Source organism: Chiloscyllium plagiosum, chromosome 13, assembly GCF_004010195.1.
Source record: "Chiloscyllium plagiosum isolate BGI_BamShark_2017 chromosome 13, ASM401019v2, whole genome shotgun sequence".
Lineage (NCBI taxonomy): Eukaryota > Metazoa > Chordata > Chondrichthyes > Orectolobiformes > Hemiscylliidae > Chiloscyllium > Chiloscyllium plagiosum.
In genome coordinates this window covers 10,477,192-10,589,112 of record NC_057722.1, presented here as the reverse complement: position 1 = coordinate 10,589,112, position 111,921 = coordinate 10,477,192, and the positions used below count along the sequence as shown (strand labels likewise).

The window sequence follows — 111,921 nt, the reverse complement described above, 5'->3', positions numbered from 1 at the left end:
AGGTGATTGGTCGGAGAGGGGGGTGGAGCGGATAGATGGGAAGGAAGTTGGATGGATGGGAGAGGTCATGAGGATGGTGCTGAGCTGGAAGGTTGGAACTGGAGTAAGGCGGTGGGGAGAGGGGAAATGCGGAAACTGGTGGAGTTCACATTGATGCCGTGGGGTTGAAGGGCCCTGACACAGAAGCTGAGCCATTAGAAGATGTGATTATTACTCTCTCATTGACATTTTCTTTTATTACAGAATTCCCAGAAATCTATCGCCTTGGCCGTTGCCAGGCCTCACCTTGAGTCAACTCCGATTTCCCCAGTGACTGCCCAGAGATTTGCTGTCTCTTTGTTCTTCCTTCTCCTGAAGAAGGGTTACACCAGAAACATTGACTTCTCCACCTCCTGACGCTGCCTGGCATGCAGTGTTCTTCCAGCCTCCTGCTTGACTACCTTGCTTCTCTCTAGGCCGATATCAGCTTCAGTGCAACAATTCCTTCTCTATGTCTGCTTGGGTGCTTGGATGTGCTGTACTTATGATCAGTAAACTTGAAATTGAATCTGATTTCCGCCTGTCACTAAATAAACTATCTCTATCGGTGACTATGGTTCAACTCATTGAGTAATTGTGAAGCTCACTAACTGTAAGAAGGTGCTCAGCTGGTGATTTCAGATGGAGGGGGGATGTGGTTGATTCACCTCATCTGCATTCAACTCCAGCCCAAACGGGTACGATGAAATCTCCTTCAGCTAACAGCGATTTGGACCCAGTCAGATTCTTTAAACCCTTTTGATAACAAAGCAGCAAAGACACCCATCTGGATATCCCCTCACATCAAGGTGTGGATAGAGTTAAATATTTTTTAAAAATCAACAAATCCACTTGCAGGTTGAAGGGAGGCAGGATGTGGAACAGCTCCGAAAGCAGCTGTCTAATTTAAATATTTTAATATGATTGTGAGATTCAAATTTGAGCAGGATGCCTTTCAGCAAGTGATTATACCACTTCCCCCACTGGGTTGTAGCTACTGGGAACGTTGCTTGGTGACTGGCCATCTGCAGCTGGGATCACCCCACTGGGGTGGTAACCTGAGACCCTGTTTTGAAATTCAATCCCAGGATTCGGGCATAGCTGCCTGGGCTGGCACTTATCGCCCATCTCTAGGTGCCCCAGAGAAGATGGTGGTGAGCTGCCCTCTTGAACTGGGCCGATCTGTTTAGTGTTGGTAAGGCCCACAGCTCTGGTGAGGGGAATGTTCCAGGATTTTGACAATGAAGGAACAGCAATACATTTCCAAGTCAGGATGGTGAGTGGCTGGGAGGGGAATTTTCAGGGGGTGGTGTTCCCAAATACCTGCTGCCTTTGTCCTTCCAGATGGAAGCATTCATAGGTTTGGAAAGTGCAGTCTAAAGATCTTTGGTGGAGGGAGTTAATGTTTTTGGATGTGGTGCTATTCAAGTGGGCTGCTTTGTCCAGGGTGGTGTCAAATTTCTTGAGTGCTGTTGTAGCTAAACTGATTCAGACAAGTGAGGAGTATTCCATCACACTCCTGCCTTGTGCCCGATCTTCCCTTTAAGCTGCCTGGGTGCCCACAATGATGCCAATGCCGTACGTAGCATTCACTTCCATTTCCAGACGTTGTTGCCACCCACAGACATTGGATTTCTGCACAGAGAGAAAAAGAATTGGGTGGAAATATTGCTTGTTCCTTGTATGGACACTGGGGAGGCAGAAAGTGAGTTACTCACTGCAGTATTCCTAGCATCTGACTTGCTCTTGTAGTCACTATATTTGTATGGTGAGTTCAGATCAGTTTCTAGTCAATGGTAATCCATTGGTTGATAGTGAGGCAATTAGTGATGGTAACATCATTGAACGTCATGATGCGGTGGCTAGATTGTCTCTTGTTGGAGATGGTCATTGTCTGGCATTTGTGTGGTGTGAATATTACTAGCCACTTGTGAGTGTATGGGTGGTTATTGTCCAGGTCTTGCTGCATTTGAATGTGGACAATTTCCATGGACAAGGACTGCTTCATACGAGTCACAAATGCTGCTGAACATTGTGCAATCATTGGCGAACATTCCCACTTCTGGCCTGATGATGGACAGAGGTTATTGATGAAGGAGCGGAAGGTGTTTGGACTGAGGACACTACCCTAAGGAAATCCTCTGGAAATGCCCTCAGCTGAAACAAATGACCTTCAATAACCACAGCCATCTTCCTACGTGCCCGTTATGATTCCAACTAACTTGCTCCCTGATATTCACTGATTCCAGTTTTGCGGGGGCTCCTTGATGCCACAATCGGTCGAATGCAGCCTTGATGTGAAGGGCTGTCACTCTCACCTCACCTCTGATAGTCAGCTCTTTTGTCCATGTTTGAACTAAGGCTGTAATGAGGTCAGGAGCTGAGTGGCCCTGGCAGGACCCAAACTGGGTGTCACTGAGCAGGTTATTGCTGAGCAGGTGTTGCTTGTTGATGACACCGTCTGTCACTTTACTGATGCGATGATAACTGGCCGGGGTAGATTTGTCCAGCTTTTTGTGTATGAGACACATGTGGGAAACATTTCACAATGTCAGGTAGATGCCAGTGTTGTATCTATACTGGAACAGCTTATGTGAACTTGAATTGGTCTCCTGATGGGTAGGATGGGCAGGTTGATTGTAAGGACCTTCCCAAGCTGAACACATTTCAGGCAGAAATGGGAAGTTGGCAGAGTTTGGGTATGCCACATGTCCATCTCATTAAATGCCCTTCCAGCCTCCAAAGTTACTACCTCTAGGTGCAGAAGAGTGTGCACCTGATGCTGACTATATCTGTTAATACATTATATGCCTTTGATTACTGTAGATAACAGTCACTCTGTAGCTACAAAAAAAAGACTGACATTAATGGGAAAGAAGATTGTTGTACCCAGACCAGAGACAACTAGTGAAGAATTCAGATACCAGCTGATTTGGAACCCAGGTTTTCGTGAACATTAATCATGATTGAAGGGTATAGTGAATTTTATTTTGGATAGAAGAAATTAAAAACTATTCAACAACTTGTAGAGAAAGAAAACTGTCTGAAATTTACTGTTGACAGCAGATTGACAGTTGGTCGCTCAGTGGTTAGCACTGCTGCCTTGTAGCACCAGGGACCTGGGTTCGATTCCTGCCTCAGGTGACTGTCTGTGTAGAGTTTACACATTCTCCCTGTATCTGTGTAGGTTTCCTCCCACAATCCAAACATAAGCATGTTAGGTGAATTGACCATGCTAAATGGAGGTCGGTGTGGACTTGTTGGGCTGAAGGGCCAGTTTCCATACTGTAGGGAATCTAACCTAAATGTTCATGAATGCTTTGATCCATTAGATTAATAAAAGACTGCAAATCCCTTTGTTTTAACTTTATCCTGGTCTCAATGTTAGTGAAGGATATTATGTGGATAAGGCAGAAAGAAATATTTGCAAAAATAATAGCAAAACTGAAAAGACATAACTTTTCAGGAAAGTCTGAATTATGGGGTCCTTAGGAATAGAGAAGACTGAGCTATTGAGAAGATGGAGTCTTGAAAGTTATGGAATGGCTTGATCGACTAATCACAGAGAAGACATTAACTTGAAGGAAGTTCAAAACCATGTGCAATGAATGTAGTATAGACAGGAACAAACACTGTAAAATAATTCAGGAGAAGCCTCCTTATCCTGAAAGCTGTCCCGATCTGCCCCTGCCAATTCATGCACACGCACCTGCTTCTCCACACCCTGGAGAATAGTCCCTTTTTAAAAACCCTGTCCAATCTTAATGTCCTGAGACCCATCTTTGTCCAATTTATATGCTTTTGTTTTTAGGATGTCCATATCGGTCAATTTGTGTGATGGTGCAGATCAGTTTTGTTTCAGTGTAAGTCAGTTTTGTGATGGTGTGTCGGTTAATGTGGATGTCAGTGTTGGTCAGTTTTGGTATCGTAGAATCATAGAGTCATAGGGCCATAAGGTCATAGGTTCATAGAGTCATAGGGCCATAGGGTCATAGAGTCATAGGGTCATAGAGTCATTGGGTCATAGAGTTGTAGAGTCATAGAGATATATAGCATGGAAATAGGCCCTTCGGTCCAACTCATCCATGCTGATCAAATATTCTAAATTAATCTCGTCCTGTGCCAGCACTTGGCCCATATCCCTCTAAACCTTTCCTATGCATACACCCATCCAGATGCCTTTTAAATGTTGTCAATCTACCAGCTTCCACCACTTCCTTTGGCAGCTCATTCCATGCAAGCACTATCCTCCATGTGAAAAAGTTGCTCCTTGGGTCTTTTTTAAATCTTTCCCCTCTTACCTTAAACGTTTGCCCTCTAGTGGCCCAGGGAAAAAGATTTTGTCTAATTACCCTATCCATGCCCCTCATGATTTTATAAACCTCTATAAGGTCCCCCCCTCAGCCTCCAACGCTCCAGCCTTTTCAGCCTCTCCCTATAGCTCAAACTCTCCAACCCTGGCAACCTCCTTGTAAATCTTCTCTGAACCCTTTCAAGTTTCACAACATCTTTCCTATAGGAGGGAGACCAGAATTACATGCAGCATTCCAAAAGTGGCCTAACTGATGTTTCAGTGTCAGTTAGTTTGTGTGATGGTGTTGGTCACCTTGGGTAGTGGTGCCAGTCTGTTTGGGTGTGAGTTTTCGTCAACCTCTCCAGGCACATACAGCCAGTTCATGAAAAGAGTTAACGGCAGAAACCTCAAGACTGTTGCAAGATCAGTATTGACCACAAGATGGTGCCAAACACCCATGCAAGACCAACTGCGGGCTCATTCATTTTTAGTGATGGGAGAATTGTTGAGCTCCTGAGAGGCCAGTCACTCAACAACACCACCTTTCAGTGCTTCAATGTTTAATCTTTTCTAGGCTGTTTACGTAAGCTGACATTTTTAAAGGCCAATCGTGACAGACAATGGCAAACACACCCACATTTGTGGTTGAGTAACAACTAAAAAGAACGAGACAGGCAGTGGGTGAAAACCAGGGATCCAGAAATACACACATGGGGGGGAGGGGGGAGATGGTGATGACTAAGGGGTAGAAACAGAAATACTATTGTCCCTGAGGTGTATCTTCATGTCCACAACAGCAGTCTTCTAATGTGCACCATTTTGTCCACAAATAAATTTACAAAACTTCACAGCTCTGTTTCAAAGAAGTGTGGTGCTGGAAAAACGAAGCAGGTCAGGCAGCATCCAGGGAGCAGGAGAATAGACGTTTCGGGCGCAAGTCCTTCATCAGGAATGTGAGGTGGAAGAGGGCTGAGAGATAAATAAGAGGGGACTGGGGCTGGGGCTGGGGGTCAGGTAGGTGAAAATGCAATAGGTCACAAAAGGTGGGGGTGATGGTGACAGGTCAGAGCAGAGGGTGGAGCGGATAGGTGGGAAGGAAGATGGACAGATAAGGCAGGTCATGAGTGTGGTGTCAAGTTGGAGGGCTGGATCTGGGATAAGATTGGGGGGAGGGGAGATGAGGAAACTGGTGAAATCCACATTGATCCAGTGCGATTGGAGGGCCCCAAGTATTAAGAAGAGGCGTTCTTCCTCCACACGTCAGGAGGTTAGGATTTGGTGTTGGAGGAGGCCCAGGACTTGCATGTCCTTGGCGGAGTGAGAGGGGGAGTTAAAGTGGTCGGCCACAGGGCGGTGGGGTTGTTTGATTCTAAGGCAGACGTTCTCTGAAACGTTCCGCGAGTTGGCGTCCTGTCTCCCCATTTTACTGGAGACCCCATCGGGAGCAAAGGAAACAGTAGATGAGATGTTTGGATGTGCAAGAAAATTTCTGCCAAATGTGGAAGGGTCATTAGGGGCCTTGGATGGAGGGGAGGTGGGGGGGAGGTGTGGGCATAGGTTTTGCACCTCTTATGGTGGCAAGGGAAGGTGTAGGGAATGGAGGGTTGGTCGGTCAGGGGCATGGACCTAACTAGGGAGTTGCGGAGGGAATGGACTCTGCGGTACATAGAGAGAGTGGGGAAGGAAATATAGCTCTGGTGGTGGAGTCTAACTGTAGGTGTCAGAAGTGGTGGAGGATGTTACGTTGCATCCGGAGATTGGTGGGGTGGAAGGAGAGGACCATGGGGGTTCTATCCTTGTTGCTCCACCCTCCACTCTGACCTATCACCTTCACCCCCACCCTCACCTTCCTATCACATTCTGAGCTACCTCCCCCCCAGCCCCACCCCCTCCTCCCATGTATCTCTCAGACATGTTGCCCCCACACCCCCACCCCCTCACATTCCTGATGAAGGGTGTATGCCCCGAGCATCGATTCTCCTGCTCCTCGGATGCTGCCTGACTTGCTGTGCTTTTCTAGTGCCACACTTTTTGACTGTGATCTCCAGCATCTGCAGTGCTCACAGCTCTGTTATCTGACACCTCTGCAGTGCCAATGACACTCAAATTGAAAACAAATTTCCAGCAATTTAATTAATGCAACTAACTGACGCAGATCGTCACTCTTTGGGGTTATTCTAATCTGCCATGTTGAAGTTGAGGTCCCACGTGCTAGGATCTCAGAGAATCATTGAACAAATGATGTGTTACAGTACAAAAGGAGGCCATTCAGCCTGCTATCTTCATGGAAGCTCTTTGCATAAACATCCCAGCAAGTCCCACTCACCCACCCTTGCTCCATAGACCAAATCATACACCTTTGCATTAAATTCCAACAGCCACATTCCTGCTCATTTCACCAGTCCTGTTCATATCCTCTGAAGTCTGTCAAACACTATCCCCTCACAGATAACCGAAATTTTGTTTTGAAACTATGCCCTGCACATCCAAATTTAGGTCACAAACATGTATCAAGAAAAGTTGTGAATATAATGTTGACTCCTAAGGAATCTCAGTCTAAACTTTCTGGAGTTTGCAAAACTTCACCACTATCGTCTACTCCCTGTCATTCGGCCAGTTTTGGACACATGTTGTGAATGTCCCTTTTATTCTATGGACCTTAAATTTGCTTGAACAATGGCACATTATTAAATGTCTTTTTGAGTCAATAAACATCACATTAACTACAATACCTTCAACAACCTTCCGCCGTTACCAGACTACAAGTTGACTTGATTGAATACCTACTATATTTGATTAATTAATTCACACTCGTTAAAGTGATGGTTCATTTTGACCTGGGTGCTCATTTCCAAAAGCATTCCCAATTCGCTGTTAAAATGACTGCCCTGTCGTGTATCATTACAGCTGGCTGTAGCTTCCATAATTCTCCAGACCTCTGGCACCATCTCTGAATCTGAGGAGGATTGGCTGATTCTGGTAGCTCCACAATTTACACCCTCACATCCCTCAGCATCCTTGCAATCCCGGTGACTCAAATATCAACCAAACCAAGAGCCAGCCCATCTCATGCCTTCACTTGAACTCCTTTTAGCCCAGTCTGTGGGTTGGATTGTGCCTGGGGCCTGGAGTCACTTAGGTTAAAAACAATGACTTCAGATGCTGGAAACCAGATTCTGGATTAGTGGTGCTGGAAAAGCACAGCAGTTCAGGCAGCATCTGAGGAGCAGTACCTGGACTGGCACCCTTAGGGCAAGAACTGGCTAAAGTTCTCGGGAAGTTGTCTTAGGCCCTCGATGTGGTCTCCTCTACATTGGGGAGACAGGATGCAAACTCGCGGAGCATTTCAGGGAGCATCTCTGGGACACACGCACCCAACAACCCCACCGTCCTGTGGCTGACCACTTCAATTCCCCCTCTCATTCCACCAACGACATGCAAGTCCTGGGCCTCCTCCATCACCAAATCCTAACCTCCTGACGCCTGGAAGAAGAACGCCTCATCTTCCGCTTTGGGACCCTCCAACTACACAGCATTAATGTCAACTTCACTGGTTTTCAAATCTCCCCTCCCCCACCTTATCTCAGATCCACCATTCCAACTCACCACTGCCCTCATGACATGTCCTGCCTGTCCATCTTCCTTCCCATCTATCCGTTCCATCCTCCCCACCGACCTATTACCATCATCCCCCACCTGCATCTATCTATCGCCTTCCCAGCTACCTTCCCCCCAGCCCCACCCCACCCTGCTCCTTATCCCCCCTACATTCCTGGTGAAGGGCTTATGCCAGAAACATCGATTCTCCTGCTCCTCTGATGCTGTCCTTTTCCAGTGCCTCGGTTTTTGACTCTTAAGTATGGTGATGGCTGGCTAGTAGGTTCTAAGGGGAGGAATAAGACAGGTTGGGGATCAACAAAATAGAGCAGAGGGAGATGTAGGGTTGGAATGATCTTGAGGTTGAGGCCTCCAATATGCAACCCCTTCCTGCAATGTTATGTCTGATGACAGGTATGTGGAAATGAGCAAAGCTGGGCTCTTACCATCAGGTACAGGTAAAATCTCATGGGTGGCCGGAGGAGTTGCACAAATGGGACCGGATTGAATGAGAATTCCATGCACCCCCTCTACCCACACAGCTTCAAGTCAGTCATTCAGACCCAGTGCAACCAAGCCATGGAATCGAGGTACATCAGTCTGATAGCCACACAAAGGTCAGTCAGGGGCCCGCTCACTCATCAAATTGGACTTTTTCTCCAAGTTGATCAGGGTGGGGGTAGGCCACGGTCAGTCCTGGGGGAGCCAGCTCAAAGTCAACATTGGTTAGCAGGAGCCTCGGCTATGCTGGGGAAACTAGGGAAGCTCATTCTAGGACTTGGAGTGCTGGGATACAGAGGGAACAATCATTGTTAATGGAGGTTGGGGGCGGGGTGGGGGGGGGACACAACATAGAAGGGAGGGAGACATTGGAGGAGATGGATCACTGCAGGAAATGGCGGATCATTGACAGTCACTCGCCAGGGGTCATTTGCTAGGGTCGGTGTGGCACAGTGGTTGCCATGGCTAAGCTGTAAGCCCAAGACATAAGGGTTAATGTTGGGAGATGGAATTCGCCAAAGTTCCTCAGATAGCTCCATCCAAATCCACTACCATTTCCATCCCGAAGGACATTGACAGCATGGGAATACCATCATCTGCAAACCTCTGTCCAAATCACTCACCATCCCGACTCAGCAACATATCGCCGTTCCTTCGGTGTCACTGGGTCAGAATCCTGGAATTCCCTCCATCAGAGCATTGTGGGTCAACCTGCTGCACAGGGGTTGAGGCTGTTTAAGAAGCCAGATCTCTTCCACCTTCTCAAGGGCAACTAGGGATGAGCAATAACTGTTGCACCAGTCAGCAATGCGCAAGTCCTTTGAGTGAATAAAAGTGCAGCCCATTCTTCTGTCGGGACCGTGGAACATAGAACATTACAGCGCAGTACAGGCCCTTCGGCCCTCGATGTTGCGCCGACCTATGAAACCAGTCTGAAACCTATCTATCCTACACGATTCCATTATCATCCATATGTTTATCCAATAACCATTTAAATGCCCTTAAAGTTGGGGAGTCTACTAATGTTGCAGGCAGGGCGTTCCCCACCCTTACTACTCTCTGAGTAGTTGTTAAGCCGTCTGAAGATGAATTTCCAATGCTTGGATTGGTCTGGCATGACCTTGCACTTTACAGTAGACAAAGGGTGCCACACAATCCTGACATGCTCCACTCTGCAGGGAAATGGTGGATATGATGGAGGTTGAAGAGCTGGGAGAGTGGCAGCAGTGTTCTGAGCAGCAAGATAAGAGCATTGAGCAGGAAGGGCATCTATTCAACACGAACCTGCGATGCAGTGCCAGGTGCTATTAGCAAGAGAGCACATTTCTGATGGCCTGTTCTGGTAGATGGGAGCTGGGTGCTGTGATCATTCACTGATTGTAAATTTATTACTGCTCACATAGGCAAACAGGTCCCTATGTGTTCTTAGAGGCAAACACAGCATCTATTTGCTTGGTTGGTTCTTTGCTTTTGCTGAATAAAGGTGAATCTTTTGAATAATTTGAAGGCTTTGGAGTATGTGATGGCTTCACATTGAATGAGAAGATGTTTGGTTACACTGAGCACTGGGGGAAGAGTAACATTCCCTCACTCCTCTAAGATAGGATGGCGCTGAGGACGGGTAACCTGTGTGACCTGGTCCTTAAATAATGATAGATTTACTAATATGTGGCTGAATGTGTAATGAAACATTAGCCATGGCACTTGAAATTTTCTCCTCCCTCCCACTGCCCGCACAACAAAGGGCACCCTCTGGTGCAAGGCTGGGCTCGAGAAGTGGCACCCAGTGCCAGTAGTGGCCAGGACTCCCACCTCTGGAGAGGCGGAAGGCAGAATGAGTAGGCAACATTGAGGCATGGCTAAGAGATGGGTTTTGCAACATAGTGTGTGAAATCCCACCAGGGCTCAGAGCAAAACCCTCCCTGAAACCCAGCACAACTTAGCCAACTTCTGGTAAAATTAGCCCAAAGTGTACAATTCAGACCCAGTATTTCCAGTTGGGCAATGTTACCCCAGTGAGCCATAAGGAAACAAGCGAGGTCATACGATAGTGTTAGCGATTGTAAATGATGCTTGCATTGACATCGCCATCAATTCAGTTTATTGGGTGAATGGACAATAACCCATCAAATGAGACTGAACCCCAAATGTGCAACACAATTGTGTGCCATGTGCAACTCACAGAGTACATTATAGCGAAGATGATGGCTTGGAGGTGTTATCGCTGGACTGTTAATCCAGGGACTCAGGTAATGTTCTGGGGACTCAGGTTTGAATCCTACCACAGCAGATGGTGGAATTTGAATTCAAGAAAAAATCTGGAATTAAGTGTCTAATGATGGAGTCTAATTTGTTGGTTGTTGGAAAACCCCATCTGGTTCACGAAAGACCTTTAAGGAGGGAAATCTGCCATTTTTACCTGGTCTGGCCGACATGTGACTCTAGACCCACAGCAATACAGTTGACTCTTAACTGCCCCCTGAGCAACTAGGGAAGGGCAATAATTGTTGGCCTCGCCAGCAATACCCTCGTCTTGGGAATGAATTTAAAAGAAAATCCTCTTGTCAACTTTGAAGATGCTGACATTGCACAACAAGCATGAGTGTAAATTAGGAAGCTACTTTCAAAGTGATGTCAAATGGGGTTACTAGCATATGAAAGCCTTAAGAGAGTAACTGAAAGTTTTCACATGCCACCCCTTCTGGAGTAACTCAGTGAATGTCAAGCCGACCCATTCACAGTGCTTAAGAATTACAGAACAGCCATTGCTGAATACCCAGCTCCTGTTTTGAAAGCTGCACTTACCAATGAACATATGAATAAGCCAAGGCATTCAGTTATGAGCAGCAGCATTGATTCTGGGTAACAAGTATCAAAGATACTTGAACTCAGTGTGAAAGGGTTCCCATTGCTAAAGATGGAGGAAACCCTGTCTGGACATGGCTAGAAGCGCCTCAATTTGTTTGCTTCCCCTGGACTGCTTTGGAGTTCAGTGCATTATAGACACAATATTCATTGCTTCCAGGATCCACTGCTCCTGAAGTCTCCACCTTATATTGTCAAGTGGTAGAGGCGAGTACAATTGCAACATTTAAAAGGCATTTGGACAAATACATAGACAGGGAAGGTTTAGAGGGATATGGACCAAATGCAGGCAAATGGGACAGGTTCTGTTTTGGAAACCTGGTCAGCATGGACGAGTGGGGCCGAAGAGCCTGTTTCATGTCTCTGTGACTGTGTAACGCTATAACTTGCTTAAAACTTCACCACTTTTATCCTCAGGGATATTTATTGGACATCCAAGTGGTGACAATGTAGAATTTGCCTCAACAGAACGAGGTAGCTAGAAATCAAAAAGGACTAGCATTTATATAGCACCGTTCAGAACCATCACCAGCCCTCACAAAACACTTTATAGCTAATGCATCGGTTTTGAACTTGTAGCCACTGTTTTAATGTTGGAAATGCAGCAGTCAATTTGCATGCAGCTCGCACTCTCAAGCGTGTAATAGTGACCAAAAAAAAATCAATTTTTGTGACATTGATTGATGAATACGATCACTAAAATATTGAGGATAATCTCCCTTTTTCAAAGAGAGTCACTCATCCATCCAAGTACGAGTTGGGGCCTTGCTGTATCGTCTCATATGGAGATAGTGTCTGCGTTTCAGGTTGCAGGGTGTCTCTTGAATCGAGTTTGAGGGAAAACGACTGTCAACTGAGCCATGGCTGAAAGAGAAAAGCGGTGCAAATATATCCAAGGAAAAACAAGATGGATGAAAGGAATGGATGATATCAATAGGTGTAATGGAAGGAAGGTCGGGTGGGGTAGAAACAATGGCATAAAGCAATTGGGCCATTTGTGACTCTTCTTCAGAATTGACCAATTGCAGATACCTGGCAGGATGAATTTACTTTGTTGAAGGGGTGAGTGGAGGAAGAACCAAGGTGGAGGGCTGTGTAAAATAGAGAGTTTAAACAGCACAGACATCATGGAACGAAAGGTCAAGGAAGGCGAAGGGGAGAAGAAAAAGCATTGTGGGGAGTTGGGGAGAGTGGTGGAGTCCTCACTTGCTGAGGAAGAGAGTGGAAGTGATTGTAGGAAAGAAACAAGACTTCAGAGAGAATACAAATGGCATGGTGAACAGCTTTATCTAAAGGTTCAGAAAAGCACAGGGCAAACAATAAAAACAGCATCAAAATGGGGCACAAAGTTTCCGCGCTGAAGTTTTCAAATGCAATGTGGAACCCAGGGAGATGCAAAGTGTCAAATTGGAAAATGAAGTGCTGTTCCTCAAGCCTGCAGTGGGCTGGGGACAGTGAGGTGTGTATGAGAGCAAGGTGAAAGGGTACAATAGCTAGGGATTGCGAACTTGGGTTCATACCTCTAGACTGGGTGGAGGAATTTCACAATGCAGTCACCAGTCTGTGCTTGGTCCTCCCCAGCATCAAGGAGACCACGCTGTGAGCAGCGAATACAACATATTGAAAGGAGTACAAGCAAACTGCAGCTTTTCCTGGAAGGAATGCGTTGGACAGGGTGGAGGGAGGAGGTGAAAGGGCAGGAGTTACATCTTCAATGATTGTATAGGAATGGGAAAATCTGAAAGAGAAACAGACCCAGGGTGATGCAGAGGGAACAACCCCTCTGGAACGCTGGCAGGGCAGCAGAGGGGTAGGTACATTTTGTGGTGGCATTGTAATAGAGGTGGCAGAAATGGTGGAGGATGATTCTATGATAATAATGTCTAGTGGCGTGGAAAGTGAGGACAAGAGCTACACCATCATTGCCCTGGGAGGGAGGAGAGAAGTTAAATATGTCAGATACTGTTGAGGACCCAGTCAACTACTTGGTGGATGGGAGAGAATCCCTAGAAAGACTTGGCAGAAGCGCTATTGTGGAAGGTGTCATCTTCAGAGCAGATGTGACTGAGAGGAAGAAATTTGGAGAATGGAATTGAGTCCTTACAGAAAGAAGGGGTGAGGAAGTGTAGGCAAGATAGTTGGTGGGCTATTAGGAATAGTAGTAGACAGTCTATTGCTGAAAATGGAGACAGAGAAGTCAAGGAAAGCGAAGAAATGTGCCCAACATAGACCATTTGAAGTCAAGAGTGGGATGGAAATTGGAAGAGACGTTAATGTGGTTTTCTAGTTCCAAACAGGAGTGGAACAAGGCAGCAATATAGTTATTGATGCAACATGGGAGGCAATGGCCTAGTGGTATTATCACTAGATTATTAATCCAGAAATGTTCTGGGGTCCAGGGACAAATACTGCCATGGTAGCTGATGGAATTTGAAATCAATAAAGAATCTGGAATTAAGAATCTAATGAGGAGCATGAAACCATTGCTGATTGTCAAAAAATAACCGTCTGGTTCACTAATCTGCTCTAGGGAAGGAAACCGCTGTCCTTACCTGGTCTGGCCTACATGTAGCTCCAGAGCCATAGCAATGTGGTTGACTCTTAACAGACTTCTGGCCAATTGGGGATGGGTGATGAATGCTCACCTAGCCAGTGATGCTCTCAGCCTGGGAATGAATAAAAACAATAGAAAAATATCTTGAGGAGAGGTCCTGAGCAAAACTGGAATAAGGGATGTTCCACCTATCCCACACAAAAAAAGACTTCTTTCGGATTCACATGGGGTACCCACTGCAACAAGCTTTTATTTGGAGCAAATGGACAATCTAAAGGAGAAATTGTGCAGTCAGAACCGGGCAGTAGGGGATGGTGGTGTTTGGCCTCTGCTTGGGTTTCTGTTCAAGAAAGAAGCAGAGAGCATTCAAATTGTCTTACTGGGTGATGGAGACTTAGAGGATTGACATTTGAGGTGAAGAAGGGGTGATTGGAGCTAGGAAATTGAAAACTGTTGAAATGGTGTAGGGTATCAGGAGAGATTAGCATCCCTTCAGTGTGGAAGCAGGCCATTCGGCCCACTGACACTCCAAAGAGAATCCTAACCAGACTCAGCCCCCAACCATATCCCTGTAATTTTCCAATCCCTGGGCACTATGGGTAATTTCCCATGTCTAATCCATCTAATCTGCACTCCTTTGGACTGTGGGAGGAAACCCACAGGAGAACATGCAAACACCACACAGACAGTCCAAGACTGGAATTGAACCCAGGTCCCTGATGCTGTGAGGCAGCAATGCTAACCACTGAGCCACCATGCCACCCCAACCCATTTATATAGAGGAGAAATAATAGAGTCAAGATAGGAAGAAATAAGCTGTGTGAGTTAGAAACAAGCTAAATACTGGGTCTACCAATATTTAGCTTGTTCCCTGGATGCTGCCTGAACTGCTGTGCTTTTCCAGCACCACTCTAATCTAGAATCTATCAAGACAGTGCTGTTTGTGGATTTTGACGAGGAGACAGAAGTGAGCTGCTTGGGGTTGGAGGGATTATGAGGTGGGAAGATCTCCGGGGGGAGAGGAAGTCAATGAATGTCTTGCAAACAGCAGCTTGAAGCTCTGTCCAATAAGAAGTAGTGTCTGAGAGTTGGTGCTCAGCCTCTGCAAGGTAGAGGTTGGTATACCAACAGATGCCAACAGAGCTGCCCTAATCAGGAGGTTTGATCACAAAGTCATGGTGCAGCCTAAGAGAATAGAGTGCAACAAGCTCAAAGGGTGACAGGTCAGAGAGATTGAGGAAAGCAGATAAATGAAGATGGCTGGGGTCAAGCCGACCATTGTCAATGTAAAGATCCAGAGCAGGAGAGAAGCCAGAGGGAGGGAGTCAAGAAAAACTATGAGAGAGGAGGTCACCCGTCCAACGTTGTGAACACGGAATTGGGAGGCGGTGGAAGAGGAGCTGAAAGCTGAGGTTGAGATTTATTGAGGTGGGGGCATAAGGGAATGAAACATCAGGGAGGAGAGTGATTTGAATACATGGGAAGAGTTGGGGTCCAAAGAACGGATGGGGGTCAGAGAGATGCAGCGTGAAAGAAAGATTGGCGGTACCCGTGATTCCTTAAAAACTGAGAGGAAGAGAAAATGAGTTTTGTCAATGCATCAGAAAGAGAGAGAGAGAGATTTCAAACAAAACTATTTCTTAAAATAACATTCATTCTCCCTCTGGCCAAATGCTTTGTTTCTTTGCAACAACCTTTCTTACTTTCCTCTCCTTCTGTTCCACGACATCTTTGTCATTCAATCTTTCTTGTCTTGTACCTAACCCAGCCTTTAGCCTTTGGTTCTTCCTTTAACCCCCTTTGTCAACAACATCAAATCAATCACATTTCTATCTCCCTTCAAGGGCTGAGGAACAGTCATCTTCAACTCAAAACGTTGGCTCTATTTCTTTCTCCACAAAGTCTGCTGAGTATTTCCAGTGCTTTATGATCATTCACTGGTATCTCATTGATGGCATTCTTCAGTATTAACCCTTTCAGAACCATTGACAACAGTTATCACAATGGTTATGCTGCAGGTACCAGTGATTGAATAAGATTAAATGTCCATCCTGTCCAACATTCTGCCTTCCTCCCAGTAAGAAAATGAACAGCAGACAATCTATCCTTTCCCAGGACAGAAGGAGACCAAAGTTAGAAAGAGGTTGGAGGGCAAGAGGAAGGGTGATGGATTCAGGGAGTGAGGAAAACGCCAATGGAAAATGGCTAGTTGATAGGAGAAATTTTAGTATTTAGATGTTAAGAGAAGAGTTAATCGTTAAACCAAAATGATTTAAATTAAGTTAATTTAATAAAATTTAATGATTTATTGTCACTTGTACTCTGGGCAACAGGGTGAAATACAGTGAAAAAATTTAACTGTGGCCACAATCTGGTGTCATTCTTCAAGAATTAAAAGATATACCTGAAATAAAGTCCAACTTCCCTCCATCGCCTTCATTGTAAGTCCTGGGCCCTGAACTGGCTGACTTACAATACCCGCGGCAGACCCACCAAAGTTGGAGTCACCGATGTCAGGCACCAACTCTTCGCCACTGGACCCACCTCGCCGACGGGCTGCTGATGCCAGGTACTGAGCTGGACCCCCACTCACTCTGTAACTAAGAGCCTCACCTCACAGACAACCAGGAGACCCTACCACACAACCAAGAGCTGCCGCCACCACCTCGCCAATACCTGGAGTCCCTGGTCTGGGCCTTAGCGTAACCAGGAGTCCCTGACTTCGCCACCTGGCCAAGCTGCTGCCTCACCAAGAGTCCCCTCCGGCTGCTCCCCTCCGCAGTGTCACCCCCTCCATCTCTGCCGACAAGAAGAAGGCAAAGAGAAAGATGTAGAAAGAATACAAAAGGGTTAAGGAAAGAAGGGGGAAGCAGCTGCCTGGAGTGGGTGGGTCGAGGAGCCCGAACATTACCTACCTTGCTGGACCCACCGGGATAGGATAAAACACTTGGGGTTGGAGTGGGGCTAGGATGATAGTTAAGTCCCATTGTACTAATAAATGGAATATGTCATCAGTGATGATTGCTGATGTGAGACAGTTAGACCCAGACTGAGCTAGCAGAATGTTCTCTACTACCTATTTATGTTAATACTTTAAATAGCTAATAAATGTTGCTGTTTTTCAGCTCGAAGACACACTCACCACTTTCTCTCCAACCTCAACAGAATTTCACAACATACAAGTATAGGAGCTAACACTGACACACATTTTAAACTCTACAGTGTTTGTTAGAGAGTGTTGAATCATTCTTTTTAACTCAGTGACTGCACAAATTCTGGAACTGAACCCAAGATGCCTTCAGGACTGAATGAAAGCGAAGTGCTCCTTTATTCCTTGTGTGTGAAAAATGACAAGGAATGGTAATTGGTGAGTACTGCGGCTGCTACAGAGTTAAGTTCTGTAACTTGAAGTAGGTGTGGAAAGAGAAGCAGCCCTGTTGTTGTCTGGCAGAGCTGAGGCGGGAACCTGAGCATCAGCCTGACAGAAGGTCAGATATTTACACAGGGAAACGCCACAAGAGGCAGAGAGAGAGAGAGAGAGAGAAAGAGGCAGGGAGAAACCTTTACATGTTCAGTGAAAGGAGATGCGAGTCAGAAAAGGCCAGGACAGCCCTGTCACCTGATGCTAAGAGATCAGGCAATTATCAGCGGGACTTGCCATCATCTAAGAGAGAAGGCTGATTCTCAAAGCAAGGTTTCATTGTTAGTAACGATGAGAAAAGTGTTCACTTTTTGTCTGGACTGAGTTTGCAACCAGAGTGTCTTTCCAAAGCTCTTCTTTAAGACAGTGGCCAATCAGGTGTCTCTGATATTTTATCTAAAACACAGCCAGACCAGGCCCATGGATAGTGAGTGAGGCACAACTGACCGTGCTTGCTTGGGATTAGGAACGCCAAAGAAAGGTCCTTGGAAGATAATTGTATTCTTCCTTTCTCGAGTTCATTCAAGGATTAAAAATAACAGCATGTAGAAAAAAACATCTGCATGGGAGGTTTCAATCGAAAGTGAGTATTCTGTCTAAGAATCTGCAAAAGCCCAGAGCAAACCCAAACCAAACCCTCCAGTTCGGAAGTGGCGAGACAAATCAAACCTGTACATTGGAAGCAAGAGAATATTGAAATTTGTGACATTTTATTGATGCTTATACTTGACAATAACATACACGGAGACAGATGGCAGCCTCACTCGCAGTACTCCTGACTGTGACATTGTGGGTCGATTTTGTGCTGTTTAAGCTGGTGCAGACTGATCGGAGCGTTGTGAAAACCATGGGGAGAAAAGCTTTACCAGTGGAAGAGGATTTGGACCGCATAATAAATGTGCCCGAGAGTCAACAGGTAAGTGAACCGGCAGGTAAGCAAGCCAGTGGGTGCACCAGTACAAGTAGAAAGATAGTGCAAGTGAGTCAGTGCAAGGTGGATGAGTGAGTGTGTAAGTGGGTGAGCACACGGAAGGGACAGAGAGTGTGTGCAAGTGAATCAATGCAAATTGGCAAGTGTGTAAGTAGGTAAGCATGCTACGTGTGTGTGCAAGGGAGTCATTGCAAGGTGTGATCAGGCAAATACTCAGTGGAAAAAGCATGCAAGTCCCAACGTTCTGAAGCAGGAGCAGTTCTACCTTGCAGCCTTTTTAAGAGATTTGGATTTTCTTTTTGGAATCTTAATAGCTTAAGAGAATTGTATTCCCAAGGATTGAGTTACAGTCTACGGTGTAATTGAAGTATTCAGATTGTTTATAGGTGCAATAACAGACACCCAGGGAGTTAAGTTACAACTGGAAATGAACAAGGAGTGTGTATGGTTTATATATAGACTAATGGATATCGAGAATGAGGGACAGGGTGGAATCGAATTGAGGGCTTCAGATGGTTTACATATAAAATAACCAGAGAGTCTGGCAATGAGCTACAGGCTGGAATTTAATCAAGGGGTTCCTATGGTTTATATATAAAATAACAGACACCAAGGGAGTCAGTTTGAAGGAATCTAATCAAATGTTTCATATGGTTTGAATGCAGAATAATAGACACCCTTCAAATGAGTGGCAAGTTGGACTTAAATCAAGATGTTTGAATGCTTTGTATGTAGAATAATGGATAACCAGACCAAGGTTATATACTAGAGTTAAATCAATGGGTTCAGGTGGTTCATAAATGGAATAATAGATATCCAGAAATAATGTGCCCACCATTTTTTTTCATTATCTACAGTGCGGGAGTTTTTTGAAGTGCATGGGTCCTTTAAATTTATGTAGCTACACATAACGCGGTAATATAAAGAGGCCAAGTTGTGCAGGAGCTTGTGGGTTCCTGTGTAGTTGTGTAGCTTAGAAGGAGCATTGCTCAGGACTGAGTTGCAGGCTGGAATATGGTCAAGGAGTCTGAATGGTTTATATATAGAATAATGGATATCCAGAAGTGTGCTACAGCCTGCGTCTAATTGAGGAGTTTGGGTGGTTTATATACAAAATATTGGATACCCAGGGCTGAGTTACAGACTGGAATCTAATTCAGGACTCCAGATGGTTTATGCATAGAATAAGGAAAAACTGGGAATGAGTTCCAAACTACAATCTAATCAAGGGGTTTGGATGGTATATAGTATATGGAATAATGGATATTCAGGAATGGGTTACAAATTGGATGCTTGTCCAAAGGCTCCTAAGCCGTTAATACCTTTCTATTTTCCCTGCAGCCTTTCACTTTGCTTTTCTTTGCCCCATTCTTTCATTTGTTCATGTTCTCATTTCACTTTCTTTAAACATGGCTCTCTCTTTTTTCCACAGGCTGTGTTTGACCCTGTAATTGTTTGATTCCTCGTTGGGTTTTCTATCAGATGCTTTCTTGCTGGCTTGCTTAGTTTGTAAAACTTGCCTTTTGCTTTGAGTGTCGGGACATGACATGGGGGTCGTGACCGGGTGATGGGGGGGGGGAGGCAGGAGGGGTGGTGGATGTGGCACTCGGGTGGGAAATAGCATCATGGGCGATGGGGAGAGAAGGGAATTTCAAAAGTCAAGACTAGAGCAAGGTACACCTTCTCAGGAGCTGCTGAAAAGAAAATTACTTTGAAACAATGTGGCAGCAGATTGGAAGGGTCAAGGAGATGAGAAGTAACTTACTGCTGAAGAAGAATGCAAAGGGTATTTATTTTGGGTGGGGTACAACAAGAATGAGTGAAAATACAACTTGTGAAGGAGCCAAGTTATAACTAGGTGGAGCGTGAGGTCTGTGACCAAAGCCATGGGATGTGTGAAGTCCCATATTGAGCCTGATCCTCTCTAGAGACTCAAGACTACTTGCCAACTCTATATACAATATAATGTACACCCAACAGTGCATTACAGGGTCAGGATAAACACTTGGATGAATTATGTGCTGTACAACTCTATGACTTACTTAATTAACCATGAAGAGCTTTGAGATTTCCAATGGTTGTGAAAGGTGCTGTATAAAATCTAGATGCACCATTTGTCTAGCAATGGCCACATTTTATATAGCACCTTGTACAGCCATTGGAAATCTCAAAGCTCTTTATGGCTAATGAAGTAGAGTCCCAGAGTTTACAACACAGAAGTCAGCCAATCCCATCATCTCGACCCTATAATGCACTGTTGGCTTTACATTCCAATCTTTATTAGTTGACAAATGGTCATGAGAATAGGATACCTGGCAGTGAGCTACAGTCTGGGATCTAATCAGTGGGAAGCAAGAAAGAAACAATGAAGATGGGGAGTCTGAGACATAAAGTCACTGATGTTTGTAAAGTGGTGAGCTGTTTTGTCTAGTAGCCTCACGGAAATCTGCGAAAGATCTTAGCCCACGCCTGTCAGAGATGGGATTGTCCAGCCCTGGGCGTTAGTGATAGCTTTGTGTGCCAAGAAAGCTGAGTGATGATAAGCATGATACCAAGCTTTGGTTTGATATCACTTGATTGCCACAGCACGCGATACATTCCAGAATATTCAGATGGAACCCACTGTCTATTTAAAGGGACAGTGCAAAACTGTGGCACATGATGCATTCCTGAAACGTCAAAAGACACCACCATTTATACCAATGGAAGTGCTTTAGGATAGAATGGAAGCAAAGAAGATAGAAGTTGATGAACAAATGAAAAAAGTACAAAAGGGGAGGAGCACTTTCAGGACCAGGCAAAAGGTTTCTATTTGAGTGTGAATATATTAGTCTGGAAATCAAGAGCAGTAAAGGAAAACACTGGGAATGAGGTTGGAGACTGAGTGAAAATTTTGCTTCAGAACGCAAGAGCTGAAGGTGCTGGCAGTAAAACTTTCAGGAAAGGTAGAGAGGGAAGAAAAGGATTAGATTAGATTAGATTAGAGTAGATTCCTTACAGTGTGGAAACAGGCCCTTCGGCCCAACCAGTCCACACCGACCCTCCGAAGAGTAACCCACCCAAACCCATTTCTCTCTGATGAATGCACCTAACACTATGGGCAATTTAGCATGGCCAAATCACCTGACCCGCACATCTTTGGACTGTGGGAGGAAATTGGACTAGAGTAATTTTACCAACTGAAAAGATGGATGCAGCTTAAGGAAGGGACATTCTTACTGGTGCTGATGATCAAGCAGCATTTGACTTGTGTTGAGAAATAATTAGGGAGTTTTGTCTCCATTGGGAGTACTCCATGACACTGAATAGTTGGAAAGAAAACGGGGGTAAGATTTGAAGGAAATAAGATGCTCTTAACAATGACAGACATGTGATCATGGGGGATGTGAATTATCCTAAAGCAAAATATGATTATACAAATGTTGGCCAAATAGAGATGCATAGAATAAATTACTTAGAAATGTTTCCTTAATTATGCTGTATTCCAATCAAGGAAGAAGATAGCATTGCAAATGCTCTGAGCAGAGGCAGAGCAATAGTTGACTGAAAGATGACTGAACATTGATTTTATAATGACAGAAACCTGATAAGTTTCATATTAAAAAGATACCAAAATGGAATTCAAGGCACTGTAACTGAGCTAACTTCAGTGAATCTAGATTTTATACAGCACCTTTCACAACCACTGGAGGTCTCAAAGCTCTTGAAGGCTAATGAAATAGAGTCATGGAGTCACAGACTTGTACAACATGGAAACAGACCCTTCACTCCAACTCGTCTATGCCGACCAGGTATCCGAAACTGATCTAGTCCCATTTGCCAGCATTTGGCCCATATATCTCTAAACTCTTCCTAGTCACATAACCATCCAGATGTTTTATAAACATTGTAATTGTACCAGCCTCCACCACTTCCTGTGAAAGTTCATTCCATCCACACACCACTGTCTATGTGAAAAAAATGCCCCCCAGGTCCTCTTTAAATCTTTCCCCTCTCACCATAAACCTACACCCTCTAGTTTTGGACACCCCTAGCCTGGGAAAAAGATGTTGGCTATTCACCCTATCCATGTCGCTCATGATTTTATAAACCTCTGAACTTTTGAAGGACAGTCACGTTCCTAATAATGGAAAGGCGGCAGCCAATTTGCTTAAAACAAACTCCCACAAATGGCAAAGTGAAAAAGACCAGATACTTGTTTCTTTGTGATGTTGACTGAGAGATATATAGGCCAGGGCACAAGGGATAATTGCCCTGGTGTTCTACGCAGTTGTGTCGTAGGTCTTTTTTTTTATCTCCTCCCAAATAGGTGATGAAGCTTTAGTTTAATGTCTAATCTGAAAGATAGCACCTCTAACTTTGCAGAATACCCTCAATACAGTGCTTGAAGGTCAGACTGGACTTTTGTGCTGAAGCCCTGGTGTGGGATTTGAACCCATGACTCAGAAATGAGAGTGCTGCCGACTGATTAACAACAGAATAGCTGTGAGAAATGTATAAGATGGGTAAGATGCTTTCTGACTGGAGAATAAGTAGTTTCATAGGCCAGTTTAGGATTTGGAGAAAACTCATTTTTAGTTGGGTCTTAAAAATGAGCCATGTGATAAATATACTGGGAGAATCAAGAAATATAAAGACATAGCAGAGAAACAAATGAGAGATCGTAAATATTAATTTAGGCTCATTAAATGTGTGAATTCTTAAAATCTCATGGACTAAGGATTTTTGAAAGACAGACCCTGACTGATAAATTGAACACCAGTTTTCAACAAAGTCACAGACCATGGATTAAAGAAAGACATGGTGAATGATGTAAACATGGATTTGCGTAAGTCATATCATATATACCATGCAAAGAAGTTATTACAAAACTGATACCTGGCTGTGAATATGGTCACATGGATAGGGAGATGGTGAGAGGAGGTGTAGCTCCATGAACTTCTCTCAGTATGCAATACAATGATCATCACTGAGTCCCCCAGTGTTGACATCTTAACCCCATTGTTGCCCAAAATGGAAGTGGACCATCCAAATCAACATATTGAATATAGAGGTAATGTACTTCCTGAGAAATGGTTTTATTGAAATTATTCAACCAACAAGACTGAGACCTGGACTATGATGGAATTCTCAGCTCTTCACATATTGTCTCTACTGTGAAGAATGTATGTGATACAGATAGAGTCATAGAGATGTACAGCATGGAAACAGACCCTTCAGTCCAACTTGTCCATGCCGACCAGATATCCCAACCTAATCTAATCTCATTTGGTAGCACTTGACTCATATCCCTCTAAACCCTCCCTAGTCATATAACCATCCAGATGCCTTTTAAATGTAATTTTACCAATACCCACTACTTCCTCTGGCAGCTCATTCCATACATGCACCACCCTCCATGTGAAAAGGTTGCCCCTTAGGTCCCTTTTAAATTTTTCCCCTCTCAACTTAAACATATGCCCTCTAGTTCTGGACCCTCTCACTTCAGGGAAAAGACCTTGTCTATTTACCCTGTCCATGCCCCTCATGATTTTGTGAACCTCTATAAGGTCACCCTTCAGCCTTCGACACCCTAGCGAAAACAGTCCCAGCCTATCCAGCCTCTCCCTATAGTTCAACTCCTCCAACTCTGGCAGCATCCTTGTAAATCTTTTCTGAACCCTTTCAAGTTTCACAACATCCTAATCTAATATGAAGGGGAGTGGAACACAGAAACATAATGGATTGATAAAGACCCACTCTGATATATCGATCAGTTATTGTTGATTCCTTTAGTCCTCTTCTGTTTCAAGTAAGCTTTTGAACCTTTCCAGTTTAGTCATAATCCTCAACATTACTATAATGTTCTATATCTTTGGCTCTGTATGCAGGGAGAATTTAAAAAATAACTTTTATAGATTGTTTGCGATGAATTGTTTTATTGTACATTATGATTCTTTTCAATCTAATTTCCATTAAAGAGATTTGAAGAGTAGTGGGTTCTTGAGAAAGCTGAAGGCTATTATGCCAAGACAATTGGTGGAGTTCATGTTTAGTTGAATGTGTGAAACCCACTGATCAGTATAAAATTGGGGTAAGGTGAAGGTAATTCAGCCTATCAAGCCTGTTCATTCCACAGAACAAAATAGAACATGCTCTCTCATGAATGTTTAAGTAATTTTGTGTAAAATTCGATGTACCAAAAGTTTTACTCTCAGGTCAAGTGCAAGACCAGTCTGTTTGAGAATAAAGGTTTCTCAGATGCCCTTCCAGATCAGGTGCAACATGGGCTTTGGTGCAGAGTCAATCTCTCTGTACATTCTCCCCATCAAAAACTCCCTGCGTAGATACAGAGGAAAATTTCTCTCCACACTGTTAACCATCGAGTACTCCCAGGACAGGTATAGTACGGGGTTAGAAAGAGAGTAAAGCTTCCTCTGTACTCCTGCTAATAGCACTCTTGAGGTAGATATGGCAAAGCTTTCGCTACATAGTCTGATCAAACTCTTAATGACAAGTTAGAGACGCAGTGTTGTTCCCCAAGACAGACTATTCCAGCACCTTCTGATTCAGCATCCACTCATATCTTAGAAAGTAACATAGCTGGAAAAAGAAACAAATGCATCAAGCAGTTAGTGTAGGGATTTGAAATTTGTGATGTTGCTCTGATGAAATAAATATTTTTGAACATTCCGCTAATAGAATGTTACTTTTTTGCAAGTCTCCTTTTTGAGCTCTGCTCCCTTGACGCCCTAACTCATGAAGAAGCTGAGGCAGAAGAGCATGAGCCATTCTGCTAACTGCCAGTAGAGGGCACACTTCTTTCTATGCTCGATCATGGGGCAGAAGCTGAACCTCAGCAACCCTCCCTGGACCCTCTTGTGAACGCTTCTGTTAAAGGCCACATGTACATTCTCTCAGTAATAACACATTCTGATTCATCCAGGCATCTCTGCTGACTCGCTCAACATCGGTGTTCTGAACCTTCGCCCTTCACCATTATAACCTCCTATATGTCAATGTTCTGTCCTCCTGTACTCATTCCCATTTCACTTGAGTTTTTAAAAAAATGCTTTCAAAGGATGTGGGCATTTGTGGATTGGCCAACATATCTTGACTATCCAAAAACACATTTGAAAATACCATGTCGGGGTGGGACAGCTTCGTTTAACCGTTAAGGTCAAGGCATACAACAGAGCTGCTAAAGAAGGCATTCCAGGTTTAACCTAGTAACAGTGGTGGGTAATACAAAAACTAATTTGAAACAGTGATGACTCGAGAATAGTAGTGTGTGCAGGGCTTGAGCTACCCTGATTGTTATGAGTGCTGGTGATAGTGGGGAGCTGCTCCTGTTGAAATTATGAAGTCAGTTTTGGTGTACACAACCATCCCAATGAAGCTCCAGAAGTTTTCTTGTTTTTTTTTCATTGCCAACTAAAGCTCCCAGTGATTGATAAGTTAGGTGCAACACCACAGAACAGGCTGTGAGATCAGGATCGATATAAACAAGAAGCCAGATTCATCAGCAATGCAGAGGATTGTCAATGGGTTAGGATGAAGGAATTTCAAAGTGATTTTAAGGCTATGTTTTAGGATAGCAGCAATTAATCTGACGGCTTCTCCCTTAACCTAAACATTACGCGTTAGAACTGAAAACTAATGAGAACTAAGGCTGTCCACTGGATTTAACTATTTTCTTCAAACAAACCCTATTCAGAAGCTCGTTCAATTGCTTCTTGAAATCATCTGTGACATTTCTTTCAATATATTTTATGTCTCACACCCTAGCTGAGAAGTAATTTGATTTGCTCCAAACTTGCAAACAATATTTCTTATGTTTCATACCTCTATTATTGCCAATGTGTCTAAAACAATTGTATCAGTCTCATACAGCTTTGAATACTGTGAAATTATCTTAGAGTGAACTTTATTCAAAATGTACATTTTAAAAGTATCTTTGTATTAAAGTCCACTACGATTCCAGTCACAGTCAGCAGTACTTACAGAGCAGAACTTCTCACTTCTATTATATGATTGCACCATTTACTGCACTTCATACTTCAGGCTGAAATCTAATCCAGTGCTGCAGGATAATGGTTAACATTTTGTGCCAACAATTTAAACTAGTACTTAAAGTAAATCGGATAGAATGCATCTCCTTCGAATCTGTCTACTTATCCAGTGAGTAGAATATGTGTCACAGGACTTGCAGTCCTTCTTACCTGATGTATATCACTTTGGGTATGCAGGAATAAACAATGTCAAGCTGTCACTTCCAGATTAAGCTCACTTAGGTTTGTTTAATCACAAAGAAGTGAAAAGAAGGTTACGAACAAAAGATAATAAAAATGCCATAAGACATTGAAGTATCTTCAGAACAGATCCTGCTGTATGACAGAATTTATGGAAAGAGCAATCTATTATCTTATTTATTTATTTATTCAATGTGAGTATGACTGGCCAGGTTACCATTGTCCTTTATCCAAAGCATGACTCCAACCAGTTGAGAGATTCCTCCCAAATTTCTATTGACTTCAATTTTTTCTTGACGCTTGGTCCCTTGATGCCACACTTGGTCCAAATGTGGTCTTGTTGCTAAGGACAGACTCTGTCACCTCACCCGCCTCATCATTTTAACATAATCAGTGGACTATTGGACTGGTAATTGGCTGGATTGGATTTGTCTTACTTTTTATGAACAGGACATACCTGGGCAATTTTCCACATTCACAATGAAAACAAAAGTTGCTAGAAAAGCTCAGCAGGCCTGGCAGCATCTATGGAGAGAAATCAAGAGTTAACATTTCGGGTCAAGTGGCCATTTCACAGAACTTCTATTCAGTTCAGAACCATTCTGAGGAAAGGTCACTCGACCCGAAATATTAACTCCGATTTGTCTCCACAGATGCTGCCAGTTCTGTTGAGCTTTTCCAGCAACTTCTGTTTTTGTTTCTGATTTACAGCATCTGCAGTTCTTTCTTTTTCTTTTCCAAATTGTTGGGTAGGTCCAAGGTTGTAACTGTACTAAAACCTCTTGGCTAGGGGCACCACTCATTCTGGAGGTCACAACTACCATGATGTAGTCAGCACCCAAAGATTTTGTTATTACCAATGTCTAAAGCCATTTCATAATTCCATACATTCATAGAATAAAATCCCTCCAGTGTGGAAACAGACCCTTTGACCCAACAAGTCCACACCAACACTCTGAAGAGTAACCCACCCAGACCATTCCCCTACCCTCTATTTACCCCTGACTAATGCACCTAGCCAACGCATCCCTGAACACTGCGGATAATTTAGCATGGCCAATTCACCTGACCTGCACATCTTTGGACTGTGGGAGGAAACCGGAGCACCCGGAGGAAACCCACGCAGACATGGGGAGAATGTGCAAATGCCTCACAGACAGTCACCCCAGGCTGGAATCGAACTAAGGTCCTTGGTGCTGTGAGGCAGCAGTGCTAACCACTGAGCCATCATGCTGTCCCCCTGTTGAATGAATTGAATTGCCTGGAGATTGGTAACTGTGGTGTTGGAGGCCTTAAGAGGAGGCTGAAGCTAATCAACTATTCACCTCTTCCAGCTGAAAATACTTCACCATTGTCCTTGGCATTGACATGTTGGATTCACCTCCTCATTGTGAATGGGGACCGTTCAAGCCACGCATGTGTTCGGCAATGACCATTTCCAACAAGAGAAAATCTAACTATTGCCCCTTGTCATTCAACAGCATTACCATTGCTGAATCACCCACTGTTAACATCCTGGAGATCACTGCTGATCAGAAACTGAGCTCAACTGGCCATATAAATAGAATGGTTTCAAGAGGAAAACAGAAGCGAGGAATTCTCCAAAATGTAGCTCACCTGCTTTTCCAAGTAGATGTCATCTAACATCTGCAAGGTGCTTATCATGATGGTGATGGAATACTTCCCACTTTCCTGATGGGTTCAGCACCAGCTACAGTCATGAAGCTCAGCACCATCCAGGACAAAGCGACTTGCTTGGTTGTCACCATATCCACAGGCTTCAACATACATTTTCTCCAATGGCAACACACTGTGGTTTCTCTTCCAAAGCTGTGACCTCTCCTATCTAGAAGGATAAGGGCATCAGATGCAGAGGAACACAAGTTCCCCTCCAAGCCGTGTATCATCCTGACTTGAAAGTATATCACCAGTCCTTCAGTGTTACTGGGTCAAAATCTGGGAAACCCTTCCTGATGGCACTGTAGGTAGCTATACCCCAGAGACTGCAGCTGGTGAAGAACATAGCTCACTATCACCTTATCTAGAGCGTCTAGGGATGGACAATAAATGCTGGCCTAGCCAGCAATGCCTATATCCCATGAATGAATTCTTTTTTAAAATTGGCTTTGCCCATTTGAGCTTGGGTAACTGAGAATTGATCTTATTGAAACATACAAGATTCTGAGGGCATTTGACAAGGTGGGTGTTGAATCCATGTTTCCTGTAATGGAGGAGTTGAGAACTATGGGATTCATATTAAGGATCGCCAATTTAAAATGGTGTTCAGGAGAAATCTTTCGCTCAGAAAATTGTCAGTCTGTGGAATGTCTTCTCCAGAAAGCAGTGGAAGCAGGGTCATTGAATACATTTAAGGCTGAGTTCATTCACTGTTTGATTGACAAGGGAATCAAGGATGATGGCAGTGGGGAGCAGATAGGAAAATGGTTGAGTTGAGGTCACAAGCAGATCAGTCATGATCTTATTGAATGGCTGAACGAGTTTGAGGGAGCCAAAAGTCTACTCTTTTTCCAAAAGCATATGTTCTTTCCCAAATGCGGCAGGACTGCAGAAATTCGATCTCATCCACTTGCATCTTTATGAATCCATATTGCTGTGCCCATCTGATGCTGCTTCTACAGTTTCGCAAGTGTGTATGGTTTGTTGTTACTTCACCAGGTTGGTACCTCATTTTCAGGTATTCATGGTGCTCCTTCTGCGTGCTCCCTTGCACTCCTCATTGAACCAGGATTGATCTCGTGCCTTGATAGCAATGCTGCGATATGTCAGGCCACGAGGTTACAGATTGTGTTAGAACACAAAGCTGCTGCTGCTGATGGCTCACTGTATCTAATGGATGCCAGGTATGGAGCTCACCAATGTGATTTAAACATAATCTTCTGTTCACTGAACCAATTGTTGCCTGACAGCTAAACTAGGAGAAAGTGAGGACTGCAGATGCTGGAGATCAGAGTTGAGAGTGTGTTGCTGGAAAAGCACAGCAGGTCAGGCAGCATCTGAGGAGCAGGAGAATCGACGTTTCGGGCCAAGAATGAAGGGCTCTTGCCCGAAACATCGATTCTCCTGCTCCTTGGATGCTGCCTGACCTGCCTGACCTGTGCTTTTCCAGCAACACGCTCTCGACTCTGATCGCCAAACCAAGCTAGGGTGGGCGCTATGAATGGCTCAGTGATGTTAAAGGAGGGGAGAACTTGGTCAAGTTTCCTAGTTAAACTGCTGCCGAGTAATTTCCAATGGGAAAAGCCAAAAGTGGTCATTAGATTCAGGTTTCGTGGCAATTTTCCTCCAGCCTAAAATATTGACCAACATTCAATGTCAAAGGTCACTGGCATTAAAGGCCTTGGGCACCCAACAAACTGAGCCTCAGTATACTAGCACTATCAGAGGGGGGAGGAAGAAGCAGAAAAAAAAGGTGGAAAATAAAGAAAGGGGTGTAGTGAAGATGTGACTGGTAGATAGAGGGGTTTGCTGATTCCTGCACTGATTATGGCACTGGGCTTGACTTCAATAATGGCTGATGTTCTCCAACTGGCTCCTGCAAAGACAGATATTCGACCCCTGATTAATCTAATGACCCGTCTCTTGTATCTGATTCTTGCAAAAACTGATCTGTGCTGCCTGGCGCTATCCACATCCCTATGACGAGTGACGTCCTGTAATTGCTACGCTGACTGACAGATTGAATTGCAGTCATTACCAAACCTCTTGTATCCAATTGCTGCAATGACTGATCAGCAGCACAGACATGCCAATTCAGATTCCTGTCAGGAGGCCATCTCTGTACATCAGTGTAAGGAAAAGTCCTCTATAACTGAAAAATGAATAGCTCAGTCCCCAATATCTAGTTGTCCAATGTATCGGATCAACTAATGACCTGATTCCCTAGATGTAAATGATTAATGAATGGTTGTCCCCCAGTAGCTGACTGATTAATAAATAGGTTGGTTCCTGTAGCTGATTAATGAAAAGGATGATCCTATGTCACCACTTAATGAATGGCCTGAGACCCAGTAACAGATTAATGACAGGTCTTGTCCCCTATTGATAAGTGAATGGTGTGGGTCCCAGTAACTGAACCATGAACAGACCTGATTAACCAGTGGGACTGACATTCTGTGATATTTCAGTCTGAGAATGATTTCGGGGCTGTGTTGTAAGGCCACCTTGATAGTGTGACTATAGACTTCACTTAAACATGAACATTCCTTTGTTGGAAATAATTGTTAGGGTATATTCTGTTATGATTATGGCTGAAGGCTGTATTCTACATTTAAACTGGACACCTAAGAAATGAGACAATGGCTATGATTTTTTTGTCTTGTAAAATCAGTCAAGGGAAATTTCCAGACAGCAGTCCCATTATTTTTGTTGCATGCTTATGGTGTACAAGATATCTTGCTCTGAGCAAAGGATCAGAAAATCTTACATGCGGGTGAATACACTACGTGCAGTTCTGTGCACCCGCCCTTCAAATAGACACTGATAGATGAGAGAAGGTTCAGTAAAGAAAAATAAAAAGAATTCTGGGGCCAGATTTGTCGATGAAGTGGGTTTGCTGACAGATTGAAACTGGGGGAAAAAAACGAGTGCTGACAGTAAACGTGATCCAGGACTTTGCAAAACTGAGGGACACAGAAGACGTAAGTGGATCATTGGAGAAAAGAAAAACTACAGTCACAATACGACAAATTGTGCCTGAGGAGTTGGCTATCGTGCTGCAGATCTGCACAATTAAACTAGCCGCTACAGAGGCCAGCCTACCTGCAGTGTAGCTAGGGCAGTCAGAAGATTGTCCAGGGTCTGTCCTAGTCCAAAAATAAACAGATGAATATCACCTGGCCAATTGTCCTCCACGCACTCATTTGAAGAGAGCTGATTCCACTGATTCTAAATCTTTAGCAATCTTGAATCAGACCTGGACACCGACAATGAATACCTGGAGCTAGCTGAGATCCGTTGCTTTCCATATTCCTCAATGAATTATAGCATCAAGTAGCAGAGCAAAACTGAGGTTATTTCGTGTCAAAGAACAAGTCCTTTGGAGGCTTATTCCTGACACAATGTACTCGGGCTTAACAGAGATCAGCTTTCTGAGCTCTGGAACATCATTGGAGCAGTTTTCAAGTGAAGCATTCTAAGCTCCCCCACGTTCAACTGGTTTATCAATGACCTTCCCTCAGGTCAGGCTTGTGACTGATAATTTCACATTGTTCGGCAGGACCCATCATATAGCAAACCAGCTGAGTCTAGGGTGGCATGGTGGCTCAGTGGCTAGCACTGCTACCTCACAGCATCAGGGTCCCAGGTTCGATTCCAACCTCAGCCGGCTGGTTGTGTGGAGTTTGCACGTTCTCCCCATGTCTACATGTGCTTCCTTCGGGTGCTCCAGCTCCTACCACAGTCCAAAGATGTGCAGGTTGGGTGAATTGGCCATGCTAAGTTGCCCATAGTGTCCAGGGATGTGTAGGTTAGGGACATTAGTCAAGATAAATATGGGGTAGGGGAATGGGTCTGGGTGGGTTACTCTTTGGAGGGTTGATGTGGACTTGTTGGGCTGAATGGTCTGTTTCCACAATGTAGGGATTGTGAGACCTGCTGGCTTAGACTGACCATTGGCCTCCACTAGCACCAAATTCAAAACCATTAACGTTTCAGGGGAGGCCACTGCTGATCAGATGATTTGCTGGGCCAACCATATCAATAGCAAGCTTATAAGACCACCACAGAGTTTGAACAAACTACAATGAGTGGCTCACCTCCAGCATCCACAAGCAAATCTATACTGATGTTTGTAGGTGCAGTAACACACAAGGTGCTTACATAGACTCCCCTGACATTTCAGCCCATCATGTTCACACTGACCCTCCGAAGAGAAACCCATCCAGACCCACCCTCTCTACCCTATCCCTGTAACCCTGCATTTTCCATGGCTAATCCACTTAGCCTGCATATTCTTGGACACTACGGGAAATTTAATATATGAGTTGAAAAGTGTGGCAATGGAAAAGTGCAGCATCTGAGGAGCAAGGAGAGTCTATGTTTTGGGCATAAGCCCTTCATCAGAAATATGGAAGGGGAGGGGGGGCTGAGAGATAAATAGGGAGGTGGGGGGAGGTTGCTGAGAAGGCAATAGATGGGTGAAGGTGAGGGGTAATTGTGACAAGTCAATGGGGAGGGTGGACTGGATAGGTGGGAAAGAAGATGGACAGGTAGGACAGGTCAAGAGGGCAGTGCCAAGTTGGAGGGTTGGATCTGGGATAAAGTTGGGGGAGGGGAAATTTGGAAACTAGTGATGTCAACCTTGATGCCGTGTAGTTGAAGGGCGGAAGATGGGGCATTCTTCCTCCAGTTGTCGGGTGGCTTTAATTGGGCAGTGGAGGAGGCCCAAGACTTGCATGTCCTTTGGGGAGTGGGAGGGGGAGTTGAAGTGATGGCCAATCCACCTAACCTGCACATCTTTGAACTGTGGGAGGAAATCGGAGCACCCGGAGGAAACCCACACAGACGTGGGGAGAATGTGCAAACTCCACACAGACAGTCACCTGAGGCTGGAATCAAACCGGGGTCCCTGGTGCTGTGAGGCATCAGTGCTAACCACTGAGCAACCGTGCCACCATTATCCAGAGCACAGCCATTCACTTATTTGTTTCCATGGCTGCTTGATTGCTATGCTCTACTACTGCAGACATTATATTATGACTACAATATATAAAAGCTACAGGATGTACCACAGCACATCATGAACATTACTTTGAAAGGTTCCCCTTCCCCTGTAACCTCTGTCCCTAAGAAGGACAGAAGCAGCAAATCAACAAAGGTTACGTTGCTTCATCATTGCTGGATCAAACTCTTGTGACTTCCTGCTTAACAGCATTGTGGGAGCAGCATCACCACAAGGCCAGCAGCACTTTAAGGGGATGGCCCAATTCTCCTTCCAACCAGAGATGGGCAATGGTTGCAGCCTTGCCTGCATTACCCTCATCCTCCTTATGCAGCCTGCACTACCCTTCAACTCATTCTTTCATTTAAATGGCAGGCAGCAGGATGTCTCAGGTAATCATACACCAGTATCTCCAATGAGGATCTCTTACCTCTTGCCGAAACACTTGAGCTATCAAGAGCGGGCAGATTAGTTTGTTTAAAAGCAGCTGGACAACTGAGAACAGGAATGGTTGCTGCCAAGGTTTGATTGACCCAAAGTGGTTGAGTATGTTGATGAACACTTGGGTTCGTGTCTCTCACTGGGAATGTTGGAGTGTCATGTGAAGAGTGTACCTGGTTTTTCGATTGAGTCAACCCTGCACCTGAAGAGCTGTAACCTCCTAGCTGTGCACCAGCGAGACAGGTTTAGAACAAGTGGCTAGTTTATTCAGCCAGTGCAGACAAGATGGACTGTGTGGGCTCTTCCTGTGCTATACCTTTTCTTGGGTTCTATGGAATCAGCCAGTTTGTGATGCTGGGACAAAACCTGTGAATTTCTGGCAATTCTCTGCATAACCAATGGCACAAACAACTTTTCTGCCGTGGTATTGCAAAATGTCTAAGATGGTCAAAGGATGCATGATCTCATGAGAGGGGTAAGATGGTTGGGCCTGTGGTCAGTTCTCAGTACATACTGCAGCTGTCTCAAGATACATAGTTACATAAATATTGTTGCACTGATGCAGGAACCTGCTTATTACAGTATTAGTTACCAGAATTCCATCACATGTACCAGGAATAATTCCAGTAAATTTTCCAATTTAATTGTGGTTTAAAGATTCCTGAATCTTGGCATTCTCTGCCATTCAATCGTACTTGCCTGAGAATGTTACCAGTCAGTATAATATTGGTATCAATCCAAAAAAGGCACCCAGTTTATTTAGGATGATAAAGCGCTGATGAAGATAATAAAATGTTGGTGTTCCCAATTGCTGTAAATTCTCCCAAAGAGATATCGAGACATATGCAACTGGGGAAGTGATGACAACACACACATGTATGAGGACACTCTTTATTGGGACTGACATAATGGCAAAGTCACCATTGTCCTACCAGACCATAGGGTTTTCCTTTTATTAGAGAAAGGTAATAGCGGTGGTTTAACCTGAGGGTTAGGAAAGGGAAGAGATTGGGAAGGAGTGTCCTTCATGGTAGCTACACATAATCATTGTGAATGTGCCATACAGTCATATAGAGTCATAGAGATGTACAGCATGGATACAGACCCTTCGGTCCATCGAGGGAGTTTTATTCTCTATCAAAACCTGTGTTACATCTGGTCTGAGAGTATCTGATGGGAGAGTGTAGCTAGAGATTTGAACTTGATCTAATCAAAACTGTAAATGGCCTGGAGAAGTTTGATGGGGAAATATTGGGTTATTTTATACCCTTGGGTAATTGACACTGAAGTGTTAGACAAAGCTTTACACCATTTCAAATAGGGACCTTTTCCTATCCTAACTTATGAGTGCAGAATGGGACAGTATAGAAACAACTTGAAGAGATCTTGTGGTGGTAATCCAGCAGGCTTGAGTTCAAGTCCCAACTGCTCCAAAGGTGTGTAACAGAACCTCTGACTAGGTTGATTAAAAATATTGGGAAACAGCTTCACTCTATTTCTAACCCATACTGGTACATGAGAAATGTTTGATTAGACAGTATAGGGAGGACATCACTCTGAATCTATCAAATAACCTACCTGACCCAGGAATGTGTTTCTCATGGATTTCACAGTCAGTAGCTTCAACACTGAATTGGAGAATTGTTTTCATTGTGTTCAATATTTATCAAGAAGTGAGGATTAAATTGATGTGATGGCGCCCCTGCTTTCTCCCTTAGCCTCCACCCTATGTCCCAGGTAAACTGTAGATTGAAAACATGCTGTGGCAGATTGAGATCAAAGGAGTTATTCTTCTGAACCAAAGCTACCTTGAAGACTCAGTATCATATATAAGATCAGATCTTGTGATATGTATGGAGATCTTTGTTCCTCACTTCAGAAAGTGTGTGCAAATGCTGCACAACGCTGTTACGGGCAGATTGCAGACCACTTTCTAGAAACCTCATTCTATGCGAGTTCTCAGGTATTTATCCCATTTAATTTTAAATGGAATGCTGGAGGATCATCCACGTTTGTGGGAATCTCACATATAAAAGTAGCATGAGAGAGGGCACATTTGGCTGATAAATGTTGGCAAGATCAATAATTTCAGAGGGCTTCATGGAAATGCAGTGGATAAAATGATAAAATGGATTACACTGTGGATTATTATAGAGTAACAGCAACAGGGAAACAGGATAAAGTCTTCAGCTGCTTAAACCTGATCTGGAACTCAGCTAGATCACAGTTACATTCTACATTAAATCATCAACCTCACTTTTGAAATGCTCAATTGACCAATAGCCTCAACAGCTTTTATGGGAAAAAGTTACATATTTCCTCTACCATTCAAGTGAAAAAGTGTTTTCTGACATTACCCTAAATGCCCCAGTTCTACAAATGTGGTCACGTTTCTTTCTTGGGGCTAGCTCCACCACAGGAAATAATTTATCTCCAGGAATACTGTTAAATCCTTTGATTGTGTTAAACTCTTCAATTAAATCACCTTTAGTCTTCTATACTTAAGATCATACAAACTTAATGTATGCAACCTGTCCTTGTAATTTAACAATTTTGGATCTTGTATCATTCTGATGAATCAGCTCCTCCAAGGCCAATATATGCTTCATGAGATACAGTTCCCAGATGAAATCCAACCAAAAGTTTAACCCAAATCAAAGTAACCATAACAAAAGTTCCATCCCTTCGCATGCCAATCAGTCTTTTAATTTTTTTTTGGTACATACTCGCTAGTTTTTAAGGATTTTTTGCATTTGGGCCAAAATTGTCTGGATTTGAGCCTTCCATCTTTCTTAGGTCTTCCTTAAGTAGGTGGCATAATCTAGCCATATATCTGTATAACATTTTGCCCCAGCTGCATTATCTATATGTCTCCAAATGTAACGTCATCAGCAAATATAGACAAATGACATTGTGTTTCACTTGAGTAAGAGATGACATGAAAGATAAGCACTACGGTTGGACTTGCTGCCCATAAGGGCAACAGGGTGTTGTAGATGGATCAGCTGGTTACCTTGGTGGGACGCAAGATGTTCAGGTTCAAATAGGACTGATCTCAAACAGGATGAGAGCAATAGCTCAGTACCTTGTGGAATGAAATAGGAAGCAGGAGTGATTTGTTCCCTTTTTATCCAGTGGGTGCTGCAGGAGCTGGTCCTGAGACACACGTTTATGAATATCCCTGTACAGTGTATGACTAATTCTTTTTTATGTATATTTTATGCACTGATAGTGGCCATAGAACAGCCTCCCCACTTTAACAGAATGTATGTGCAGGTTCTTACATCTGGCTTTCCTGCATCTGTCCTCCTCACTTTGAGGGACTACCCTGTACATTTCACGTACAGAAGCTGACAGTGTACCACGCCGAAACTATTCAGCACTGTAAAGGAGTAAATCGTTCCTTATTATCCAGCATCATCCACGTATGTTATTCATACAGGATTTGACATTGCTCAGTCTGCTACTGAAAAGTCAAACACAAAGCCAGCCTCATTAAATTAAAATTGCATCATTTTGGATATACATTGTGTATCATATTTATGGAATTCTGATACTTTTCACTTATTTCAACCTAAGGAACATGTACATTTATCTTTCTTAAGCTTGCTAGACTTTGGAAAATTTCATCTGAAATATACGTTAGCTCTTTCTGCTCTGCCTATAATAATTTTTGCCAGTGGTCTAATTTATTACATTTATAAAATGAAATGGAATATTTTACTTTCGACATTTCCATTGGAGGATTACATTGCTTTTATTGTATTCAGTGAATCGGTGCCCCTCGGCCATGGCGCCAGTCTGTTTACCTAACCGCATAGCTCGGATAGCACTGCAGGGGAAAATAAGATTACACTCGTCTGAAGCAAAATAAGTTATTCACACATCAGAAAATCAGCAGTTTCCATTAACCCCCTCTAAAGTTGGCAACGCTGGTTTCCAACAATACATACCCAGGATGGTATTGACTCAAATTGGCAATGCCAATCAAAGGTATGCTCCTGATCTCTTTTTAGGAGATTGTAAGGTCAGATCGACCAGAGACATGAAGTATAAGATGTAGGGAGCACCTTTAGATTCTTTCTCCCTAAAGAAAAGCTGAAGGATGACCTAGTGATGGAACCAACGCAGGTCCTTGTCCAAATGGTGTGGAGGTACCTGGGGTAGACAAAGTCAGAAGTCACGCGACACCAGGTTATAGTCCAACAGGTTCATTTAAAATCACAAGCTTTCAGAGCACTGCTCCCTCATCAAGTGAAGTCTTCACCTAACGAAGGGGCAGTGCTCAGAAAGCTTGTGATTTTAAATGAGCCTGTTGGACTATAACCTGGTGTTGCATGATGATGACTTTTTTCAATGAGTCTCAGGACTCAAGCAGTTGGGTGAAATTAGTCAGTGAATCCTCCTGCATTAAAGCTGTAAACATTTGGGCTTTTGACAACATTTTTAATGACGAAACACAGCATTCACATTTTAGAAAGTTTGGTAACCTGCAGGTAGATGATCATAATCATCTAAGGGACATTGAGACCATGCTGCAAGAAGATTGAGTATAAACCTAGAGAGGTCTTGCTAAACATACAGGATATTTGGTGAGACCGGACATAGAACCTTGCATTAGAAAGGAGAATCATTGTAAGTAGTTCAGAGAATACTCACTAAATTGATTCTTGGGATTAAGGATTATCTTTTGAGGAAGGTTGGACCAATACTCATGGGATTGGAAGAACAAGACCTGATTATCACTGAAACATAAATTTTTGAGGCAAGTTGAGAGGATAGATATTGAGAGGATTTAACCTTCATTGAGGTTCCAGAACTGGTTGGGCACAGTTTCAGAAAAAAAAGGCTTACATTCAGATGATTCTAGGATTGTGAACACTTGATTGAGTTTTTTTGATGAAGTGACCAAGAGGACAGAACGGTGGATGTTGTCTATATGGACTTCAGTAAGGCGTTCAACAAGGTTCCACATGATAGACTGGTTAACAAGGGTAGATCACAGGGAATACAGCAATAACTAGTCATTTGGATGCAAAATTGGCTAGAAGGTAGAGACAGAGGGTGGTGGTGCAGGGTTGCTTTTCGAACTGGAGGTTTGTAACCAGCGGTCCCCTGTTTTTTTGTCATCTATGTACATGATTTTGATTCTAGAGCATCAGAGGCTAAGGGATGATCTTTCAGAGGTTTATAAAATCATGATGGGTGTGGATAGAGTGAATTGCCAAGGTCTTTTCTCCAGGGTGGCGAAGTCCAAAATCCGAGGGCATATGGTTAAGGTGAGCAGGTAAAGATTAAAAAGGACCTAGGGGACAATTCTTTTTATGTAGAGGGTGGTATGTGTTTGGAATGAGCTGCCAGAGGAAGTGGTGGAGGCTGGTACAATTACAACATTTAAAAGGCATTTGGATGGGTACATGAATAAGAAGGAGGAAGTGAGGACTGCAGATGGTGGAGATCAGAGTTGAGAGTGTGATGCTGGAAAAGCACAGCAGGTCAGGCAGCATCTGAGGAGCAGGAAAATCAATGTTTCAGACATAGCCCTTCATCAGGAAATGAGCCCTTCCTGATGAAAGGCTTATCCCCGAAATGTCGAATATCTTACTCCTCGGGTGCTGCCATATAAATAAGAAAGGTTTAGAGGGATTAGACCAAGTGCTGGTAAATGGGACGAGATTAATTTAGGAATTGTGGTCGGCATGGATGAGTTGGACTGAAGGGTCTGTTTCCATGCTGTACATCTCTGACTCTATTTAACGTGGAGATAAAGAAGAATTTCTCCTGTTATAAAGGATTTGTAAACTTTAGCTAATTCTATCTCGGGGTCATTAGATATATCCAAGACTGAGTTGGATCAAGCTTTGATCTATAAAGGAATCAGGAGTTATGGGTGAACGGGGGGGGAAAGTGGGAATGAAGCAACAATCAGATCATTGATGATCTCATTGGACGGGTCAAGTGGATTACTCCTGCTCTGATTTCTTATGTCCTGAAATACCTCAAGTGTAGTAGTGTCTCACGGTCTGCAACCATATTACACACGTTACACATTTTTCAAAACAGTTTCAAAAGGTGTGGTACTGTTTTGGGATTTGTTGGAACATGAAAGTTTGGAAGAGTAGCTAAGGCAGCTACCATGGTATCTTTTAAGGTAAAATCAGAACATTTGAAGTTGGAGATCTGACAGGGCTCCAGGAAGAAAGCAGGGCAGCGAGATTACATTTGGGTTACTCTAACAAATCATGATAATCATACCCCTTCTTTGTTTAAAGCTCCACATTCCTATCATTTTAGGATCTGTATTTCTGAATGCCTTGTTGTCTATAGTTTGATGTTTCTTTTGTCCCATACTGCATAGTTATATGCTTATTTTCCTAAAGTGCATGTTTCTGTGATTCTTTGTTAAAAAAAATCTAGGCTCCATGTTTCTTGCTTTTATTTTTTTCTGAGCTTATATTAATGGAAACTATATTTTCTTGCAAATTTGACATTCAATACATATCTGGTTTGTGTGACTCAGCACATTTACACAATGAGTCATTAGGGAAGCAACCAGTTCATTGTTTCGACATCGTTATCACAATTGTGACTTTCTGGAGACAGAAAGGATTTTCTTTGAATTTTTGCCCCAAGGCAGTCTTCTGTGCTGGTACTTCTGTTATGGAGGGTCAGAGGCAGCAATTAAGGTCAAATCTCCTCCATTACTGCTCCAACCTGCAGCAGAATCAGGATAAAGGTTAAGAAAGGAATATTGCCTCTCATTATAGTGAAGGCGTGACAGCAATTGTTGTATTCCTCTCATCAGTCCTGGTGAGATTGACTAACTCAGCAATGACCGAACACAGAATCTGGGTTATCTCTTGTGAGTTTCTGCCTTCTGAGGCAGGTTTGAGGAAGGGTCACCAGACCTGAACTGAGAGCTCTGTGCTCCATCAGTTCAGACCTCTTGTGAATTCCAATATCTTCGCTCCATTATTGGTGGCCATGCCTTCAACTGTCTTATATCCAAATACTGGAATTCTCTCTTTCAAGCTCCCCATTCCACTCACTCTCTCTTCTCCTTTAAGTCAGACCTTAAAAACCATCTCTTTGGCCTAGCGTTTGGACACCTCCCCTATTATCTGCTTCTGTACCTCAGCACTGAATTTGTCTGATTGCTCCTGTGAGATGCCTGGGGATGCAGTGTAATGTTAAATACAATTCGTTTGTTGTTGAGAATTTGAAAGGATTTGACCCTATATCCATGGAGCCTTGACAGAAAGATTCTGAGTCATGCTAACATGTGTCAACATATCACACCAGGATGTAATTTAAAGCGAAAAGTTTACTTTGATTTCTCTTGCAGCTCCACTGCCTGTACATTAATGAGCTCCCATTCTATGCTGGGTCATCAGCATGAGTTGCTATACACGGAACACATTCTTCCCCAGGCTCGTTTCTGGGGGTTACATCACATTACCACATGCTTCTAACTGCTCCTCCCAACTCTTCCCCTCCCTGCCATAATCCTATCTTGCTCTCTGTGTTCACCTTCGTTCTGCGCCATTGCTCCATTTGGAAATGGACAACTCCCACTGTAGCCAATCTTTTTCCTCTTTATTCATTCACTGGGTGAGAGTGTCGCTGGCTAGGCATCATTTATCATCCATCCCTAATTGCTCAGAGGGCAGTTAGAAGCCAACCACATTGCTGTGGGTCTGGAGTCACATGTAAAGTCCAGAGGTTTCCTTCCCTAAAGCTCATTAGTGAACTAGATAGATTTTTCCAACAATCAACAATCGTTTCATGGTTATCATTAGACTTTTAATCCCAGACTCCTTTTTATTGAATTTAAACTCCACGGTGAGATTCGAATCTGGGTCCCTAGAATATTATCTGGGTCTCTGGATTAACAGTCCAGTGCTAATACCACTAGGCTATCACTTCGCCAAGGATAATCCTTGACTCTCAGTCAAACTGCCTTTCCTGCTCATCAACAACAGTTCTATTAATGAAAACAAAAGATGTACTATGCTAAAAAAGAAACACTGTCTCCAAGCTTATTCTCTATGGTTACTCACTGCAATGTGCTGGGGATTAATTGCTAATATATGGAGACACTTGGCTATTTCTAGACGGATGGCAATCCCATTGTGCCTTGAGAAATAGTCAGCAGTCTTGTTACCTGAAAAATGTTACGTAAAGAGATCAAGAAAAGGAAAACTGAATAAACAACCTGATTAAGATAATGTCTCAGAAATTGCTTAGGATTGGACGTTACAGTGACAAAAATAATAATTTCTTGTGGTAATATTTGTAGAGATAAGTCTTCAGATCTAGGGGGGAGCAATAGGATAGGAACATCAGGAGTACCATGCTCCTCACTCATCACCACTCAGCCCCAGTATTAAGAATATAGAGCTCATCTGATTATTGTTCACAGGCTTTCCACCTGATAGGCAGCCTGATAGATTGACTTGGCTAACAGGGAGGCTGTAACTCAAGGCAGAGGTGGGTGGATTTGGAGGAGGTATAGGAAGGTGAGCAATGGTGATGTTTGAAAGGAGTGATCATGACCAGAGTGAGAGGCTAGTGAAGATTAGCAATCAGAGATTGTGAAAGTGAAGGTTGGATAGATCGTGGCAGGGCAAGTGATTCATGCTGAGGGTGATCATTGAGATGGAGACAAAGTTTCTCATGTTAGGCATAGTTAAAACACCTCTACTGACCTTAGCCCAAAAGCAGTGCCATAAATGCTTATGATCAACCTTTCTCACACTCCCTTTCCTATCAGGTTTCCCATGACTAAGGAAAGTCTACCTGACAGGAATTAAACAAAAAACTCTTTAAAATGGAGATAAGGTGCTTCCTGGGAGAGTTTCAATGAAGCACCCATCTCCCTTCAGTGACTGGGTTAGCTTTTACTTGCCCCACCTCTGTTAAAGCTAGAATTAGGTAGATTCATGGTGGTTTGGGACTAGAATTGAAAGTATTCAATTTTATGTCTCACTTAAACTAAACTACCCAATTTTGAGAGTTGAAAATGTCCCCACTTGTGTTGATCATGGAGCAGCAGGGATGGAGTGTTGGGAAATCTGAAAGAATTAACCATCCCACCCAAACATACAATGAGACTTATTTGAAAGCAGAGGATTTGCTGCAGCAAGTTAATGACAAGCAAACGTGCAGGGAAAAACAAAACAAAAATAGTTTCAACAGTTCAGCTAATATATTGGGCAAGGCACCAAGTTGAAGTAATCCATAAACACTACTGTAAATTCAACTGCGGTTACTGAGGATAGCCCAGAGATGACTCATGGGTAGAGGGGTGTCTGATGGACAAGATATCTCATACTGGTATGTTGCGGTAAATGAAATGTAAAGATGCTGTGAGTTTACAGTTGGATAAACACATGAAATACTTCTTTGAGCCAATAATATGACTAGCACATGGACTATGAGGTATTCATAAATGTATGTCAATTACACATAAGGTAGCTCTTCAGTCAATTTCCAAATACAGGCATTCATGTGTTTCCCGAACAAAAACAGCTGGATATACTATATGCTATATTTCGCAACCTTTGGGCACCCTAAAATGCTTTACAGCCATTGAAATGTGTTATTTGGAAGAATATTCACTACTGTAATGTCTTTAAATTTGATTCGTACATGGCAAGCTCACACAAACAACAATGGGACAAAGACTAGATCGGCTGCCGTATGATGCTGGTTGAGGGGCAACGGCTGGTCATGAGCACTGGGGAATGTCCATTCACTTCTTTAAACAAGTTTCTACACATCTGGAAGGGCAGGCAGGGTCTTAGTTTAACATTAGGGTGGAAGGTATAGGGGGGATGTCAGGGGTAGGTTCTTTACCCAGAGAGTGGTGGGGGCATGGAATGCGCTGCCTGTGGGAGTGGCAGAGTCAGAATCATTGACAACCTTTAACGGCAATTGGATAGGTACATGGATGGGTGCTTAAGCTAGGACAAATGTTCGGCACAACATCATGGGCCGAAGGGCCTGTTCTGTGCTGTATTGTTCTATGTTCTATCTATGTTCTATAATATTTAAAAAAACTGCACCTATAACAGTGACTCATCCCGTTGTGCAACACTGAAATGTCAGCTTAGATTATGTACTCAGGTCTCCAGAATAAGCCTTTGATTCAGAGGAAAAAATGTTACAAATAAATACAGAATTACCTGTGGCAAGACAACATATGGCTACAATCATTTGACAACATATTGTTGTGAAGTTGTCGAATACATCCATTTTAAAATGGTTCATGTGAGTTCTAATGGCTTGCATTTCCACAGCAGTTTACCCATTTCAAAGCATTTTACACCAAAGGTTGCTTCTAAGGGTTGACATGGAGACAAATATAGTATATTATGAACATTGGATTTTACAAATCAGTTATGCTTTAAAATTGAAGCATTGTAACAATTAGACATTCCATTTCGGCAAATGAACACAACAAGAAAAGTAGCCCAACCACGACTAACAAGATAAACTAAGGACAGAAATTCAATCATATAAAGTTGCCTGAAAAAGGAGCAAGCCTGAGGACAAGGAGTAAAAGAAGACGAAGACATTGATTAAGAGGGAAACATTAGAGATGAGTGTAAACTTGCAAGGTCCATTAAAACAGATTATAAAAGCTTTAATAACTATGTGTAAAGAAGAGGATTAGTGCAGAAAAATATAGGCCCCTTACATCTGAAATAGAACAATTGATAACAGTGAACAAGGAAATGGCAGGACATTTAAACAGCTACTTTAGTTCAGTCTTTATATAAGAAGCCACAAATAACCAACTAGAAATGCTAAGGAAACAAGTATTTACTCCAATCAAGCATTTGCAGGAGATTGGTATAAATAAAAAAAAAGTGCTGCTGAAAACATTAAAGAAACTGAAAGTAGATAAAATTCCAGGGCTGATAATTTACATGCCAAGTGGTATGGAAATAGTGAATGTGTTGACTGTTACCTTCCAAAATCGTATAGGTTCAGAACAGTTGCAGCAGATTGGAGGGTGGCAAATATAATTCCACAATTTAGGAAAGAAGGGAAGGAGAAATCTGAGAATTATGGACCTAACATCAGTTATAGGAAAAAATGCTGAAATCTATTATAAAAGCTTCATAATAGGAAATTTAAACAACATAAATGGCATTACGCAAATTCAATATGAATTTATGGAAGGAAAATTGTGTTTGTCAAACCTACTAGAGTCTTTTGAGAATGTAGCTACTAGAATAGATGAAGGAGGACCAATGGTTGTGGTATATTTGGATTTTCAGAAAGCTTTCTGCCAAAGGCCCATCATCAGAGTATACCGAATTGGTAGTAATGTAGAAGCATTTCTTGAGAATTGACAAGCAGACATAAAACAGCGTAGGAATAAATGCATTTCTGAAGTGAAATGTGGTGTCAAATTGATACCATAAGAATTAGTACTTAGGCCCCAGCTGTGCACTATATATATATCAACAATTTGGATGACAGATTCAAATGTAATATTTTTAAATTTGCAGATGACAAAAGCAGTAGGTGGAATTATAAGTTGTGTGGAGGATGTGAAGAGGCTTGCAGGCAATTTAGGTAAGTTGAGTGAGTGGGAAAATATGTGTCAGATACAATATAACACGGATACGTGTGAAGCTGCCCACTTTGGCAGGAAAATCAGGTTTGGCAGAATATTATTTAAACGGTGATAGATTGGGAAATATTGATGTAGAAAGGGACCTGAATCCTTGTGCCTAGTCATTGAACGCAAGTGTACCAGTGCAGTAAGGCAAATGACATGTTGGCCTTTAGTGCAAGAGGGTTTGAGTACAGAAGCAAGGAAGTCTTGCTGCAGATGTATAGACCACACCAGAAGTATTACATACAGTTTTAGCCTCCTTATCTAAGAAAAGGTGTGCTTCCCATAGAAAGAGGGCAGCAACGGTCAACCGCACTGATTCCTGGATGGCAGGTTTGTTGTATGAAGGGAGGTTGTGTCAACTCGGTTTATATTCGCTGGAGTCTAGAAGAATGAGAGGGAATCTCATTGAAACATATAGATTCTAACAGGACTGGAAGGACAGGATGCAGGGATGGTGTTTTGCGAGGCCAAAGAGTCCAGAACAACTCTGGATACATGGTAGACTGTGTTGGAGTGAGGTGTTAACCTATTTCTTCACTCAGTGGGTGGTGTACCTGTGGCAGTCTGAACCATAAAAAGCATTGGAAGACAAGTCACTGAAAATAGTTAAGAAATAAATAAATGGGTTTCTAGAGGCCAAATGTATAAATGGGTATGAAGAGATTATGACATCGATATAGAGATTGAACCATGATCATGATGAATATTGGAGCATGCTCATTGGGCTAAATGGCCTTCTCACATTCCAGGGGCTGAATCTTCTCAGGTCCTAAACGATGTGAATTTTGGCATGAAATTTGGGAAAAGTGGATGAGATATTGAGCAAGACACTTCTCAAGTCAAGAGGAAAATGTCATATTTTCCAACCAAGTCCTGGACATCAAGATGAGATTCAATGAATGGAGATCATTGCTAATGAACGCTGTCATTACTACCTGAGCCCACTTCACTAATATGAAGGCTCCCATTCTCCCACTCACCAATAATTGCTGATATGGAAGTCAGTGACAATACCTGGTGAGTCTGGCTCGCCACTTGTTCCTCCAAACTCCATCTTGCACAGCAGCACCAATATCTCAATGTAGTTCAATGGGCAGCATCTGAATACATTCGTGTCCATAGACATTGGCATTTGATATGTAATAACCTCACTATTTCATTACAGCACATTACCAATCCATTTATGGTACACTTTTGCATTTCGATGTTGCACTTTGGCGTGCACGGCATCTTTTATTGTATATCTGCTGCAAGAACACTGTGCAGGGCTAGGCTGAGCCAGGCTTCATCTCAGGGCTGCTTGCTCACTCTCTGTGCCCTTCCACTTAACACCCTCCTGGATGGTCAGAGCACTTCTAGCTTCTCTTGCCTCCCCTTGCCTCCATGTGTTTAGCCCCTCAGCCAGACCTTAAAGGCTAACAGTACTATTGGGCTCCCTTGTCTTTTAGCACAACACAAAGCCAAGCAGCTTGTTATTGAAACACAGCAATATAGAAACATAGAAGATAGGAGCAGGAGGAGGCCAATTGGCTCTTCGAGCTTGTTCCACCATTCACCACAATCATGGTTGATCATTCAACTCAATAACCTAATCCTGCTTTCTCCCCATAACCTTCGATCCCATTTGACCGAAGTGCTTTATTTAGCTGCTTCTTGAAAACATTGAAAGTTTTGGCACCAACTACTTCCCATGGTAATGAATTCCAAAGGCTCACCACTCTTTGGGTGAAGAAATGTTTCCTCATCTCCGTCCTAAATGGCCCACCCCGAATCCTCAGACTGTGACCCCTGGTTCTGGAGGCACCAACCATGGGGAACATTCTCCCTGCATGTACCCTGTCGAGTCCTGTTAGAATTTTATAAATCTCTATGAGATTCCCCCCTCACACATATGAACTCCAGAGAAAACAATTCTAACCTAGTCAATCTCTCCTCTTGTCCTGCCGTCCCTGGAATCAGCCAGGTAAACCTTCACTACACTCCCTCGAGAGCAAGAACATTCTTTCTCAGAAAAGGAGACCAAAATTGCACACAATATTCTAGGTATGGCCTCACCAAGGCCCTGTATAATTGCAACAACACATCCCTGCTCCTGTACTCAAAGCTTCTCGCAATGAAGGCCAAAATACCATTTGCCTTCTTTATTGCCTGCTGCACCTGCATATCTATCTTCAGCGACTGGTACTCAACCACACCCAGGTCCCACCCAGGTCTCCCTTTTCCCAACTTACAGCCATTCAGGCAGATGTCAGCACTTCTCAGTGTAGTTGATGTTCCAGCACCCTACACAGTAAACATATGTGCATATGCATCAACCAGTGGCTGTGTTTCAAAGCCGAAAGTGAGTAATCCTCAGTTAACTCAGCGGTTGGGTGAGGCGAGGGTCCCTCTATCAGTCAGAGATCCTGATCCAGTCAGTCAAGGTTAGTGTCTGTTCAATGTCCAGGGCTTTGGGGGTAGTCAGTTATCCACATGGGGCTGTCAGGGACAGGATCTCCATCTCACTATAGTCCATGGAGTGGGTCCCGGACTGTGTGAGAAATCTGGGGATTTGTGGATCATTAGTCAAGGATCTGGAGTGGTATCAAGCAACACGATTGGGGTAGGGAAGTAGGTTGGTTGGGGGGGCTAGGGTTTGCTGGGGAGTCAATGCTAGGGATTAGAGGCAGCAACCTTGGGAAACAAAAGGGGCAAGGGTTATGAAGATGGGAAAAGGTGACATCTGAGGGTGAGCTGGTAGTGTGTTGAGGGCATGGTAGGCTGTGACAGGGGAAAGGTGTGCATCACAGTGATGGGAACAGCTAAACTGATGCCTTAACCTTGATGCCAAATCCTCTGGACGAGCGAGACGTAGTGTGCCCACAGGCAGAGGATGACCAGGGATATTGACACTGAACAATGTCACCTGATGGAGTAGGACCCGTGACCTGAAGGGGGTGACTGGTCATCCTTTCCCAGCAGCCATCAAGATGGCAACTGCATTTTATGTGACTGATTACTGCCAAGGTATCACTGGAGTCCTGTCTGAAACTCTCAATTGACCACCCACAAATATATTAAGGCTGCTATTAATGCCATTTGTGCCCAATCATGCCAGTTCACCTCAATTTGCTAAGATAAGGTCAGTGCTGCAGCCTGACAGGAGGCTTAGCCAATGTAACTGGCATCCCCAAGGATCAGGGTGCTATAGAATGGGCTCACATTGTCTTGAGAGGACCATACCATAATGAAGTTGGTTCAACAACAGAAAAGGTGTCCATTCTATCAATGTGTATTTCATCTGTGACCATCAGTACTGCATCTTAGAAGTCTGCACCTTGTTCCCTGGGAGCTACCAAAATGTCTATATTCTTAAGAACTCTCACGTTCCTATTGAGAGGCTCAGAAACCTGACAAGGATGGTTACTGGGAGAAAAGGTAGACAGGTAGACCCGAAACTTCGACTTCTCCACCTTCTGATGTTGCCTGGCCTGCTGTGTTATTCCAGCCTCCTGCCTGTCTATTTTGGATTCTAGCATATGCAGTTTTTTTTGTTTCTACTGGGAGACAAGGGCTACCCTATGTGACCATGGCTGATGACTACATTGTGCATCTCACTGACTGAGGCTAAGTGCAGATCCAATGCAGGCAATTCTTCGAATAGGGCCATCACAGAGTAGACAATAGACCTCCTGAAGGTGAGGTTCCAATGCTTGGATTGTTCTGGGGCCCTTGCGGTCCACCCCAGTAAGATGGTGCCACCCAATCCTAGTCTGTCATTCTCTGCACAACTGGAGCAGGCAGAGAGGGAAAGTGACAGAGGCTGAGGAACTGGGACAGCATGACCAGCATTCTGAGGAGGATGAGGACATTGAGCGGGAGGGATATCATTTTTAGAATGATCAAACCAAGCAGTGTTGGACACTACAGCCATACTGAAGTTAATTGACAGCCAGATCAAGTAGATGAGAGCTGGGTATAGTAATGATTCATTGATCATAAAAAATTGCTAGTACTTGGCACAGAAGAAGCTTGTTTCTGCTGTAAGTGGCAAAGGGATCGTTTGTTTGTTTGATTTTTTTTAGCTTCTGTTGTTAAAAAATAAAGATGAATGTTTTGAATTGTTCGAAGTCTTTACTATATGTGATCTATAATGATAAGATGCTCAGCTACAGTAGGTATTTGGGAAAAAAATAACAGTTACATAAAGGGATATATGAAGTAACTTAGCTAAGGACAGATAAGCTGTGTGTATCAGAGTAGGAGAGCGTACTTGGACGTGCAAGTAAGCATCATGGTTGGCAGAGACATGGTGGGCTGAAATATTCTATGTTTTATTTGAAGACTTAAAGAAAAAGGAGTCAGTAAGATGGACTTGTTGTGGTTATCAGATCTGAGGACTCAGATCGACTTTTGCACAATATTGTAACCTTTGCCATAACAGAACAGGGAGAAGTGAGCTTGCTGGATGGACCTTCTCTGGTAATGCTAAACATTTGCCTAAAGTGTGATACCTGGCAAAAGAAGTTCTACCTCCATTGTCTACTACGGTTCTGAGGAAGGGTCTCTGAACCTGAAACATTAACTCTGATATATCTCCACAGATGCTGCCAGACCGGCTGAGCCTTTCAAGCAATTTCTGTTTTTGGTTCTGATTTCCAGCATCCACAGTTCTTTCAACTTTTGTATCTCAATGGTGTTAGTTAAGGCAAATGTACCATCTCTCTGCTTGAGTGCATTAATTGCCTGTGAAGCAGTGTTTGATCTATGCTGATGTTAGTTCGTTTGTTACAGCAAATGTCTTAAAAATATGGAATCTGGTTCCTTGCTAATATATCTACTTGTCACTGGAAAATTTAAGTTTTGGAATAGCTATTACTCACCACAAGGATCATAACAAGCGGCCAATTGTGCAAAGCAAGGTCCCATATAAAAGCATCTAACCTGTTTTATTTGAGATTTTCAGACAGAGAAGAATGTTGAGGCAAGATACCAGAAGAACTAACAGGATCTATGCACCTGATAGGTGACATGAGCTGACATTATTATTATTGTTAAGCAGAAGAGCTAAAGTATTATCATTCACTTAATGTAGCCACAAAGAATTTGGACTTCGTGACCTCACTAATTATCTTGTCAAAATCAAGATTTTAAGCACTTTCTGAATAAATGCAGTCCTTTCAACAACAATAATCTCCATTTATACAGTATCTCGCACAACATGTCTGAAAGATGGATTGACAGATACTGAGTTGGAGTATCGGGAAGATATTTGGGGTGGTGGGGGTGGGGAGGGACGCTGGTAGTAGAAGAGAGAAATTCCACAGTAGACACCTACTTAGAAGGGCGCCTGTTTGGGACAGAAGAATAACATATTCAGACTCTGGAGTGTAGATGATTTCATTTCATACATAACAGTGATCCTCAAGTTAAGAACTGAAAAAGAGTATTGTATGAAAGCTGCAGTGAAAGTGATATGTGAAAGAGTTAGTGTAAGCAAACATCCAAACGGTTCCAAAAGTGCATGCCAATTTACAAACCCACCCTCGATGCATCATGCCCATACTGAATTTGCACTATTGAGCTCTTGGCCTTGCCCAGGTAGACATATTCCAGCTGTTTCAGAGTGAGTGGCAACTTTGCGGACGTTCCATTTTCCATAAAGTGTCAGCAATTCTTAATAAGTCTCCCTGTGCTTTTCTCGCGCTCTTTCGAAAATGATTTATTATTTTTCAGAGATGGCTGAAATATTAGCAGAAAATAAGGACAAATATAAACATAACGCTTATTCATTCATAGGGCAAACAAAGTCAGTGCTGTGATGGGCAAAGGACAATGTTGCAATGTGTGGGGTGAAGCTAACACGTTTCACTGTCTAGTCACCTCCTCCCTTATTGAAACTTCCTAACTGTGCTCAGTAAAATCCATCCACAATTATACGATGAGTTCCAGGAAAGGTAGAATTTAACAACTATTTGTGGCTCAAGCAGGCGTGGTGGATCAGGGATAAAAACAGCTTCTCTCAATGGTACCTTATAATTGTCAATCTTTAAAATCTGAGGAGAGGGACCTGCTGGATCAGACACTGTCCTTTCACACTCTGGGACTGACTGGGACAGTGGGCCAGACACTGTCCTTTCACGCTCTAGTATTGACTGGGACAGTGGGCCAGACACTGTTCTTTCACACTCTAGTATTGACTGGGACAGTGGGCCAGACACTGTCCTTTCAAACTCTGGGACTGGCTGGAACAGTGGGTCAGACACTGTCCCTTCACACCCTGGGACTGACTGGGACAGTGGGTCAGACACTGTCCTTTCACACTCGGGGACTGGCTGGGACAGTGGGTCAGACACTGTCCTTTCACACTCTGGTATTGAGTGGGACAGTGGGCCAGACACTGTCCTTTCACACTCTAGTATTGACTGGGACAGTGGGCCGGACACTGTCCTTTCACACTCTGGGTCTGGCTGGGACAGTGGGTCAGACACTGTCCCTTCACACCCTGGGACTGACTGGGACAGTGGGCCAGACACTGTCCTTTCACACTCTAGTATTGACTGGGACAGTGGGTCAGACACTATCCTTTCACACTCTGGGAGTGGGTACAACAGTGGGTAGCCTGCCAGTCTTTTATCTGGAATTACATAGCATAGTGGGTCAGATGTAGTCTTTTACGAGACAGTTTAATGTCAGTTCTATCCTGGATTTAGGGAGCAAAAGTCTACAATATTTGCTGTAGTTACGTATGAGACGTTCTAGTTAGCTAGATCCAAATTTTCAGTCTTTGCAAGTACTTGGTATTGATTAGAGACATACAGTATTTTGTGGATCAAGGACAGAATTTTCTGCATCCAAGTTACATCAAGCCTTACAAGTCCCTTGATGGACTTCACTCATTAACTAACTTGCCAGATGGTAAGGTTGAGATCCCTCTAACTCTGTGTTTTACTCGTATTGTACCTAGTCTGGATATGCTTGATTGTGACATTGAATGTGAGTAGTTAATATTGATCCAGTTTCTCGAGTGAATGTCTTAAAGGAATAAAACTCAAGTTCTACTGGGAACACTGCCCAATGTTACCTGAATTAGCTCATTCTCAGCTCATTTAAAGCTTTTGCCATCCAATGCCAAATGATGACAATGTTCCATAACTCAGTTCCTTTCTCAGGATTTGGATGCCTGCCTTATTTTTCACCTTTTCTCTGGCAGCTACCAGATACGCCAGTGGACCCACATGACAGCTGGCTCTTGTTTGTAGAACACTCTGAGAAGGGGGTCAACGACAGGAAGAAGAACAAAGGAAGAGGTCGAAAATCACAGGTAATTGTTGGGTGGTGATGGATGAGGTGGGGAATTGACTTTGTGCCAGGCACAGTTTTCTTCCAGAAGTTAGCGTGAGAACAACTTGTTAGAAATTTTTTAAAAATTAACAGTTCTGTTGACAATTTAATATGAACTGAACCCAGAACATTAACAGAAGAGGAATTGGTTATCACTGTCAGAGTGGGTGGATTGGCTGGTGTACGTGGGAAGGAGACCTCACTGCTGGTCAAGGAAAGGTTTGCTTGCTTTTGAAGGATAACATCTAACATATGAGAGGCTGCTTTAAATGGGACAAATTTAGCATAGTCAAACAAAGAAATCTGGTACATCAAGCAGCTCAGGCAGACTGCCTAACCTGAGTAATTTTCACCGCAATATCTGTATATCTACACCCAGTGAACTGATGTATCTGCACTCCTAGACCTATGTATCTATCTATACCTCTGTATCTATGTACCTCCTTTCTTCAACTTGTGTGCCTGATAACTTGCACTAATAAAGCTCTTTGAATATAAAAGTCATGTATTGAGGTGCTGAAATGTCATTAACAAATCAGGTGTACCAGAGAGTGTGATGTTGAAATTCTTACAGATCCTTATTCAACCCAGCATTAGATTCTATTGGATAGCACTCCTGTAACACACTATGTGATGGTTTCCAATGTTAAAAGGTACACACTGTTGGTATTGTTACAATGATAGACAGCATTGAAACAGTTATGGAAGTCTGTCAATATGTTACCAGAATAACTCGAGAGATTGCCATAAGAAGATGTCTGATGTGAAGTATAAATGTAAGTAAAGTGTATAAATGTGAAACAACATATGCAAACATGTAATTAAGCAACAGGAATAGAATACTGAACCTGTAAAGCCTGCTCCATTATTCACACATTCTTAGAAAATATATGTTGCCACAGCAACTCAGACTTCTTGGGGGTTCTAGTTGACTGGACGATTGGTGTGAATCAAATTGGTGCCATAAGGAGCCAAGAATTTAATCCATGCTCCCACTGGAGTGGATTTGGAATCTGCCTCCTTGCTCTAATCATCACGGAGATTGTGGTACAGTGGAATGGATCTGCCTTTGGACAGAGACTAGAAGAATTAATGAAGAAGATAGAGAGCAATATATCTAAGTTTGCCAACAATACAAAGCTAGATGGGAATGTAAGTTATGAGGAGGATGCAAAAAGGCTGCAACATGTTATAGACAGCTTCAGTGTGTGGCAGATGAAGTATAATGTGGGCAAGTGTGAGGTTATTCACTTTAGTAACAATAATAGAAAAACATTTTTTTTAAAAAAGGCATGAATTTCTAAATGTTGATGTTCAGAGACCTTCGACGTTCTCATACAAGGAAGACAGAACATTAGCTGATAGGTACAAGAAGGGATGCAGGAAGTTAAGCTTTATGGCATGTTAAGTTTTCTTACAGAGGGATTGAGGTGCTAAATAAGGAAGTCTTACTCCTATGTTATAGGGCTTTGGTAGGGCCACGATGAAGTATTGTATCCACATCTGCTTGCCTGCCTGGCAATGCATCAAAGGTTTCCAGAGAATTTCCTGAAATAAAAGGCGGGCCTGTGATGAGAGGCTCAGTAAATTGGGTCGATACTCTCTGGTGTTTAGAATAGTGAGGAGGTCTCATTGAAATATAGAAAATTTCGAAGGGGCTTGACAGGGTAGATATAGGGAGGTTGATTCCCTTGCCTGTAGAATCTAGAACAACATGGGATGATCAATTAGAACTGAAATGCGGAGGCATTTCTTCAAATGTTGGGCTCTGGATCATTGAAATTGTCTACCCCAGAGGTTTGTAGATACTCCATTGTTGAGGATACTCAGTGCTGCAATAGGCCATTGGTGTCTCAGGGATGTGGAGAGTGGGTGGAGAAATTGAGTTATGGCAAAAGATCAGCCATGAACTTAATGAATGGTGGAGTAGCGTGCAAATCTGTACAATCATTTTCTGCTCCTGTTCCTGCCATTTTTATGTTCTTATGTCCTGCATAAGCCATCCATGTAAGAGCTGAGCTGGTGGAGAAGGTCATAGAATCACAGAATCCCGACAGTGCGGAAAAGGGCTATTAGGCCCAACAAGTCCACACCAACACTCTGAAGAGTATCCCATCCACATCCATTCTCCTACCCTATTACTTTACACTTACCCCTGCACCTAACCGACACATCCATGAATGCCATGGGCAATTTAGCATGGCCAATCCACCTAACCTGCACACCTTTGAATTTGGGAGGAAACCGGAGCACCCGGAGGGAAACCCACATAGACACAGGGAGAATGTGCAAAGTTCACACAGACAGTCACCCGAGGCTGGAATCGAACCCAGGTTCCTGACACTGTGAGGCAACAGTGCTATCCACTGAGCCACCGTGCCGCTCCAAGATGCTGCACAGTGACTGAAGAGCTAATGTTTCAATCCATACAGCACAGACTGAGTAACAATTGTTTTCCCTTTTTGTTCTGCAGCATGGTCTTCCAGGGCCACCAGGCCCGCCTGGACCCCAGGGCCCTCCAGGAGCTGTTGTCACACAGGAAGTGCTACTGAAAGAATTCAAAGAAATGCTGAAAGGTAAAGTCATGTGATGGTTCAATAATTACAATCACAATAAACAATCATATCTCACACAAGTGAGACTGTTGTATGTGCCCACACATTCTCCATCACCAACAGTGAGGATTTCCAATTCCAGTGTGATACGAATGTTTATAAGATATTTAGACAGACATGAACAGATAGAGAAGGGATGGGGGTGGTGGATATGGACTATGAACACGCAGATGAGATTCTATTAGAATGATATCATGTCTAGCACAGACAAGGTGGACCAAAGGATCTGTTCCTGCGCTGCATTTTTCTATCTTCTATTTAACCATTACTTCTTTACCTCAGCTTATCTACTTCTAAAATCTCATTCATGCCTTGTTGCAGCTGGACATGACAATTCTACTGCATTTGTGACCAGCCTTGAACACTCTTAAAACCTAGGCTCACCAAAACTCCACGGGCAGTGGCCGAACATAAATCACCTCGTTCATTCATTGCTCCTGCATTCATTGACCTACATTGGCTCCTGTTCCAACAACACCTCAACTTCAAGGTTGTGTTTTGAAATCTTTCATTGTTCTCAATCCTTGAAAGCTCTGAAATCTCGGCCAGTACTACTACCCTTCAAGATTTCTCCAATTCTGGACTCTAGCACGTTAACAATTTTCATTGCTCCACCAGTTGTAGCTTTTAGCTGCCCTGACCCTAAACTCTGGAATTCTGAAACCTCTCCAGAATTCTGTCTCTCCCTCCCTTCCTTAAAGCCTACCTCAAAATTTTAGTCACCAATCCTTAGATGTCTCAGCATCAAATTTTGTTGATAAATCTGTGAAGCAGCTTGGAATGTTTAATTGTTCAAAAGCACAATGTAAATGCAAATTGGTCTTGTTATAATCGACGATGGGGAGTTAACAACGAACATAAATGGGATGATAAAAAAGTCACATTGAGACATAACATCTGAAATATAAAAGGATTTCAACAGACCTTGTGGGAGACCATATATAAAATAATAGGAGCTACATTAGCCATTGAAGACAATCATTAACATTAATGGGACTGCCATAGAAATTGTAAGAGGTACTGACAGAATATTTAAAGTTTATCAGACTTGCATACTGTTGAGGGAGGTAGCTATGGATTGAAAGGAGATTGAAACATATATTAAAATTAATGGGATGGCAATGGAGACTGAGTGCAATAATACAGAAGAAGCTGTATTAAAAATTGAAGCAAGTACAATGAATGGGGCTGTACATAACCATCAGCACTGTGATATGGGTTGCAAAGTAGCAGTAAAGTCCAATTCATAATATCTGGAATAATAAAAATCCATCCAGTTTACTAATTACTTTTCAGGAAGGAAATGTGCCATCCTCGTCCAGTCTGGTCTCCATGTGACTGAGATCCACAGCAATGTGTTTGATTCTGAAATGGTCAACAGGCCAATCAGTTCATGGGAGATTAGGGATGAGAAATAAATCCTAATGATGCCTGCATCTAAGAAAATAATCATTTTTAAAAAGCAACTGTTGACATTATAAACCTATCTATTTTCTGCAACTTTTTTGCCTTTGCCCTCAATACCTGACACTTTCCAGTTTGGCATCACCAGTTTATTTTAACGTTCTGTCCTGTATGTCCATGGCCAAATTATGTGGATATGTGTAACAGTTATAATCCAGATCTCCTACCCACTGTTCTTGCTAGGCAAGCTGCTTATCATAGAACATAGAACAGTACAGCTCAGAAACAGGACGTTTAGCCCACCATGTCAGCACTGGCCATGATGCCATTCAAAACTAATCCCATCTGCCTGCACATAGCCTGTATACTTCTGCTCCCTGCCTGTCCATGTGTCTGTCCAAATGCCCCTTAAATACATCCCCACTCTCAGCCTAGAGTATCTCCATTGTACTCCCTTAGCAGCCAGAACAGCCTTCCTTAGATATGGAAAACAAAACTGCACACATTATTCCAGACTGCATCTTACCAAGGTCCTGAGTAGCTGCAGCAAGTCTTCCTTGCCCCTGCACTAAAGTCATCTTGCAATGAAAGCCAACTTACCATGCAGCTTCCTGACTATTTGCAGCACCTGTTTCCAATGACTGGTACACTAGGACATCCAGGTCCCTTTATATGTTAACGCTTCCCAAGCTATCACTAGTTTTTAAAGCAAAACCCTTTCATTCTATTCTTTCAGCCCAAGTGGATAACTTCATAATAAAATGCCACACATTTGCCCTCTCATATAACTTGTCAAATCACCCTGAACCTTCTCTTCTGGCTCCTCACTGCTCTCCATTTCTCCTAGTTTCTGTCGTCATCAATTTTGAAATAATGCATTAAATGTCTACATCTAAATCATCGCCATATTTTGTGAATAGCTAGCATCGAAGCACTGATCCTTGTGGTACACCACTGGTCAAAGAACACAAATAGCTCAACTTAAACATTACAAGAAAATTCCCAACGTTATTCAGATTAGGCTTGAATGAACAGATACATTGACCTCCTGTGTTCAACTGAAGTTGATTTTTCTTCTGCAGAAGTGGTTGAAGAAAGAAATAGGATCACATTGCAGGAAAAGTGTCGGGAATGTCCAGGAATTCAGGGTGGTCTGGCGTTTCCCCCGCTGTTACCCAGGGAAATGGGCCCGTATCATAGGCTGGAGGCAGCCTTTTACTGCAAACTAAAGGATGACCTTGTGATGAACAGAAAGAGTTTGAGGGAGCTGAAGAATTTTCATATTGTGAGTGGTTTTTCAACTTGCATGACCAGCATAGCTTAAACTCCTACACTAATATTATTGAGCAGTAAGAATGTATATATATAAGTAGAAATAATGTATTGCATTAATGTATGAGGCAATCATTTACGTGCGAGACTCGGATGGTTCCATAACCTCTTAATTTAACACTAGGCCATAGCAAAAGGAAATGCACCAATCTTTCTCACCCAATCTCCTCCAGGTCCATTATTCTGGGTTAGAGGTCACACAATACTGAAGGCTGGCACTCATGAGAGATGGATTCTCATTCTATGCATCCTGGAAATTCTTGCTTTGTTGCAGTGGACCTGCTTTGCAACAGCATACAAGGAGCTCTGAATCCAATTCAGTGGATGTAGATCACCAAAGAAGAATATGGCTAAGCTTTCTGTAGGCCTTAGTGAAGCTGAGAACCACATTGTAGGTATTTGATGTCGAAGTAGAGAGAAAGGAGGCCCACAGTACTGCCATTCCCCATTTATGTCAACAACTTGAACTGGGAAATTAGAAGTATGGTTTCAAAATTTGTGGATGATACCAAGACAGGGATTATAATCAATTCTGAGCAAGACAGTGAAAAAAAAATACATGAAGATGACAATCAACTTGCAGAATGAGCATGTTCTTGGTGAATGACGTTTAACAAGAAGTGTAAGGTAGTTCATTGTGATTGGAAAATTAAGGAGGATACATACCCTGTGGAAAGAAGAACTTAAATAGTGTAAAGATGCAAAGGGATCTAAAATTACAGATTCATAAATCATTGGTTAATAAATGTAAAAACATGTAGCAATACCCACAAGTCCATTCCGGAATAGAATTCAATAAGAGATGTAGCTTGGAGTCTAGTCAAGTACAGTGGGGTTGTCTGAACTGTAACATATGAGGTTTTATAAGAGAAGGGCACAGAGAACTGAAGAAGGTGCAAAAGAGATTTACAATTGTGATACCAGACCTTAGAGAATATAACTATCAAGGAAATGCTAAATGGGCTGGCATATTTCTCTTTAGTAAAGAGAAGGCTTAGAGGCAATCTAATAGGCATCTTTAAAATTATAAAGGGCTGCAACAGAGTAGACATAACAACCTATTTTCACTTGTAGGAGAGACTAAAACCAGGGTCCATAAATATAGGATGTTACTAATAAATCCATTTGGCAAATAAAGAGAAACATATTTACTCAGAGAGAAGTTAGAATGTGGAACTCATTATCTGCAAGTAATAGTTGCAGCAAATAGCATAGATGTATTCATGGGGAACTAAGTACATGCAGGAGGAAGAAAGGAATAGAAAGTTGGGAGAGAGTTAGATGAAGAAGGAAGCTCATGTAGAGTATTAACAGCAGGATGGCCTTATTGGGCCAAATGGCCTGATTCTGTAAATAGTGTAATAGAATTCTTTGACATTTTCCATTCCAGTTGGAAGATTGCCTGGCTATCCCCTTGGAATTACTAGCATACGATACCAGGCATGGATCGGAGGGACAATAGTCTTAGCTCCTCACTGATGTGTGGAGGATGGAGTTCAGTGGTTCTGCTGGATGGAAAGAGTGAAGCTATGATGGAAACGTTGTGACTGACTTCACCACCTGATTCCTTTCCAGTTTTTCCTGATGTCCCAACTCACTTGACCTGCACGTGCGAGGGTCTAATCTCAGTCCAATTCAGATAGATGGATCAGAGGTCCCCTTTAAATTGCTGTAAGAATATAACGTGAGCCCAGCCAGATTGCATTTGATCCACAATCTCCATTCATGATAATAATAGGTACTTAACACCTTAGCCTATATTCCATGGATCAACAACAGTTTGCCCCATCGTTTTGAAGCAGTCTAACGACTTTGTAAAAAATGCATGCAGTTAGAGGACTGTCGGTTCTTAAGAATTTAATGTTTAATGTTTGTGAGTTGGATGCACCTTGTTATTTAATGTGTCTGCTTCCTTTCAGCCTGAGCAGGATGGTGTGTTCCTGCGAGGGATCGGCCTGAATCTGACTACTGGCCAATACGTGGCCCCAATGGCAGGATTCTACCAGTTCTCAGCCAACCTACATATTGGTAAGAAGATCAGGAAAGCAATTAATTGTGCGAGAGTGAATAGACAGCTGGATGCCTGTCCGTAAGGGATGTTTATTCAAGAAATATTGTTTGCTTACGCATCTTATTCAAAGCTCACACAGCTCTGATAAGAAGTCAAAATGTCTCCAGCTGCGATAGATAAGATTTTACCTTCTCTTTGAAATTTCTCATTTCTGCGGAAACGAATATGGAGCTGGTTTGCTGCCATAGTAGAATTTGTGCTTCTTTTCAAACCATGTTGTATCTTCAACTCACAGCAAAAAAATGGCATTCATGTTCAAGATCGCCAAAGGAAAGGCAACTCACCCTCTAAAGTAATGGGAAAACACACAAAACAAATGATGTTCTCTGGATTCTATGAAGAATAGAAAATAGGAATTGCTTTCCAGGCAGTAATTCCATGTCAGTTTGATGCCTGATGCTGAAACTCTCTTGAGCTTGGTGTATGTGTAGTGAAATATCTTTGTTCTGTCAGTGTTTTGGGTTTGATGGTTTTAATTATGCATCGCTTGGATGGTGCATGATTGAGCTATTTGAGATAACAATTTGACACACATTGGTTTGGGGTGTGTTTTGTGCATTGTCCTCTCCTTTGTTTATTTTCCATGTTCCTGCTTATTTCCTATTGACCGTGTGGAATCTATTTGCAGTGATGAGTATCGACCGATCTTATTCTGAACTTTAAGCTCATTTTAATTTTTAAAATTGGACATTAAGGGGCTGTAAAAGAAGGCTGCCTGCAGATAACATGACTTATTTTATGGACAATGCTAAGCGTGTTGTTTAAAGTTCATCTGATGTAGCAATCAGTCTCTTCACTAAAGAATGAAAAGAAAGCTGACAACCTGCTGTCACCCTTCACTTTACCAGACCCTCACTTCAATTTCAAATTGTTGAATTTATTCAAATACCACAGCCCATCCACGTAGGAGACTGGAGATCACAAATCAGACACTGAGCTAATAAAATCTGTAAAAGCATTTTGTGTGTGTGTGTCAGGTGGAGAGAGAGAGAGAGGGAGAGAGCAAGAATTGAGAGTATGTGGTGTGCTTAATCAGTGCAGGTGTGTGAAAAACAAAACCAACCTTCTTCACATCTAAATTAAACCAAAAACTGGAATTATTTGATTGGAATACACATTTCTAGGGGAAGGAAACACCCTGTTCTTATCATTAAAAATATCCTGATTACAGTCAGTATCAGAACACCTACATTCTCACCTTGACAAGCTAGAGCAGTGACCAGAGGGCAATAGTTTACAAAAGGGCTGGAATGTGACTAGTATAAGACAATGTGAGAAGTTATATTTCAATTGCTAAACAGCAGAAAAGATAGCAAGTAACCCGAATGGTATCAATTCTACCACATGGGACTCCAACCAATTACACATCTTGCCCTCCCCCCCAACCACCTTTGGCTGTAACCTACCCTCTGGGCTGATGAGAAGAGCATTTTGGATTGTGTCGAGTAGTTTGAATCATGCAGCTACTATCAGAGTGTTGGAAATGCTATCCACTGAGCCAAAGGATCCATTCTCTTCAGATGAAGTACCTCCACTTAAAAGGGAACAGAAAGGTTCATTAAGTGACAATGAAAATGTTGAAAACACACGGCAGGTGAGGCAGTTTGATGGAGAAGGGAAGTAAGTTAAGTTTTTCAAGTCAATGATCTTTCATCAGAACTGGGGAAGGAGAAGAATGTAAGTGTTTTGCACCTGTAGAAGGGAGGAGGGACATGATATGTAATGGTGGCATGACGGCTCAGTGGTTAGCACTGCTGTCCACAGCGCCAGGGACCTGTGTTCAACTCCAGCCTTGGCCACTGTGTGTGGAGTTTGCACATTCACCCCATGACAGCGTGGGTTTCCTCAGGGTGCTATGGTTTCCACCCACAGTCCAAAGGTGTGCAGTTTAGGTGGATTGGCCTTGCTAAATTGTCCTGCAGTGCCCACAGATGTGCGGGCTAGCTGGGTTAGCCTTGGGAAATGCAGGGTTAAAGGGATAGGGTGGCCAGTGGCTCTGGGTGGGATGCTCTTCTGAGGGTTGGTGCCGACTCGATGGGCTGAACGGGCTTCTTTCTATATCGCAGGATCCCTATAGTTTTTTGATGGATGGCTCGGGAGCTGAAACGACAACAGGTTTCATGATATGATAGCCAAGAATCAGTGGAACTGAATATCATAAAGACATAAAAGCTGTATCCAGATGGAGTGTGAATGGCTGTCCAACAGCTGTCCAAATGTAACATGAAGGGATAAAGAACCATGACAAATCCAAACCAGCAAAAATAAGACATAGAACAAGATGGAGGAAAATACTTTGATCTAAGATTGTTGGCTCAGTGTTGAGCCCAGTGATCTGTAGGTGCTGTGCAAAAAGATAAGACGCTGTGCCTCAGGGTTGTGTTGAGTGCCCAGGGAACACTGTATAAGGTCAAAGACAAAAATGTCAAAGTGGGAGGAAGGTGGGGAATTAAAATGACAAGTAACTAAAAGCTTGGGGTTATCCTTGTAGACCAAATGCCATTCTCCAAATGATAAATGTATTTAAACTGAATTCAATCCACACTTTTATGTGAGATTTTTATTTCAACCAGCCACATTCCATAAAACTCATACGCCACTGATTACAAGCTCCCATATTCATACAGCCAATTTACACCCCAATTAACTCTTCCTTAATATGTCCATCACGTATTCCTTCATTCCATTATGTCTCAGGCATTTCTCAGATCATACTAGATGGCAACACTGAGTGCATATGTTTCACGAAGTCTAACTAGTCTACCTTCAGATTCCCTAATACAGAGGAGACTTGTGGTGAATACAGTAGGCTCGATTGTAAGAGGAACATGTCAACGCTTGTTTCTCCTGGAAGGAGTGTTTGGGGTCTTGGTCAGTGAGGAGGGAGAAAGTAAACGAACAAGCAATGCATCTCCTTTGCTTGTCTGCAGAGGAAGCCATAGAAAAGTAAGAGGTGATTGAGGCGTGGACCAGTGTGACCAGTTCCTATGGAATGCTGAGAGGAAAGGTCAAGGGAAGATGTGCTTGGTGTCTCACTGGAGATGGGAGAAATGGCAGAAGATGATCCACCACGTTGAGTAACATCTGTTTTTACAGTACAGAGTTTCTAGGCAGTCATGAAAACCAAAATGTAGTGACTCTGTCAGCTTCTCTCTGCAGAGGAAGTGGTAGATGCAGGTACAGTTACAACATTTAAAAGGCATTTGGACAGATAAAAAAAAAAGAGGGATATGGGCCAAACGCAAACAATGGGACCAGTTGGGAAACCTAGTCAGGATGGACGTGTTGGACCATGCTGTATGACTCTATCCAGGAATCAGAAAAGAAGCCTTTCGAAGGTCAACCTGACAGTTACTAAGCAGAGTGTTTCCTACATGAAGTGAAAAAAAGACTTCCAGGTTCAGCTTCTGAAAGAAATTTGAGTGTAATTACAGCTCGATGCAGTAGCCTGGAAATTTTCTGAAAATCTTAAAGGAGCCTTTTGAGGAGGAGCAACCTCCATACTCCAGGCAACATTTCTGCCTATCACCTCCCTCACCACTACCCACAAAGGCAATGGCTAGCTTTCCAAGCAGCAGCTGTAGTTTATACTCTGACATTCCTAAGATATGAGCCAATTACACTTCAGATTAAATAATCTTGTGTCAACAGTTTTCTGATCACTGCTAAGTTACTATTAGTGAATACAGTCCAAGACTAAGCACACGCATTCACTTTCCTGCAAGTTGTCTTTCTGTCATCACATATGAAGGTAAAGTCACCGTAGCCCTACTCTCTCATTAGAGAGAGATGATTGGTGGGTGTCTTACCGTGAGGGTCACCAAATATCAGCCAAGGAGAAAGATTGAGAAAGTGAGTCTTTCATGGTAACCTCAGCTAGTGTAGGAATTAAACCCACGCTGTTGCCAACACTCTGCATCACAAACCAGCCATCCAGCCAACTGAACTAACTAACTGCCCAATCCCTGTGTAGGACATAATGGACCGAGCAATCATTCTCTTTCTGATTTCGGAAGTCATTACCAAGCGTAGACCTTGAGGCCTACACAGCCAGATAAAGCAAAATTGTGCAAACACTAACTAATTATTATCACCAGAGGATCAACATTTATCATTTACCATGTCATTTGTCTTATTCACATACGTCTTATTTCAAATCAATGAACAGGAGTTGGTCATTCAGCCCATCAAGCCTATTCTATTAGATCATGGCTGGTCATTTATCTCAATGTCACCTTCCAAAGCTATTCCCTTATTCCTCAATGCCATCAACAAACTCCTAATGTCACTGCGCTGACAGATTATAAGGCCTCCTGCTAATTCCAGGCAGCGCAGTTAAGACCTGTCAAGGCAAGGCGAGTTTGATTGATTGATTTTGATGTACATAACCAGTGAAGCAGTGCACTCTTTGTTCTGAACAATTCTGTACCAAAACGGCATAAAGAGTAGGCGAGTAGGAGAACCTAGTGGGAAGTGATATTCGGGATGAATCCACATCAACACGAGTGCCCAAGCCTCACTTGGAAGAAGTGGATGGCAGACATAGAGATGCACACACTGCTTTGCTGATTTTCAGCCAGACTCCTTTAAGGCAGAGCATTCAGGAAGTTAACCTTTCATTTCCCCACATTGTGTATGGCCATGGTGGCATTGGCAGCTGAGCAAGAGGTGGAAAGGGCCACTCCAATTCCAGCTCAGACCCTACAGCTCTGCTGTGGGTGGGCACTTCACTGGAACTCCCTCATTGGAACTGAAAATCTTTTTGTTTTCACTGATATCAATGTGTTTCCTCTTTGTTTTTCAGAGCACAGAGAGCACCAGAGAAGAAGGCACAGTAGACCACATGATAATATCCGAATCCTCATCTGCATTGAATCTCTCTGCCAGCATAATGCGTAAGTGATAATAATCCACTGTTGCCAAGGGACCATCAAACACAATTCTGCAGCGGAACAATAAGCAAATCCAACGAGATCTAGATCTCAGATTTAACACGAAGCGACCAGCAAAATTGTGAAGTGAATTAACAAAACATTCCTGATCACATTGGTAATAGGCAAGGGACAGAAATAGTATTGTAGGATATGAAGAGAGGAGTAATTGATCCCTAGATTAAAAAGGGTCCTGTTAGCTTCATTTGTTTTTTTTTCTTATACAATCTTAGATTGTGTTTGGTTCTGACTTTCTTGTCCAGAGTTCCCAGAGAGTTGGATTTGAGAGGGGATGAGGATGGTGATGGTGACAGTGCTTGACAATGCCAACTCAGTGATTGATAGCACAAGCAGCCATATAACCGAGCCCAATGTCTTGTTCTGTTGGCATGAATGGAAAAGAGCATTGGGCTGCTGTAAAATATGGAACTGATTTGCTATCTCCCAGTTTTTCATTGTTATCCACAATCTTTTTCACCTCCAAGATATCATCTGGTGCAGGGCGACTCCATCTCAATGCAGAGATGATGCATTTTGGTAAGAAGACTATTCAAAGGCAATACAAAATAAGCAGTGAAATAACTCTTCAGAGGCTGGCATTTTATCATCAATAGACTTTGACAACAGCATTGTATCTCACTGAATCAGGCATCTGGATCTCAACATCCCTGATATTTATCGTTTTAGTCAGCTCACATACTCACACAGACCTTCTCTCATAGCCACATACACTCTCTCACACACACACACTTGCACTCTCTCACAGGCATATACTATCTCACACTCACACACACTCTCTCTCAAGCACAACACACTCTCTTCCCCTCTCACTCCCCCCACCCACAAACACACACACAAATCCCTCTACAGGTACATTCTATTTTGTTCAAAAAGCACACAATCTGGAGACAGTCAGTCAATGTAGCATCTTGTAAATTCCTACTTTGGAAATAAAACCAGTCTGGCTCCAATATGAGATACAAACTGACTTGAAACAGGGCCTCACACCTAAAATGCATTGTCTGATCTAAAGTGTCACCTTCATTCTGATGTGAAGGAGCTGATATTGGACTGGGGTGGACACAGTTAAAAGTCACACAACACCAGATGATAGTCCAGCAGGTTTATTTGGAAGCACTAGCTTTCAGACGTTTTGGACTATAATCTGGTGTTGTGTGGTTTTTACTGTAATTCTGATAAAATTTGAAGTTATCCTCGTGCAGAGATTTACATATTAATCAGGCAAAAGTTGCACCTCCATTCTAACTGACTAAAGACCTACTAACCATCTAGGTTTGTTCAATACATTCACATAAGTTGTATGACCCTTTGACCTTTTGCTATAAATTCTGTGCCTGATGTATTCTCTCTCACTAGTGGCCTGAACAAGGAGTGGGGCTCTAACAAGTAAACCTGTTAGACTGTAACCTGGTGTTATGTGATTTTTGACTTTGCTGACCCCAGTCTAACATTGGCTCCTTCACATCATGACTGGATCAGATTAACAGCCCCAATCAGGGAACTCACATTCTATGAGGATCAAGCTAGTTGACTTTGTGGCAACCACCACAGAGATACAATTCTAAATAGGAGGCAGGCATACAGGAACCTGAGTGTATACATGCACAGATTGTTGAAGGTGGCAGGACAAATGAAGAGAACAATAAGTAAAGGACATGGTTTACTCAGCTTTATTGATAACAGTAGGGAGTACAAGAGTGGAGAGATGATGATGAACATGTACACATCACTTGTTAGTTCTTAGCTGGAGTGTTGTGTAGTATTGTGGTTGCCACACCATATGAAAGATGCGAACGCATTGGAGAGAGTGCAGTAACGATTTGCAAGCATACTTCCAGGAATGAGAAACTTCAGTAATGAGGATTAATTGAAGAAATTGAGACTGTCCTCGTTGGAGTGAAGAGAGGAGATTTAATAAAGGTTTCCAAATTCACAAGTGGGATGGACAGCGTAGATGGGGAGAAGCTGTTCCTACTTGATAAAGGAATAAGAACAAGAAGGCATGGCATTAAAGTGATGTGCAGAAGAAGCAAGGGTGAAGTGAGAAATAACTTTTTCACAGCACGAGTGGTTAGGGTCTGGAATGCTCTACCTGCAAGTGTGGTGGAGGCAGCTTCAGTTGAGGCATTCAAGGGAGCATTGGGTGGTTATTTGGATAGAAATAGTGTACAGGGATATGGGGGAAAGGCAGGAGATTGACACTCGGTAATGAAGAGACAGAGCAAGCGCAATGGATTGAATGGCCTCTTTCTGCACAGTAGCAATTCTATGCTAGTGCGATTCCTAATTTATCTCAGTTACACATTCCATAAATTAGTAAATACTAAATATAAAGTGGAGTTTAGTGGCAGAACATCAGCAATGCATCAATCTTAAATTGTATTGCACTGACAGTCTGTCCAATTAGGATATATATCACGAGTTGGGCACTTGCAGTTGACATTAACATTGATTCCAGCCAACAGCTAACCAAACACTTCAAACCTGTCTTGTTCAATTCATAGACAGAATTAAGCCAAATACATGCTTGAAACAGAACTCTCTTAACATCTTATTAACAGAGTCTGAAGATAGAAAAGGCACAGAATGATTGCAGTATTGTACTGAACCTACTATTTCTTGATTAGTTTAAGTTTATACTTGGTCAGCATAGACAAGATTGTAAAAAAGGAATCATTTTCAAGGCCCGTGAGAATTCTGTGTTTTTCCCTTTTCCCCAGACAAACACTTTCCTGTTCCAGCCCTCTCTCCAAATGGTGGAGTTCTGCTCAGCTTACTCACTCTAACCAAACCCTAAGTGCTGCCCAACGTCTAACAAGTCTATCCTTATTACTCCAGCTCTGCGCTCACCCTTTTTATGTTTAAACTCTTTTCTACTGCTGTCCAATATTAAGCCTCCACATTTCTCTTCAGGGCTCTGGGAGGGGAGGGGAAAGATTGATTCCTGAAAATAGAAAGATCTTCCAACCTTTCTCTTTTGTCTACTGTTCTTGATATCATAGGCTGTGTTCAGTTCTGGCCCCATTATCCATATTTCAGGAGTGTTGGACTTAAGGAGGTTTGGATGGGATGAGGGTATGGAGGAGATGAAATTGATCTAGAATCCCAACCGAATTGTCAAAAAGTAGCAGTATTTTTTGATGCAGTTGCGGACAACTCTTTTCCACTGGACAGTTCAAGCAAATCCAAGAGATGGGTGCATTGTGAATGGTGGAGAGATTCTACACTTTAACGGAGGCTCAGCTTGATTCAGAATGAGCTGGGGAACAGACGTGCAATCTACAGGTGGGAATGGGACATGGAACTAAGGTGAGGGAAGGAATGGAGCTGCAGTAATAAAAGTTGCCCTCATGGGGGCAGCACAACCAATGTTGGAACACCGAAAGGTGAGGCAAAACTGAGAAGATAATTTAGAATGCGAGGTCTCACTTGAGTGAAGAAGCAGCCTAGGAAAGATGTGGACAAAGTGGTTAAAATGTCAAAAGTGCGAGAAAGTGAAGAGGCAATTTGGAAATCTTAACCAGTTAAAGAAACATGGGCGATCCTTTCTTTCAGTGACCTAATACTTAATGTAGTGAATAGTAATTGTATCAAGAGACATTTAAGATTCTTAAGGGACTTGAGAGAGCAAATGCAGATAGTTAATTTCTCCTTGTGGGAGAGTCTTGAACCAGAAGGCATATTCTAACAATTAGAAGTTGTACATTTAAGACAGAGATGTGGAGGAATTTCATCTCTTAGGGGGTAGTGAATTTGTAGAATTTTTTTTAACCCCAGTCGGCTGTACAGGCTGGGTCATTAGGGCTGAGAGAGACAGACTTTAATCAGGGAGGGAATCAAGCGTAATGGGGAAAGGCAGGAAAGTGGAGTTGAGGATTATCAGATCAGCCTTGATCACATCAAGTGGAGCGGACTCAACAGGGCGAATAGCTGTTGTGGTTCTGTTCGCCGAGCTGGGAATTTGTGTTGCAGACGTTTCGTCCCCTGTCTAGGTGACATCCTCAGTGCTTGGGAGCCTCCTGTGAAGCGCTTCTGTGATCTTTCCTCCGGCATTTATAGTGGTTTGAATCTGCCGCTTCCGGTTGTCAGTTCCAGCTGTCCGTTGCAGTGGTCGGTATATTGGGTCCAGGTCGATGTGCTTATTGATTGAATCTGTGGATGAGTGCCATGCCTCTAGGAATTCCCTGGCTGTTCTCTGTTTGGCTTGTCCTATAATAGTAATGTTGTCCCAGTCAAACTCATGTTGCTTGTCATCTGTGTGTGTGGCTACTAATGATAGCTGGTCGTGTTGTTTCATGGCTAGTTGGTGTTCATGGATGCGGATCGTTAGCTGTCTTCCTGTTTGTCCTATGTAGTGTTTTGTGCAGTCCTTGCAAAGGTATTCACCACAAAGGTATACAGGAAAGCCACACACACAGTCCAAGTCCTGAACTACAAAAGCAACCACCCCAACACACACAAAAGAAGTTGCATCAAGACACTATTCAAAAGGGCCACAACACACTGCAGTACACCAGAATTGCATTAAAGAGGAAGAAGAACACCTATTCGCCAAAAACGGATACCCGTGCAATTTCATCAACAGATGCCTAAGGGAAAGACAACGGAATGAGGACATGCCACAACCCAAAGGACTAGCCACTTTACCATACATCAAAAACATTTCTGAACTGACAGCCAGACTACTGCGACCACTAGAACTCATAACAGCACACAAACCAACAGCCACCCTCAGACAACAACTCACCCACAGATTCAATCAATAAGCACATCGACCTGGACCCAATATACCGACCACTGCAACGGACAGTTGGAACTGATAACCGGAAGCGGCAGATTCAAACCACTATAAATGCTGGAGGAAACATCCCCACAGAAGCGCTTCACAGGAGGCTCCCAAGCACTGAGGATGTCACCTAGATAGGGGACGAAACGTCTGCAACACAAATTCCCAGCTCGGCGAACAGAACCACAAAAACCAGCACCCGAGCTATAAATCTTCTCACAAACTTTGAGGGTGAATGGCTTATACCTGCTCCCTACATCTTGTAATCTTATAGTTTCATAGTATTAATGATCAAAACCATTCATGAATACAATATTACCACTGTGTATCATTTATACATTATGGAATACTCAACAGAGATAATGCTTCATGTCTAATAGGACTCTTGTTTAGAATGTTATTGGATACCTACTGAAAGTTCATTATCGACATTAGCAATATCCTTACATTCAACTAGCTTGATACTGTGGTGACAATTTTATTTTGTATCTAACTGAAAATACTGTTAGAATATTGTGTGCAATTCTGGTCTCCTTCCTATCGGAAAGATGTTGTGAAATTTGAAAGGGTTCAGAAAAGATTTACAAGGATGTTGCCAGGGTTGGAGGACTTGAGCTATAGGGGGAGATTGAATAGGCTAGGGCTGTTTTCCCTGGAGCATCGGAGGCTGAGGGGTGACCTTAGAGAGGTCTATAAAATCCTGATGGTCATGGATAGGATAAATAGACAAAGTCTTTTCCCTGGGGTGGGGGAGTGCAGAACTAGAGGGCATAGGTTTAGGGTGAGAGGGGAAAGATACAAAAAAGACCTAAGAGGCAACTTTTTCACTCAAAGGGTGGTATGTGTATGGAAAGAGTTACCAGAGGAAGTGGTGGAGGCTAGTACAATTCCAACATTTAAAAGGCATCTGGATGGGTATTTGAATAGGAAGGGTTAGGAGGAATATGGGCCAGGTGCTGGCAGGAGGGACTAGACTGGGTTGGGATATCTGGTTGGCATGGAAGAGTTGAACCAAAGGGTCTGTTTCCGTGCTGTACATCTCTATGACTGTATGACTCTATTTAATGGGATAGCGTAGCGATACCCTTACTTAGCAATAATGTGTTTGCTTTGCCTTCAGAGCTTTAGTCTGTATCCAACTTGTCTTGTGTTTTATTCTGAATCGAGTTGATGCTGCTGTTGATGTGATAGTGCTGGAAAAGGCAGTGTGAACGTATATTTGTCCTAGTGCTGCTTAATCTGTATTGTGCCCGATTTGAGAGGGATTAATGCACAAACTGGATGAGATGAAACAGAAAGAATTTCAGCTCCGCCAGCCCTGATTTTGCTTACCTGACTGCACATGGTATTTACAGAAAGAGTGAGAAATGTTCTGTCTTACAGCAGCTTTTCTGAAGCTGGCAGAAAAGCAACCCACATTCCCTGTGCCTGTGCTTAAATTATTTGAATGAGATCTATTTACAGGATCTGCAGTTACTGTGGACAGATTATAATCTCTGTATCTTCCTCTCATCCGTTCACTGTCTGCAACAAAAATTCAAACAAAGCTCAGTCCTGTCTGAGTGTAAAAACAGAGCCTCTTTCACTGGCAGCGATTGGTCCTGCAGTCTTATCCCTGATGTACACCATCGATGTTGTTCTGTCTGGACAAGCAACAACCGAAAGGGAAAGAATGAGTTGTGAAACAGACTCTTGTCTAATGCTAATTAAAACATATTTCTTTGTATATACAGCACACCCTCTGATATCCAGGTTATGGCTGACAATACAGTCTGGGTCTGTACAGCTTGCAAATATCACCTCTCACCTTACTGTGACTTGGACACACCATTTGAGTTGTGAGTTCAGGACCACAACCAGAAAGCTGCAACAATAGCTTGTATTTCAAAAATCCATTTAATCTGGTAAACAAACCTAACAGGGGTTAAATAACATTTGATACCAAGCCATATAAGGAAACAACGCAATAACTTTTGAAAAAAAGGTTTGGTTTGAAAGATTGTTTTTACGGATGTTAAAGGAGGAGAAAAAGTAGAGGTTTAGTGGGGAATTACAATCATACAATGTTGTTATAATACAGACAATGTTACTGTTATATAACCCTGCCACTGTTGCGACATTGCAGATCTACAATGTTTCTGTACAGCATTCAGTATTGCAACCATTCATAGGTAATCATGATTCGGAGATGCCGGTGTTGGACTGGGGTGTACAAAGTTACAAATCACACAACACCAGGTTATAGTCCCAACAGGTTTAATTGGATGCACTAGCTTTCGGAGCGCCGCTCCTTCATCAGGTGGTTGTGGGGTGCACAATTGTAAGACACAGAATTTATAGCCTGGCTATATTTCAAGAATACAATGGTGCTACATTATAACCACATTGTTATATTAAAATTATACACCATATTAGGGCCATCAAATATTATTTTGTTGTAGTTATAATTTGCTTTTCTACTATGAAACAAATTCATTACATTATTCTAAACATTAAAAATAAATATAGTATTACTACACAGAGATCGTGTCTCACAATTGTAAACCATACAGTGCAAATGGAGTAAATGGACAGGATTCACTACTGTCTCTTATTGTATAAGTTGTGTGTATTTTAGTACTAGCTCCTGTACAGACTGCATAAGGCATAATGTTCTCCCATTGCAAACAGAAAGTGAGGAAGTTTATAGTTCCAGAAAGAAACAAAGAGAATGTTTGATAGATTTTACTCTGAGGTTTATAAAGATGGAGCAGGAAGAATTGGAAAGAATGCAGGGAAAAGGATTAGAGTTAAAGGGCTAGTGTTGGCATATCTGCAATGGGAAAATGCTCTCCTTCTGTAATGTGAGTTATAGATTGCTGTTAAACAGCCAGTCACTACAGGGAATTTTGCCAGTTGCAGTGCAGAAGGCAGGACTGGGGTACATGGAGCAGTGGAGTATATACAATAGCACTCACCCTAATTGCTCAGTCTCCTATCTCACAGGAGGGCAAATTGGAGGAAGTCGATTTGACTCAAATTGATTCCCTGCAGTGTGGATCAGGCCCTTCGGCCCAACCAATCCATACCAACCCTCCGAAGAGTAACCCACCCAGACCTATTTCCCTCTGACTAACACACCTAACACTACGGGCAATTTAGCATGGCCAATTCACCTGACCTGCACATCTTTGGACTTTGGGAGGAAACCGGAGCACCCGGAGGAAACCCACGCAGACACGATGGAGAATGTGCAAACTCCACACAGATCTTTAGATCTTCAGTCTAACGCTCTCTTGACTGAGCTATTTCTGAACAGGATGAGGAATAGGCTGAAGTAACTGTTTAAAACTAATCATGATAAATAACTAGAATGCTCTCTTCATTCCCCACAGCTCACTGGAAACAGTTTATGGTCTGGATAGCAACAGTCATCTATTTACCATGTTTGTCAGTGGTGCCCTCTATCTGCAGGTAAGAGTGTTTTGCTCCTCATGTAATGAAAAACATTCTCCCAGCTTGTGTCACACATACTACACACTGGACAATTATTCCTGATGGGTATATGTAGCTTGTATATATATCCTAACATCAACTCCCACGTCAGTACAATTCACTGACGGTAATAGGGAACTATTGAATCCTGTTTGGTATTTGAAGGCGATTATGCAATTCAGCTCCTGCATTGTAACAGCACATACAAGGTAAACAGCGAGGAATTCAGACTCAGTTTCTGCCTTAGAAATTTAACTGGCATAAACAATGTGTGGAAAGCCCAGTGTGGTTTGTGGTATATATGCATTACTTTATCCCAGGAATGGGCAGACTGTCATTATTCCACGCCTTCCAATCGAAACGAGTATAAGAATGCACATCTCAGGCCCCTTCCTAAAATGATGTTGTGCCTAAGTGCAGAATGGTTTCTGTTGGAGACAGCTTTCAGGCACGAAGCTGACAAAATAAAGATCCTTCAAGGAACTGAAAGTGGCTGCAAGGAAAAAAAACAAAATGATCTTATTTGACTATGAAGAAGTAGGAGTGTTCTAACCACCTCTCCTAATCTGTATTTCACCAGTCTCCATCCTCCCAATCTTCCCATCCAAAATCTTGACCTCCCTAATCACCCCATTCCTAATCTCACTTCTCCAACTCTCCATTTCCCCAATCTCCACCTCCCCAGTTTCCACCCAATCTCCCCCTCTCCAATACCCTATCCTACTTTCACACCATCTGTTCTCCTCTGCCTCTCTCAATAACCTTTCCCTGATCTCCCAGAACTCTCTCCAATATTGTCCCACTCTGATCTCACCCCTCTCCAATCACTTCTCCATTCTGATTATCTCTTCAATCCAAACTAATCTTCATTTTGATGTCCTCACTCCGATCTCCTCCCTGTTTCAATCTGATCCTCTCCCTGATCCTCTCTGCTCTATTGAATCAAGTAATAGATGACTGCAGACTTACCTCGAACCTTCACCTTGCTTTCAATCTCAACCTGTCTTGTCTTTCCCTCTTTTATTGTTGGCCCAAATATTTCTTGTCACTCCTCCTCTATTGTTCCACTAAAATCCTAAATTTCTGATAATCTTCCTCCAAACTGGCTTCTTGCAGGTGTAATCAAGCCTCACTGCACTGTCCCACTCTAAAGTATTGCTTCCCTGAAACACAGAAATATCCATTGCCCTCATATCCCTTAAGGTTCCAATATATGGACTCTATGAAACCTTCTCACTGCCTTCTGATTTACTTCAACGCTGGTCCTGCCCATTTACTCTTGGCTGTGCTCTGCATAGTTACTTACACATATATTCTCAGAAGAATCCATGTACACGTTATTATATGTAGATAGACAAAAATATACACACGTATATAAGAACATACATTCAAACAAGCACCATACATGAACAGGTGTAACAACCAGAAAGAGAAAGCAAAGGCCGCAGGAGGAGATGGGTGGTGTTAAGTGGAGATGGGTGATGTCAAAGGCAGCTGCTCAGACAGAAGCTGAGAAATGTTATCCTATAGGAATTTGTGCTGGGACCATTGCTGTTCACCACTATTATAAATGGCCTTGACTTGGGAATGAGACGTAGATCAATTGTTTTACACAATGTCTGATTAGTGAGCACATTTGAATTAGAGGACTTTGATAAGATATAAAAAATGTTAACAAACTTGTGATATAGGCCCATCAATGACAGCTGAATATAGATAGGATGGTGACGTTATGTATTGGTGAGAGGAAAAGGAAGGCCATTTATATTTCCTACAAATTATGACATGTCGTGGAGCAAATGAAACAAGATTCACAAATCATCAAGAGTTTCAGCACATGTTAGCAAGCACCCCAAAAAAGTAAACACATCATTGGGTTAATTTCTAAAGAAGTGAAAATGAAAAGTAGAGGAGTTATGTTAAAGTTAAATCAAACTTGTTTAGACTACCCTTCAAGTACAATACTGAGTTTTGGGCTGCATGTTATTAAAAGGGATACAGAGATGCAAAAAAAACTTTACAAAGTGATTGCAGAGCTTAAATTTATTTAATGAAGTTGAACGGGCTGGGCTTTTCTGTTTAGGAAATAAAAGTTTGGAGATGACCAAATAGAGGTCTTTAGAATTGTGAAAGGACTTGATAGCATAGATGTAGAAAAGATACTTCCACTGCAGAAAACCAAAACTAAGAGCGATGAATATAGGGCTAATCACTAATAAATCCAACCAGCACTTCAGGAGAAAATTATTTACTCAGCAGTGGCTAGGATGTGATATTTGTGAGGTCATTGAGGAGAATATTAGTGGCAGGAGAGGCTATTTGGGCCTTCGAGCCTGGTGTGCCATTCAATAAGATTGTGGCTGATTCATATCTCAGTACCATATTCCCACTTGCTCCCCATACCCTTTACTGCCCTCAAAATCTAAAAAGTTATCTTTCTGTTTCCTGGTCTTCACCACTTCCTGAATTCTACAGGCCCATAACCATTTAAGTGAAGAAATGTTTTCTCATGCCAACCTTACCCAATATCCTAAGGTTTTGTCTCCTGGTTCTAGACTCCCCAACCAGGGAAAAGATCCTTCCTGAAGCAAGTGTGTCTAAATATTTTAAAATTTTATATGTTTCAATTAGATTGCCTCAGGGTCCTTATGAACTCCAGTGAATACAGGCCCACTCGAACCATTCTCTCCTTATTGGACAGTCCTGTCATCTCTGGTATCAGCCTAGTGAACATCCACTGCACTCCCTCTGTGGCAAGTGTTTCCTTTCTTAGGTAGGGAGACCACATCTGCACATGACACTCCAGGTGGTGTCTCATCAAGGTTCTGTAAAGCTACAGTAAGACATCTCCACCTCTGAACTCAAATCCTCTTGCAATGAAGGCCAATATGCTTTCCTAATTGCTTGCTGCATCTGCCTGTCTATTTTCATTAATGGGTGTACAAACACATCCAAATCCTTTTGTATATCCAGACTTCCCAATATATCATCACTTAAGCAACACTCTGCCTTTCTAGTTTTCACAAAGTGTATAAAAGTGTATTCACATTGTGCTATCTTTGCCACATGTAGGCTCCCCCTTCCAACTTGTCGAAATCACCTTGAATTCTTTGTCCATTCTCCTCACAACTCCCAACCTCACTTTTGTGTTGTCAGCGGGTATAGATATCATTAGAATTATTAGGATTGCGTATTTATTGTTACGTGTTCTCAAGTACAGGGATGCCGGAGTACAGTGAAAAGTTTACAATATCGCCATTCATGGCGTCATCTCAGGTACAAGGTACCTAGCTACAAATCTTAGGTGAAAAGTCGAAAAATAAAGAAATAAGTTAAAAGGTCAACAGCACAAATTATTGCATTCAAAAGGAAGCTAGATGAAAGCATAAGGGAGAAAAGCTTAGAAAAACATGGTGAGATGAAGTAATGTGGGAGGTGAATTATGCAAAGTTTAAACTCAATCATTGACTAGTTCAGTTGAAGAGCTTCTTTGGCGCTAGAATATTTTACTCAATATATTGATGTACATGTGTACACTTATACATATCCATAACGCACAAATAAACAGATACACAATTACATGCACATGCACCTGTATAAATAGTAACATGGTCAGCACATAGATTTATGCACTGGAATTATAAGTGGAGATGTGAAGATTCTTTGTTTCATTTCTTATCTCTGCAGCCAGCTTCTGGCAGCTATGCTCGATGTCATGCTGAAAACTTAATCCTCTTTCTGATGCAATTTTAAAAGGCAAAGGAAACACTGTTAGAACTAGTTGTGTTTGCTGTGGTTACCATCTGTGTTGCTAGGTAGCCTGGCCTTACACCCTGACTATTTGTATCCAAAATACAAGGCCTCTGAATCTCTCAAACATTTGCAATGTTATTTGACTTGATTCCTGATGCTCTCATGACCTCTTGATGACCTTATAATTCTCTCTGTGTTCTCTTCACAACTCCCAATTTCACATTTGTGTCATCAGCTAGTATAGATATTATTAGAATTAGATTTTATTGTCATGTCTACTCAAGCACAAGGATACAGGAGTACAGGGCAAAGTTTTGATGTATAAAGAACAAGAATGCCATCCATAATGGAATAGAGATTGTCTGCTGTACTAATGAAAGTTTGTTTCATTATCTGGCATTGCCCACACACCTCCAGACCCTGCCAGCATTCAAAACCCATGGAATAAGCTTTTAATTGCCACTGAGCACTGCAACAGACAAAATGTATGATTTTTCTTGCTGCCCATGATCAGAACGTTGTGTATGGAAAATGTATGCCTTTTCTGTGTGTGTACTTCCATTAAACTATTTATCAGTGAGCTTTTGTGAGTTTAGAAGTAAAGGAAGTTCATTCCTCTCAGACACCCCTAAGTAAATGCAATGGCATACAATCTCAGTCTCACTCACACACCCATGCACATAAAGATTGGTTGCAGACAAAAAATAATGTATTTCTACAGATTACAGTTCTCATAGTCTCTGGTTAACAATCTCCAGTCTCCCACAAAGCAGGCCTATGTTCTTTTGAATTCACTGAGTTGAAGTTGATGTGAGGATCTTGTAAAGTGAAGAGCTTATAGCAAGTTGTGAGGTTTATTGTCGTTGAATAGCTAGGAAGTTTGTTTTTAGGTGAACTTTAAACTGGAACAGGAGACAAACACTGCCTGTTTGATAACTTTTGCTTTTGTCTGTGTCTGATCCATAGATTGGCTGAAAAAGTGGTTCTGAAGTCTTTAGTGGAACTCACCTGGAAAGAGCAGTAGCTGTTCATTTTAAACATTCAAAGAAAGCATTACTAGCTCCATGCGATACAAGGTCAAGGTCTCTTCCTGAGTAATGAATGGTATTCATATTGATTCCAAATCCTGTGTTGCTGGTTAAAATGCTGAGGTCCACTCATTCTAGGCAGTGTATGACACACATATGGATCTATAAGTTTAACCCTGCATGTCTTTCCAAATGCTTGGTCACCACACTGATTGTCATGCTCTTGCTCTGTACTTTTACAACATGGATGATCTCTGTTGAGTTTCTGTAGAATTTCTCTTCGCATTGATATGGTAAAAAAAACTTTCATATATTGTTGTGCTTTTCTACTTTTGACACCTTTACAGCACTTGATCTGTTGGATTATATTTCAACCACCCTTACAGACAGAGATAAGACCATAAGACATAGGAGCAGAAATTAAGCCATTAGCCCATCGAATCTGCTCCATCTTTCAATCATGGCTAATACGTTTCTCAATCCCATCCTCTTGCTTCCTCCCTGTACCTTTGATACTCAAGAACATATTTATCTCAGTCTTAAATGTTCTCAATGACCTGGCCTCCACAGCCTTCTGTGGCAATGAATTCCATAGATCCACTATTCTCTGGCTGAAGAAGTCTCTCCAGTGTCTGATGTTTGTACACCCCTTTGTCAGATTTTGGAACTGCTCAGAATTGTCTGACTTTGTTGTCTTTTGCTGGTAAAGTTTTAGATATTGCTGTATAATAAAACCATACTTCAACTACAAGAATTAGGCCCACACCATCTGCTCAATTCACTGCTGCTGTGGTACTTCTGCCTTGCCTGGAACATACACTATTCCAATACACATGTCATCATCCTAAACTTGAATCTTTGTATAATTAAAGGCATCTTTGAGATTTCTTTCAATACCAATAATTTCACCAAAAGCTCGTAGCCTAACTTGATCTGGAAATACAGTTCCTATGAGATAGCCTGCAAAGCTTTCATATCCCCATGGTAATTGCTGATACTTCCTTCTCTATAGTGTGTACCTCTGTTCAGTCTCCAACAAACTTCTCAATAAAATAGACTGGTTTTTGTATTTCATCAGTTTGCACTTGAAAGAAGGACTGATCCTATTCCTGTGAACAACGTACCTGCAGATACTTTCGTAAGTAAGCCTGAACTGTAACATACTGAAACATCAATAGACAGCAACTTCTGTTTAGTCAACTCAAAATCTGTTGACTGTTCCTGACTCCAATATTATTGTTGCCATTTTGCACAGCTTTCTTATGGATTGTAAAAGACTGGCTAAATGGGTGATAAACTTTTACACTTAATTCACATACCCAAGAGATGCAATTTATGCCAGAAATTCATGGTTGGCTTGAGCTTTCCTTGGATCCACTGTGATGTATTGTTTTTCAATAACGTGTCTTAGGAATGGATTTGTCATTCTATAGTTTGGCATTTAGTAATTTAGCATAAAGCCTGTGTTTTATGATGCCTTTACTGCATCGCTGGCCTCTGCTCCTTCTTCTGCTTACCATGCACTTGGTTGTCAATATATGGCAAATGGTTTTCTGCTACCCTTCCAGGATTCTGGACCTTGACCTTCAGAAAATATCTGGCACACAAGTGCCCCAAATTCTAGGTCCATGAAGTTACACATCCGATAGATAGATATATAGTCAACAATCATGACTCTTGGTCTAAGAGTAACAGCCAAAATGCACTGTTTGGATATCCACCACATACAAATAAGATGAGGAAAAGTACTAAATCAATGTTAATGCATGTAAAATCAGCTGCTTGTCATCCACTAGGAAGGTTGTGGAATCTGATACAGTACTTGATTTCAAGATGACGGCTGCCCTCATAAATTCCACATTCTCATTATGCTCGGGATAAGAAGGCTTCTTCTGAATTCCCCGTTAGATTTCTTGGTAACTATCTTATATTGATGGCTATTAGTTATGCTCTTCCTCCGAAGAGGGAAAATTTTCTCCATATCCAGTCTATCAAAAACCTTCAGAATTATAAATACCTATGTGAGGTCATCCCTCAACCTTTTGTTACAAGAGAAAATAGAAAAAAAAGTATCATATTTGCAAATCTTCTTTGTACACTCTCCAGTGCCACTGTTTCCTTTTTATAATAAATCGATCAGAACTGCATGCAGTACTCTAAGTGGGAACTAATCTAAGTTGGAAAACAGCTTTACTTCACTTCTATTACTTCATTACTTTTCAATTCAATCCCTCTAAACTTAGAAGGGGACTTGGTTTGCTTTATTTAAAGGATTGCTAGCTGCGAAAAATCTTTTAATTATGAATATATTTGTTCTCCAAAATTCCTTTGTTCCTATTCCCCGCACTTTGTAATCTCCAAGTAAAATGTGTCCTCCCTATTCTTCCTACCAAAATGTACTACCTTATTTATCTCTGTGTCAAAATTCATTTGCCAATCATTAATCCATCCTGCAAGGTTATACTGTTGCAGCCCTCTGTCATATTGACAATGCCTTCAATTTGGTGTCATCCGTAAACCGATAAATTGTGTTTTTGATTCCAAAGGTCATATTGTTAATGTAAGTAATCAATAGTGATGGTCTCAGCACTGACCCCTGTGGAATACTTCTTGATTTAACTCCCACTTTCAATTTCCTATCTTGAAGCCGTCTATTAATTGGAATGTCACAAGTTTTCCTGCCATTCACATATACTGACTGACCCATAATTCCTTGCGAAGTTTCTGTCCACTTCTTAAATGTAGGAATGACATTAGGTGTCAGCCACCTCTCTGGTGTTACAGCCTTTTCTATCTAATTATCAGCTATGTGTAATAATGCCGCTGCCACCTCTTGCTTAGGTTCTTCCATAATCTGTGAATTCAATCCACCTGGACCAGGGGCTTTAAGAATATCAGAAATAGGAGCCCGGAGTAAGTCATGTACCCCCTCAAGCCTACCCTGCCATTAAACACAATCCTGGCTAATCTTCTCCAGGTCTCAACTCCTCTGTTATACCAACTCAATTCCCCAATATTTCAAAATCTACCTACCCTGTCGTTAAGTAGTTTCAATGGTTTAGTTTCCATAACTCTGAGTTATTTCACATATTCACTTCCCTCTGATAGAGGACATTCCTTTGCATTTCAGTTTTAAATGTATGTCCCATTATTCTGTAACTATGTCCCCAGTTCAAGATTCTACTACATGTGTAAATACCTTCTTCATGTTGAACCTGTCAAGTATACACTGAACCTTGTATACTTCAATACAATTACCCTTCATTCTTGTAAACTCTAATGAATAAACTCTAATCATTAGCTTTTCTCACTAAACCAACTTTTTCATCCCAGGATCAGTCTACTAAATCTCTTTTCATCTTCCTGTAATGATAATATATCCTTTCCTATCTATGGGACCAAAACTGTGCGTAGTACTCCAGGTGCAGCCTCACCAACACCCTGTACAGTTGTAACAGTGCATGTCTATTTTTGAACTTCAACCCCCTCATAATAAAGGCCAAAATTCCATTTGCCTTCTTAATTACTTGCTGCACCAGCATGCTAATATTTTGTGTTTCATGCTCAAGAATATCCAAATCCTTCAGCACAGCATGGTTGTGGACTCACTCTTCACTTAAATAATAGTTTGAATTTTGATTCTTCCTCACACTTTTCTATACCAAACTCCATCAGCCAAGTCTTTGCCCATTCTATCTACATCCCCTGCAGTTTCCTTATGTATGCATCACACATGCTTTCCCATTTATTTTATCCCATCAACAAGTTTAGATATATTACCCTTTGTCACCACCTCCAAATCATTAATATAGGTAGTAAGTAATTGAGGCCCTTCAACTGATCCTTGTGGCACTTCCACCAATTATATCTTGCCAACCTGAAAAACACACACTAATCCAAACTCTCTGGGTTCAGTGAGTGAACCAATCCTTAATTCACACAAATGCATTACCCCTAATACCATGAGCTCCTGCTTTGTGCAATAACATTTTATGTGGCACCTTATTAAATGCCTTCTGGAATGCCAAATGTGCTACATCTACTGATTGTCCTTAATCACTCTACTTGTTACATCCTCAAGGAGCTCCAGCAAATTTGTCAAAGATGATTTCCTTTTCATTTTGACTCTGTTTGACTGAGTTAAGCTTTTCTATATGTCCTGCTATTTCTTCCTTAATAATGGACCCTAGTATTTTCCCAGTTACAGATATTAAGGTTAACTGGCCTATAATTTCCTGCTCTCCCTTCTTGAGAAGAGTCACCACATCAGTGGTTTTCTGTCCACTGGAACCCATTGAGAATCCAACACATTCAAAAATTTCTCAAACAATACCTTCACCATCTCTGCAACCAATTTCTTTTAAACCCTTGGATGGAGGCTATCAGGTATTAGTGACTTGCCTGCCTTCAGTTCCATTAATTTGTCAAATTCCTCACAACAGGAACTGTTACAAGATCTTCCCCCTGGCTAATACCTTGCTTACCTGTTATCATTGGAATGTTGAGTGTCCTCCATTGTGAAAACTGATGCAAAATATTGATTTAAGTTATCTGCCATTTCCCTGCTCCCTACTTTTAATTCCCCAGTTGCATTCTCCAAAGATTCCACACACATTTTAGCTATTACCTTTTTATGTGCTCTTGCTATTTGTTCTTGCATTTCTTGCCAATTTACGTTCATTGTCAATTTTGTCCCCCTTTGCTAGCTTTTTAGTCATCCACGACTAGTTCCTAAAACAAATCCCAATCTTCTGGTTCACAATTGTGTGCTGCTGTCTATGTAGTAGTTTTAGATTGGATACTCACCTTGATTGTCTTTCTTAACCATGGGTGGTTCATCCTTCTCATTAACTCCTTCTTTTTGACGAGTAAACTTTTCTGAGCGTTATGAAATGTTTGCTTAAATGCCTGCCACCGTATCTCCATTGACCTTCCCCTCTCTCTATTTTCCCAACCTGCTCAGACAATCCCTTCTTCATTCCTCAGTAATTGCCTTTCCATAAGTTGAAGACAATGACTTGAGACCCAAGTGGCTCCCCTCAAACTCAACTGGATCTTCTATCTTGTTGCGATCACTATCCAGCAGAGGATCCAAAACTATGAGATGTCTTATTAATCCTATCTTCTTCCACAATACTAAATCTAAAATACCTTATTTCCAGATAGGTTTTGCAATGTACTGCTCCAAGAGACAATCTCTGGTGCACCCTACAAATTTGTTTTCCATGATACCACTGCCCATCTGATTTTTGCAGCCAATATGCAGATTAAAATCACTCATGATGATTGTAGTGCTCTTTATAAGGTGACACAATGGCTCAGTGGTTAGCACTGTTGCCTTACGGCAACACGGACCTTGGCTGAACGTTAGCTTCGGCCAATTATCTGTCTGGAGTTTGGACATTCTCTCCAAGTCTGCATGGGTTTCCTCCAGGTGCTCCGGTTTCCTCCCACAATCCAAAGATGTGCAGGTTGGGTGGATTGGCAATGCTAAATTGCTCAAAGTGTTCAGGGATATGCAGGCTAGGTGGATTAGCCATGGGAAATGTGGGGTAGGTCTGAGTGGGATGCTTTTCAGGGGTCGGTATGGACTCAATGGACCAAATGGCCTGCTTCCACACTGTAGAGATTCCATGATTTTACATGCCTCCATACTTCCCAGTTTGTACAATGTTATGGTCATCTGTAACCATGTGAAAGTGAGCACTGCAGATGCTGGAGACCAGAGACAAAGAGTGTGGTGCTGGAAAAGCATAGCCGGTCAGGCAGCATCCAAGGAGCAGGAGAGTCGATGTTTCCAGCATAAGCTCTTCATCAGAAATGAAAGGCTGGCCCAAGGTGGCTGAGAGAAAAACAGGAGGGAGGCGGGACTGGGGGGAAGGTAGCTGGGAATGCGAAAAGTAGATGGGGGTGGAGGTGGGTGAAGGTGATACGTCGGAAAGGAGGGTGGAGTGGATCAGTGGAAAGGAAGAGGGACAGGTAGGACAGTTCAATAAGGCAGTGCCAAGTTGGAGGGTTGGTTCTGGGATAAAGTGAGGGGAGGGGAAATGAGGAAACTGGTGAAATCTACATTGATCTTGTGTGGTTGGAGGGTCCCAAGGCGGAAGATGAGGCGTTCTTCTTACAGCCGTCAGGTGGCTAGAGATTGGCATTTGAGGAGGCCCTGAACTTGTATGTCCTTGGCAGAGTGGGAAGGGGAGTTAACTTTAACTCTTAAAAATTGCAGTGCCCTTCATAAGGTGACACGATGGTTAGCACTGCTGCCTTACAACAACAGGGACCCTGGCTCACACGATAACTCCCTCTCCCACTCTGCCAAGAACATGCGAGTTCTGGGCCTCCTCTACCGCCAAACTCTAGCCAACCCATGCCTGGAGGAAGAATGCCCTCCAACCACAAAGGATCAATGTGGATTTCACCATTTTCTTCATTTCCCCTCCCCCACTTTATCCCAGATCTAATCCTCCAACTCGGCACTACCCTCTTGAACTGTGCTACCTGTCCATCTTCCTTCCCACCTACCGTCCACCCTCCTTTCCGACCTATCACCATCACCCCCCCACCTTCATTTACCTATCACATTCCCTACTTCATCTACCTATCGCATTCTCAGCTAAATTCCTACCAACCCCCCTCCCATTTATCTCTCAGCCCCCTTGGGCCAAACCCTCATTTCCACTGAAGAGCTTGTGTTCAAACCATTGACTCTCCTACTGCCTGAACGGCTTGCTTTTCTAGCGCCACATTCTCAATCTGTAACCAAGTCTCCGCAGTAGCTATCAAATCATGATAATTTATTTCTATTGACGCCATAAACTCATCTATCTTGTTATAGCCAAATAAAGAGCTTTAAGCTTTGGCTTTTCACCAATACTTACTCCGGTTCTAATTTCTGCTGCACTCTTCTGCATATATTCCTATCCCTTTGTGTTTGATTATTATTCACCTCTTCACCACACTGCTCTATTGTTTCTGTTTTATTTGTCAAACTTCCCTTCAATTTAATGTAAGCCTCTATCCTAGGGCGGCACGGTGGCACAGTGGTGCTCACAGCGCCTGAGACCCGGGTTCAATTCCCGCCTCAGGTGACTGACTGTGTGCAGTTTGCACATTCTCCCCGTGTCTGCGTGGGTTTCCTCCGGGTGCTCTGGTTTCCTTCCACAGTCCAAAGACGTGCAGGTTAGGTGAATTGGCCATGCTAAATTGCCCGTAGTGTTAGGTAAGGGGTAAATGTAGGGGTATGGGTGGGTTGCGCTTCGGCGGGTCGGTGTGGACTTGTTGGGCCGAAGGGCCTGTTTCCACACTGTAATGTAATCTAATCTAACCCCCAATTGTTCCACTATGCATTTATTCATCTAAGGAGATGCACTTGTGATTTATTTGTTCTTTCCTTTTGCTGCACTCTGATGAATGTTGATTTAAATGTTTCTCATTGTTGTTCTAGATCATTGTTTGCCAACATTGTTGCTCATTTTACTTTTCAAAGTTGCAGTCTCAGCCTATCAAAATATTTTATCCTTTATTCTTTGGATTTTGCCACAGTAATATTTTTCTTGATCATTATCTTAAAGCATATTATGTTATAGTTCTTACTGCCTAGATGTTTCTCTACCTTTTCTTTTTTGTCTGCTGTAGTTCTTTCCTCATTACTTGATTTAATACTGAATATACATTTGTTGTTTTTTGGTCACCTGTTGGGTTAGGAAAGAGTCCAATACATATAATAGGAATGCATTAACTTATCCCCTTTAAATGCCCAGTTAATACCAGGGCAGTTGAAACCCATGACAGGACTACCTTAATTGGCAAGGGCAGAAGATACATCGGAACACAAGTACCCGCAAGGATCCTTCCAAACCACTTACCATCCTGACTCGCAACAATATAGGTGTTTCTTCACTGTCACTGGGTCAAAATGTTGTAACTCACTTCCTAATAGCAATGTGGGTTCACCCACAGAACATGGACTGCAACAGTTCAAGGAAGCAGCTCAACATCAACTTCTCAGCAGAGAACAGATGCTGGCTCAGCCAGCGACAGTCACATTTCACCAATGAATATGTAAAAAAAACACACTTGATTATTATTCTTTTTACTAAATTCTCCAGCCTGTCTCAATAATTCTTCCACAACTTTCCTTCCACTATTATGTGCTTTGTAATCTTCACCTAATAGCGTGATTGTTTTGTCCCTATCTTTTATGTTTTTCTATATGGATACTATTTTTGACTTACTGCATTACCATTTTCAATTGCCATGAGGTTTCCTGGATAAATACAGAGACTTTAGCTTTACGTTTGCTATCTCTATCTTTTCTAAATATATCACACTCTGCACTGTTTAATTCCCAGGTCTGAATTTTCATTGGGCATATCCCAATAATCAGTACTATGTCCAGTTCCTCCCAATGCATGATTACCTCCAGATTTCCTGTTTCATTGTAGTCACTATGTCTGTTGCTATGTAGACATTTTAATTCACTTTTAATAGAATTGCCATCCAATTTACTTCAAACCATCTTTTCAAGCTGTTCATTCTAAATTCTAATTATTCCCTTGTCTTTAATGTAGATTATATTAGATTAGATTAGATTAGATTAGATTAGATTCCCTACAGTGTGGAAGCAGCCCAACAAGTCCACACCGACCCTCCGAAGAGTGACCCACCCAGACCCATTTCCATCTGACTAATGCACCTAACACTATGGGCAATTTCTCATGGCCAATTCACCTGACCTGCACATCTTTGGACTGTGGGAGGAAACCGGAGCACCCGGAGGAAACCCAGGCAGACACGGAGAGAATGTGCAAATTCCGTCTTCCTTCATTACTTGCTTTCTATGCTGTCCTGCTGCTCTGTTCTGATTGTGTTTTAGCTGCTTACATTTCTTAGTACTTATGCTTTCTTGGTCTGAATTTAAAATATTGTTGCAATTTAGAGGGGAAAAGATTCTTAAAACTCATTACAAACCATCTACCTAACGCTTCCTTTTGGACCACAGCTCTCAGGTCTCCCACTCTAGCTCACACTCCTTGTTCTGTAAAAAAAGCTAAAACAACAGCTCTTTCCTCACTGTGCTGGATTCCCTCTCTCGCAAAATTCTGCGTTAGGTAAGTACTTAGATAAAGCTGTATTCCATTGAACTGCATTTGGCCGACTTACTCCATAAAGTCCAAGGAATGGCAGAAATTTAGGACCCAGCAAAGGAGAACAATGAGATTGAGGAGAAAGAGAAAAGATAATGTGGATGCAAGCTAATGAAGAATGTAAAGAAGGGCTATAAAAGCTTCAATTGGCGTGTGAAAGAAAAAAAAGATTAACAAGGGTAGGATATGAACCCATTACAAATGGGAACTGAGCACTTTATAGTGGAGAACAGGGAAATGATAAAGAAACTAAACAGTTACTTTGTGTCTATCTTCAAGGAGAAAGATACAAGATACAGAACATCCCCCTGAAATACGAGAAGACTAATGTAACTGAAGTACTAAAATAAGGATTATTAGTAAGAAGAGACTGTACTTTAGGAATGAGCTGAATTAAACATTGATAAATCTCCGAAAGCAGTAGTTGCTGGTTACCTTTCATAATTCTATAGATTCTTGAATCGTTCCTGCTGACTGGAAGGTACTGAATGTTACTTCACTATTTATGAATAGAGAAAGAGAGAGAGTGAAGAATTACAGACTTGTAATTCTTGGCATTAGTTGGGAAAATGTTAGAATCCATTATTTTAAGGCTGTGATAACTGAAAATTTAGAAAGAATGGGAAAGTTGGGCAGAGTCAAAATGGATTTATGAAAAGGAAATCATGTTTGAGAAACACATTGAAGATTTTTCAGGATGTCACTCATAGCATAAACAAACAAAAACCAGTGCTACATGTAGAACCATGGAAAGTCTGCATCTTCTGTCTCCTTTGTGAAGTCAGAGGTAAGGTATTCATTAAAAACCCTGCCCACATCTTCTGCATACACACACAGGTTTACCACATGCTGCTCTGATAGGCTTTCCCCTTTCCTTATTCATCCTCTTGCTCTCAATGTACTGACATCCCATAACATTACGAGCCAATACAATTTTGTATCCTCCCTTTACTTTCCTATTTTCCTTTCTCATATCATCCTTGTACTTTCTAAACCCTTCTAAGCTTCCAAAAAAATTCCATTTCTTTAAGGTTGTCACAAACTCCATTTTCTTACTCCAGTTTATCCAGTATGCTTTAGATTTGACAGTACCATCCTATTACAATATGAGCGCATATCTACACTGTGCCCATAGAATCTCACATTTGAATGCTTCCCAGTGATTTGTCACTGACCTTCCTTCCAGTAGCTTTAATCAGTCTACTTTTGCCAGGTCATCTCTCAGCATTATAAACTGTATTTTCCCCCAATGTACGACTTTTACTCCTGTTTTACTTTTGTCCCTTTTCACTCTGATTCTAAGTCTAAACGTATTATGATCACTAGCTCCAAAAATAATCACCCATCACAACTTCATCCACCTGCCCAGCTTTGAATCCTAAGACTAATATTAGAATCGCTCTTGAGCATGTTATGTGCTGGTTAAAAAAAATTCTCTTGAAAGCAGTTCAAGAATGTTTTGCCCTCTGGGTCTTACACACTGCATTTCAGTTAATACTGGTTCGTTGAAATTCTCAACTATTAATGTTCTATTGTCTTTGCACTCAGAAATGAATCTAAATATTTGCTCCATTAATAATCTGCCACTATTTGTGGATCTATACAACATGCCTAGCAACATGGCTGCCCCTATTCTTTGTTTCTGAGCACAACCCATCAGCCCTCATTTGATGTTTCATTTAGTATCACCTCGCCTCACAACCATAAGTGATTCTTTAACCAAAAATGCTATTTGCTTTAATCTCTTTCTCTATCCTCTTTGAAAATTGTATATCTAGGAATGTTGAGCTGCCATTCTTTGTTCCACTTTAAGCCAAATTTCCATTATAGCAACAATCTCAGGTAATTATGTCAAGATTAGAGTGGCGTTAGAAAAGCATAGCAGGTCAGGCAACATCCGAGGAGCTGGAAAATCGACGTTTCGGGCAATAGTCCTGCATCATTCCTGTCAATGTGACTCTAGGTCAGGTTTATTGATTCTAATCTTGTCTTTAACCTCTAGCATCTGCAGCACCCACTTGTGCCTCAGGAAATTATGTGTCTACCTGAGCCCTCAGCTTATCAGCTTTATTTGCTGTATTCCTTTCATTTAATGCTGCCAAATTCCTGTGCTGTTCACTTTTTAACCTCTGCTTCTTCAATTTTTTAGAACTACTCACTAAATTTCTGCCTCCCGTTCCCTGCTCGGGATGTTCTCTAGGTTCCCATCGCCCTACCAATTTAACCCTCCCCAACAGCACTAGCAAATTTCCCTGCAGTGAAATTTATCCCGATCCTGTTCAGGTGTACAGGTCCCATCTTTCTCAGAACTGCTCACAATGCCTGAGAAATCAGATGCCCCAGCCATATGTTCCGTTGCCCAATTCTCCTGTTTCTATGCACACTAGCACCGATGACTGGGAGTAATCCTGCTTTAGAGGTCCTGCCTTCCAATCACCTACTTACCTCGCTGAAATCTGCTTTCAGGATCTTATCCTCATTTCTACCCCTGTTATTGACACCAAAATAGGTCACAACCTCTGACTGATCACCTCCCCCACGTAAGTGTCCTGCAGCCATTTGGGGAAGCAATATACTGTCCTGGAGTCACATTGAGAGCCACGAAAACCCCCACTCTGATGTTCTACTTATTCCTCTTCCATTTTTTGCATATGTGCTTATAGAACATTGATAGAAGAATACAGCACAGGAACAGGCCCATGATGTTGTGCCAAATATGACACCAAATTAAACTAATCCATTCTGCCTGGCCTTGGTCCATACCCCTCCATTCCTTGCATATTCATGTGCTTATCTAAAAGACTCTTAAACACCCCTATCGTATCTGCCTCCACCATCACCACTGGCAGTGCATTCCACACTCCTACTACTCTCTGTGTAAAAAACTTGTCCCTCACATCGCCTTTGAACTTTGGCTCTCTCATCTTGAATGCATGTTGTCTAGTATTAGATATTTCAACTCTGGGAAAAGGATTCTGACCATCAACCCTTTCTATGCATCTCATAATTTCATGGGCTTCTTTCAAGTCTCCTCTCAGCTTCCGCTACTCCAGAAAAAAGAACAACTTGAGTTTTTCTAGCCTCTCCTTATAGCTCATACCCTCTAATCCAGGCAGCATCCTGGGAAACCTATTCTGCACCCTGGCCAAAGCTGCCACATTCTTTGTGTAATGTGGAGACCAGAATTGATGTAATATTCTAAGCATGGCCTGACCAAAATCTTGTAAAGCTGTAACATGACACGCTTGACTGGAACAAATGCTCTGTCCATGATTTCATGGGTACCTTGATCAATGGGATCAATGGGCTGAGGAGTGGCAGGTGGAGTTTAATTTGGATAAATGTGAGGTATTACATTTTGGTAAAACAAAAAGGGCAGAACTTAAACAGTTAATGGCAGGGTCCTGCATCATGTTTTTGATCAGAGACACCTAGGGTTCAGGTACATAGTTCTTTGAAATTTGTATCACAGATAGACAGGGTGGTTAAGAAGGTATTTAGTAAGCCCAGACCTTTGAGTATGGGAGTACGTAGAATCTCTACAGTGAGAACAGCCATTTGACCCAACAAGTCCACACTGACTCTTCACAGAGCATCCCATCCAGACTCACCACGTATGTCTAACCCTGCAATTTTCATGGCTAATCTACCTAACCTGCACATCTCTGCACACTATGGGCAATTTAGCACAGCCAATCCACCTAACTTGCTCATCTTTGGACTGTTTGAGGAAACTGGATCACGCGGAGGAAACCCATGCAGACATGGGGAGAATGTGCAAACTCCACACGGACAGTCACCTGAGGCTGGTATTGAACCCGGCTCCCAGGCGCTGGGATGTAGCTTTGCTAACCACTGAACCACTGTGCCCTCTCTAGTTGGGGCATCATGTTGAAGTTCTCCAGGATGTTAATGAGGCCACTTTTGGAGTTCTGATCACCCTGTTATAGGAAGGATATTATTAAATTGGAGAGGGTTCAGAATAGATTTATCAGGATGTTGCCGGGACTGGAGAGTTTGAGTTATGAGGATAGGCTGGATAGGCTGAGACTTTTTTAATGAAGCGTAAGAGGTTGAGCGGTGACCTTATAGATGTTAATGAAATCATGATGGATATAGATAAGGTGAATAGCAAAAATCCTTACCCAAGGGTGGGGGAGTTCAAAACTAGGGGACATAATTTAAGGTGAAAGATGAAAGATTTAAAAGGGATGTGAGGGGCAACTTTTTCACACAGAGGGTGGTTTGTGTGTGGAATGAACTGCCAGAAGAAGTAATAGATGCAGATACAGTTACAACAGTTAACAGACATTTGGACAGGTACACGAATAGGAAAGGTTTAGAGGGATATGGCAACTCAGGCAAGTGGGACAAGTTTAGTTTGGGAAACTTGGTTGGCATGGACGATTGGACTGAAGCTCTTTGGTGTTTCCGTGCTGTATGACTCTATGACTCTATATACCACAGAATGCATTTCCACTTCTCCATGCTGACCTACCATCCCATTACTTTAAAAACTACTTTTTACAATTTGAATTGTAGAATACCAGGACTCACCAATCAGCTTCTTCCTTTTGTACTGCAGAAGGATATACATTTTAGATCCACAAGGAGGTTAGTAAATAAAATTGGGACCTGTGGGATTAAGGAGAATATAACTAATATTGATTAACAGACAGACCATTGAAATAAATAGATCATTCTCAAGATGGCAGGCGGTTCCATTGGGTACCACAAGGATCAGTATTTTGGCAACAGATTTACATAAATGGTTTGCATGTGGGGACCATTTGTAATATTTTCAAATTTAGTGATGACACCAAACCAGATGGAAACAAAAGTTACGAGGAGGATGCAGGAGGACTTGAACAGGCTATGTAATGTGAATAAATGTGAAGTTATTTACTTTGATGGAAAAGCAGAATATTTCTTTAGTGGTGAGAGATTTGGAAGTGTGAATGTCCAAAGAGATGAGGGTGTCCTTGTTCATAAATCACTAAAAGCAGGGGCAGCAAGCAGTTAGGAGGGCAAATGGTATGCTGGCATTCATTACAAGGGGAGTTGATTATGGGAGTAAAGATAGCTCACTGCAATTTTATACAGCCTCAGTGAGACCTCATCTGGAGTACTGTGTACAGTTTTGGTATCGTTATCTAAGGAGAGATATACTTGCCACACAGGAAGTGCATTAGAGATTCACCAGATTAATCCCTGGAATAGTGGTGTTGTTTACGAGGAGATAGAGGAAACAGGATCTATATTCCCTCATTTCAGTGAATGAAGGGTGATCTGATTGAAGCTTTTAAAATGCTTACAAGGTATGACAGGCTGAATGTAGATCGGATGTTTCCCCTGGTTTGTGACTCTAGGACCAGGAAACTTAAAGCCAGGATAAGGAGTGAGGCATTTGGGAACTGGAATAAGCAGGGATTCTCACACTCGTAGGATAATGAATCTTTGGAACTCTCTAGGGCTGTGGAATCTCAATGACAGGCTCAAGACAAAAACCTACTTTGCAGTAGTCAGCTCAGAATCAGCAGCTCAGCTTCTGACACAGTATGGCCAGGGCTGCACTCACACAGTTATCCAACATTCTTGAGTGAACTTCGAACTCCAAGCCCAATAGAGATGGAGAACCAACTGATTTCAAACAAGATGGTGACCCATAAGATCAATGCACCAAGACTAGTTGGATGTTTACAATACATCACCCAATGAATATCTGATCAGAGGCTCAGTTGAGAAAAACACCTTAATGATTGATAGCCAGAAAGTGGGAAAAAACAAATTATTCAAAATTAAAATAGGATCTGCATTTCTTTGTTGCCTTTCATGAACTCCTCATAACATCCCAGAATTCCTTATCCAATGACATTCTTTTGAAGTGTAAGTGACCTCTATAATTGGGAATGTAGCAGCCAAACCAGACATAGCAAATACCCACAGACAGCAATATGATAATGATAAAACATTTTATTTTGGTGCTATTGATTCATGGATGAATATTGGCCAAGAAACTTCAGATAACTGACTTGCTGTACTTTGAAATAACGGCATCTTTTTCATTCACCTGAGAAGACTATAAGATGTAGGCCATTTGGCCCATTGAGTATGCTCTGCCATTTAAATGTGGCTGATCTCAACCTCATTTTCCTGCCTTCTCCCCATAACCCTTGATCCCCTTACCAATCAAGAACCTATCTCTGTCTCAAATACCATCAACGACTTAGTCTCCAGAACCTTCTGTGGTACTGAGTTCCACAGATTAACCACAGCTGAAGAAATTCCTCCTCATCTCAATTCTAAAGGATTGTCCCTTCACTCTGAGGGACTGTGCCTCAGGTCATTGTCTCTTCTACTAGTGGAAGCTCCTCTCTAATGCCAGCACGTTCTTTCTTAGATACGGGGGCGTAAAGCTACTCACAATACAGGGTAACCTCAATTATCCGAAAGACACGGGAGGGGAGTATTTTGTTCAGGTAATCAAATGTTCGGATAATCGAATGTTCGGATAATACAGTTTAACCAAGCACTGGGGACCTTGAGATCTTGTTTGAATAATCCGAAATTCGGATAATCGACGTTCGGATAATTGAGGTTGCCCTGCATTCCAAATGTAGCCTGACCACAGCCCTATAGAGCCTCAGCAGTACATCTCTGCTCTTGTATTCTAGCCCTCTGGAAATAAATGCAAACATTGCATTTGCCTTCCTAACTGCCAGCTAAACCCACATGTTAACTTTAAGAAAATCCTGCACTAGGACTGCCAAGTCCCTTTCTGCTTTAGTTTCCCTGTTTAAAAAATATTTGATGCCTCAATTCATCCTGCCAAAGTGAATAACCTCACATTTTCCCACATTATATTCTACTCGCCACTACTTTGCCCACTCTTCCAGCCTGTCCAAGTCCTTCTGCAGCCTCCCTGCTTCCTCAACACACCTGTACTCCAATGCCCTCAGTTTCTTCATTCAGATTGTTAACAATATGTGAATAATTGTGGTCCCAACACTGACCCCAGTAGAACTTCATTAGTCACTGGCTGCCCATCCTGAAAAAGATCCCTTTATACCCACTCTCTGCCTTCTGCCAGTCAGCCACTCCTCTGACATCATATCCTTGTCCCGAACATCATAGACTATTATCTTCTTTAGCAGCCTCCTGTCCAGCAACTTGACAAAGACCTTCTGGAAATCCAAACAGATCATGTCCACTGGTTCTCCTTTGTCTAATTTAGTTGTTACCTCCTCAAAGAATTCTAACAGATTTGTCAGCATGACCTTTCCTTGATGAAGCCATGCTGAGTCAATCCTATTTTACCCTGCACTTCCAAGTACTCCACAATCTCATCCTTAAGAATGGACTCTAAAACCTTACCAACAACCGAGGGCAGGTTAACCAGCCTATAGTTTCCTGTCTTCTGCTTCCCTACCTTCTTAAACAGGGGTGTTACATTAACTATTTTCCTGGGATCCTCCCTTATTCCAGCAATTTCTGAAAGATCACCAATGCCTTCACAATGTCTTCAGCTATCTCCTTCAGAACTCTAGAGGATAATCCATCTGATTTATGTGATTTATCTAACTTCAGATCTTTCAGCCTCCTCTGGATTTCTCTACCTGCCTCATTTATAGTGATACCCTTCTGACGCTGATCACTGACTGAATTCGAAGTAGTTAATTTAAGGGGTGTGACTGCCTCTTGAAGCACAGCATCCAGATGACTCTCCCCCTCCCTGATGTGTCACAGTCGACAAAGCTCAGACTCCAGCTCAGCAACTCTGTGGCAGAGTTCCTTAAGCAACAAACACTTTACCACACATGTGGTCACTATGAGCCACAGTGAGGTCCATAGCTCCCCCATCTTGCAGGTACAACATATTGACTTTTAAATATTTTCAGCCTTTTAGTTTGTGACTTGTAAATACTTTTAATTGGAAAATAAACTATAATAGGTAGTCAAATTAGAGAATTAGAGAAAATAGACAAGTCTCAGTTTTATGTTCAACTTAAAAGACAACATCTCCAAAAGTGCAGACCTCCCTCAGCACTGCATTGAAACATCAAGTCTGTATTTAACATTGACTTAGAGGTGCCTGGGGTGGACAAAGTTAAAAATTACACAACACCAGTTATAGTCCAACAGGTTTATTTGGAAGCATTAGCTTTCAGAGCACTGCTCCTTCATCAGGTGGTTGTGGAACAGAGTCAAATGACACAGACTTTATAGCAGCAGGATTGCAGTGTCATGGAGTGCAGTGGGAGTTGAAACCACAGTGTTCTAATTCAGAGGTGACAACTCTACTAACTGAGCCGCAGGTTACAAATAATCGCTATTGTTTAAAAATGTGTATTCTTACAAACTAATACCATATGTTCATTGCCCTGGGATATATAATGTACAGTCTTTTTGTAAATGACAGCAATCATATACACCCAGGTTATGCTTTATTCTTTGCTGAGGCTGCTTGTTGCCAGTATATCTGTAATGATGTGTGACAGAAAGAGTAGAATGTATTTAAGTGAGATTTCAATCAGCGCAGTATTTTGGTCTGTGATTTGATCAGACTGTGATGCCTTTCTGCATTCCATCACTATTAGATAGGACTGTCTTTAGATAGCACAAGATAACTTGCCTTGTAACTGAGCAGCATTGTACAAAACATGAAGACATGATGGGAATGCAACCTTTTCAATGTTGAACTTTCCTCATTTGAGTTTAGGAGTGCTTTGTAGTTCCAACTCTGCCTAAATACCAATTTCACTGACATTGCCCCTCCTGCAGTATGAGGTAGGTAAGGGTCACCTCGAGTGTACCTGCTGACTTCATCTGTGGGAAGTGCACCCAACTCCAGCTCCTCGAGAACCGTGTTAGGGAACTGGAGCTGGAGCTGGATCATTCAGGAGGCGGAGGGGGTTTTTGAGAGGAGTTACAGGGAGGTAGTTACTCCACAGCCACGTGAAGAAGATAGATGGATTACTGTCAGGAGTAGGAAAGGGAACCAGCAGGCAGTGCAGGGATCTCCTGTGGTAGGGGTTCCCTTCAACAACAAGTATACCATTTTGGATACAATTGGGGGGTGGGGAGGGGGTGCGATTTACCAGGGGTAAGCAATGGGGCATAGGTCTCTGGTGCAGAGTCTGTCCCTGTTGCTCAGATGTGAAGGGAGGAAGAGGAGCAGAGCTTTAGTCATTGGGGACTCCATAGTTAGGGGGAACAGATAGGAGATTTTGTGGGAATGAGAGAGACTCACGATTGGCATGTTCCCTCCCAGGTGCCAGGGTTCGTGATGTCTCTGATCATGTTTTTAGGATCCTTGAGGGGGAGGGGGAGCAGCCCGAAGTCGTGGTCCACAGAGGCACCAATTACATGGGTAGGAAGAAAGGTGGGGATCTAAGGCAGAAATTCAGGGAGCTGGGGGTGGAAGCTGAGAGCTAGAACAAACAGAGTTGTTACCTCTGGTTTGTTGCCCGTCCCACATGCTTGTGAAGTGAGGAATAGGGAGACAGCGGAGTGAACATGTGCCGACAGAGATGGAGGGTTTTGGATTCTTGGATTAGTGGAGCTCTTTCTGGGGAAGTTGGGACCTCTACAAACAGGATGGTCTTCACCTGAACCAGAAGGTATCAATATCCTGGGGCGGGGAGATTTGCTAACACTCTTTGGTGGGGTGGGGGTGCATTTAAACTAATGCAGCAGGGGGAATGGGAACCTGAATTGTAGTTCCAATGTACAGGAGGTTGAGGGTAATGAGGTCAGGGATAGGTTTGCAAGGTCGTGACAGGACACCAGCAATTAGGATGTTGGTTTGAAATGTGTGTACTTCATTGCCAGTAGCATCCAGAATAAGGTGGGTGAACTTGCAGCATGGGTTGGTCCCTGGGATTTCAATGTTGTGGCCATTTCAGAGACATGGCGAGAGGAGGGACACGAATGGTTGTTGCAGATTCTGGGATTTAGATGTTTCAGTAAGAACAGAGATGATGGTAAAAGGTGCGCTGGGGTTGGGGGGTGTGGAGGGGAATGGGGTGGGGTGGAGGTGTGGCATTGTTAATCAAGGGTAGTATTATAGCGGCTGAGAGAACTTTTGAGGACTCATCCACTGAGGTAGTTTGGGCTGAGGTTAGAAACAGGAAAGGAGAGGTCACCCTGGTGGGAGTTTTCCATAGGCCTCTGAATTGTTCCAGGAATGTAGAGGAAAGGATAGCAAGGATGATTCTCGATAGGAGCGAGAGTAACAGGGTAGTTGTTATGGGGGACTCTAACTTCCCCAATATTGACTGGGAATATTATAGTTCAACAAGATTAGATGGGTCAGTTTTTATTCAATGTGTGCAGGAGGGTTTTCTGACACAGTATGTAGACAGGCCAACAAAGAGAGATGCCATATTGGATTTGGTTTTGGGAATGAACCCGGCCAGGTGTTAGATTTGGAGGTAGGTGAGCACTTTGGCTGTAGTGACCATATGTTTACAATAGCAATGGGCAGGGATGGGTATATAACACAGGGAAAGAGGTATAGCTGGGGGAAAGGTCATTATTATGCAATTAGGCAAGATTTAGGATGCATCAAATGGGGAAGGAAACTGCAGGGGATGGTCACACTTGAAATGTGGAGCTTACTCAAGAAACAGCTACTGTAGGTCCTTGATAATTATATACCTACCAGGCAGGGAGGTAATTGTCAGCTAGGGGGCTTGAGAAATGTAAGTTAGCCAGAAATGATCTAAAGAGAGGGCTAAGAAGAGTCAGGAGGGGATATGAGAAGTTTTTGACGGATAGGATCAAGGAAAAGATAGGATCAAGGAAAGGCCTTGTAGAGATATATCAGGAATAAAAGAATGACTTGAGTAAGATTAGGGTCAATCAAATATAGTAGTGGAAAGTTGTGTGTGGAATCTGAGGACATGGGGAAGCGCTTAATGAATACTTTTTGTCTGTATTCACATTGAAAAAGAGAAATGTTAGTGAGAATATGGAGATATAGGAAACTAGATTAGATGGGATCGAGGTTGACAAAGAGGAGGTTTTAGCAACTTTGGAAGATCTGAAATTAGATAAGACTCCAGGGCCAGATGGGATTTATTCTCGGATTCTCTGGGAAGCCAGGGAGGAAATTGAAGAGCCTTTAGCTTCAATCTCTATGTCATCATTGTCGACAGGAGTAATGCCAGAAGACTGGAGGATAGCAAATGTTGTTTCCTTGGTTAAGAAGGGAAGTCGGGATAACCCTAGGCCAGTGAATCTTACTTCGGTTGTGGGTAAGGTTTTGGGAAAGGTTATAAGAGATAGGATTTATAGTCATCTGGATAGGAATGATCTGATTAGAGATAGTCAACATGGTTTTGTGAAGGGGAGGTCGTGCATCACTAACCTTATTGAGTTCTTTGAGAAGGTGACAAAACAAGTGGATGAAGGTAAGGCGGTTGATGTGGTGTATATGGACTTCAGTAAGGCATTTGGTAAGGTTCCACATGGTAGGCTATTGCACAAAATAAGGAGTTTTGGGATTGAAGGTGATTTAGCAGTTTGGATAAGAAATTGGCTAGCTGAAAGAAGACAGAGGGTGGTGGTTGATGGGAAATGCTCATCCTGGAGCTCAGTTACCAGTGGTGTGCCACAAGAATCTGTTTTGGGACCACTGCTGTTTGTCATTTTTATAAATGATCTGTATGTGGGGTAGAAGGATGGGTTAGTAAATTTGCAGATGACACTAAGGTAGGCAGAGTTGTGGATAGTGCTGAAGGATGTTGTGGATTACAGAGGGACATATATAAGATGCAGAACTGTGTTGAGAAGTAGCAAACTGAGTTTAATGCAGAAAAGTGTGAGGTAGTTCAGTTTGGAAGAAGTAACAGGAATGCAGAGTACTGGGCTAATGCTAAAATTCTTGGCAGTGTAGATGATCAGAAACATCTCGGTATCCAGGTGCATAAATCCACCCAGTTTGATAGGATTGTTAAGAAGGCATATGGTGTGTCAGTGTTTCTTGGTCGGGGGATTGAGTTTCAGAGCCATGAGGTCATGCTTCAGCTTTACAAGTCACTGGTAAGGCTGTACCTGGAGTATTGCGTGCAGTTCTGGTCACCGCATTATAGGAAGGATGTGGAAGCTTTGGAAGGGGTTCAGAGGAAATTTACTAGGATGTTACCGGTATGGAAGGAAGATCTTATGAGGAAAGGCTGAAGGAACTAAAGCTGTTTCGTTGGAGAGAAGTTTGAGTGGTAACTTAATTGAGGCGTATAAGATAATCAGAGGGTTAGATAGGGTGGACAGTGAGAGCCTTTTTCCTCAGATGGTGAAGGCTAACACGAGGAGACATAGCTTTAAATTGAGGGGTGATAGATTTAGGACAGATATCAGGGGAGTTTCTTCACTCAGAAATTAGTAAGGGGCGGGAAACGGCCTGCCTGCAACAGTAATAGACTCACCAACATTAAGGGCATTTAAATGGGCATTGGATAGACATATGGATAATAATGGAATGGTGTAGGTTAGACGGGCATCAGGTTATTTTCACAGGTCGGCGCAACATCGAGGGCTGAAGGGCCTGTACTGCGCTATAACGTTCTATGTTCTATGTTTTTGAGGACGGTCTGTCTACAAAGGTTATAGTAGGAGATCAGGAAAACCTCTGCCAACTTCATAGGCCATAAATTGTTGAAGTAACAATTTTGTATCTCACTCAGACAGGAAATGGTTGTGTATCCATTATATACCCAATCTGCTTTTATTTTTCAATGAAATCTATGGAATACTGCATTTAATTCTGGTCTCCCGGCTACAGGAAAGATGTTAAACTTGCAGGAGTTGAGAAAAGATTTACAAGGATTTTGCCAAGGTTTGAGCATTGGGGGGGAGGCTGAATAGGCTGGGGCTGTTTTCCCTGGAGCATCAGAGGCTGAGGGGTGACCTTACAGAGGTTTATAAAATCAAGAGGGGCATGAATAGGGTAAATAGACAAGGTAGGGTTTATCCTAGGTAGGGGAGTCCAAAACTAAGGGGCACAGGTTTAAGATGAAAGGGAAAAGACTTAAAAAGGACCTAAGGGGCAACTTTTTCTTGCAGACAGTGGTGAATGTATGAAATGCACTGCTAGAAGAAGTGGTGGAGATGGGTACAATTACAACATTTAAAAGGCATCTACATGGGTTCATGAATAGGAAGTGTTTGGAATGCTATGGGCCAACTGCTGGCAAATGGAAGTAGATTAATTTAGGATATCTGGTCGGCATGGACAAGTTGGACCAAAGAGTCTACTTCCATGCTGTGCATCCGAATAACTCTATGAAGAATAAAGTCTGTTGGATGTAAAACAGGCATGATTCCAACATGACTGTGCCCCATTCCGCCAAGTTAGGTTAAATTTGTGGCCGCAATACTTAACACCCATTGAATCTGTCTTCACTTTAATATACAAATATTTTGGGAACTGTACTTGCACAGTAATGGATACAGTCTGTTCCATTACCATGTGAACCCACGTTATAAGAAAATTGCGTTATAGCAGCACCATTTAAACCAATGGGACCGAAATAGTGTCATAACCAAGACAGATAAGGAAAGTTTGCATGCTACAACTAATAGCCTAAATCCTCCAATTGCATTATAGCCAATTCGCATTGAGGAAATGCACGTTATAGCAGAATGGACTGTACTGAAACACGGAGTCGAAAAGTGTGGCGTTGGCAAAGCACAGCTCGTCAGGCAGCATCCGAGGAGCAGGAGCAGGAGAATCAACATTTCGGGCATAAGCCCTTTATCAGGAATGTGCAAAATGTCAACAGCTTTTGACTCTGATCTCCAGTCCCTGCAGTCCTCAATTTCTCCTGTACTGAAACACAGTTCATCATCCCATAACAGAGAGTGAATTGCTCCCATTTAGTACCATCAGTGGAGTTCACCCTGCAACATGCCTGAGTTGCAGCATATGAGACAATAGTGTATTTCTGTTTACAAGGAGTGGAATCTTATAAGGGCTGGAGTGATATGGGTTATGTCAGGATTTTTGGCAGAATCACACAACAAGTCACAGTGGCTCAGTGGTTAGCACTGCTGCCTCACAGCACCGGGTTTGATCCCAGCCTTTGGTGACTGTCTGTGTGGAGTTTGCACAGTCTCCCCATGCCTAAGTGGGTTTCCTCTGGGTGCTCTAGTTTCCTCCCACAATCCAAAGATGTGCAAGTTAGATGAACTGGCCTATAGTGTCCTATAGTGTTCAATGATATGTAGGCTAGGACCATTAGTCGGGGGTAAATATAGAGTAGTGGGGGTAGGGGAATGGGTCTGGGTAGGTTACTCTTCGGAGGGTAGGTGTGGACTTGTTGGGCCTAATGGCCTGTTTCCACACAGTGGGGATTCTTCTTCTAAGTCCTGCGATGCCGGTCTCACCTTCTGGAGCAATTGGGCATTTGCCGAACAGTTGTTCATCAAAGGAGACCATTGCTTGATTCCATAACTCACCTCATGTACATTGAGCTTGCTATCTTACTAAGCGTGATGAGGAAGCTAGATGACAAGAATTCTTGACATGGCGGTCAGACCGGGCACCTGGTGATCTCAGATCGCCGCTGGCTCTTTGTAGCTTGCCATCTCAGGGCACGATCAACAGGCACAACCACGCACATCCCTCATCTTTGGATACTGCCATCTGACCAGTCTACTAACCCCTTACAATCTTCAAGACACCTCTCTGATCCAGTTGCAGGACACTTAGGATCACAACAACTGGCACTGAAAGGCTGCAGCAAGGAAACAGTGCAGAGACAGCCACAGATTGCACCAGGGCTGCCTGCTTGCTTTCTTAGCGCTTGTTCACTTAGCGCCTACTTGCTTACTCACAGCTTCCGCGCTTTGGCTTGCAATGCTATAGTGGTTAGTATGTTGGCAGTTCAGCCAGAGCTAAAGGCTTCCAGCACTGCCGTGCTGACAAGCTTTTTGGTACAGACACGGGCTGCTTCACAGGAACCCCCCCCCCCCCCCCCCCCCGGGATCTCTCCGGGTTGAGATGTTCTCTTCACGAGAGGGACATCAAAATGTCAATCTAACGCTGCAGCATGTGTCAGCTGATGTACACAACGTACGTTTAGAATCATAAAACTGTAGAATCCTTACAGTGCGGAAGCAGGCCATTCGGCCCATTGAGTCGACACCCACCATCCAAAGGGAATCCCATCCAGACCGTCCTCCCTACCCCATCCCTGTAACCCTGCATTTCCCATGGCTAACCCACCCTGCCTGCACATCTTTAGACAGTGGGAGGAAACCGGAGCACCCAGAGCAGATGCAGGAGAATGAGCAACCTCTACACCGACAGTAATGGGAGGGTGGAATTGACCACCGTGCCACCCTGTTTACTCAACAAAATGACCATATTGCAAACTGGATGGGAGCTCATCCTCACTCCAATTGCGGAGGAGCCACTGTCTTTCAGGAGGTACAATCAGTCATGGGCACAGTCTGCACAAAGTCCTGGGCTTAGTCACAGTCAGTTATCAGCTGAACAAAGAGACCTTGGAGTGCAGGTTCATAGTTCCTTGAAAGTAGAGTCACAGGTAGATAGGATAGTGAAGAAAGCATTTGGTATGCTTTCCTTTATTGGTCAGAGCATTAAGTTTGGAGTTGGGGTGACCTTATAGAGGTTTATAAAATCATGAGGGCATGGATAGGGTAAATAGACAAGGTCTTTTCCCTGGTGTCAGGAGTCCAGAACTAGAAGGCATAGGTTTAGGGTGAGATGGGAAAGATATAAAAGGGACTTAAGTGGCAACTTTTTCACACAGAGAGTGGAGCATGTATTTAATGAAATGAGAGGAAGTGGTGGAGGTTGGTACAATGACAGCATTTAAAAGGCATCTGGATGGGCATATGAATAGGAAGGGGTTAGAGGGATATGGGCCAAGTGCTGGCAAATGGGACGAGATTGGGTTGGGATATCAGGTAGCATGGATGAATTGGAGCGAAGGGTCTGTTTCCATGCTGGACATCTCTATGACAAGCCCAGGAGCAGAAGCGGGTCACTGTGAAGGCCAAGCAGCACCAGGTTCAGGGGAAGGTCACTACAGCAGAGCCCCTCAGGGCCCAGAGGAAGACCACAGGGTTTCACCCCTTCTGCTATATTTCCAGGGTATGAGTGAGACGCAGTGCCAACAATGGCTTCACATGTACCAGGGCACAGAGCTGGAGTGGGCCCTAAGGGCTTCAGGAGTAGGAGGCTACCCTCTCCCAGTGACTGCCGCTTTGAACATCAACTGGCCCCTTTCCGAGAGCAGTGGGAGAACTGTGTTGCATCTCTCAGTTGTGCATAGACAAATGCATCAGGATGGTGACAAATGCCATCTGTGAAAGTTCTGATCACTATTATCACTTCCTGGAAGTGTGTGCCTGCTACCCTGGCATCTGCCATGACTCTTACACCCTAGAACAATTTTATGTCCCCACTGAGCCTGAGGGTCCTGACAAGGCTGGTTACTGGGGGACAAGGGCCATGGCTATGACCATGGCTCATGACATCTTTGCTCAAGCCTCCTGACTAATTAGATTACTTACCGTGTTGAAACAGGCCCTTCGGCCCAACAAGTCCACACCGACCCACCGAAGCGCACCCACCCAGACCCATTCCCCTGCATTTACCCCTGCACCTAACACTACGGGCAATTTAGCGTGGCCAATTCACCTAACCTGCACATTTTTGGATTGTGGGAGGAAACCGGAGCACCCGGAAGAAACCCACGCAGACACGGGGAGAATGTGCAAACTCCACACAGTCAGTCGCCTGAGGCGGGAATTGAACCCGGTTCTCTGGCGCTGTGAGGCAGCAGTGCTAACCACTGTGCCAATGTGGAGCACAGATACAATGCTTTCAGCAGGGCCATGGTGGAGCAGACGATAGGGCTGCTGAAGATTTGGTTCCAGTGCATGGACCATCCGAGAAGAGGGGAGGGGTTAATGTCGGCTTTAATCCTAATAGAGTGTGCTGCATTGCCTTGACGTAGTGTGCTCTGCAGCTGGCAACAATGGGGATATAATGGAGACTGAGGAATGGCTAGGGGGGAGAATGAGAGTCATCTTCTGAGGAGGAAGCCAAGGACAGTGAGAAACACAGCGACTTCAGAATCCACAAGCCAGATAGAACCTGATTGATATCCACTTCCAATAGACGGGAATGAGGAATAGCAGACCATCGTGGAATGTTAAATTATATTGGTAATGATGCTAGTCTTTGATTTGCATTATGGGAGGGAAATGTTCAGAATTGTCCAGTTACTCTCCTTTGTGACAATGACAGGCTGTAGGTGTCGGGGAGGAAAGAGCCACTTAGAGTGGGTGTTTAGACCAGATGTAGTGAAGGGCAGGCAAACTGTATGACCTGATGGTTAAACAATAGCTGGGATAAGAGATGTGGTTGTATGTGCAAGGGAGTGCCAAATGCACCGTGAGTCTTCTGGTTTTGTGGCCGCTGTGCCATTACATTGACAGTGTGGGACAACAGCCAATTGCCAATACTTGTCCGCATGCACAGTGGCCTTTCAAAGTGGTACAGGCAAGGGATGCCAATCTTGCAGCAGATGTCTCCTGAGTGGCGAGGTGTTCTCAGAACAGCATGTGGTAAAATGGGGAATAAGTCAGTCACGAGAGACACCACAGCGGCAGAATAGGTAGTTAATAAGGCAAGTTTGGGAAGATACAGTGAGAAATATTCCTTGGCCTCACAGCAAAATCCCTCCGAAAAACTTGATGTAACTGGCGAAAGTAGACAAAAAAAATCTAAGATCCAGGCTAAGGTAAGTGCATGGAGTTAGGTCACAGATCAGCCATTGAATGGCAGGACAGGCTCGAGGGGCTGAATGGCCCACTCCTGTCCCTGAGTTCCTACGGTGTCCACTATAGATCCTCTGTTGTGTGACAGAATGGCTTCAACGATTTCTGGCTCATTACCTACAGGGATACGTACTCTCCTTCAACCTTACAAATTAATGTTACTCCCCTTGCTCTTTGCTGCAATATTTTCCTTTTCAAGTCTAAAGCCAAATCATATTTTGAAGGCTACTACTGAAACTGCTTCCAGACAGGGCATCTTTTTTTTGGCCTTACATCCCCTCTTACTCTTTTGACAATTGCCTTAACTCTGCGTCATATAAGTACTGACCCTCATTCCAATGCAAAAACCTCCTTTTTTTGCTTACTTTGTCAAAATCATTCAGAACTTTCAGTTCTTCTATGAAATCTCTCTTTAACTTCCTCTGCTGTGAGGGATACAGCCCCAGTTTCACCAGTCTCTCATCCTCATCACTATTTGGGTAAATCTCCTCCACATGTCTCCCATCATATCCTATGTCTCAATCAATAGAGCATAATACCAGGTTTGTCAAACACCATCAAAGTTATATGTCACTATGTTCCTAACTCCCTTTGGAATTGGACCATTTGATTGAGATTGCCTCCCCTTCATTGTCATTCAAATATGCATTACTTCAGATTTCTCCGTTTTTAATTTCAGCTCCATTTCTTTTCCAACTCACTGATGTATTTTAGTTGTTAAAGAGCAAAACAAAATGGCAGAGTGTTCTGTGTTCGTAATGGGGGCTGAACCCATTCTGTGCATGCTTGTTGTATTATGTTCAATTAGCACTGAGCTGTACCTATTACTTGTTAACAGCATCAGCCTGACTGGAAATGCAGTAACAGGGGAAGACGTGTTGCACAAACAGTTACAGTGGGAAGCAGAGGGTGACTGAGTTGGGGTTCACTGGTCCTGACAATTCTGTTCTCTCCACAGGCCATGCAGTATATCTCTGTCTTCGTTGACAACAGATCTGGTTTTGCTGTCACCATCCGAAGTGGCTCGGATTTCACAGGGATCTTCCTGGGCACGTAGAGGCAGCCAGTGGAATGGATCCTTGGACCTGCTCGACTCCCTTCTCTCCTCCTTCTCTCCCACGTTAAGACTCCCTTTGCCAATCCGTCCCCTGCAATATCGCATCGCCCATGAATTTACTCCTGCAGTGGGGAGGGCAGATAGCAAAGAGCACTCGGGGGCAATAAAGACATTAACCAGAATTTTTTTTTGTGTGCGTGTCATGGACCTCTGGGGATATTCTGGAGAAATCTTTCTTTTCGTGTATTTGTTTCAAATGACAATATTTTCCCTGAGTGACTGTCTACTGTTGGGAATATAATATCATTGTATTTCAAAGCTCTTGATGATCAGAAGATGACTTGAAATTTGCTTGCAACCCTGGATGTATCTTTAAAATAAGGAGCTGCATTTTCGCAAACTCGGCCATTCAATGCCCATTTCACAAGCGTGGGGACTGTTTAAAAAGTAGGACATTCTCCCACTCTCCCTGAAAAGCTGCAAATCCCAAAACTTATCCATTCCCTATATTTTAAAACAATTCAATGCATACTGCCTCAGAATTTGCCTCACCTTTTCCAAATGTGTTGTTTTTGTCTCTGGCTCTTAGAGAAGAATGTAGAAGGGGAAAGAATCTGAAGTCTGTATGTTGGCAATGAATCTTAAGCTGGCTTCCTCCCCAGTGAAAGAGAATGGTGTTAGGAGATAGATCCCAGCCCATATTCTACTGCCTGTGTGGCCCAACTCTACAACCATTCCCACACTAAGTGGGCAAGATGGTCAGTGTTAGATCTGGCAAAGTGGTGGGGGAGGGGGGATGTTAGGAGCTTAGAAATAATTCATTATAAATCATAAATTGGTTGAGTTTTGCATCGTATTGCTCAGTGTCTGAGCTTTGGCTTTCAATTGGGTTTGGTTGAAACAAAAAAGAGTAGGTGGGGGGGGGGGCTCCCAAATAGATCATGGAGATGACAGTCTTGGGAGTTGGGAGTGGGATTTGGTGGGTGAAGGGTTGGGATTTCTGATGGGATGTGTGGTCTGAAACCGAACCAAACTGAGGAAAGGGAAGCCCATCGTTTGGCCTGTCAGCTGATAGACAAGAGCTTTGAAGTGGCTGACATGGCGACAAGTTGATTTTTCAATCCTCCCTTGCCTGCCCCCGACGGCAAGGTTGGTACAAACACCAATGGTGCTGTGATCTGACTGACCCGATGCTCACATCCTGGTATAAGCTGCTTTGTTCTGTAGAGTTGATAAAACATTAATAAACATCATTCTGAAAAGAAAGGCCAGTGTGAGATGCACAGACTAACTCAGCAATAGTCAGCACCTCATCAGCTTGTCTTAAAGGACTTAAAGGCTAGGGAGGCTAATTACACCAGAACTTTGCAAACTGCTATTCACTCCTAGATAACCAGTAACCTACCCATAAATCATCTGAATTCCTCATTTGGATTCCAGCCAGGAATTCACTCCTGGCTATCCATTATTCTCAGGTAAAGTGGCAGGATGTTACTGGGCGTATCCCATTGACATCTATAGATAATTAGTGAAGTCTATGTCAGGGTAGAAAGGGACATATTCAAGTTTGCTGATGAAACATGGGTAGGAGTCACTGCTAAATGGTACACACGGAAGCAAAACATTTGCAGAGATATTGAAGCCACACTGTGACAGACGCATTCCAAAATAGGCAAATCCACCTTGGACATAAAAAGGATTGATCAGAACACTTTTGAAATGTTGAGAAGCTAGAAACAATGACGGTCCAAAGGCACTGAGGAATTCATGCACATACAATTATTAAAGTGATATGGAATTATACAAAAAATAATAAGAAAGGCTATTGGAATACTGATCCTTATATCTATAGGATTAGAATGGAAGGAGATAGAAGTTTTGCGACAGCTGTAGTCATGACTCACTGGGGTAATGTGCTGGAAGTAAAGTCAAACTATTCCCGGAGTCATCAGAAATAGGAAATTATTTAGCCACATTATCCCCAATGTACTTGACCGACAAGCTCAGGTTCAAAGAAACCATTGGTTTTTGTGCTTCATAAGAAAATAACTGCTTATTATGAAAAAAATGTTTAACCCATGGCAATTAGAAAATAAGAATTGCTAACTTACAACTCTCAAAGTTAAACTCTATCCCTTCTTAAATTGCCCCCTTTACAAACAGACAGACTGACTCACAAAGACAGACAAGATTTGGAGATGCCGGTGTTGGACTGGGGTGTACAAAGTTAAAAATCACACATCACCAGCTTATAGTCCAACAGGTTTATTTGGAAGCACTGGCTGTCGGAGTCCATCTCCTTTATCATACTCCACAGCCACCTGATGAAGGAGCAGCACTCCGAAAGCTAGTGCTTCCATATAAAGACAGACAACGCATTTTAAAAGTGGAAACGCAAAATAATTAAGGTAATACAGTTTGATAGCACCAGCTTGGACCATTGCTGTATCTATTGTTTCTTTCATTTTCTTCTGATTTCTTTTAGTTCTTTGCTGTTAACAGAAGGTTGCTTCTACAATAATGCTCTCTTTCGTTCACTAGTCCTTTCAGTGTCTTTAAAGATATTTTATTTCTCCTTCAACAGAGACTTGCAGAGAAAGGTAAGTGGAAAACAGCTATCACTGGAGACGTTCTAGTACCTCCATAGAGAAGAGTGAGAGACTGCGAAACTTTTTTGATGCTTTTAGTTCATAGGCTGCATTGGCTTCACATAAGCCACAGTCATCTAGTCAGGAACCAATCAGAACAAATTATTAAGCAATTCTCCCTTAATTCAGAACTGATTAACTCAGTGATGTTTGCTTTTGCTCTCATTGCTCTCGGGAGAAGCATCATGTACACAATTCATAATGTGCTTCACTAAATTCGATTTTTAAAACCAAAGCCACCACAGCCTTAAGCAGTATCTTGCTTTTTAATCTTCAGTCCAAAAAAAAGTGTGTTTTTTACACAGTGGAAAGCCTGCCCTGTGGCTGAACACTTTAACTCCCCCTCCCAATCCAGCCAAGGACATCCAGGTCCTGGGCATCCTCCATCGCCAAACCCAAAACACCCAACATCTGGAGGAAGAACGCCTCATCTTCCACCTTGGGACTCTCCAACCACACGGGATCCATGTAGATTTCACCAGTTTCCCCATTTCCCCTGCCCCCACCTTATCCCAGTCCCAAACTTCCAACTTGGCATCGCCCCCTTCAACCATCCTATCTGTCCATCTCCCTTCCCACCCGCCTGCTCCACCCTCCTCTCCAACCTATCTCCTTTATCCCACCTTTCACCTACCTATCACATTCCCAGCTACCTTTCCCCCAACCCCCTCCCCCCATCCTATATATCACTCAGACCCCTTGGCTCACAAGCCTGATTCCTGATGAAGGGCTTATGCCTGACACGTGGATACTCCGGCTCCTTGGATGTTGCCTGACCAGCTGTGCTTTTTCAGCACCACACTCTTTGACCCTGTTTAGAATGTACCTGGAAAATAATGTTCAGCTCTGGGCACCTCACTTTCAGGCTGATGTGTCAGCGTTGGAGGGAAAGAGCTTGGGTTCAGCACAAAAAACAAAATAACTGCATGTGCTCAAAATCAGAAACAAAAATAAAAATTGCTGGAAAAGCTCAGCAGGTCAGGCAGCATCTGTGGAGAGAATTAGAGTTAACATTTTGGGTGAGTTTGACCCAGTTCTGAGGAAGGGTCACGCAACCTGACACATTGCTTTGACTTCTCTCCTCAGATACTGCCAGACCTACTGAACTTTTCCAACAATTTCTGTTTATGTCTTAGCATGGTCATACTTGGGCTAAAAATGTTCAATTAGGAACAGAGATTGCACAAATCTGGGTTAAGTTGCCTGGAATTTAGAAGCTTGAGGCTAATTCCATCTAATTTTTCAATATATTAAACAGAATTGATAGGACAGGTGGAAATTATTAGCAATGTTTAGGGAAGGTGGGACACTGATACATTCCTGACGAAGGGCTTTTGCCCACAGTGTCGAGTTTCCTGCTCCTTGGATGCTGCCTGACCTGCTGTGCTTTTCCAGCACCACACTCTTGACTCACTACCATTGTACCACGAGAACCCCCAGTTGTTTTATATATAAACTTTCATGAATTGGATTCCAACTTGTGGCTCACTAAGGATGTATTTCATTTATAAACTGACTAAACTATTCTACCAGGACAGGGATTTCAGGTAGAATGGAGAGGAGAATAATAAAAAGGGTGTAATGATATTGGTTTAACAACCACAGCTTTGAGGAGAGATGATGTAGTAGAAAGGCTATCAATAGTCCATGCCAGCTGAATTGAGCCAGGTAAAGGGGGCAGTTGCACCACTGGAGTTATATCTAGTTCCCAAACAGTATGAAGGAGACAGGGCAAAAGTGAGGACTGCAGATGCTGGAAATCAGAGTCTAGATTAGAGTGGTGCTGGAAAAGCACAGCAGGTCAGGCAGCATCCAAGGTGCAGGAAAATCGACGTTTTGGGCAAAAGCCTTTCATCAGGAATGATATGAGGGAGACAGAAGAGTGAGTGGCACGGTGGCACAGTGGTTAGCACTGCTGCCTCACAGCACCAGAGACCCCGGTTCAATTCCCGCCTCAGGCAACTGACTGTGTGGAGTTTGCACATTCTCCCTGGGTTTCCTCTGGGTGCTCCAGTTTCCTCCCACAGTCCTAAAATGTGCACGTTAGGTGAATTGGCCATGCTAAATTGCCTGTAGTGATAGGTGAAGGGGTAAATGTAGGGGGTTGGGTTGCTCTTTGGAGGGTTGGTGTGGACTTGTTGGGTCGAAGGGCCTGTTTCCACACTGTAAGTAATCTAAGAGCTTTGTGGTGGTCAGGAAGATGATATCACATCTAGAGTGAGGCACAGCTCAAGTGAAAATATACTTAAGAGATTACAGAGTAGAGTGGGAATAGAACTGGTAAATCTTTCTCCATTTTAAAAGTTTAAAATCCAGGGGTCTTGTCAAAAGCTTAATAAAGCAGTTGAGTCAGCTGACTGAGGGACAGTTATCAGTCAATCACCTGAAGCCTGCACAGGGCATCAATAGGGGTTAATTCCTGTTGATGCTTAACATGTGTGAATCATCTCAGCACGTTTGAAGAAAGGACTTATTGAAAGTACACAAGTCGGTAAGCTTTGCAAGGTCAGGAAGGAGAGATTGCACCAGAGTGAGTACATATTTTGTGGATTTTTCAGCAGTATGGGAATTTTGGCATTGAGGGGAAGAGGTGCTTTTTGTTAACTTTTTTCATTTATGTTAGCAAGACTCTTTTATGGGATATAATGGGTGGCATGGTGGCTCAGTGGTTAGCATTGCTGCCTCACAGTGCCAGGGACCCAGGTTCAATTCCAGCCCTGGGTGACTGTGTGGAGTTTGCATATTCTCCCTGTGTCTGTATGGGTTTCCTCTGGGTACTCCAGTTTCTTCCCAGAGGAAGAAAGATGTGCAGGCTAGGTGAATTGGCCATGTTAAATTGCCCCATAGTGTAGTTGTTAGTCAGGGGTAAATATGGGGGAAGGGAATGGGTCTGAATGGGTTACTCTTTGGAGGGTAGATGTGGACTTTGTTGGGCCAAAGGGCCTGTTTGCACACTGTAGGAATTCTAATTCTAAAAAAAATTCTAAAATTGAAGCCCAGCCCAAAGAATGATGTTGTGGGAAAGCTGTTAAGTCCATTGGTTGATAATAGCTGTTAATTTGACTATCTGCTGTGGTTCTGTTTGCCGAGTTGGAAGTTTTTGTTGCAAACATTTCGTCCCCTGTCTAGGTGACATCCTCAGTGCTTGAGAGCCTCCTGTGAAGCGCTTCTGTGGTGTTTCCTCCGGCATTTATAGTGGCCTGTCCCTGCCGCTTCCGGTTGTCAGTTTCAGCTGTCCGCTGTAGTGGCCGGTATATTGGGTCCAGGTCGATGTGTTTGTTGATGGAGTTTGTGGATGAGTGCCATGCTTCTAGGAATTCCCTGGCTGTTCTTTGTTTCACTTGCCCT

General features: G+C 42.7%; 2 protein-coding genes across 3 annotated transcripts in view; both read left to right on the top strand.

Moving 5' to 3' along the window:
* Positions 1-590, top strand: part of LOC122555751 (serotransferrin-A-like) — a 19,824-nt gene extending 19,234 nt beyond the window's left edge. Inside the window, exon 10 of the mRNA XM_043701834.1 lies at positions 244-590. Coding sequence (XP_043557769.1) covers positions 244-290 — 47 coding nt within the window. The 3' untranslated portion in view covers positions 291-590. The remainder of the gene's footprint in view (positions 1-243) is intronic.
* Positions 591-17,288: 16,698 nt separating this feature from the next.
* LOC122555748 (erythroferrone-like) lies at positions 17,289-106,835 on the top strand. 2 transcript variants are annotated; one of them, XM_043701830.1, is made up of 9 exons: positions 17,289-18,166; positions 52,360-52,470; positions 54,964-55,066; positions 57,592-57,794; positions 59,761-59,869; positions 64,717-64,807; positions 73,025-73,103; positions 78,984-79,043; positions 105,827-106,835. In XM_043701830.1, the coding sequence occupies exons 1-9, from the start codon at positions 18,002-18,004 to the stop codon at positions 105,923-105,925; spliced, it is 1,020 nt and encodes a 339-aa protein (XP_043557765.1). In that variant the 5' UTR covers positions 17,289-18,001; the 3' UTR covers positions 105,926-106,835. The 2 variants fall into 2 exon arrangements, with proteins under 2 accessions (XP_043557765.1, XP_043557766.1); XM_043701831.1 differs by lacking the exon at positions 78,984-79,043 and having other exon boundaries at positions 17,291-18,166; positions 105,827-106,832.
* The last annotated feature ends 5,086 nt before the right edge of the window (positions 106,836-111,921 follow it).

Coding starts and splice junctions, on each gene's coding strand:
- LOC122555748 (XM_043701830.1), top strand. CDS start 18,002: ATGGCAGCCTCACTCGCAGTACTCCTGACTGTGACATTGTGGGTCGAT. Junction 52,471..54,963: donor GAAGAGGTCGAAAATCACAG/GTAATTGTTGGG, acceptor TTTGTTCTGCAG/CATGGTCTTCCAGGGCCACC. Junction 73,104..78,983: donor GTGGTGCCCTCTATCTGCAG/GTAAGAGTGTTT, acceptor GTATTTCATCAG/TTTGCACTTGAAAGAAGGAC.